Source organism: Calonectris borealis, chromosome 5, assembly GCF_964195595.1.
Source record: "Calonectris borealis chromosome 5, bCalBor7.hap1.2, whole genome shotgun sequence".
Classification (NCBI taxonomy): domain Eukaryota; kingdom Metazoa; phylum Chordata; class Aves; order Procellariiformes; family Procellariidae; genus Calonectris; species Calonectris borealis.
This window is the reverse complement of record NC_134316.1, coordinates 9,877,946-10,022,124: the sequence shown is the minus strand read 5'-3', so window position 1 is coordinate 10,022,124 and position 144,179 is coordinate 9,877,946. Positions and strand designations below refer to the sequence as shown.

Sequence of the window (144,179 nt, the reverse complement as noted above, 5' to 3'; positions counted from 1 at the left end):
CATCACCCACCTGGCCTGATTACGAACATGAACTCAGCAGCCTCACGCTCACCCTTGCATAGCAACTGCTGGGTAGTGACAGATTTTAAGGGAATTGGTGGTTATCTGATACATAGTTGAGCAGCCATGTTCAAGGCTATAATTGATCCTTGCTCTCTTTTCTTTGCCACAAGCCCACCTGCTAACTGCAGCTCTTTCCATCAGGTTGTCCTCTAAAAAAAAAAGAAGGGATTAATCTTGTAGGGTAGTTCAAATTACACAGGAGTTATTTGACAGAGTAATATCCGTGCACTGAGCTAAAGAAGCAACCTGGGAGTAAAAAATCAAACAGGGCTGTTCTCTTAATGTTTAAAGCCTCGAGACTAAGCTCAATTGGTGACACGGTGTAACAGGCGACACAGAGGGCAGATTTGCATTTTTTATTTTCATTTTCAAGGGATTCTGTCATGCTGTGACATGTAGTCTGGGCTAATGCTGCTTTACCTTAAACTGCTCCCCTTGGGTGAATTTAACAGCTAACAACTTGCGTGTTATTCCAGCTGTAGGCAAAGTGTGTGGCAGTGCGCTTTCTATTTGAAAAATAAAGTCACATTGGTGCAAACGAATGAGACTGGAATCACTGATGTTGCAGATTATTTGCAGCTTGGGAAGTATATAAGGTTGAAAAAATACCTCATTTATGACCAGGTCGATATGGAGGTTAAGACCTGAAATAGAGTCACTGGCCATGTCCTATTACCTATGTTTGGTAATGTTTCTTAAATTATTCTTTCTACAGAGATAAAATCACTGCTTTCTTTTCTCCCTTTTCTGGTTTTATGATCACAGAATACATTAACATATATTCATTTTTTTGCACTTTTATAGTTGCCTTTGTGTGTTTATGAACACCAATGAATTCAGCACAAAGGCACTTGGAGACAGAAAGACATTGATTTACCAGCTTAGAGGTGAGGAAAAAGACCTGGGGGTAGATAGCAGGGAGGGAGAAAGTGGCTGGAGGCAGCTGAGAATACCAAGCAAGTCATGGAGGATCCAACATGCTTCCCCAAACTGCTGCCTGGATCTGCTGGACACCAGCATGCGATCCTGAACTCCGGCGTCCAGCGCCAAGGGAAATTCTTTGCAGGAGAAAGGATCATGAAAGCATGGCCTCGGAATCATAATTAGTGTTTGACTGCCAATTTTGGCAAACCCTGATGTCAGGGCAGCACAACCAGGGGAAAAATCCCCGTTGGCTTTGGCTTGGGCCACTCCATGCCTCTGTTTCCCCATCTGCAGAATTCCTCTTTTCACAGGCTCTGTCTGAGCATCAAGTTATGGCCTCAAGTTGCACCAAGGGAGGTTTAGATTGAACATTAGGAGAAATTTCTTTACTGAAAGAGTGGTCAGGCCTTGGAACAGGCTGCCCAGGGAAGTGGTGGAGTCACCATCCCTGGAGGTATTTAAAAGACGTGTAGATGAGGCCCTTAGGGACATGGTGTAGTGGGCATGGTGTGTTGGGTTGACGGTTGGACACGATGATCTTAGAGGTCTTTTCCAACCTGTATGATTCTATGATTCTATGATTCTATGATTCTATCTCAGTTAATGCTCACAAGGGGCAATGAGCCTGGAATAATGGTGACCCAGGTACCTCACAAGGATAGTGCTTTTAGAAGAAAAAAGTGCTTCCTTTTGACAGCCTTACCAACAAATTCACTGACAAAAGACCTGTTTGTTGGACAAGAGCTTGCAAACATTAAAGCCTGACCTCAGCCATGATTATACGAGACACTGGTGCAGTTATTATCACTGCAGTTCACAGCAATAGGGAAGTAAATTAAACCTCTGTTTGCAGAAGGGGCTGCGCATTCATATACCCCTATAAGCCAGGGGGACATACCGATTTTCCAGCCAGGGTAATTTCCAATTGAATAAATTACTACTAAAATGAGAAGAAAGAAGGTTGCTCCCGTTCAGTGCACTTGCACGCTAATGCCTGGGCTCAGCTGGCGAGCCAGGATCTGCAAGGTGGTGTTTTACAGAGCACCACTCCGGGGGACACTTCTCCAAATTTTGAGGATTGCTGCAGGTCAGATCTGCTCAGGACAAAGCAGAAAGGTGGCCTGAAACCCGTGCTTGAAGACCCTTATCAAACCACCTACAGTCCACATCTCAAGGCCACGGCAGCACCCCGCAGCAGGATGCACCGAGCACAACTGGGCTTTCACCTCCCTGCGGTGGCACAGGCAAACATCTGTGCAAAGAGGTGATGGAGCCAGGTCCTTGGAAGGGGCAAAGTGACTGGACAGATTTTAGGTAGCAGAGCATCCCCATGGCATCAAAATGCACATGACATTAGTAGCATTTATTCATTAGCCATCATTTGTGAATTATTTGGGTTTTTTTCTAACGTCCCCTTGTTCTTTTTTTTTTTCCCCCAACTTTATTAAGTAATTTATGCATGTGTGGAGAGATAGACGTTTAATAGGATATTGGAAAAGGGGAATTAAAAAATTCAGGAAGGAAAATCAGCTGGAAAATTACATTTGGTCTTTTAATTGAGACAAATAAGGAGAAATGAAGAGATGTCAAGTGATGGTGTGGGGCTGACAGGGAAGTGAAGATAGAGGCACTTAAATATCACATGAAGTTATACTTTGAAAAAAGAAAATACTGGAATTTTCTTCAAATTTTAGATAATGTTCTGATAAATTTAATACCTGGTTTGGCTTTATTGTTTTTTATAGCCAATGCACCAGGCTTCCAGATAAAATGTGTTTCTGACACGTGTCGGGTTCCCCCGTGGTCACTGCAGCAGCGCAGCCTGTGACGGTGCATCTGCCACATTACAGAACATGTCCGCTCCGTGGTCTGCAACAAATTTGCTCGTAACTGCTTAGAGGTTGTTCTTGCTTAAAACATTCTCTTACCTTCATAAAGTATCCAACTACATCCTGGATGTAGAGAATTTTAGAGAAATATTGTCTATAATTTTACTAAATCTGATTTGTGTTTTTTTTGCTTAAAATGCCCTTTCTGCCCTAAATTTGGAATTTGTGTGAAAAGATTTGGATTTTCCTAAATATAATATTTCTCAAAAAAAAAAAAATCTCCTTTTCTGACAAGTGGAGAATTTTGGTTTTATTTTTTTTTCTTTCAAATTATAGCTTGTCTCTGTTTTATTCTTCCTTTTGTCCTTTTAAGTCCAGTACTATGCAGTTATTGGAAAGTCACAGATGACAGGACTTGTCACCCTCTTTCTTCACTGTCTTAGAGTTCGATGTCTAGTGAAAGCTAAGCTAAGCCTTTTGCTCCTTCCTAGAGAGCATGGGATAAACTGCCAGCTGGGTCTCTCTCTGCCCACTGTAAAATGAGCCTAGAAGACCAGCTCGAGTAAGTAGCTAGCTCTCAAATGGCTAAAATTGCGTCAGATGATTTGCACCCAGAGTGACTAGAAGAGAAATGAGACACAGGGAAACAGATGATTGTAAGAAAGCTGAAAAGAAAATGCAGCCTCAGATATCATAAAATCTATGTGACATTGAGTGACAAGTGAGGAACAAAGGGATTTGGAATGAAGAGTAAAAGGGGAAAAATAAGGAAGTAAATTGTAATTTCAAACACTTTAATAGGTCAATATCAATATTTTAAATGATTGATTTTTTTTTCAATACAAAACTCAATATTTCTCATAGGTCTATCTTCATCATTTGGGGGCTCATTTCTTGTTTTTTCCAATCTCTGACATTTATTGCTAAATAAATGAAACCCCTGTATCCAGCAGAATAGATTCTGGCAGCACAAACAGCTTCCTCTGTCTTTCTCTGCTTCTCTTTTCCAGCTTCAGCTGTTATCATCTGCCTTCACACATGCGATGTGCTGCTTTTCCTAGTTCCAGATGGCCAGAGAGAAGACAGTCAGCCAGCACAGTGCAGGCACTACAGGACATCCCCATCAGTCTGCAGAAGAGACAATCCATTTTCCCCTTTCTGGGATCATCCTGTTACATGTTTCCTGGCCGTGCAGGACACAGTGGCATGGTGTAGCTGGTACCGGCCCTTATGCAAGGGATTATATGGATAAACCTGTCAATCGCTTATTCCTGCCATCCCCTATCCTTGCAGCATGGAGCATGGCCCCATATGCTTCCATCTTCCCACAGCTTCTTGCCAGGGCATGCAACGCATAACCTCCACTTCAACCATTCTGACTGGTGAGAGCGTGACCCCAGTGCTGCTGCAGAAAGTTTGAGCTGAAAAAATAGGTAAAAAATATTAGTGTTGGACAGTCATCACATGCGGCCCAAAGGACATCCAGTACCAAATTCTACGGAGCATGGACACAGTCAATTTTTGTCCCTTGGTGTCCCAGAAATGTCCCCTGTCTTGTTTTAGGTATCGGTGCATTTGGGCAAGCCCCAGGCTTCCCCTTGGGAAGGAGCACCTTGGGGCAGTCTCTGCCCATGCATCTATAGCCCAATATACTATTTTTTAAGCCTCCTTTGTGATGGGAGACTCAAGGGAGAACCGCTAATCCTTGCATGACCTTGCATAACGGGCAGGTCTGGACAATGGTTGTAGCTGGAGGGAGGGCAGCAAAGGCTTTACGTGAAAACTCCCTCTGATCCAAGAAGTGAGGGATCACGATAGATGGGAATGGAGCAGCCCTAGTAAGGGGCTAGGTACCCTTATAGTACCTAGGCAATAGGACCGCAGAGAAGTGCCTGTACCACTGGTACTCCACAGTCCATCTGGGCCTCAATTGCTTACCTACATCTCCTTTTTTTAAGGAGTCTCTTAGGAGTCCAGGAGTTCTCTGTCATGTGAGTAAGCACATCTAATAGAGCCCACCAAGTGAACAAATAGCCTTTCAAGACCAACCTCCATTTTCCAAGGTTACCTTTACTGGTTTTCCACTGTTTCATTGGTTCCCATTGCTTTGTTTTCCTGAGGTTACGGTAGACTTTCAGGAAGTTGCACCATTTGAAAGGGTGACTGGACCAAAGGTTCAACTTGTAGATCTATGTTCAAGTCTGGAAGACTGAGCAGAAAGCAGACTACTAGACCCACATGGAAAATGTGAGCAAGACGGACATGATTTCATGTTGTGCCAACAAAAAGGAAAATCCTCCATCAGCGGTATGACTTGCCATCCTTCATAATACAATGAATTTGGAAGCTGAAAGAAAAATAGGGAACTTTGGAAGTCACTAACAGCTTTTACTGGAATGGTATAGCTGTAGTCAAACAAATGTGTCCCACTTCCAACATTCTAATATATTTTGTCATTTTTCTGGAAGAAGCAAGAGAAAGTAATGGAAATTAGGTTTCATTTTCCATTGTTCATTTCTAGCAGTTCTAGTAATATCTGCAGAAAACCTGCTAATCCCAGCTACATACCCACACAGAGGGCCATATTGGAAGTATATTTAAAAATATTTCAAGCCAACCCACAGGTTATCTTAGCATTATGATACCTCCTACAGACACTAAGATTGGGCACATTGGGGTAGCCCTTGAATAAGGGTACGTTGAGAAGCAGTGCTTGTGCCACCCAACTGGCAGCCCCAGTGCCCAAGAGAGTCTAAAGTTGGGCGAGGATTAAGAAGCAGTATCCAAACTGGAGACAGACAGTATAAAGAGATGAAAATAAAATCCAGGTCTAAAGGCACATTTCCTCTGGCATACTGGACTAAGTTTCCTACTCTCTTACATTCATAACTGCTATAGACCAGTCTGCCATAAAATGCTTTATCCGCATCTTCTTCCCTTTGAAATGGATATAAACCCAAATACCAATGGACACCTGCAAAGGATCTTGAGCCATTTCTGCTGGCTTGGTAACTTCTGATGTACCAATGAGAGCAGCGCGTGACTGATTTGATTTGGTGCTAGCACGCAGTGTTGCCATGACTCTTCGTTTTGCAAACTCTTTTCTTCTTTTCCCAAAGTCAAATATGGAAAAGCTGTGACAGCAGCATGAGCAAAAGGATATTGGAAATAATCCTCTTCATTCAGCCTGCATGCAAGATTTAGTGGTGCAGTAGCATTGCAAGGATGATTTCCACGCATCTGATAACACTGTGACACCCTATAATAAAACATATACCTTCTGTTTCATTTTATCCATTTAAGCCCTTTGAGCAACCAGCAGTTGTTGAGTTCCCCACTCCTACTATTAATAGTTGGGGCAGACCGTGTCTGCCTACTTAGATTTATTACATTTTAACTAATCTTGATTGAAGTCTTCGTATGTATAGACTCCAGAGCAGTCAGTCACCAGGGTTACACACAACATACACACACACATACACAGAGTTTTTCCTGAAATTAGCTCAGTAGATCTCACATAAAAACCATTTAATGTGAAAGAACAGGTTTTTTTATTCCCCCTTTTACTTATGAAACCTGGACAACACAAGAATCACCTCTTTCACCATCATGGAAGAATTCTGGACTTTTACCCATGTGAAAATCCCACTGAAGTCTACAGGGAGATTTCCCTGAGTAGGGAAACTTGTGCAACTCCACAAATTTTGCCTTTACCGAGTAGCCATGATTCAAAAGAGATCACACACACGAAGACAGAGAAATTCCTCCCTGATACTCTATATTTTTGCTTAATATTTTCAATAATACACTTTATGTTGAGGGATTTGTCAGTGACATGTGAAAATCCGCTCAGGGGAAAATTTGTGATGCAGTATCTCAGCTGCAAGATGAGCTCTAACAAGGCCCATGAACGTGTTGCACAGCGATGATGCAAAGGGCAATACTCTCCCCATGGCTGAAAGAAGGGGTTTAGAGGCTGCTGTGTCCCTGTGTCCCTCCTTCCTCCCCCAGGACTGCACAAGTAAGCTGGGTGCCTGGCTGAGAAAGGACTGAAGACACTCTGAACACTTTGCTTTAAACGCAACATTGCAGTCCCTGTAAGTCAAAATATTTTGTTTAATTTTCATGTTTCATTTTCTATTACTCCAATAAAAGGTCAGTCGTGCTCACTTCCTACATGATATGTCAACTTCAAATGTTTCTCTGAGAAATGTCCAAAACCTAAAAATAAAATAAAATAAGAATACTTCCCATTCTGGGAAGGAGCAATGCCATTCTTAAATTCAACCCACCATGAGTGCTTCCAGGAACTGAATTTGCCAGTGAACGAGCTACACACCAGCAATACACCCTAACTGCAGGCAGCCCCTCTGGGTGAGCTATGCAGCCTTGGGAGCTCCTGCTCCAGGAGAAAAGGCTATCACCCTTTAATAATCCTCAAGATACAGTATCTTTTGCTTGAAGCTGATTTTCCCTGGGTGCCTCCTGCAACCGGTGCTGGGGGTAGGCATAGGTGCCGCAGTTGCTGTGGCATGGTGCTGGGTGGGAGCAGGGAGGCAGTGCCCAGGCCCATGGAGGCACCCCAGAGCCATCTCCTATACCTCAGACAAGGGAAAACTCAACTGAGCAGGACTTCTTGCTGCAGAGCTCCAACGTTTCCTGAGGCAAAATTCCCATCTAGGAGCTTCATGAAGTGTACAGGCTCAGAAGGGTCTCAGCCACCAGCCTGGGCTCCATGGGAAGCCAGGCGAAGACCCCGGTCTCCAGAGTCCCTGGTGGGCAGTTAGCAGCTGCATTGGCCTTTCACTCTTTGCTGTCCTCAAAGGACAAGGCTGACAAGGTTAACGGGCATGAGCATTGCTGTGCTTTCCACACATTGAAGGCATTAGCTCCTCAGCATCCCTCCCAGGTTAGCAAATGCTCCTGTTGCAAGAATAGGATAAATCTCTTGGGTTTTTAAAGATTTGCTTCAAAGGTCCTGCAGCTGGGTCTGCTGGTGGTCTGCAGCTCAGGCAGGGCAGTGGGTTTGCCCTAGCTGAGAACATGCAGGAGTCTGGGCAAGACACGGTGGATGTGGGCAGAGAAACTGCACAATGCAGGGAGAGTACGCAGCGGTGCCGGCTGCATCAGGCTCCTGGAGCAAGCACCATGCAGGAAACCTGATGTCTTCAGCACACGTGGACCTTTCTGACCATGTACAAATCTCCTCCACCATTTGTGCACAGCAGGTCCAAGGTGTCCAGGGTGCACTCAAAGTATTCACCGCGTGCTGCACGTACAGCTTGAAGGTGACCAAGGCCAGACTGTGGGATGTGGGGATGCTGTCAGTGCGCTGTGGGCCCCTGTGTGAGAGTGCACATGAACTGCAAAGCCCTTCTCACCTATTTCTGGAAACCCTGGGAAGAAACCTGGCTATCGCCAAAACTCTGCATTTGGGGAGGGGCAGCAAGAGACTGATAAGAAACTGTTTTCTTGCCAGTTCAGCAAAAATCCCAGGGGGAATGATAACTGGGGAGGGGCTTGGGCAGTCTGAGGTTTGGCAATGGGATATGTCTCAGTGGGAACATCTCCACCTATTAAAGCCCTCCTATAGTCTGGGCCCAGGACAGAGGTGACAACTTGTTTCTTCTTGCTTCCTTCCTCTGGCACGTTGGGGTTTCTGGCCTTCCATTGGAAACCTGTTTTGGGTGTTGAAGACAGCCCTGATCCTGTGCCGCATGGCTGGGGCATAGAGAGGCAGCGCTGGAGAGCTGAGTGGTGCTCACACGGTTGTGGGGGCTGGACTGGATGGCCCCGAATGCCTTCCCATCCTGCGTTGGGTGGTATCTTCTACTTTGAACCACTGCTTTGACCTGCAAGCTGAGGGATGGACATTCATGCTGCTCTGATGTGGCAGACAGGTAGAAAATTCACCCTTTTACTGATCTTGCTGTCCCTGATTGCGCAATGCGCCTCTGCCTGCCCGCCAGAGAAGGAACATTTCATGGAGAGCTGGTGGCTGGTAGCATTTGTCCTCAAGAACAAAGTAAAAGGGAGATGTAGGAGTCAGTGTTAAGTGTGGAAAGGTGATGTGGACACTGCTCCAACACTTGTATGGATGCTTTAAAGAACTGGGTGGCTCAGCAATTTCTGCCAGGAGTAGCACAGTGTGTTTGGCTTGTGACAATGGCATACACCATACGTAGCTAAAGGGACCTCCGCAAACCCACTTGAATGGGAAAAACATCAGCTGCAGGGGATTTGCATCTAATGTCTGTTTTGGCACAAATAGGACCTCCCTACCCCCAGCAACCAAAATCTGCTTTTGCTATAGTATGTAATGCTGATGAACAAATCATCACCATCGGGGAAACCTAAACACTTCCATAAGCAATTTCATAAAAAGATGCTTCTCTGAGCCCACATACAGTAGAAGCTGAAACAAAAGATACAACACCGTGACGAATCCATCCATCACCAGCAACGTGTTTGGGAAATTTCATGTCTTTTTTTGTCTCACACACCTATTGCAAAACTCTGTATCTTATCAGTTGTTCTAAACAGTGTCCAGATTTCCTCTGTAAATCATTTTTAATTCACAGCCATCACTTTGTAACTGTTAATGACATTATTTACAAGACATTTTTACAGTTACCAGCAGCTTGATGTATGTATATATTCCAGTGAAAAAAATAAGTGAGCAGCAGACCAAAGCGTGGAGATTAAGATGTTGTTTTAAGACTATTGAGGCACAACAGGGAAGGAAGAAAGTCTTGGTGGGAGAAAGAGAGAAACATCAGCAGCCGCTTTGGAGCAAAGGCTCGGGGCCATGGCTGTGGTCCCTGCTGGGAATGCCGGGCTGGGGAATGGACTTTGCTGTTTTCCAGCCAGCTGGAAAACCCTCTCTTTTTCCCTAGGCGTGGATTATCCTGAAACAAGCCTTCATGACTGCAATCTGTTCTCCCAGGTGTTTACATCGAAGGCGCGAGCCCATGGAGCGATGCTGGTGAGGCAGGCACCACTGCTGCAGCCCTTCCCCAGCTAATGGGCTGCCCCGGTCTGGGACCGAGCGCTCACCCCTCGCCCCAGCCTGCAGGGACTCGCCAGCCGTGCCGAGCCCGTGGGCAAGCCAGACCTTGCTCAGGGCTGAGCACAGTACCCCGAGGTACATTCCTGGGCTGACCTCACCAGCAGTCCTTTCACTCATGCATGGGAGAGCAGAAAGGGAAGGGAAGCGTAGCTGTGAGGCAGGGGAGAGGCTGAGAAGGAAAATGCGGGAGCAACAAGAGCCCGAAGGAAAAGCCCCAGTGGGAAGTGGTGGGAACTGAGGTGCGGAGGCAAGTCTGGATCCTGCCACTGGGGAAAAGCTGTCGCAATCGGGAGACAGCGCATCAAGACCTGGCAGAAGTATTTGTTCGAGCCACGCTTCTTTGATGCTGTTGTGGCCAAAGTACATTGAAAAAAAAATTCTGTTTAAAAGAAAATAAAGGGTTTACCAGAGCGTATCAATTCAGTAATAGCAACACTTATAAAACTCTCCGCTCTCTGCTGGCCTCCAATGCCTCACTTAGTTACGAGCAATTACTTAGTGCGTTTTGCTTTCTAAATAGCAAGAAGTCCCCTGCAGAAAGCAAACTCAGGACTGCTTCTTGGGAGAAGCCAATATGAAGTGAAGCAACACCTCGATTGCTGAAACTCCTGCTGCAAGCCAGCATGTTGGGGAAAGGGAGCATTTCGCTCGGCTTCTCCTGCAGGGAACCATTTCAGAGGAAGCCTTCATCACGAAGCCAGAGCGTGCCCCCAGCCCAGGCCCACTCCTTTTAAACGTCACCCTTTTCCCCAGGCTTTGCAGCGGGCTTGGGTGGGCTCAGCTGAGCCTGGCGTGACAGGAATTTCTTAAAAAAATGATCTGCATGCCTCCCTTGAGCCTCCTCGTGCTCGCGCTCCCCCCGCCCCAGGGAGGCAGGAGGACTTTGCGAGGCTGCCGTGGTCCAGACAGACTTGAAGCAGCCCCACAGGCATGATTGATGGGCACTGTGGTGGTGGGAGAGCCGAAAATAATCCCAACACATGTTTCCCAGTAGCACCTGGCAGCCAACCAGAAGACAGCACCAGCATTTCCTAAATACTGGAAAAATTACTGTCACTGCAGTTGCCTCACTAAATATAACCCGGTGAGGTGGCAGCCTGTGAAAGGCTGGAGAGGGGCAGCTACTCGGGATGTACGTACAACTCGGGTCCCATCTGAGCCCTTGGCTGTCATCCCTGGGCTGCAAGATCTCCAGCGCTGGTTGCTGCACAGGCTTCGAAGTCCCAGACCTGATGGGGAAGTGTTTCTCAAGGAGTAGGTGCCAATAAAATATTGGAAATTGAAGATACGGAGCTATCTGAGCAAAGCAGGCTCTCCATGGGCAGGAGATATGATTTTGGGTGTCTCTCCAGATCTGGGGCCCACTGGGAGGGGGTTTGCCCCCTTTGAGGCCAGGCACTTGGGACCATGGGGTGCGTGGTCTTCCATGGTGCCTGCTCTGTGCCTCTGCAGAGGGACCAAGGCAAGCCCCTTCGGGTGGCACCTAGCTAAGAGCTGGGCAGTTTGCACACCTAAAATTTCCTGGCTTTTGTGAATGTTTCACAGAGCAAAGTGTTACCCGGTGCTGGAGCAGTGGAACACAGCTTTTAATTTTTAAAGGAGATGAGGATTATCCTTCTCAGTGTGCCCTCTCCCCTTTGCCCCTCGGCTTCACCTCAAGGATTAGTTTACCAGCAGAGCCCGGTGGTTCCTCGGGTGACGGCACTGCAAAGCATCAGTCCTAAGAGCTGCTCTGTATTGTGTTACAGGGCGAGTCAAGGGGTAGTGCTGCCAGTGTTTGCTTTAGCAGCTTGCTGGGCCACCATATGCATCCAGATATGTGGTTCTGACGCTGATACCTGAGTCTCATTTTCCCAAGTTGGCTTTTGTAGGGGGGAGTAGAGTTGAAGGGACCTCTCAGGTCATTCTGGAAATCTGGCCTCTGGGACAAGCCCCTGTCAAGGTGTCTCCTGCTTCTGAGACAGCTGTATCACTTTAAGAGCCAAAATGTTAAATAACGTGCCTAGATTTGAGCTACTAAGACAGAAGAGTTTGTTTGTAGAGGTTTCATTTGCTCTTCAGCCTGCTATCACCCACCAGCATGAAGTGCATAAGGTCAGCCCTGGGCATGGCTGCTCAGCTGCAGACACAAACCTAAGGAGCTGTGTCATGAATCCTGCCAGGGTAGATCCAAAGGGCAGAAATCAGAATTTTAAACAAGTGGTATTTTTCTTTGCCACTTACTCCCACCAGAGGACTCGTGAGCCATGGGGAGTGACAAGCAAGGTGGTGGGGGAGAGCCTTCAAATCGGGGAGTACAGAAAGCCCCCAATAAGGAGAAGTTATTAGCCAAGAGATGAAAGCCTGGGTGAGGCTGCAGAGCAAGGCGATCACTGTAATATGTCCAGTCTGTCTTCATCTAACTAGTAGGAGGAATGGGGCAATGAAAGCACCACGGCCCTGCTTTTACCTGACTGTTAGGACAAACCAGCAGGTTTGTTCTCCTGTTACTTGTGTTTGATAAAGCTCATATCACAGCATCCTTGCTAGAGATGTGCTAGCAGTGTGCTAAGGTGTGCAGCAGTCATGCTTCATCCTGCTGTACGGAAAGACCCACAGATAAGGCAAGATAACTTAACCCATTTAAAAAGTCTTTTTCTGGTTTTGTACTCTAGGAAATTATAGGAGTGACTCTTGGGGAAGTGACAGGAACAACCTTGCTATACATTAAGCCCAATCTTCTATCAAGCATTGCCCAGATAGAGTCCTCTGCCAGATAGAGAAGGGCTAAACAGCGTGTTTCCAGTCTAGATGCTGTCGTCCAGGTTGGCATCCAGGTTGCCCAGTCAATGGGCATTTGTCTGTTGGACAAAGAAGGTTACACCAAGGTTAGATGCCACTACTGGAGTGTTTGCTGGTGCAGCAATCTTTGATGTCTGCTGTTGGATGTTTGGAATCTACCACTGCCAGAATTTGAACTTCATGTTGGACCTCTGTTTAATTTCAGCAATGCAGAAGGAGGATCCAAGTGGGAGATTTGGTTTTCTGGATTTGGCCTTGCCCTTTGATTCTGAACTGTGTGAAGCCGCAAGTAACCTCTTCCCAGCTCTTATACATGAGCTGAATAAAAAAAGTATAATGAGCAGAATAGAATAAAAAGCCCATCCTGTGATGTTACTGTAAATTCTGGGCTATGTCCTTTCTATATGTTTGCATAGTGCCTGCCACAGCAAGCCCAGGGGTCCTGGAGAGTTATCATCAGACAGGTAGTTAACAAAGGAAGACAACTGCCGACTCTCATTTCAAATACATCACGTAACATGCTGGCAGAGGGGAATTTTGGAAATCATTATCTGAAGCTGCCATCTTCTAGATGCAACTCCCCCTATGCAGTTCTAACCGCTCTTTGGAAACTCTCACTTGTCCCCATTTTTAAATGATTCAGGCTTCAGCCCATAGAGATGAACAATTAATTTCTGAACCAAGGAGCACGGGGTTTCAGACTTGCAGGTGTTCTCTCTAATAGGAGCTGTCATAGGAACGGTTCCTACAGCACAGTAGGTAAACAAACGGATATAGAACATAGTCCTCCATGGGACAGCTGGCGAGAAAAGCTGTAAGGGCAGAAGTGTCATTTAAACAAAAATATCTAATTTGGGATCTCCTGTACAGGACACAAGCCCTTATGAGTTGCCAGTGTTTGCCCATACTACAGCATATAGTTATGGCTGATCCATTTTTGTCTCCAGCATTATCTGCACAACCCAGAATGGAGCACGTGAATTTTTTGATGCAATGCTTTACAAGAAAGGGGCAAAACCAATCTCAATAAAAGGGACGTGCAGCTCCATCAGCATTGCGTGCATTTCTCCGTTTCCTTTTTTGCCGTGTGCTTCCCTCCAGCCTGGCTGTCTGTGTCCACCTGTTGCCCCTGCTCTTATGTTTCGATTGTAAGCCCTTTGGGATAGGAAGCGTTACCTTCATGTGGGGCACTTGTGAAGAGCCCAAGCTGCCGCCCTTAATGCTCTGACATGTGTAATGGTCTCCTATAGCACTATGGAAAGACTTAGGAGCTTTCTGTGTTCATTAACCTATAAAGCTCTGCCTGTAGGTACATATGAAAGTGTATACACACACACGTCTGGACTGCGTGGTGTGGCATTTTGTGACCCCTGGAATACGGCGTGTGAGCACATGGGAAGTGTTGGGGTGGGACCAACCCACATCCCAGCTGCAGGGACACATCCTGCCCACAGTAACATCTCCTGGCTATCTTGGGGCTCAGCTGTGTGTCATCCCTGGAGCATGGTATGGTGTCCCTGGGCAGGCTCTTGGGAGGCTTGCAGTATGGGGAAGCATGGGGATGTGATGTATCTGTGGTGTCAGCAACTCCTGATCCAGAGTGAAGAGTAGGGCCTTTGGGAGTGAAGCACTCAGCTGAGGCATGAGTGATGAAATTCAGACCCCCTCCCAGCATGTCATAAGTAAATCACTCTGTCAGGGCCTTGCACCCACCCTCTTGTTTGTGTCTTTCCATCCTTCATCTCATGTCCTTCCAGTGTCCACCCTGCAGAGCTGGTTGTGTTTCATATCCATGTTTGTGGCACGTGGTGGAGCAATAGAGAAAGGGGTCCTTCACAGCACCTTTCTGGTTCCTCCCTGCCTCCTGCACAGCTGTCCTTCAGGCAATGGGAGCAAAAGCAAGTGGGTCTGTCTCCTGTCAAATCATCTCAGCTTGACTATTTGAGACTTCATTGCACCAAATCTCATAACTTCATAACCCGCTCATAACTTCAGCATGCTTGAGGATGCTCTCAGGTGGTTTTGGAAGAGCAATCCTCCATGGCTGAGACTAAGAGCTCTGGGTCTCCCACTTCAGCTGCCCTCCAGTGGGATGCTGGCTCCCGAGAGGCATTAGAAGGCATGAAGTAAAATCAGCTTATCAAAGGCTCCCTTACTCCTCGCACTCATCTTCTTTAAGAAGGCCCATTGTGTGTCTTCCACTCCATTCAGGTATTAGCAGAGTTAACAGGCACCTCAGGAGCCATTAGGATTTTAATATTCATACACTTTCCTAATTGTTCACTTCCCAGTGCCTTTTCTTCCTGCCAGAAGATGATAATGTTCCTTGCCTAGAGCCAGATTCCTCCAGCTCCCTGACTAATTTTCCTACAAATTTTACAGCAAAAGCAGTTGGCTGGTAGACCTGTTCAACAGTTAAATGGTACCTAGGGTGAAATTCATCTCCTTAGCTCCAGTTACCTCCATCTAGCTGGTTACCACCTAGCCTGCTGTTGTGTCTTTAGAGTCAATGGCTTCAAGCAGGATTTATTTCATGAGATGCCCCAAATCAATTACATCCATCCTTCTCTAGAGCGTGCTACATGACTGTGGAGGGACCTTTGATAAGACAGCAGTGTTGTAAATGTCTAAAACACTGTGAGATGAATCCTACTCTTGTGCCACAAACATTGTTCTCCAGTAATTAAAGTTGGTTAAAAAGAAGAACGTAAGGAACTATGAAAAATCCACAGCTGCACTGAAAAGGTCATCAAAAGCCCTGACTTACTTCTAATTGCTCCAGATGAATAGTTCCTATTACCTCCTAATCCCAAACATCCTCTTGAACCTCCCAATCCCAATGACAGGCCCCAAGAAATTTATATGAAGCTTCTGTATCAGCTTTCCGGGTCTATGCGCCCAATTTGTTATCTTATCTGTAAAGAAGTGTCCCTGTCTGTAGCTGAACTGCAGGTTTAGATGCTGGAAACAGCAGCTTTCCAGTTCTGTAGCTGTGAATTCAGGGCAGGCTGATGAGCTGTACATGTGCTTTGCACACCCATGCCCACACCAAGACAAACAGGGGCAAAAAGAGCCCTAAGTTCTGCTGAAAGCCTCCGGGTGGGGAGGAGAGAAAGTTTCACTTTGGTTGTGAATCCTGAGTTTTCACTGTTCTCAGTGCCTATAAAAGCTTGTAGAGTCTTTAATTTAGCGGGACTTTGGCACATGCCAAAAGGCAGCCACCTAGTGAACTTCCCTCTGAATAAGGAGACACTAAACACCAGGGCCCTTTGAACAGAGCGTTAGTGTTTATTTTAGGTCTTCGGGCAGAAGTTATGCTCTTGCCGAATGGTTGTTCAATGAACTGGAGACTGTGAGTCTGCAGATACACACATGCACAGACACACAACTGGTTTGCAAACTATCAATTACAGCACTAAAAAAGAAAGTTCGATATCTGCTGAGACACCCAGCTGAAGAGGGAAAAAAAAAAAAATAAAAGCACAGAACTGGCAAGAGAACTGTCCAGAAGTAGTAAGTGAAGTTTTTAAGCTAAGCTTGAAGACTAGCTGCAACTTGCCACACAGGAAAAAACAGAAGACAAAAGCACTATTATGCTTTCTTAAAAATGTAAGAGTACAGCACACACATTCCCTGACAAGGTCATTAAACATCAGTTCAGAGACCCACAGCGGCATATGCCCGGGTACAATGGGTGTTTACTCTTTGATTCAGCGAGGTGCTGGTATGCATAGGGGTTGCTGTCGCCTGAAGAACATCGGTTTTGGCCCCGTGTGGATCATAACAGCTTGGTTTGGTTAGTGCACAGAAATGCAGCTAAACCCACCCCTTCAGATATCTAATTTGTTTGGAATGACAGGCATGTCCTGACTAAAAATTAATTCTGCCAGGTGATATAACTTGTTTGAATTTGCAGGAATTTGCCATTTGGAAAAAGGAAAAAAGAAAAACGTTTAATTAGGGATGGAGCTAAAGCAGCTAATTTGATCTTTCAATGGAAAAAAAAATAAATTACAGGTTAAAAATGAAGATTATGTGCTCTGGGTGAAGCATGCTCCCTCCTTTCAGGTATGCTTTGATGAGGCTTCTTCCTCTGTTAAGAAATGCAGTGCACGTTTCTTTCGAAGTAATGGCAGCACTAACTTGATCTCGTTGTTTGTTATCCGCCTCTGTCCCCGGCCATACCAGGGATTCATCTGGGGAGTTTCGCTCTGCCGTTCAGCTCTTCGCACCATGCGGCACGTCACCCACGAGGAGGGGAAAGGCAAAACTGTCTGCCACGGCCATGGAGAGCAACCTTGCCTCTCCAGGGCTTTCCACCCCATGCACCATCCCGGCTCAGCCTGTCCCCTCTCTGTCCCAGGAAGGGGAGCCCATACACCTCTTCCTCTTCCCTGGAGCCAGGCAATCCCTTTTATCCACACTGTTTTATCCCACCAAGACTCTGTAGCACAGCCCCAGCAGCAGAAGAGGTGCGGTGGGGAGCCTGAGTCGGGTGGGTACAGTGCCTCTGAGGTCTGAGCTAGCCCGAGCATGGCCATGAGATCGCTGCCCACAGCTTTGCTGTGCTCCGAGGAGCCCCAGGACAGCCCCGAACGAGCAGCCAGGTTTGCCACATCGCCAGAGCCACCCTGGCCCCTGCAAAACGAGCCTTCCATATGGGCTTGACCTCAAGTCCGCAGAAACCCGGGCAAGTTTTCCATTGACTCCAGCACTACAGATCTTTAATAGCACCAAGGACAAGTCCCAGCAGCGATGGCTTTTGCGCTTCCTTCTCTCATGGGAGGTTTGGGACTCCATCGCTCCTGCTGCCTCCCCTGGGATACCCAGCCCAGGAGCATGACTCAAGAGAGCTTCAGCTTCAGCGTCGGAGCGGTTCAACTGCAGACGGGTTCAGACCCACCCTTCCCGTGGCCATGAGCAGATGGTCTAGACCACTAAACCCACATTTTCTGGAAGTAGGTTCTCAGATGGAGTCACTTCCTGACAGAGCTCTTTGTCTTTTATCAGGAGGAGCGTAATCTGAAAAAGACTAATTATTTACGGGAGGGATTTTTTTTTTTTAATCTTTTCTCTTTTCTTATTAGTGTCCTTCCAGTTTATTACTCATCTGTGGCTTTTTTACAAGTCTTCTTTCAGGTGAGGCGCAGTGAAGTGGTGTTACATTCCATACATGTAGGGGCTTAGCTGCAGTTTCATTGTGTATTCAACCCTATAATTAAGACTCAGATGGAAGGCTTTATGCCTTTAAAGCAAAGAAATTCTAGGTTTCTTGGCAAAACATTTGGCTGAGTACATAGAGAGCACCTTAAGTACTTAAATGGTCTCTACGTGAGGAAACCTGATGCCAGAAATGATGTACCTTAAAGGCAGGCTGTTGGGAAAAAGCAAACAAACCAATGCTAAAGCGCTTGATGTCTTGAGGTGCATTCTTCCTGCGTATTATTTTTTTCTTGGAAGATGCTCTGCGAGAGGGATTGTGTTCTCAAAAAAGACTCGTTGCTGGCACCCGATTGCTATTAATGTGAGCCGCATAAGGCGTGGGAGTCAGCAAAAACCACCCGGATGGTTTTCAATAAATTATGAGGGACTCGACCATTGCCTTTAAGCAAATCAATACAGAGCTGCTGCGGTGTGCCAACAGCCAGGAAAACTCAATGGGAGGAAGCTGGCGTCTTTCTTAGGGCATTACCATGCACAGCCACCATGCCTGGCCCCCTCGAGGGGGAGGACGGCTGGAGCGAGACACGGCGGCCGTGGGACCGTGGGATGAGGCACGCGGCAGGTCGGGTTTTCGGGCAAGCGTGGGGTGTTGGCAGAGGAGGGCTTTACCCATGAGAAAACCCCTGCAGGGAAGAGGAGCAGAGTGTCTCCTCCAGCCCACAGCCCTGCAGGGGACACCCGAGGGCTGTGCCCCTGCCCAGGGAGATGGCCGCGGGCAGGAGGAGATGATCTGCTCTTGCTGGTGGTGTTTTCCCATCTGGGTGTGTGCCCATCATCTTCCTCCGCCTCTCCTCTCCCCTCTGCGTGCCGCCCTGCAGCCTTCGCTGCATCCCTCAGGGCCTGCTGATGTGTGAACTGTACCCGCTACTGGAAGAAAGGCTTCAGAGATGGGGGTTGGCAGAGCAGCCCTGCGACCCACCACTCCACGGGGAGCACAGACCACTGGGTCTTTTATTTTTTTGTCTCCTGCTGGAGGGCAGTGCAGATCAGTGCAGACTTTGAAGCTGGAAATGGTAAGTAGAAAGAAGAACACAGGCATTAGGCTCAGGATAAGCAGCGCAGGTCACATCTCCCCATGCAAATAGTATCACCCTGCTTTTGCAAAAGGGTGTGCTTGTGCTCAAACACCAGGGTGGTGCAACATGGGCTAGCAGTGTTAATAGCCAGCACAGAGGCAATAAAAGGCAATAAGAATATTAATGCTAACAATAATGGTGTACAGTTCAGGCAGCTCTTTTTCCACCAGTCGATCTCAAAATACTCTAAAAAGGGATCAAAAACATTTTTTTACAGATGGAGAAACAGTGGCAGAGAACAGTGACCTTGTCACTGTCATCCAGCTGGCTGGCGACAGAGCCAGCAGCAGAATTAAATTCACAAACTGTGCGTTTCTCAGCCTAAAACAAACTCGGCTTTGCCATTTTGACTTTTCACAGCGCCATTCTAAAATTTGGCAGAGAAAGGCACATGTAAACTCCACTCACCTCCCCTGTGTTTGGGGCCTATCAAATGTTAAATGAAACGGCAGAACCAGAGCAATAAAGATTTCTATCAATGGGGGACCTCCCACTGCACAAGGAATGTATTTAGTTTGACCTTCAAAAGTAAGTAATTTGCCAAAAGTCAGCCCAAGCTTTTTAGGGGTATCTGTGCTTCTTTCAAGGAGATGGTCTGCGTATCAGATGAGCCAGAATCCTTTGGGATGTGAAAATTACAACAGCCTCTTTTTCTTTCTTTCTTTTCTTTTTTTTTTTTTTTTTTTTTGTTATTAGGCATCAGAGTAAATAAGTATAAGCCCTACATGGAGCATCTTGTTGGGGCATACATTGTATATGCTCCAGGGCGCAAATATTTTACACACCCTCCCCTTTGATTTTTTTTAATGGAATATGCAAATCGTGCATGTTTCAGCTGGGATTGTCTCTCTTTGATCTGACTGTTCTCCATCCTGGAATTTCTCGCAGTGGGGAGAAACCGAACCAAGGCGTGCAGTGAAAGGAAATTTCACCCTGCACTTTCTCCAAACCCGTCAGGGGCCAGCAAACTCACTACAAAGACCTTGGATGATGGCAACAGATTTGGAATAAAGTCCCTACAAAGGAAGAGCCAGAGAGCACCCTCCCAGGCCATTGCAAAGGATGAGCAGAAAGGCTTGGGTGCCTCGCTCCGTGCAACTACAAAGAGGATGGTTACGTGAAAGAAAGTCATGATTTCCTTTGAATTGCAATGCTTGTCCTCAGAGATGGTGGAGGCTCTCATAGCTGGGACCCATGAGCACGATGGGTGCATGCTCATGTGCAGCAGGATGGAGAGCGGCGCGTGGCACTCCTGCCCAAGCAAAAAGCCGCAATGGCCAAATCCCTGGTGGCACCTGCTCTTAGTACTGCTGTCGGGACTGCTGCCTTTGCCCAGCACCTCTTGGCCGCATGGGGTCTTAAAAATAACACAAGGTGCAAACTGTCCGGTGGGAGGACCTTCAGGTGTCCTGCTAACCAGGACATGAGCTGCTTCATCCACAAAACAAGTCACAAGAAAATGGTTTTAAAAAATGCACCGGGGGGAAGGCTGGTGTGAGAGCCACCTGCATCCAGCCAAGAGGTCGGGGCAGGCGCCGCCGAAGAGGTCAGCTGAAACAACAAGCGGTGCCTAGGCTACGCTGCCAAAACAGCTCGCGCCGGGGCTTGAATTACCGCCTTTGTGCAAACACCCCGTGTGGCTGCCGTGATCAGCTCCCTTTCTTTGATGAAGCAGATAGGGCCAAAAGGAAAACAGAGCAGGGAGAGAAAGCAACATATGGCGATATGCGTGGATTTGCTGGATGAAACGTGCTCCTGCTCCCGCTGCAGCCAGGGGAAGTTTTGCCTCTGACTCCAGTGACAGCAAAAGCGGAGCTCAGAGGACCGGAGGAGTGTTTTTGGCACACAGGGAAATGAATTGTCGATCGGGGATGTATCCATGGCCAGGAAGACCGGTCGCCTGTATGCCAGGCTATGCTGCAGCAAAGCAAGCATGATCAGGAGTTTACACATATTCAGAGAGAAAGATTTGAGCTGTCTGGAGAAAATTATACTAATACTGGGGAAAAGAGGGAGGGAGGGAGGGAAGGAGGGAGGGTGTCCTTCTGAATTTGGAAAGTATTCCTGTTTATTTCTGTTTGCCTGTGGGGGAGAGGGCAGCATAATGAATCATCCCAGCCACATAAAGAGCACAACCAAGATTTTACCTGAGCAAGAAGAAAGCTTTTTCAAGGCTCATAAATGCTTATTGATTTGTCCTTTTCTATTTGTGTGCCTCTGCATTTCCAGGAGCACAAGTGCAAAGACAATATCCCTGAAAAAAAACCCCTACTAGCAGAGGTCTGACCCTCGCCCCTTGACAGCGATGAAGCCGCTTGCCTCCAGCAATGGATTTGGTCCATCCTCTGCTGACAAAAGGAAACCAGCCGTGGCGCGCGGAGCCCCTGGCCCGCAGCAGTGCCCTCCTGTGCTCCCAGCTGCCTCTCACCTGCGCACATTCGCCTTTCGGGCAAGCCCAGGACACTGCCAGGGGTCAGCTGGGGGGTAGCCAAGAGTTTGGCCCGCAGTGTCTTGGGGCTTATCAATGGACTGTTGTTCAGCTTGGGATTCCTGAGCTCCTTAGTCACGTCTTTGCAGGTAACTATAAATCACCTTCTGCAGAGCCTGGGGTTTTGCAATACTTGGCCCTTTGCAATTTTGCCTCTTCTGCAAATAACGGGAGTGGCCATTTTTGCTCTGCTTGAGACAGGCTTTCAAGTTATGGGCTCTGGGTTCACAAAGAATTAGTTGGGTTGATTCTGCTTCCTTGCCAAAGTTATTAAATTTCATTAAAAGCAGCTAGAAACACATTAAATTCCTTTATGCTCTTGTTTTTCCATATAAGGAATAGTTGCCACTGGGCTGGAAAATTGGCAAAAGCATCCGTAAAGGCATCTCTAAACAGGCTTGGGAAAAGACTGGGAAGGGATTGCCTACCTGGTCAAGTTTACATCTCTGGTCCAGGATCTCCACTGGTGAGTGGTTTTTCCCCGCAGGTGAGATCAATGTTGTGTGCTGGTTGAAACCCTCCTGCTGTTGCTGTGATGGTGATCAGTTGGGCAGAGGCAGGTGACTTCTGGGGTCCCCTTTCCCCCCCCACATCAAATCCCATCCACCTCTATGGGTGATGGAGTCCCAGAGGACAAACCCTGCACCCACGCTCTTCCCTGTATTTCATGTCATGCAGTTTCATGGTGCAGCAGTTTGGCTGGGAGCATGGCTGCAGGGATGCACCTGCACAGCTAAATGTGGGTCCCAGGGTAATCTCAGCTGATGGCTTAGGAGTGCTGCACCCACCACCCCCAAATGTGCTTCGGGACCAAGGGGATGTGCTGCCTGGGTAGCCAAAGCTGAGCTGATTTGCACCAGCTGTGGTGTCCCCCAGCCTCAGGTGCCACCCCAGGAGCCCTGGGCCAGGCTCACAGCCCGTACTTCGCTGTATGGGATTGCACCAGTTCTGTGGGGTTTGGCTCTGGGGCAGCTCATGCAATGGCAAAGTATTCCCACTCCCTCAGCCCTGAGCTAATTAGGACAGAAACAAGTGCATTGCAAGCTTTAACATTTTTCACACAGGCTCCTTCCCTTTCTAGGAAGTTGCTAAAATCATGGAAAAACCCCACGCTATTGCAGCAAACCATCAGCATGGCTGTCATGTCTCTGTCTCACGTCCGGTCAGCTCTGCCCATGAAAGCAGCTGCCGCATCGGCTACTGAGGCTGCTCAGGGTTGGATTTATTTTTAAATTTTTTTTTATTACGGGGATAGATTTGACTTTTCCACTTTTCAGGTTCACTCACCCTCTCATTGGTGTCTTTCCCTCTCTCTGAGCTCACTTAATAATGCATGACAAGGAGCACAGGCTGCTTGCTCTGCCACAGCAGCAATAATGCAGCGCGTACCCACTCCGTGCGGGGTCAGGTTTCTGCCGCTTGGGAATTCGACAGATGGAAATGCTGGGATTCTTTCCATGGCCCTCCTGCCTCCCAGGCCCCCAGGATAGCAGAAGATTATCGGGGGCATATCCCAGCACAGTCGCCGGCATGGGAGAGGGAAGACCTATGGTGAGGGCTGGAGGGAGGGAGAGGTGGTAGAAGCCATTGTTTTAATGAAACTGTTGAAGATGAGACCCTTTCCTCTGCCTGGGAAAGCAATAATATTCCTCTGCAATAATATTGCTAATAAAATCAGCTTGGCTTCTTTAAACTGATTTTGTTTTCACTGTCATGACCCATCTAATTAAAAAATTCAGAAACAAGGGCCCCTCGCCTCCATCCTCAAACTGATACTGGTGTTTCCTCTCCTTTGTTTTCTCTGTACCATCAGGAGAAGTCCTTTGTTCCAAGGGAGTCAGAAGAAGATGCCCAGACACCGGGGTCTGCCTGGACTCCCTCACCCAGCAGGGACGAGGCCATGGTTACAAGCCCAAGTGCTTCTGCATGAACATTGTGCTGCTGCCCTCGAGCCACGGCTGCTTCTAGGTAGAGGTGCGGGGACTGGCCCATACGATCAGGCCCTTCCCCTCTTTGTGCAAAGGACTTTGCTTTCAGATCAGTCCCATTTGTGCCAGATCCCCCCTAGGTGCCAGCCTGCTACAGCAGAGGAGGAAAGGGAATTTTGGAAGCTAGTCTGGTAGGTAGAGGGATGTATATCTTATTTCCCTTATCTCTGTTGTCTGTGAGCGCTAGGTCAGGTGATAGAAGATCAGACAGAAAAAACTGGATTAGGAAGAGCAAAAATGTACCTGACGTCACTGAAAAGAGGAGCAACCGAGAAGGTGTCGCAGCCAAAGCTCAGAAAGAACAAAAAAAGACAGCTCATTTGAACAGGTTTGTGTTCAGAAAATAAAGCACCAGTGGTGGTTTTCTGTGTCATATGTCTCTGTATCTTCTTTAGACTGAGAAGCATGGATGGGAGCAGCAGGGTGCACAGGCCAGGGATTTTGGGATTTCAGGATCAAGTGTCAGCCCGTGCTGGTGTGTACACAGGTGAGGCCATCCTGAAAGATGGGCTGAAATCCACACTCAGCCTTCAGCCCTGAGGCTGCCTCCCATCACCTCTCGCATTCATTGGCATTGTGGAATGATGGTTTCCGACTTTGGCACCAATCCTTTCTATATGGGAAAGACCTGAACTTCTTTGTCCCCAGGAGTCATCTTTCCTTCCAAAAAAAAAAACCAAAAACCACCTACCTTCTGGATTTCATCCCAGATTGAATGGCTGTTTGTTTCAGCAAGAGCCGTCTGTACTGTAACAAAAATATTCATCTTAATTTTAGAGTATGAAACATTGCAAAAGTCAAAGCTGGTTATATTTTGCAGTTATGGCAGAGCTGGCTGGAACAGTCTCACAAAAATGGCGCTGCTGTCAGAAATGATTGCTGGAATATGAAAACATCAGTGTGGCAGATATTGTGGAGTTTTGGGGACCATTCAACTGCCTCTACAGTTGCTTCCAACAGAGAAAGTGTTAAACATTACCTAATGCCATACAATATCAGTGTGTACCCGGGATGCTCAGTTACGGCAGAGTAAGCACAGTGAGAGCCGGTTGCTGTGCCCAGGCGCGCTGGGTGCACGCCCTCGGCCGGTGCCGAGCCAGGGGCTGCCTCCCCAGGGCTCCTCGGAGGGCACAGGTTGGGCTCCTCCTTCTGCATTTGCAACCCTCATTTCATCTCCTAACACTGCCCCACACAGCGACAAAATGGCTAAATATGGGACTTGGGCATATCCACAGTGTGAAGTTGTTGATTTTTGTTCTCGGCCAGGACACGCGCGGTGCTCTGGCGGCTGCGGGAGCAGAGCGTGCGGGCGCGGGAGTCGCGATGCTCCCGGGCACTCGGGAGGGCTGCTGCAGCCCCGTGGCAGCAGAGCAGGGAGGGGAAGGAGGATACGTGCCGGGCTTTCGCATCCTCAGCTCCCGCTCGGGGCGGCAGGGGGGTGGTGGTGCACAGTGGGGTGGTGGTGCGGCGCAGCGGGGCTGCCCGGGGCCTCTCGCCGGCGGTCGGTGACGGACAGCTGGCGGGCAGGGAAATCACCGTGGGGCATGGCGAGCCTCCCCTTGGCTCCAGGAGGAGAGGCAGGGTATAACACGAAACATCAGGCAGGCGTATCGTTTGTCTTTATCCCTTCATGAGGCCACTTTGTGGTCTGTGTCAATCCCGGATGACAAGATATGTAGATGGAAGCCAGCATTTGCTCTGTGTCTCAGTTTGCCCGTTCCAGCCGTGTACGGAGGCTTAAAGTGCCTGTGAGAACAGGGACAGAGACAGCTCCCGCACCAAAATATGTCACTGCTGGCTGACGCAATCCAGGCAAGAGACAAGGGGACTTAAGACAGCTCATGCAAAAAATGCCATTAGACTCGCCTTTAAACCTTGCCTTCAGGCTTTTGGACTTAAAAATAACACACACCGTTGGCCATTTATGTTTAGCTCACTGGGGGCTTTCTTTCCTGCAGGAATGCGAGGATTAGATGGTCTTCTCCGCTTGTGCGGTGACTCCACCAGCGCCCTGCGAAGCGATCATGTTCTCCTCTCCTAAAGCCTGGGCTGGATTGGCAGCAGCGGTGCAACAGCAGATGCATGAATGAGATTCCAGCGCGCCACGTCCCGTCCAGGCGGGAAGGAGGGGACTGCTGTGCAGGACAGGCTCCGTGGTGGGCTGGAGCAGGACCTTCAAGCCAAGCGAAGACTCCAAGGAAAATGTGGGTGGCGTTCAGCTCCGTTTTATAGGCAACGAAACCTACTGATTGCAATGCCCTGATTTCTGAGAGTCAGATCCAGCTGCCTGGCTGAAATCAGTGACAAGCTGCCGGCATGTTTCAGTGGAGTAAAGTGACTGCGAATGACAGTAGGAAGTGGCTGCAGAGGTTTGTTAATCAAGAAAGTGTTAGAAAGGCAGGTACTTAGCAGGATGCAGCAAAATGATCAGAGTAGAGAGGTGTAACACTGCGCTGCAGTTGGAGCTAGGACTGGAGCCATGGCTGGGGTTGTTGGGGGCTCGGAAACCTCAGTCTGCTCTCAGAGCTGAGTCTGAGCTCTCTGCAATACATCAAAATAGGGTGTGGGGTAAAAGAAGCTATGGGTCCAGTGCTGGCTCCCCTCCAGTTCTTCCGCAGGACAGACACCTGAGTCTGAAAGACGCAGCCCCCGGCCTCAGTCTAGGCAACAACTTGCTCTTTGATTGAGCGGTGAATATACGCGTGCAGTCCCGAGGCACAATCCCTCAGCCTGACAAGACAGAGCAACTGAATGCAATCTCCTCCTGCCCCATGGAGAAGAGGCTGCCCAAAATGGGCAGCTCATTTCTGGGCATCCTGGGCAGGAGCCAGCACAAGGTGCAGAACAAGGTCTCAGACCCCGCTGCCGAGTACCTCGGCTGCTGCTAGCCCCTCCTGGTCTCGCTGGTGTGCACCTGGGGACTGGAGAGCTGTCATTAGCCAGGGCATTTCAAAGAAAGAAATGAATTTCCTGAGCTCACTGGCACATTTCTTTTTTTTTTTTTTTTAATTTTAATTAAGCAGCTTTCTGGCCAAGTAACAATTTGGGGATGGTGGGGAAGATAGAAATAAAAGAGGAGGTTTAGCAGAAGAGGCTTAGAATTAGCATCCACACAACCTGAGAGCAGGTTTACTTCTGAGAGTAAACCTGAGATGCAGGCTCTGCATCACAGCAGAAGACAACTTTGGCACAGGGAGAGAGACCCGTGTTTTCATGCCTCAGGGGATGGATGAGTGATGGAACAGTGCCCCAAAGCGAGCCTGCTATGCCTGGAGACTGTCTTGCAGATACAGGGAGACAAATCTTGTTCAGAAGGAATTCCGTTAGCAGGGACAGTGAGGTTGGACTAGGTGCTGGCTGCCGTGCTGGGTGTCGATGGGCTTTCCCTCGGCGGTACCAGCCCTCTGTCCTCCTGCAGGAGCCGTCCAGCCGGGCAGCCAGAGGGATGCGGCAGCAGACACCGCTGAGCTCTGGTCTGTGCACTTCAGGATATGATTCACAGAGGCGCTGGGCTTCCCCAGAGCTGGGGAAGTGGTTTCAGCCCAGATAATGCAATACCTCCCCATCCTTCACAGTAGCTCCAGAACATCAGTGTTGTCTGTCAGAGGCTCCTGAGATTGCCATGACTTTCTCCTTCAGACAGTTTCAGGCTTTCCTAGTGCCTCTTTCTTGGGTGATTTCACCTGTTTTGGGGTCTAGCAGAAATACTTCTGTGGCTCCCTTCACACTAATGCCTCTTAACACATTTCACCTCCAGCTGCGAGAAGAGCTGATGCTGTTACCCTTGCTTCACAGAGCCTCCTAACATGCGCTGCTTTTGGAGGCTCTGTTACGGTATCGCTACTGCACATGGGTAGTAGTCACCTCCAGCCACCACTGGACTGCACTGAGGTAGGCAATCTTCCTCCAAAGCTGCTTCAGCCTTCTATGATCTTTACAGGGCAATTTGTTATGTTAAGTGTAGGACATAGCATAGGACATCAGGGCAGTGGTCCTTAAAATATGCTTGTTTGAGCAGGAACATTTGCAAAGGTGAACTTGAGGTGAGAGGAACACATAGCTCAGATGTCAAATGCCATACTGAAAAAGTGTTTGGTGGTGAAATAAAGATTTGCAAACCCTCTTGTGATGGCTGGTTTAAAAGATCAAATATTGCCTTCGGGCCAACTGTAAAAATGTGGAGCATCTAAAGACACGTGGGGGCTAGTGAAAGAGAAAAGTAGTGGGTGATCATTCATACCAACCTAATAATGTTGGAAATAATTTGAAACAAATTAGCAGTGGAAAACAGAGAGTCGAAAAAAAAAGAGGTAGGAAAGAACAACCTGTAGGTATTGCTAATATTTCTCATCCTGTATGATCGAAAAATTTTCCTTGTGAAAAATTGGACTCTCCAGCCGAGTAAGAATGTGTAATTGTAATTCATGTGGAGATGAAACTGTTGGTTGTCATCATTAGTGATAATATATTAGTACTGGATGTTCTGATGAGGGCCCTCTGTGGTCAAGTAAAAATGCCTGCAAGGCTTAGCTATAGTCTCTTCCTTTTAGAGAGCACATAATTACATCTAGAGAGACCTATTGCACCTTTAATCATGATAAATTATCATTGCTATTCTTCTGATACTAGAGTTGCCCATCTGCTGAGCAGTGGTAGATATCAGGAGACTTGGTAGGTGGTTCCTTAGTAAAGTAGAAATCACTACCACCGTCTGAGTATATCATTAAAGTGTTTTACTTCCACACACCTTCTCATCTCCTGGGTCTGAGCTGGCCAAATGGCACACATGATTTTCTTTTCTTCTGATCTCCCAGCCCTTTGCCAAGATGCAGTTCCCAAGAGGCGAAACATCAGGAGATGGTCTACCACAACCATTGACCCAACTCTCAGGATGAAAGCAGGTAGCTCACCCAGCAGGTCTTCACAGGACTGAGCGCCCCATGGACATTCATGAAAAAGCCTATGTTCAATCATTGCACCTCAGGACAACTGCAGAGGTATTTACCAGGGCACTCTCTCTGCTTGTGAGGGGGAGAGATCGCCTCTGCCTCATGGGTCCTTTGCAGAAACTAGCTTGAAGAACAGCAAAACCTCCCAGTGATCCCTCTGTATTTATGCAAATTAACTGTTAATGGGGAAAAAAAGAACTTCAGAGTAATTTTTCTGGTCACCTTTCTGATTTGCAGCTACAAAGTTTTATCCAGTGGTACCTATTAAACTGCTTCTTGAGAGCCGTTAGGGTGGCACTGTTCAGGCAGGCCAGGAAGCGTTCAGAGAAGCAAACTGGCTCTCTCAATGCAAATGAGCCCTCTGAGATAGCTGGAAAGCTCTTTCTTGTGGGCTTTGCTAAATACCATGGTCTAACGGGCCGTTATTTGCTCCTTTGTACTGACTGTACATGCTGAATGCACACCCTGGCATGACGTTATGCTGTTTGTCCAGACTGCAGGTTGGGCACTAAAATTAAATGAGTGCAGATGCACTGAGCTTGCAAAAACAAGAGGTTCAGAAACCACTTTCAGCTGTACACCAAGTCACACAGGTACGGGCCTTGCTTGGGCTGCATTTGCCCTTGTTTTCCACTGGCGTAGCCCCGATGACTTCATTGCCGTATAAACAGGGTAAGAATCACATGGTAAGTGTCTATATGCTTACAGTAGGACTTGAATATACAATAGTGGTGCAATATGTCTGCTTCTAAAATCAGGTGTGTTTCCTTCAACAACTGTATAGAAGAGACTGGAGAGGCACAGTCCTGAGTGGGTCTGGAGCTCTCTGCTTTGGTCTGCTGCTGGGAGAGCAGCTAAGCAAACTACAAAGCACCAGGAAGCCCTTAGTGCAATTAAAAGGAAACTGATAATCCCTCAATGGCTAGGGAAATCAGGCAGGCAAAACCCTGTGGGTGAGCTCCCAATTCAGCAAAGTGTCTCCCCATGGGTCAGCACATGGTCTACCCTAAGACACCAATACCAGCCTGGCAATGATGTGCCCTAACGTTGAGTACGAGCATTTTCCCAGCTCAGTGCCCATGCGAATCAACAGTCCCACAAGAAAACATTGCTGAGAGTTCCTCGGCAGGGACTGCACCAACAAGGCTTGAGCCAGACTGCCAGCCAGGCTCTTCTCTTGCAGCCAAGCCAACAAGGCCCAGACCGCACATGCAAAGCTGCAGAGAGCTTCTCCATGCACATTTCTGCTGGACAAGGTGGTCAGGCCATGGTGGTTTGGGGCGAGGTTGGGGCGTGCTGGACCACCACACTGGAGCAGTCCATGGTGGAGCTGGGAAGAGCTGATGGAGTGAAGACCATTTCTATTGCTGTGAGCCTCAGCTCCCCTGTAACATCCAATTGCAGATTGCAGCTAGGCAAAGACAGACTGTTTCTCTGCACTCTTAGTTGCTTTTTGTCATATTTTCAGCATTGGTTCACATCTGTTCTCTTTTCACTGCACCTTTGAACTCCCCTCTCCCTGTCCCTTCTAAGCCTGATGCAGTGAGGATGCTCTGCCCTGCCAGGACATTTCCTTGGAAAATCTCCCTGCCCCGAGTCCCTGAGCCAGCTCCCTGCACAGGACGAGGGTACATAGTGACATTTATTTGCCACAGGGCAGCAGGGCTTGCGGCTCTGGTTTGCTCCTGCTTGCCTGCACATTCCCGCCAGGGATAACAGTATTGTCTCAAGGAGCGGCAGGCATAGGTATGGGATCAGGAAACTTGTTTGGTCATGCCCTAATCACAGCAGGAACTCTTATCTGCTCTTATCACGCAGTGCTACAGTGCGGCTTCCCTAACGCAGCGGTCCCTCCGAGACCCGGCCAGCGTCACGGCTGCCGGCGTGGGAGCAGAGACTCCGGCGCAGCAGCGCTACCCAGAAATCGCTCAGGTTATCCTCCCTGCGCTGACGGCCACGTTCAGCTTCCTCGGGCATCCCATAAAAGCATGGAGGGAAGGGAATGAGTGCAGGGGGAAACCTGTGCACTCGTTGCAGCTTTCCCCCCGGCTGGCCGCTGCTCCGAGGTTGGGGCCAGCCTCTCCCTTGCAAGCAGCGCTGTGTACAGATGCTGCACCTGGTCGTGTTGTAAACCCCAGCGAAGGGAGTTTCGACTACCCATGAGCCTGTACGGGAAACACCAGGGCCTCCAGGAGGAGTGCCTTGGCATCGGGCACTTTAGTCTAGAGAGCACCCATCGGCCAGGAGGTACCTGTGCTGCCTTATACCTGCTACAGCCAGCTTGCTTCTGCTGGTGTTATCTGCTTATGAGTGAGCTTTGAGAAGGCTAAGCCAAGGTTTTGGGCAGCTTGAGGGGTCCAAAACAGGATATAAACTTCAGCATGGTGTTTGCCACCCCTCCAAAGCCTGCCTGGTGCTGCCTGCCTGGTTTCTGATCAGGAGCCAAGGCAAGTGCCAGGTCTGGTCTGCACTGCAGCCTTTCGCACGGAGGGTGGCCTGTTTCAGGCAGCAGCAACCAGGAGCAGCTAATTAACCCTGGCCTTATTTGAAATAATTGCTATGCAAAACAGATGCACGCCAGGCTGGTTAATGCATGCCCCGCTCTGCGGTCGGTCGTCTCCTGGTGCTCCTGGATGGCCGGGGTTCGATGGTGGTTCCTCTGGACATCTACTCTGGAGGGGTTTCTTCCATGCAGAGGAGCTGGGAGGGTGAAAATCCACACCCTGAGAGATGTCCTGTGTCTCCCTGCCACCCACCCCACACACGTGTGACATGATGAGGCAAGAAAATGAAACAGGAGTGGGGATTTCTGATGGCATTTGAGCAGAAGGAGGGACTGGTCTTTAAAGACTCTGGGTTCAGGCTCATTTCTGCACTGCCTGTTCAGAGGAAGTGTCTCCAGATTTTTCCAAGTTATTAAAAAAAAGCTGGTGACCTTAGCAGCTGTATTTCAGCATTTTGTCTCAGACCTTGCTCACCATGAAAATACTGTGATATTCAAAAATACAGGGGTAAGCCAGTGGTCACAAGCCTTGGGAAGTTTTGGATTGGGTCCAAGTGTGGGCAAATTGACCCTGGGCTGGTTTTGTTGCCACACCAATTCTCTCTTCTTCACTTTGGTGCCCTTGGGACGGCTGTGGCTGACAGCATCTTTACCGACCTCCCCCAAATCCAAGAACAAACAGAGCTTTTCCATCATGTGAAGACTGCTGTGATTTATTGCAGAATAATCTACCGAAAGGGGGTGGAGGAACTGGGCAGGACGGGGGGGGTCACCGTGGCCTGGGCAGGGGCTGAAAACAAATGAGACAAGAGGCTTCAATGCAGAGCTGGGACATTGAAACAGTAGACATGCAAGTGTAAGCCTTAGGTTCAGCAAAAAAAGCTGCTGACTTCAGTTTTGGGCTGCAGGATTGAACCCAGTGCAATTAAAATATTGCAGAGGAATGGGCAAAGACTGTCGTGGAAAGTAAAGCACCGTTGCTTGTTTGCTTTTCTGCCAATATACTGCAAGGAGCATTAACAGCATCTCATGGGTTTGTCCCACATACGAGGCATTGCCAGCATCGACAGGCCCTTCTTGTATATTATTTTACAATAAATCACAGCAGATCTTCCCCTGATGGAAACTCTCTGTTTGTTCTTAGATTTAGGGGGAGAGGCACACTGGGGGCTGGCTGGGCCAGGATTGAATGTGTTTGCACATTCCCTCCCCTTACAGGATTGAATCCCTGTCAGCCCGGTGATGGATGCACTGCTGAGCCAGTATATCTGATAACCGGAATCATTAACTAAATTGTTGGAGGGTCAGGGGTCGGAGGGCCAAACACCGTTCTTGCTCCCAGTTTTACAAGGTTCCTTTGTCACATTGTGTGCGAGCGCAAGTCGTGTAGGCAGGGAAAGCCACCGCACAGCCCTGCAACCGTGGCCGAGCCACGGGGGGACGTGGCGAGCAAGGGACGAGCTGTTTGCACAGGGATGGGGAGAAAATTGCGGGGCTTGGGTCGCTCAGCCGCCAGATCTGCCATGACGTTGGAAATGAATTCCCCCACGCTCGCAGCTTCATTTGAGAATGGTGTTTGCCTTTCCTTTCTGCAGAAGGAGAAAAAGCACTGTGGTTGCACTGGCTTCCCCCACCCGTCTTCCTCGCTGCCCTCCCCCTCCTCCTCCTCCTCCGGGAAAGGCCATTTATGGGACGCAGCCTCTCTCCCTGCTCCAGCAGGGCCTCCCTGCAATTTCTAGCTGTCACACACACGCCCAGCAACTTTTCTGGAAAATTGCCATCCATTTACTTACGTCTGACGTACAAACGCGTGCGGATCCTGGGGAGGTGGCTACTTTCCCAGGCAGATGTCTCCAAGTGTTAAAAAAATAATCAGCTGCAAGCTGGGATGCTCCTATTCATCCTGGAGGGCAAACTGCAGCGGAAAGAAAGGGATGTGCCCATCCCCTGGCTCTTTATGGAGGGTCTGTGGCTTACGAGACTGTTGAACCAGATTCAATGCACCACTGAGGCATCTAAGAGGGGATTTAGGGACTTAAAAGTTGCCTGCGGGCACCGATACGCACTTTGTGAACAAATGGCTGTGATCCCTGAAGAGGTTATCAGGCTGCCAAAAAAGAGGGAAGAAGCAATCGGTTCACATTGGGTCGGACAAGAGGGAACGGGATGAAATGGCAGCAGGAGGTTCAGATGGGCCCAAGATGGGGAGCAAAACCCCCAGGATGAAATTCCCGAGCAGAGACGTGCGCTGCCCAGCAGCTTTGGGAAATACGCTGGGAAAAGTGTAGAGGGAAAATGTGTGATATTAAGTACATCCACTTCAGTGACCAAAAATACTTTTGCTCATTCTTCAGTGTCACAAGAAGACGTTTTTGACATAGCTTATTTAGACAGCTGCCTGTGAATATTCAGGTTGAGTCCTTTTCTGTCAGGGAAAAAAAAAAAAAAGAAAAAGAAAGGAAAAGAAAGTGCCGTTTCTTAAAAAAAATTGAAACTTTCTGTGGGAATATAGAGCTTTCAACCAAAAGTGACTCTGCAAGAAATTACACTGGCACTTTTCTGCCAAGGTCAAGAGATTCTCTCGGCCTTTTCTAAGAGCCTCTTTCCTTTTTTCTTTTTTTTTTTTCCTGAAACAACTTTTCATTAATTTTTAATGCATATTCTATTACAAACAGCAGTGCAGTTCAGGAAAGACTGAGTCTTGATTGAGGAGCATTGATTGTATTGATGGAGAATGTTCTTCTGACATCTGAAGTGCCATTTGTATGTCTGGAAGGATATTTCAAACATTTTTTTTTATCACATTTTGGTTTGGAACCAATATTTCAAGTAAGTTTCAAAATCACATAAATTCCCCCCCCAAGGAACTTCTCGTCCTGTGTAGCTTTACTCATTTCGCCCACAGACCTGCAAAATGGGTCATCGCCAGTGCCGCTGCCAGGCGGAGGGGCGAGGAGCTGCAGAGCTGGCAGAAAGCCACTTATGGGCTGTGGGGAATGGGAAAGCCTGCAAGAAAAATACCCTATTAACCACCTCCAAACATGGACGTTCTCAAATCAAAAAGCCGATATCCAAACACAGAGCACAGGGAATTTTGCCCCTGGTGCAAATGTATCGATATCCACTTGACTTAGCATCAAAATGATTGCAGGGAAAATTTTTTGGGGAGCGTCCCTGAGGAGTGGGAAAGGCAGCGGGGTGTGGTGACCCTGTCAGCATCCTCCGGTGAAGGGGGTGCCTGCAGGCAGCACAGCAAGGACCTTTTCCGAGTTTGATGCAAATAATGCCCAATGCTGTTTGTGGCCTGGGTTCTGGCTCAGGAGGGCTGTGCTGCAGGTTTGTGACTGTATTAACCCTATTTCTTGCTGACCTTTGAAAGGAGACAACCTGGCTGCAGTCCCTGGGGAGGTGCAGGCAGAAATGGAAGCAGGAGATGGTTGGAGATGGACCTCAGGGGATATCGAGCTTCATGACACGCTGCGGTGGGGAGAAAAAAATGCTGAAAAGCAGAATATTCAGAGATGCTTTTCTTCAGCTGCTCTTGGCATGAATTCTCTCCCAGAAATGTCAAAGGGGCATCGGGAAGCCCCGCTGCAGACTGCCCGGCACAGTGACACGGTTGCAAGGAAGGAGAGTCTCTGCAGAGGGGATAACAGCCACAGGACCAGTGCAGGCACGAAGTGGAGATCAGATTAGAGGGGACCCAAATTCCTGGGCCGTGGAACACCTGCCAAACAGGTTCTCTCACCTGCACCACCAAAATTTGAGGGCTTCTGTGGACACGGTGGCTGCACACCACAACGCTTGTGGAAAGTGATGCTGCATGGCTGTGGCCCGTGCCAGAGGCTGGTCCCACACCAGCAGTGCTGAGCTGGGCATGCTCTGTGGTCAAAGGCAGGCTGGGCATCCCTCCCCCATGGCTGTCTCCAGACCCAAACACGAGCCCAGACCGACGGAGCAATCCTGGGAGCGTCTCTGTGTATGGGCAAAAACCAAGCAGGTGCTTTCAGAAGGTCTCGTTGACTCTCCATCAAGTAACTCAGCTTCTGCATACATGGGGGAAAGGCAGAAGAAAGAAGTTGCACTAAAGACTGGCCTCATGCAGTAAGTTTTTTGGACATTTTCCTCTCCTATGACATTCTCCCTTTCAGGCAAGATCCTGCACAAAGAACCCTTTGGCTGGCTTACTCAACAGGAGATTCACAGCTGGACGGTGTCCCAGTCCCATTGCAGGTGTGTGGGCTCCAAACCCTTCACATTTGACTCCCCTTTGGGAAACCACCTTGAGGTCACTTGGGAAATTTGGCACCTCAAGGTTTCAAAGTTGTAGCTGACTCAGAGGTGTGCAGAAGATGCTGCCATGAACTTGGTTTCTGAGACAACCACACACATCACCTCCGACACGAGAGCTGATTAATGCCATCTAGGCCATTGCTGGAGCGTTTGCTGAATCACTGCACCCCTGTGCCTGAGATGGGTCTTTTTTATTAGTTATAGTCATAAGGAAGATGGGTTTCTTGTGTTTGCAAGCCATTGACTGCTCTATGGCATTCAATTACCTTTGCAGGAGAAGGCTGCTTGGTCTCCTGTCCAGATTAAAAGCAACAAATATTAAATGTTCCTTCTTTTGAGGACTGGATGATTTACAGCAGGGTAGTAGAAAGGTGTGAGTATTCCTGGAGTGTGCAAAGTCTACTTTTTAAAGGGGAAATTATTTGATAACCAACCCCCTTTTAGTGACATTATTGTATGGATCGGTAGATGAAGTGGTAAATGGCCCATCTCTGGAGTCAGCCAGCTGTGGGCAAATGATTCTTAAATTGTCACGCAACACTGCACAGAAGGCAAGAAAACACTTACTTCCAACCAAGCTAATAATTCCCAGCAAGGAATTTGTTTGGTGAATGTGAGCGAGGTCCCTATGAATTCCTTGGAACTATTGACAATGGGCTTGGGTTTTTCTTGGCGGGTTGTGGGTGGGGAGCTTTGTTGGGGTTTTTTTTTGCTCGTTGTTGGAATTTCAGGTGCATTCTGATGGGAAATGCAGGCTGTGGCATATTTTTCTGTCCCCTGATGAACCGAATAAAACTCCATGAAGGATCTGCATTAAGAGAGGACTTTCTGTAGCAGGAAAGACAATTCAGTGGGGATCAATAATTGTGCCCAGGGGATAGAAATGGGGGATGAACTGAGCTGCTTGGGGACCACGTGGAAGAATAAAAAGACAGAAAGAATAAAATAATAATAAAATATAATAATAAAAATAATAATGCCTGTTTCTCAGGCGGTCCTGCATTTTTATATGAAGTCACTCTGTGCCAAAAGTGACAAGCCATGAGTTTGATCTGCCTCATGGTCCTCTGGTAAAATCAATATTACCATGGCTCAAGCGAGGATTTGGTTCTTACCTCTGGCTGCAGGATGTTGACAGGTCATTGCTCCAGGACACTAGCATGTCATTGCTTCAGGTTGTTAGCATGTCATTGCTCTGGGACGTTGAGATGTCATTGCTCTGGGACGTTGAGATGTCACTGCTACAGCTCACAACCACTCTGGAGTTTGGGAAGAGGGAGCTGTGCCATTATCTTCCTTGGAGGTAAAGGAAAATCAGACCTAAAAAGCATAGCAGGCTCTTGTCTGAACACCATGAAGTGAGCAAAGCCCAACAGCCTTTCAAGGGAGTATTAATGGGGTATGCAGGCTCTGGGGTACGTTTCTGTCCTGTGATGAACTAAACCCAGCTCAGGAAAGGAGCTGCAACTGGACAGTGATCCTTGTGGACAGAAGGACAATTCCAGAGTTGTGGCCAGTACAGATCCAACGTGCCCTTACCTCTAAAACTGGAGGTGAGACCATGTTTGGCCAAAACCTGGGCCCAGACTGGGGTCCCAGGAGCCCTTTGACCTATAATTTTTCTGTCCTAACAGGTACCAGGCCAGGCATTAGCTAGCTGGGGGGCGAGTGGGCTTTTCTCCCTGTCCCTGGTGCAAACCACAGGTGCTCCTGGCTCTTCTCCTCCTGGGGCAAAGCCAAGGGTACGGCAGGGTGAGCGCAGCTCTTGGGCTTTGCCCTGGGATGGAGGGAGGGAGGAAGGTGGCTGTCCGCTCTGCACCCCACAGGTTGAACGGAGAGGGAAGGGTGCATGGGAGGCTTTCTTTGGGTGCTGAGCTAAAAAATACATTGTGGAAAGGAAACCTCGTTCTCCAGCGAGCAGCTCTGGCAGTCAAGGCCCTACATCCTGAACCTCCTCGCCCCAGCCTTCTCTCAGAGCTTTGGGGCCTAAAAGCATTGCCATAACCAGGCATGAACAGTCCAGATTTTAGACGGTGACTCATTTTTCCTCCAATGTTTGGGTGCTGTTGGTGTTTTTCTCCTTTTCCTTTTTAAGAGCATTTGAAAATCCCCTACGCTAATGACTCGAGCCTGCTTCTCCTTCAGCATTTGAGTCAATACCCCTCTTTGAGCACGTGATGGCTTCAAAACACCACTGATCGCTCGTCACTATCATCAGACCTGTCCCGGCTGGCCAGGGATCCCATCCGGGATGCCAACCCCCATGTCCAGTGCAGCACCGGCCCCTGAGCTGTTTCTCTGCCCCCATGTTGTGTTTTCATCACCTTTATCAAGTTGTGCCATCTCTGAACAGCACTTGGGTATTTTGTCAGGCTTCACATCCATAAGAGGCTGTTTTTCCATCTTTTAAAATCCATTGTTTGTTCTTTATTCAATTCCTTCTGCTGATTCAATCTGCTGCAGAAATGAGCTGTTGCATGGCGGCTTCTCTGAGCTTCTGGAGGAGCTATGCTCTGGGCAAGGTGCAGCCGTGTCCCCCAGCCTCCCAAAGGAACCATCAGCTCCTTGTTCAGTGGTGGCCACCTCCCATGGAAGTGCTTTACCAGGACCTGCTGCCAGGAGGATCTCAGCCACAGAGGAGTCTTCAGTTAAACTCATCCCAAAGCGTCTGGTTTGGTCACGGGCCCTTTCCAGAGCCTGAGAAAAAATGAAAGATCTTCAGTTTTGGATACTGTTTGTGGGAGACCAGGTTTCCGATGCTGAATGCTGGGGATATATATTATCCATCATGGACATAAGAGGCACAGCAGCAATACAAGGACAGGGGAGGAGGGCAGACCTTAGAGGCAGTCTCTTAAAAAGCTAAGACTCTCCTTAATTTTAGCAAAGAGGATTGGGAGACAGCCTGATGTACATGCTTTGAAGGGGTGAAAATATTCAGTGCTACTGGGATCTTTAACATTACCAAAGGCGTAGGTGGTTTGAGGGTTAAGGACAAGCATATTTGAACAAGAAGGAAAGCACACAACTAAACAATGATGGTGACCAGTTATTGGGACAAAGAGAAAGAGGCACTCCATCTTCAGAGCAATGTGGGCTTTAGTGAAACAAGCTACTGAGCTCGAGCGATTGAGCTCAGTGATCTGGGTAAATCCAGATTTAGCAATTCCTTCTGGCCATAAAAGCGACGACTCTGCTGGTTCTCACAGTTTACTGGTGGGAAAGGGCTGAATTTGGTAAACTCAGACATAAATGTCGTGTGCTATATTTATACAAACCAGTGCAGCGTTCTCCTTGTAGGGGAGCAGCCCTGTCCCCGCGTGGCAGCAGTCACTCATTGAAGGTGGCAGCAGGTCTGGGATGGGGGGCCACCCCCCGGGAGGGTGGCTGGAAGCTGTCCACGGCTGTCCTGGGGCAGTGGCAGTGCTGGCATTCCAGACCGGCTTCTCTGCTCCCAGGGAAGCTGAGAGGCAGAGAGGGAGGGTTTTGCACACCCAGAAAAGCACCTCTAAGAGGTCCAACGTCGGCAGCTTCCTGCAGCGCCCAGACAGGAGCCTAAACAACGCCCCTGTTGTTTCTGAAGATGTCAGATAAACAGCATCCGCATTGGTGTGACCAGATCTGATGACGGTCTGCTTCATCCCACATTCATGTAAATGCCATTCCCTGAACACGCAGAGGCCCCCTAAGCTTTACCAGCCAACCACACTAGCCCTAGCCCACTGATCCCAGCAATAACAAAAAAACAAATGGGTTAAAACACTACAAGAAATATAAGCTCTGTAACTCCCCAAACCCAGTTTCGTTCCAGGGTGTTGCTCTTGCAAGACCGAGGACAATTTCCAGCTTTTGCCTGGAAGACAGCTTCACCTCCCGTGCAGAACCCCCTGGCACCAGCCCCCCGTTCCCCCGCGGGGCACGCACACGGGTAACCAGAAACGTTACCCCAAGCCCAAAGCTGAGCTTGGGCACTAGTATTTTGTAAGACTCGTGGTATTAACCAGGCCCCCTATGAAAGGATCTCGAGCATGGAGGGTAACTCGGGCAGCAGTGTGAAACCCATGGGGGAGAGTAACCAGAGCAGCAGCATCGCTATGGCAATGGAGATAAGGGGCAGCCCTCACACCGCAGCTGATGAGTGACATGTTTTCTAGCCCTTTCAATGCCTTGAAGTGTTTTCCTTCTTGACTCAAAGTAGAAGTAGCACAACTTAAAAACAATTAATGTCCCCTTGGGAAAAAAAAAAAAAGGCAGCAATTTTTCCTTCTATTTTTAAGTCTCACTTCACCACAATAGCTCCAATATTTCACTCCTGACTCAAAGGCAAAGTCCGAGGGAGCAGGATATGCTGCAGGGTATCTCTCTTGCCACACTATTCGTGTTATTTTCAAGTTCCTCTCTCCCGGGTTGATCTTGGCAGCAGATCACAGCGCCGGCGCAGCACAATGTAAACCGGAGCCATTGTTACTCCATCTCCCGCTCCTCATCGCTGCAACAACATTTCCCCACACGCCTCCCAGCAAATTGTTGCCGTGTCCCGTACCACTTCCCCCCCCCCTCCAAAATCCATTAGGCTGCTGCAGTTCAGCTATTCATCTACCCCCCTTGGAGGCACCAAAATAAAATGGTTTCCCTTCGTTGGCTGACATTACGCAGGGCTTTGACGAATGGTCTCGCTGACAGCGGTAAGCGACCGTGCTGCAGGGCTGCCCGATGTTTCATGTCATGTGTGCCGAGCCAGGAGAAAAGGGTGGTAGGGAAGCGGGCAGCTATTGAAACGGCCTTAAATCGCTTCGTCCCCTTCCATCACCTGGCGAAGGCACAGCGGTGGGTCTGGTGGAGGGCCGGGGAGGTGAGCCCTTCACATGGGATCGGCCCGTTGTGCCATCCGAGGAGCATACCGGGGTTTGGACTGACACCGTCAGGGTGGCTTTTGTGATGGAGCCAGAACTGAGGATGAGTTGTGATACCAACGGAGAGCTGAGGGCCTCAGTCTTCATCAATGGGGACGGCAGCAGATGCTGTCCGCTGGGGCTTTTGCTTACAAATCGGTGGCTAATGAGGCCCTGATATACATAAATACGATGTCTATATGTGTATGCATGTGGGCTCGCTCCTTCAACAACGCAAAGCCAAAGGACACTGCACAGCATCAGCACGGTGCTGAACCGCAGCTAACCCACCTTGCTTCTTGTGGGTGCACGTTACCCTGGCCCCAGCAGCTGGAGCAGAAGGATGCTCAACCAGCAAAGCCAGCCCCATCCCACAGAAATCCTCACAGCCACACTCTGCCCACGCTTTGCCCAGGCTGGTGGTAGACGGTACCCAAGATGGGCCGGGAGCGATAAAAGTGACGTCCGTGGGAGTTCACCGCCAACTTCTGTGAAACAGGATCAAGTCTTCTGTCACTTGGCAACCCACTTTATCAACGTGAACTTGTATCTCTCTCTGCTGCTGTTTTTCCAAGGGCTATTCATGGTTCAAAGCTGTAGACAATACCGCTCCTTTCTTCACTCACCGCCACCTAGTTATCTCTGGCAGAGTGTGGCTCTGGAGAGAAGCAATTTGAGAGAGGAAATACATTGGAGATGGAAATAGCATGGAAGATACAGCAAGGACTCGACTTTCTTGTTTCTATCTTACTCAAGATTATGTTTCCTGACTGCATCCCCAAAGTCATTTGAGTTGTTCTAAAAATTATGAAAGGAAGAAAAAATTTTTTTCATGCACGTTGCAGAAAATCCAGAATGATTCTGCTGACTTCCACGGCGTGGAAGTGGGAAATGGGGGTCAGCACTTGGCCCTTGGCTAAAGCATGAAATATAGGGAAGGTCCAGGGGCACGGAAGAGAGAAATGCTGTGTCCCTATCAGACACCTACGTGGGAACATTTCTGTCAGCATCCCAGTTCATAGCCCATTGGAAAATCCATCTTGGTCTCTGCAAACATTCAATGTCATAAAAATTCCGGAGATGGACAGAAAAATATTAAAATGGAAAATTCTACAAATAGGACTGTGGCAGGACAGGTTTAGTTGGGAGAAATGACTGATGAAACCCAAAGCCAGAGGTGTCAAACCTTGGGTGTGCTCCTCTTCCCTGGAAGTCTGCTGGATCGGTTCACCTGTATGGCAAGGAAGTTTGTCTTCTCATCCCGGGCTTACCCCGAGTTTCCTAAGCGTACATTGGGAATTGAATCAGCTCTCACAAGTTTCATTCATGGGAAGGTGAATGAAATAAGTGCACACAAACACAGGACAGTTTTTATAGTAAGGGCTTTGCAATCCCAACAAAACTTTTTTTGAAAGGCTAAAGTTATCCTCCCATGGATAAATCTGATCCGATTGATTTGATTTCTGAAAAATGTATACATAGACATCAGGTGATAAGTTTGTAATGAATTAACAAAAAGGCATAACGGAGAATGAACAGAATAGAAAGAAAATGACAGGAAAGTTGTAAAAACAATAACCTTGAGAAACAACAAAAAAATCCAACCAGATTTTTCCCCACTTAGCTGACCCGCAACAATTAAGGCTAAAAGGTCACCTAAGCCCCGGCGGGAGGGCGCAGTGGCCCTGCTTGGAGCAGTCCCCTGCGGCTGGAGGGGGCTCAGGGAAGCACCCACGGGGCAGAGCTCCTGCCGCTGCCCCACCGCCGGGACCCTTGGCACCAGCCAGGACACCGGTCTACAAAGTGGCGCCGGGACATGAGCTTATCCCCTCCATACTTCTGGGGCCGTGTGTCGGACAGCCTCACCGAGAGAATGGCTCTGAAGAGATCCCGGGCTGCCAAAATGCCCAAACTAAAACTTTCTGTCTCTTTTGATCAAATCCAGCTTGATCACAAAGCTTTTTCCTGCCTCATCCCAAATGGTTTTGCAGACAGGGATATTTATGAGAAATAAACAGTACAGTTAAACAAACACTTGCAGGCCTCTGGCTATCCTGGCAGGGAAAAAAAAAAAAAAAAAAAAAGAAAAAGAAACCTGACAGCGAATATTAGCAACAGATTTTTAACAGGTGGAGAAATTATCATATGTATCTCGGAAAGAAAACAAAACAGGCACTCCTAAATCACCAGCGCTGATTTAAACATGAGCTTTTAAATATAGTGTGTGAGCAGCAAATGAGTTCTAATTGAGGAAAGCTTGTAAACAAACAACAGCTTTCATCTGCAGCATCACGCGCAATACAGGCTTTGTGCTGGGGGCTGGACCGCGCTGCCGAAGCCCAGGCCTGGGAGTGGAGACGGGTACGGGCTCTAATCTCCTTAATGAATTTCAAGGCAGAAGCACCCTGGAGCAATGAGGAACAGCAAACCTGGACTCACACTTCTCGGGGTCTGGATGAGCAGAGGGAGCAGCGTCAGGTCAGTGAACCAGGCACACGCGAGGATCCCGGGGCTGCTCCATCTCGTCCAGGTGCTGCAGAGAACCAGAGCAATGTCTGGGTGCAGCCCTGGAGCACTCAGCCTGCGATGAGAGCCACTTTTTAAAACCACCTTTGAGAGATGTCGTTTGTCTTGAACTAAGAGAATTGAGGGCCCTTTCCAGCGCCTGTGTGGGCATCTGATCCTTGCCACGTTCACTCTTCATCTCCTGCTGTGGGCAAAGACTTGCCTTAATATCCAACGTCTATCGAGCACTGTGAAGAAGTATCTATCTGAGGAGCAATCTGGGAAAGTGGGAGTAGCAGAAAGGAGGGAACGTGGCTGGAAGCAAGCCTCTGAAAGATAGTCGGGGCCATGGTCAGGAAAGAAAGGTCTGTTGCAGCAAAGCATGCAAAGTTAATGTTCAGCCTGCAAGAGCAGGGGAGATACAGCACGTCAGGAAATGTCTAAGCAGTGCAGATACAATCAGGCTGAAAACACACAGAGCATGCCAAGGAAGTAACCTTGAATGTCTGCTGGTATTTTTCTCTGGAAAGCAACAACAGGATATTACAAAGGGACAGAGACATGGACATGGTTGCCAGTGCTTACCTAGATATATAAATTACCTGTCCTGGAAAGGAGCACGAAAGGGAAAAGTGTTTATGTCCAGTTCCAGACCAGGGCTCCTTAAAAGGCAAGTGCCGGCTCCGCTGGCAGCGGTGCCCCGCTGAGCTGTCGCAGCCAGCTGGAGGTTTTGACAGCGGGATGGCTGCATTCAGCGTTAGAGCTCAGCGTTTCCACCGGGTCTGCAGGGGACACGCCATGAAAAACACTCCTGTTGCAAGAGAGACGGACTGCAGCGGCCACGCTGTGCGTGCATCAGGCATCTGCTGCTAGGAAAACATAGTCTGCCTTAATTCAGTTTTTATTTCCAGAAGTTTTAACGGCTCTCTGCTCCAATAAACGTTTAATCGCTCAGATGAGCTGAACCAGAAACTGGCAAATCAAAGCCGCCCTTGTTTTGAAAACACTTGGCCCACAAACCCCAGTTTAGCACCATACCCCATAGCAGGAGAAACACAAACCCAAGCAGAATATAGCACCCGTAGCTCCCAACCCAAGTACCCAAATTTAGGCATGTAGATAGAGCAGCTTAACCCTGAGGATTGCTGGGACCCATATAGACCACCAGAGTCAATGAAGCAGCAGGTGCTTGGAAACCCTGCAAATCAAAGCACTCATTTAGGGCACTAAATATAGAGCAAAATTTAAACACCCAGGCTGGAAAATGTTGGCCATGTAGTCCCTCCGCTGCATTTCGCTGTGGGTCCCGCGCACCCAGGCTGCTGCCGCACGATGCCCGTAGAAGGTGCTGGGTCTCCGCTCCCACCACCGCTGCTCATTAACAGGTTTTTATCCATGGTGACACAGTGCAAAGTAGGTTCTCCTCCTCGCTTTTTTAGAGGATATTGCTGCACTTGAGATAACCTCGCTGGTTTATCTGTACTGAAAGCGATGTCAGCGGGCTGTCAGAACACCTCCCTGCCGACCCGCCGCATCCATGGCACCTCGGGGCCGTGCGCGAGGGTTGTCCCCGTGCCACCGTGCTGGAGACCCTCTCCAGGCTGAGGTTTGCATCCAGGCGCACCCCAGCAGCCCACTGGGGTTCAGGGAGCCAAGGTGCCAAGGCAGCACCCTTGCGCTTCCCAGCGCACACTCAAAGACGTCACGAGAGAGCAGAGCTCTTTGCTACAATTTTTTTCACCTTTTTTTTTTTTTTGGCTGTCATTTTATTTAAAAAGAAGAACAGGAAGGGGGGAGAGAAATAGAGAGGAGAGCCTGCTGATCCACACTCACCTTTTAACCTGCCCAAATGTTCAACCCCAGCAATGCCTTATTTTGCCTCCTGTTGAGAAGCTGCTGCACTCACCATTTCCATTTGCTTTTGGGAAGTGGAGATTAGAAAATGCTGCAGCGGTTGAACCTTAAGTGCCCTGTGGAGGGGCCAGCCCTGCCTGCGGTAGTTTCAGCCCCACGGAAGGCAGCCAGGTCAGGGATGTCACCTTGGCCGGAGCAAGGGCTGGTTTGCACAACTTCTGCACAGGCTGACTCGGGGTTTCAGCCGATCGGCCCTTTCTCACGTGCCTTTACACCTCTTTGTAAGTAACGCACAGAGGATTTTGGAGTGTAGCCCAGTCATGTAGACATACATCAGTGAAGGGACCACCAAAGAGGGAAGAACTAGATAAGCCACGATGCAAAAAGAGAAAGAGATACAAACTGTCCCTGAATTTTTAATCCATAGAGAGGTTAGATCCTGGCACTGCATCTAACAAGGGTACAAACGGAGGGACAACCCCCCTCTCCCCAACAGCTATCATATACCATATTTTAAAATGATAACACTTACAACTTTATATAAAACTACAGCTCCTAAATATACAAAACTGTAATTTTGAGCCATTTCTGAATGGAGTTGTTTATGTTGCTGCTTTTTCCAGCACTGGCAGGTAGCAGGATCTAGAAAAGCCCTGCCAGGGTATTTCCCCTGCTCCTAAAAAAACGAGCTGTCTGCAGTTCTGAGACGTGGGCAAGCTTTTAGTAACGGGCAGCCCAGTGGCGAACAGGAGCTGCCACTCTCTGCCGGATAATGGCGTGGAGAAGCTGTCCAGGCTGCTCTTCTCCTGGCTCGAGCAACCACGTATCTGCCCAGGGCTGGGTGCAGGACAACAGCCACCAGCCACCCAACCCTTCTTCTTTCTCCCCTTTGCCTCTCCAACAGCAAACCGTGAGTGCTGGTGGTACAGCATGAACATGGCCATTTTGGCCTCACCCTGGAGAGCGCGGGGCTGTGGCCACACCACTTTTGAGAAAGACTGTGCTGGCTGTGACTTGTTGCACAGCTCTTCAGCAGCAGAAAAATCGAAGAAGGATGAACAAATGCGATGTGGTCCCTACCTGACTTCATCTCTGGATCTTACTGGTGTAGCATTCCCCAAAATGTAGTTCTCTTCCACACTCACTGATGCCCATGTCCTTTTCAGCCTCCTCCCCGCTGGGGAGGCTGCAGGGTTAGTTCTACTAGCCTTGTTGCACCAGTCCTGGTGCATATCCCCCCCCACTAAACAAACGTGATCAAAATGCTCAGGCCTAGCATCGACCCCCTCACCCCACTTCCCAGTGCTGCTCCTTGCACAGTCATGGGTAGAGCGAGCTTCTCCAGGGACCCCGGCACTCAGAGCAGCGGGATTCAAACAGCTTTGCACCCTCGCTCTAACAAGAACCAGGCACGTGCAGAGCCAAGGCATGAAACAACCGTCTCCGTTTCCTCATCAGTCTTGAAGCCAGCAGGGGCCAAAAAGTAACCAGCCCACCAGGGACTGCCAAGAAAGGATCTGAACGAAGTGGAGAACAGCGCTGGTCTTTGTGGGGTGCCAGCGCATCAGATGCTGTTCAGTTTGGTCATCCCCACTCAAAAGTGGCAGAGAATAATTTGGAAGGGCATGGAGGTCATACAGGAAAAACAGCTGGAGACATGGAACAGCATCTCTGCAAGTGGAGACAGAAGAGACTGGGACTCTGAACCCCAAGACTTAGGGAGAGAAGGGTGTCTGCACTGTAAATCCCAAATGTTGTGGAGATGGCGGAGAGGACGCAACTGCCTGCTGTATTCACGTCACCTTATCAAGGAATGGGTTCACAACAAACAGAAGGAAGCACTTTTCCACCCAAGTCATGGTGCAGTTGTGGAACTCATTGCCACAGGATGTTGTGGAGGCCTAAAGCATAAAAGGGATGGTAAGATGCCATGGAGAAGAGGTGCCTATCAAACATGTCTGGCTCAGGAAGCCCCTAAACCACTGATGGACAGAAGCTGGATGGGTATGAGAAGTCCTCATGCTGCAATTTGCTGCTTTCTTGCACTTTCTGTAAGCATCTTCCACTGGCCACTGCAGGACACAGGATACTAGAATAGACGGACCTTTGATCTGCACCAGTAGGTCTGTCGGCTGAATCAACTTCCACCCACAGGTAGGGCTTTGTTAATTAATAGGTGGGGTTATGCCCGGAGTTATGCCTCCAGGCAGATGGCCAAGCCTTCAAAGGGCCTTATGTATGCCGCTGCCACAGCAGTTTCCAAACCTGCTCCACAGCTCCCTGCTCAACCTTCTTTCATATGTAGCCTATCGGCATGGCAAATCTGCTGCAGGGAGAAGTCCCCTCCAACCCAAGCCTCCTTCAGATGGGTGGGAGAAAAGATGGGATAGCAGCTGAGAAAGATCTACAAGTTAACAAGTCTTTCCCTACCAAACAGGGCTGAAGGATTTGCATTTGGTTGGTTTTGTGGGTTTTTTTGACAGAACATTTGAAAGCAATAGTCTCTCTTGGGAACCCATAGGCCAGAAAACAGTGTGACTCCCTAGTCACAGTCTTGCATCCTTACAGGATGTGGTTATAAAGAGTAATATGAATGGAGCATCATTAATATGGACAAAAGCATAACACCTCCTAAACACTGCCTGTTTAAGGTTTCCATGTGGGTTTTTTGCCCATCTAGAAAAATTTGAAGCAGCTTTAGTTGATTTCTTTCCCTGGCAACAAAGTTCCTCCTCTGAGTTTCTAAAGACCTGGTCATTTTTCACTCAAACTAGTTGATTTACATACTTTTTTCATAAAGGTATTGCAAAGTACCCTTTGAGAAGGGTGTGCTCCATCTGCAGAGTTGTAGGAACAGGTTATAGGTATGAACTATGGGACTTGTTATTGGCTCCAAGAATCATCAAGATAGCACCGTTCAATCATTGGGAAATTACATGCCTTGTGCAAATCATGCCGATTCTCTGCAAATAACCTGGATTGTTAACTTTGAGGCAGGAGAGTTGAGTCCCTGTCCAGCTCATTTGTAAGACTGACTTGGTGTTATGAATACAGACACCACCCTGTACAGAATCTCTTCCTTCTTGCTCCAGAAGTAATATATACAGTGTAAGAGAAGATTCATATAAACCACCCAGATTTTACTAGCTTTTGAAAGGGAAAAGGTGGCCCAATGAACCATGAAACTTAGTGATGCTTGCAGAAAAAAAAAAAAAAGACATCCTATTTAATAATATTACCTATGACATTCATTTATAACAAACATTTGATTGCAAGCAGATGTTTACAATCTTTTTACAATGTTTGAAGAAGAGAGATTTTTGCACTTAGTCTAAGTCCCTGTCATGCTGGAAGAAATCACTTGCATGCAGAGCAAAAGCAAGAAGTTCCACATACCCATATAGAAACATAGTGCGCATAAGAATGGGTGCTGTGAAAAGGATGAACATGGGAAGGATTTAGTCATATCTCATCCCCAAGGGGACCTTTTGTTCCCTTACTGTTTTATAAGCCCATTCTTTATTCCACCATCTGTGATGAAATAAGGACAAGAGGCTAGTTAGGGACTGCTTTGCAGCACTGAACAGAGCAAGTCTGAGATTCACATAAATTTTTCCAAAGCAAGATTCCTATTAAGAGTGACTCAAACACCTACTTTACTGTTGAGAAAGCAGAAAAAGCAAAGCCAACCTCTACCTGAGTACCAAGTAACACAATGCCTAGCACATGTGCACCAGCAATAAGTTGAGATGTACGAGTTCAACATTTCATGTAAAAATAAGTCAAAAGGAAACAAAACTACTGAATAAGGTGATGAGGAGCAAGTGGAGAAGACATGCAATTAATTTAAGAGCAGCATAGAAATAAAATCTCTATAAACCAGATCAAGGTTAAACCATGCAAGTAAAAAAGTTTACTTTTTGTTCATCCTCCTCTTTTATTCTTGTTTCACATATCTCGCTCTACATAACTCACCCTTGGTCATCACGTGAAGGTGGCACAAAATAATTCTTGTTTTGGCAAACAAACAGCACTACCAAGCTGAACACTTGTCCATGCTGGTTTTGTGAATCCACAGGGGAACAAGTCCTGGACACGGTATCAGCCATCGGGGAATGCTCTGACCCTTTGTTTAGAACAGCGGTGATGACCACTGTTGTGACCCCATTACTTTCTGTACTATTTCAGTAATATGAAGAAGCAGAACTAGCACCTTCAGGAGCAGTAAGCCAGCTCACTGCTGCATGACAGAACAGCAACAGCCTTATTCTATATGTATATAAAAATCTATTATTTCTCCTTTTGCCTATAGCAGCAACACCCACTACATTTATTTGTATTCATGTAAAACCTCCAACAAGGAGCATTCTCTCAGCTATTTTAAGTACATTGTGAGTTATCAGAAATTGTTCTCTGCAGCAGGTACTCACAAATACTGTAGTCTCTGAGCATAGTGCATCCTACAAAATTGCAAAAAGACATTTTTCTAACCTGGCACTGTCCTGAATGGTCATAGCATTGCTCCCACTACTTCTGAGGAGCTAGTGGCAGCCATTAAGTTTTCCCAAGGCACCACAGAGTTGATTTTAGAAAGTCATCACTGAAAAAGTATTGGTTCCTTATCTTAGCTTTGGATTTCCCCTCCCCCATCAGCCCTTCTTCAAGGGCAGGAGACATATATTGAAAAATGGAAATCAAAGATAACAATAGAATTTGATTTTGAGAACTGACTTAGGAACAGCTCTCACTTATCAACATAAAGACAAGCCATTACTCCAAGGAAAATAACAAAGTAACTGTATGATGATTGGAATAAAAACCCCTGCTAGGATCTAGAATTCTGCTTTGGAGGTTGAAAGCTACAAGGAAAATTTAACTTTTATATTCTGTATTATCTTATGTAAGAGTTCACCTTTCACTACAGAAAATACTCTATACAAAAGCCATTCAGGTCACCGTAAGAAACAGGCACAGACCTACTAAACTGAAATTGGAGTATGACGAGTAAAAGGTCTGAATGGCTACAGAATAGAGGAGAAAGGTATTACTTAAAAATCCAACTCAATTTGGCAAGAATACCTCAAGCCCCTGCATGCTCAACAGCCCTCTTATCACCCAAGGACGCAAAACAATACAGACAAGCCTCTGCCCAGCAGCCGGGAGGAGAGCCATTTCAAAAAAGGTGCATCGTACGCACTGTCAGTAACTATCAGCTAAAAACAGCCTCTGTACTTCGCAAAGAGGCAGCGCAGGGAGAGTCCCCGTTTAGGTACCGAAGGTGTCTATGTCCCTAGAGCGCATGTGGGACACACCACCTCCTACGCAAACTGTTAGTGGAGCAGCGGTGGGCAGAGGAAAACGGTGCCAAGTTGGCTCAGGAAGTATCGGCGCTTGGATGCAGGCTGTAGGCTCAGGTTACAGGAAGTGCCGCATATTAAATCAGGACTTTCACTCCTCCTTCGTTCAGCCTCATCGCGTCAGAACTCCAAGCACTTAGAAAGCAAACACAATCTGAAGTATCTTACACACAATGAGGGAATCATTTTATTAGATTATGGAAGACAGCAGCATTACAGTACAAAAAGTTACAAGAGTAGCAGAAAAAAAGTGTTTTTGGTTTAAATACTCAGGATTATACTGGGGAACATGAGAAGGATAGTACCCTTTTCTAAACTAACTCCTAACGAGGTTATCAAAATAAGTTTTGAATATTTAGCACAAGTAAAAAAGTTACAACAAACATCATTATAAAATGCTTTAATAAATAGTTTCTTTTCTGAAAGTTTTTTTTTTTAAGAACATGTCAAACAAAAATGTACTAAAACAGAAGATCCTGCAAAGCAAATCCTGCGTTCCTGTATAAAATAACTGGTTTCAAAACATTCATGTTTACATTGTTCATGGGCCAGAGTTTATACTCTCAAACATCCGCTCCTCTCACTGGTAGGGTAACTAGGTGTATGTAGTGTTATGCTTCTTCAGTAATTAAAATAAACTTACAGTTTGCCCAGTTAATAGCAATAATAAAGCCTTTAAAAAAAACCAAAACTCATAAGCCTTCCATTACAAATAACCATTTCTAATGAGGTACTCCCATCTTCTGAGCTTGCCAGCCTTTTTTCTTTAGAGCAAAGATGAATAAAGCACAACAGAAACAAGATTGAGGAAAATATTGTTCCCTTCATTAGGCCTGTATTTAAACGCAAAAAAGTAATACCACATGTAATTAACATATTCACAAAAGAAAAAAAAACAATGCCTCGCTATGTTGGTACTGTACAGTAGATGCACCTGTTAGTGTTTTTGAGATGGGCTGAATGTGGGGATAAACAAACATTTCTGGATCTATTTACACGTAAGTGGTTATGTTCCTATGTAAATACAAATGACCAACAGATTCCTAACATTGATTGTATTAACATCATTTTCTAATCTGGACATAATACCAAAAAAAGTCTTATAAACTGCCATAAAACCTCCTTTTCTGCAACATAAATTAAAAGGAATGACATGTAAAAAAAAGACCAAAATATTTAAGTTATTAAATCAAATATACAGAGTGATTCATTTAATATGTACATATTTACAAAAAAGCACTTTCACTATTAGAAAATAAACTGTGTCAGTTGGGGAACCTAGAGTTCTCACAATTTTACTATATTGATATGGCAGTCTTTGACAGTTGCTATAGAAAAAGTTTAATCTCAAGGCACTTGTCACATGCTTCAATACTGCAATTCTAAAGTAATTAAACAGAAATAAAAAGGCCACTTTTAAACCACAGTTGAAAGATCTCTATGATTTGTTTGTTCCTATTACAAAGTGTGTAAGGCAAATTTGGAAAAATCTTACAGAAGCTACTAACGTAACAAGTGCAGTGAGCTGCCATTAATAGAGATTCAAAGTCAAGAAAGCAGTTTAAAGTTCACACAATTTCCTCAACCAGGAGGTTTTAAAGCCACCATTAAATTAGAGCAAGTAATAAAAAGAAATACATTCTGTAAACAGTGTACAGTCTTTTGTAATAAACTTTACACATATTGAAAATACAACCTCTCCTCTGCCACACAGCGAGTGTATTATAAGTAAACTTTACAAAAATAGCAACTATCAAAGATTACTCATTTTTTTCATCTGACAGTCATTGAATAATTTATACAAGGCTAAAGAAACAAAATAAATTTTATTTATTATTTTTATTTATTTATTTTTTTTACGCAAAATAAAGAAACTATGAACATTTGACTCCAGATATTTTTAGTCCTTGATGCAAAGTGGAGATGTCAATTTTTCCCCTCCCCAGTAAGCGTAGGCGCAGTCTGCCTACATTCCAAATACAGGTTAGTCTCTACTGCCTTCAAAGTTTGATGCATTCACATTTTTTACAGATCTGTTGTCCATTTTGCCTATTTGATGGGATTTCTTTACTGGACTGCTCTCTGATGTGTCAGATGCTTTTGTCGGCAAAGGCTTTGCAAGTTTGTGAGAGAGGAATTTGTCCATTTCCTCATCTCTTTCCTCCTCTTCATCCTCCTCTTCCTCATACTCTACATACTCCTCTACTGCATCACAAGTTCTTTTTTGAGGAGATATGAAGTTTTTGCATTCATAACGAATGTCTTTGTTACTGTAAGATCTGTCTATAGGATTTCTTATGGGATTTAAAGGCGCCCACTGGTTATTGGCACCTTCTTCTCTGGGAGGACGACTTCTCTCTCTCTCTTTTCTTCTCTTCCGAGTCCACCACACGCAGATGATTATACAAGTCAGCCATACAATGCTAAATACCGCACAAAGAATTGGAACCAAATAATCTAGAGGGCAAATGAAAAAAAAAACCGAAGTCTTGAGTTAACAGAACTAGATACATAGCACTGGACATCTGCAAGGTAAGTACCCATACATAACTACAGGTTAGCCCTAGAAAGATTTTCAGGAGAAAGGAAATAAGATGTCATTACAGCACAATGATAACTCTCTGAATGCACTAGTCCGTCTAGAAATGCTCTTTACTGGTTTAAACGAAGTTAGAGTTTTCCCTGCTTAATGATGAGGGGGGAAATGCTACATTTGAGATGTTTTTGCCCTCCAACAGACAAACTGGTTATATTAGCAGCATCTCTTTCTCAAGCACGTAAGCTAAGTTGGCCCAGAAAACCTCAGTAATGACTCTTAAGAAAAAAGTCTACTTGTACAAGGCAGGCTATAAAGAATACTATGCCTCTAAGTTGCTCTAGAAGTACTGGCACTTGCATCAGAAATATGTCCTGCAATTACTATCTCAAAGAAGAGTCCTTTTCCATCAAGTCCACAGACATTTATGCATTAACATTCAGGTTAGAGCTATGTAACCAAATCAATCATGCACTCCTTAGGATGTTCCAGTTGTACTTCAGAGTAAAACACCAGAATATTGTCACCAGAGAGAAGAGTCTTCACTGCTCAATGAATAACAAAAAGGAGTTGAGGCAATTGCTTTTCTCCACATTCCCAATCACAAATCCCACTAGTGCTCTCCCAGTCACACAGACCCAGATTATTTCTCCAGCAAACCACTCCTGAAAATGTAGGTATGTTTGGACTTTTTTTTCCTCTCCTCCTCAAGCGCTTTACTGCTATGATAGAATAACAACATTTTTCTGCTCTTCTTGATAAGCAAGAATTTACACATGGTAAGAGGCAATAAGACATGTAGTGCTTTGCTTTTTGTAGAGACAGCAGGATTGCTAAAAAGCTCTGCAGACAAATGCTGTCAACATACCACTCTAACCTCTGGTCCAAACGTAAATTCCCTTTACAGTTTTAAGACAACTGCTTACAGAATAACCTGCAAATGGCTGTACAAAAACAACCAACTGCTTCAACACCATGGTCATTCATTCTGACAATAAAGTGTCTTCTGAACATATTCTTATGTTGAATATGACACATTCTCAAACATTTCCTTCTGGTAAAGGCAGATGAATAAACTGTAAACATGGTTGACCTCAAGGGATCTAAAAATTCTATTTTAGCAGTTTGGGGAAGGATTGTACTGCTATTCTCTCCTCATTTTTCATAAGCAATCTAATATTAAACCATGAATGGGAGGGAATACTTCAAGGAAAAAGAAGCTCTTCGTACCAGCTTCTCCAAGATTAGAATACAAAGCTTGCATCCTCACTGCTATCACATCTATTATTTCATCATATGACTGTGGATCCAAGTTTACTTAATAAAAGGGTTCTTATACAGAGAACTGTCTGTATATAGATTCCAAATTCAGAGTATTTTTTTTGAAGTTAGAGGAAATTAATGAAGTGTCTAAATGATCACCTCCATCTAGACACTTGAGCATCCCACAGAAATGAGATTCTCAACACAGACATAGGGCTTTACACCACATTTTGTGCTAGGTTTCCACCTATCTCACCCAATTAAGGGGTAACAATAAAACAAACCAAATCAAAGAATATGCGAGTCCAGGTTACAGCTTACTTCACAACAACTCTCCACTTAAAGAACTAGGGGCCAGTGGTCAATACTGAGCATCCATATTAAAATGAGGAGTCTGGAAATCATTCTCTAGCACTAGCTGCAAGAGAAGTCAAAATCTATCCACTTTCTTAAGAGAATTTTTGAATCTTATTGGGGTGGGAGGCAAAGTAACCCCAATCTTTTTGCCCTAGCATTTAACACACAATCAGAAGAGAGGCTGAGGTATGTCAGAATCTCAGCTTGATTCTTTATCATCAACACAATTTCTGTTCAAGACAAGAACAAAGCTGGTACACTCCTTCAGGGGAGCTGAGGAAATAGTACATTTGCCAAGGCTTTAACAGATGAATGGCATTCCCTAGAAGGGAAATGCAAGGGAAGTAGAACCGGGCAATTTACTAATTGTTTGGACTATGGGTAGAAGATCTTCCAGAAGATTATGTTGGGGAGGTCTAGGAAAAAGTTGGGAGAGTCTCCTACCATTGTAAGATTTCCACTCTGGGACTCAGTTGAACTGGAGCCTACCAGGGGTCTTCCACAAGACCGTCTCCTGCCTCCCCCAGGCAGGAACACAGGCATGCAAAATCTTCAACTGCTTATTTTGGCATAGCTCTTGGAGAGCCAATATTCAGAGATAAAGGTCTCTCCAATCACACCATATCCTCATTAAGAGGAATGAGCACTACATTTTAAGCCAGCTGTGCACTCATGAGAAACCCACGTTGAAAAAGAGAGAAAAGTTATACATTATCATGGCCAAGTATTGGAAGATACTGGACATCTTTAACTCTTGTTAAGGTAAATAATACATGAGCACTTCAGAAGAGACTATATGTCTTCCACCTCCCTATATTTTCATTACCTCACAGCCTCAGTTTCTATAGTGCAGCAGCATCAAGGGCTAAGGTTGGGTTAAGGTTAATGTAGGAGAATTGGAAAGGATTTGAACAGGACATGAGAACTCCTCCTGATTTTGTGAAAGGTATGCTGAGACTGGAGAACAGGGTTGAAGTCAGAGCCAAAACAGCAGCAAGGGTAGGTGGGGATATTACGCTAGGGATGAGGTTAAGTTTAAACTAGCACGCAAGCACAGAATCTTGATTTTAAAGCCACTTTCTCTTCAGTTAGTAATAGCAATTAAAGAAACAACCCGACCTATCATTTTCCCCAACATGTAAAGAAAGATAAGAAAAGACTGACAGCAGGGGAACAGAAAATACACACACAGGATGTGTGCATTGGGAACCTTACCTGATGATGAATTCCCAACAACGATGGTCTCTACTTTGACTTCAGTTACTGCCAACATAACAGTGCTGTTCTGCCGCTTAGTGATTGCATTTACTATTGTATTAGCAGCATTCTGTATGAGACTATTATCTTGTTCATCTCGATGCGGGACAAAAGACTAAAGGGAGTGAAGGAGAAAAACAGGAAGTTACTGCAATCACCTAACCATGGAAATCTTCTTTTTAAATGCAGCTACATCTTAATTGAGTTCACTAGGTTGAATTTACCTGACAGTAGTTACCACCAGTTCCCTAAAAGCCTACTGTAGCAATAGAATGGCTGGCTCTATCCAAACTGCAGATGCAGTGTCAGACTTGGTGGGTAACATGCCTACTTGCTAATCTAGCATACATCAAATAAAAGGCAGCTGACTTCCATGTTACTTACACTGCTGAGCTAAACTTGGTCATAGTTTGGAGCACTTCAAGACATGTGGATCATCTAGATGGAAGCTTGGACTAATAACAGTCTGCTCTATTTATACCATACACTTTGCTTCCTGCATCATGGCTCAGCATGTTCCTTACGGTACTGGTAGAGACAGACAGTCCAGCTTCTGCCTGGATAAACACTTCACTATGAAAATCAGCTCGTTCTTAGAAACTAAGCAATACGCAAGCATTGAGTGATTGGGCTGCAAATGCCTCTAAAGCAAGTCTTTGGCTCAGTAGGGCAACAGTTACTTTCATCTACTCAACTTGCACCTTCTTCCACTTAGCACTTATGTATTTAATGAACATCCTGAAGCAGCCACACTCTAAATGCACAGCGGAAACTTCTTTACAAGATCCAATCCAGCCACCTGCAACCGTATCTCCTTACTGAGAAGGTCAATAGCGCATTTCTGACAGAACAGGTAGGCACCTGCTCACTAATTTGGGCTGAATTAGTCTTTAGAGTAATTTATCAGGAGGTTGTAGTAGCCTTCTGTCATTAATGAAACCTGCAGTTTCAGCTATCTAGCATTATAGGAAATTGCGACATCACAAAATTGCTTTGCAATCAGACTAAGCCACAGATTGCAGTACCTGCACTGAAGTGAAACAAGCTATAACAACCTCTTCCCCAGCTCAACTAGTAAGAAAACATTTTCCTATATATATTAATACAAGTCTCATACTTACAATAGCAACTTCCACTGCATTCTCTGTGGAGTAAGACAGGTCACACAATATTATCAGAGTTCTGTCCCTAGAAACAGTCCTAGTAGCTGGTAAATACCGGATTTCAGAACAGATATTTTCAGTTGTAGTGCCCTGTTAGAATCAAGGGAGATTGTATGACTTTAGTTCAAATAAAAAATAGTACATAAAAATAAACATCTTCAGAGTTTTTACAGTTACTGAGACCTGATGAAGGCAGCAAAGAGGGCAGCAAGAAAGGGCAGAAAAGTGAAGAACAGGGGGCTGGAATGAAGGGTGAGAAACTGAGCTTGCATAACTATCCTAGTACAGTCTGAGCCCAGCTTGAAATGTAAGAAAGCAGTTCTTTGAGATTTAAAAAACAAAATATTCAGTACAAACCCTAATTTTGCCTCGCCCTTTAGACAGAGCACAATTAATAGCAACAGAGGAGTCTAATAATAAATTTTGCAAGTTTATGACAGCATGAAGTCATATTAGAAACATTAATCTTCCATGCTTTGACATGGAACATATCCCTACATATATTGCCATACTTCATTACTAATTCTGTTCTCACCTGGGGAACTTTGTCTCCGTTAAAAATTAAAGTAATTCTAGCACAGTCATTGTCTAAGTATCCAGAATTAGGCAGACACTTGATATTGGCAGGCAGAGGTTCAGAGGCACTGCATTCTCCCCAGTCAGTGCATGGTGGCTGAAAACATTTCATATACTTCTCCTGGCATTCTTGACCCATGGGACACTGGTTATTTGAATTATCCCAATGTTTGTGTAACAGACAAGGTTTTTTCCCACACCACACCTAGAAATTAAAGAGAAAAAAGTATTGTTACAGTTAATTGCTCTTATGCATCAAATCAAAATAAGAAATTCACATAAGATGGTCATGATCTACTACTGATTGCAGAAAAAAAAAAATATCTGTATTTTGATACTGCTGTCGTCCTAGTAGCAGATGGAGTTGCTCTTCCACAAAACGAGGACATTTTGTATGGACAAAAGAGTGAAAACTGTGCAAAGATTACCCGAGACACCAGTGACTGGGCACATCTCCTTAGAGGTTTACGGATTTGTCCCACATAACTGAGTTATACAGAAGTTCAAACATTTAATTTGAACTAGTCATCTAGACTTCTATAGTCTAGAAAGAGAAACACCCCCACAATGATTAATTTCTTTTCAATATTTATACTGAGATCCTTGCCACAGAATGCTGAAGATGTTAAGAGCTGATGCACATTAGTGATAAGCACACTCACTTCAACGACTCTCCCAAAAGAAAACAGTATGTCAGTACCCCCAAGTTACTGAGGTGCAGCAAGCTTCCAAACACAGTTCCATTTCATGATTTAACCGTTAAGATTTTATATAATACTATACAGCTATTAGTTTAGGAACTTATGGATTCCTTAAAGCACAACCGTCAGCAAGAAAGTGTATTTGTTCCACTACACATGAAAGAACCAAACACCATATATGGATAAGTTGCATTTGCCGCACCACCATTTCTGAGATTCTAGTTACCTTCACGTACTGTTATCTTCTGAAGACATCTCAAACTTGAAATCACACCACCATAAATGGTCTAAAATAGTATTTCTAAATGACTTAGTGCAAGATTTAGCTATTTCTATGCCTACAGTGCATACCTAGCTAAACAAAGTAAGATTAAGGCTGAATAGATTAATAAAACCCAGAGGTTTTTTAAACTGGTGCTTCCAGTGAAATATGGGAGACTGCTGTGTGAGGCAGTGTTGTAAGTGCTCTTAGTGCTCATCTGGAGCCACCCACCTAGTCCTACAACTTGTAAGCAGCACTGATCTTGTTTCTCTCCAGCTGTGATGTAAAGCTGCACAGGTACCACAAATCCACTGAGAAATGCTATCTCAGGAGGGCTGAAAGGCTTGGAGCACATATACTAACATGTTCAATCTGCATTTAAACTAGTCTTATTTTTTCTAAGTCACAACCACCAGGATATAGTCCATAATAAATATACAAAGGTTGCAATTTGTCAATTCATAAACCTACTGAAGGACAATACAAAAAGACGATCATGAACCGCTGACAAAACTTTCCTTCCTACGTGTCCTTTGCCTTGAAACTAATGTTCACAAAATTAAGAGCTCTAAAACTGTTTGCAAAGCTTTGGCAGAGTGATTTATTTATCCTTTCAAGGATCATTATTCCATTCCAGTTCATATTTCCTTTTCTGCAAAAAGTGCCTGCTCCTAGAGAGCTTGTTCTGGCAGGTAGAAAGCAGGACAGTAGCTTATGATTATAAAGACAATCCCGTAAGTAAAGTATTTTTACAGGAAATCATTAGATACTTTTTTTTTTAAACAAAGGCAGTTTGGGGGAGACCTATGCAAGAGTCTAGATGAAAAAAAAAACAAAGATTAACTTGTGTATGAAAAACAGTAGGTTTGTTTCAGCCAGAAGGATTTAAGAAAATAGGTCAAAATGCCTACCTTGGTGCAGTCAATACGGCCATCCAAACAGTGGCAGTTGTTGCATTCTTGATCCCACCTGCTGCCATGGGGAAAGGTCATTCCTTTAAGCCAGCAAGGCTTTCCAATTCCAATCACTAAGGAAAAAAAAGCACACTCAAGACACTTCACCTCTTTGACTTACTGAAGCTATACAAATTTAAATCAAAAAAATACTGGCTACTGTTCCTTACATATCAGACTACTGTAATGTAAACTCTATACTGGCTATGTTGGAGCCTATTGTTTTTTGGGTAAAGGTTGATAGCAGATATAGGAATACCTTCTTGGCACCTAGGACCAATTCTTCCAGGGGGACAAGTGCATCGGTATCCATTTATTTCATCTATACAAGTGGCACCATATCCACAAGGGGAAGACTGGCATTCATCGATATCTAGATAGAAAATAGGTAAAACTCAATGGCAAGGACATAGAACATTGTAATTAAACATTTACTGAGATGTAATCTTGCTTGACAATACTTGCTTTCTTAACAAGCAAAGGACAGTTTGGCTTCAGAATTAATCTCCTAATTAGATAGTTCCACCATTTCAGCAGTAACCTCTAACAGATTTCTCATAATTGCACCCTAATTGAAGTTCTGGTGATCAAAGAAGCAGTCATATGCTGACTCATCTCACAGAGCAGAGATGTCCGACAGCTGAAGGTGCTAATGTCTTCTCCACATTCATCTATAGAACTGAAGTCCCACATCCTATTCGGGCACTAATCTCAGACATTTAGGCTTCCTAGAAAAGCACATGCTTTCAGGAAGTTATCACAGTGCAAGAGCTAAACAATGAATTGGCTCAACAGTGCTCGAAAAAAGTGACTTACTGCAATACAATTCACCATAAGAAAGAACAATAATGGTTTAGTTTGTAATAGACATTGGATGTTACTTTTCTTCATAACCTTGAAATAGTGAGTAGATTAGTTTAGTACATACACACTTAGCACACAAAAGCCTCTTAAAAAAAAAGACAACCTTCAAAGATTCAGAGGCTTAGCCATAGAAATCTATTGAAAAGGCAGGGAAGCATAGTCCATTCAAATGGACAGCAATGTGTTATTTGTTATCCTGGGGAAGTGACCAATACTAATTTATGCAACAGTCTGCCAAAGGCAACAGAAACCAACCTGTCAAGTTATGAGCCACAGGCACCAACTGCTTCATTTTCAACCATAACCATTCTCTTACAAAGCATCTTTCAAAAGGTTTCCTTCCATGGAAAATGAATGCCCACTCCAACCCCTCTGAAAAACTGTTTAAACACCAATTCTTGACTGATGCACAGTATTGGCTCATCTTCTGTGTTAAAAGGACTGGACTTAGAAAGTGAACGTGACAAATGGTAGTAGTGAGACTGTTACTCATGTAGGCAATGGAAAATACCAAATGGATGTGGAAGGGCTTTTGGTTCTATTCTAGCTTCTTTCAGAAGTGCTCTAAGTTTTATGCAAATACAGAAGTATCTAAACTACTACAGCATTTAACTACTCTTTCCTCCTCTCTTCAAGCTATGTTGGTTTAAGACTCTCCAGCCTCTGTACGCTGAAAAAAGTGACTGTTAACTCTGTTTCTGTTATCAGCCATAAAAGGCATTTTTGTCAGAGCTACTCCTTTTGTCTATACCAGTCTAAACAAGAAAAAAAAAGTCTGCAGTCCCATTACAAATGCACAGTATTTGTCTTTGACTACAAATAGTTCTCTCTGCATTTCTTGTCTGGAAAAGGAGAATTCAGTATCTCTCACTGCGTATCTGGATCTAGATCCATGATTATCTGCCATCTATATCTAGAGATCACTAAGCTGTTGCTACCACAAGTGCACCTTCTGTCACCCTCTGACTAGAGTGTTGGCTCATTTACTATCTTCCAGAACGAGGATTAAATCTCAACTTGAAAGCACACCACCATATTGATGGAGTGGAAGGACCAAGCCCAATAGCCTTCAGGCTATGGAAGACTCAAAGTCTGATCTTCTGAAGAAGGAGAAATAAAATAAAGCAAAAATAAGGTATCTATCACATGCAAGTCAAAATGATAATATTCCATTTAAAAAAAGACTCTTCCATGACACTTCAATGCAGTTTTAGGGTCTTTTGTTACCCCTTTCTTTTCAGTTTCTATCTTTCAGGATAATTGCAGTGTAACAGGTTTGTTTCATAGCTTTGAAAGACCTTTATCATACTTCTCTATGTTATTCATGTGCCAGAACTACACTCCTGATGTTGTTTTCATTTGCGATGTCTCAGTGAATTTCAGTTTCTAATGTTAAATGGAACACCTAATGATATATGTCATCTTTAATGACAAGTTGCTTATCAAGAAAAATACTTAAAACTTAATAAGCTTCTGTGAAGCCAGCACCCCAGAACCTTCAGAAATGTCTGACAAAATCCAGCAACCAAGTCTTTGAGTATAATTTAAGCCAACTCATTTCAGTTCCATTTAATGAAATGAAGAAAGGAACATAAATTGCCATTGTTTACAAAGTATCAGTACCTGGCTGACTGACAGGTGGCTTCTGCTTCATTATTTGGAATTCAGCTAACCTAATGCAAAAAGGGTCACAGATTCTTCTTTCCGATTTGTGCGTTGGAATGGTACAACCTTTCAGGTCTTTACCCATACAGGTACTTACTAATTCTGCAGTCAGGACCAGCAAACCCAGGGGCGCATTCACATCGAAACCAATTCACACCATCAACACAGATGCCTCCATTGTAACTGTAAAAATAATAAACCTATCATTACATCAAGCATTCTCAGGGTAGATGAGCAAAAACCATAGGTCTCATGCGGTGTGTTCAAATGCAAATTTCTATTGTCCCTATTCATAGTACTTTCTCACTATTCAACAATGCAGAATTAAAAAGTCCCTGCTAATTCATAATACAAGTCTACTTAATAAGCCACCTATATTGTTTCATTGGTCTCTGATTAAAGCTTTGTTAATTAAGCCTTCTGCTGCTCTTTAGGGGGATGATCTATTCCCATCAACAGAGAAAGCATAATGTTAGACAAACAATATTGCTTAGTAAGTGACCTGTTAAAACAGCAACACCCTACAAAAGCTTGTGCATGCGTGGGGAAGTGTATCAACAAAATTCAAGGAGATAAAACAGCACTGTACAGTGAATATAGAGAAAGCCTGAGCTTTTACAAGGGTGGTGTGTTTTTTTTTTTTAAATACATGAAGTACAGAATATTACATCAGAACAAACAACAGAGAAAGATAAGGTAGATGATTTGCTTCATCCACATATCAGTATTTTTCCCCTTCAACCATAAATATCAACCTCTATATTTAAAATACTCCCATTGTATTTTCCAAAACATTAATTTTGTTTTTAAAACACATTTATACATAGTATTTGATATAACAGGACATTTTTATATTATATAAAATTATTTATTCTAAACTAACAGGTTTTGATTTCTCATTTTTTCTAAAACTCAATTGTAGATGCTTGAAAAGTCATTAAGTCTGATTCATTTCATATCACAGTAATTTACTAGTCAGTTCTGGCATGAAGACTACACTAAAATACTTCTATCTGTTCATATATGAATCAACTCAGGATTGTTTTGTGATCTTTGTTGCTGTCAAGGAACAGGTAAGGCGTGGCAAAAAAATGTTTTAAGATTTTTACAGAGGCTGGCTTCAATTATTTTAGGGTAGGTTTATTTCTAATCTGCAATGGAAATCAGTATTACTCTGCTCACTTTTATTTTTACAATAGGTACAGAACTGGAGTTCGCATACTTACCATGGATGAGGGTTGCAGTCATTGGTGTCTATAAAAAAGAATACAGACTAGTGTAACTAGTGGCATATTTGTTTTCTAATGTATAATATTATAGTTCAAGAGACACTATATTTGATAAGGAAAGCAAAGAAAAATAATACAGAATTGAACTTTTGCTTCCACACTTGCAAAGGAAGTTCAATTAGACCTAACAGACCAATGAAATACCTTAAATTTTATGAACAGACTGACAAATGCAAAATTTTACAATTTCGGTGTATTTTGATATATCAACAGCACAGACTGATAGGCAGCATGATGGCAACATAGGAATAAAACAGGGTATCAGTTCCATTGGTAGTGGATAATTCAACCAGGCTCTAAAATCTTTCTAAAGGATTACTACTACTTTGTCACTTTACATGTATACACGCAACTAGCCAGATTTCTTAAACAAATCTTTCCCATTATAAACGGCTGCGAATTATTTGTTAGTATTTATACTAGCACTGTCAGCTTTAAAACAGCTAATCAGGGCATACATCAATACAACAGTAATATCACCATAGATTTAGAGTAAAAACAGAGCTCAAATTGAGATATTCTCCCCCCTTTTTCCTCTATGTTACACCTTGGGGGAGGAGAGGGGGGGAGTAAATAATCAAAGTTGCAGGCTTTATTCCACATAACCAATTCATTGTATTGGTACGTTAAAGTAGTTAACTGCTATCCTCAGAGAAAATGATGGAATATACACTACTGCATGCCTTTCCACATACTTGTCATTATTAAAATTAGTATTTCTGCAAGGATTTTTTTTTTCTCTGCACATGCTCCCAAAAATTGTATTTCTACAGAAGGTTGAAAGTCTTATTTTGGCAGAGACTAGGTGCAAAAAGAAGCATGACAAGTTCTTCATTCATTACTCGAGCATCATCATCTTTACCTACCTCCCACCCGGAATGATTCAGATATTTTGGCACATGAACTCTATAAACTTGCTTTGTTTCACTTAACAGCTCTGTGCCAGACACTCCTAATATCCCAAGGGAATGCAGGGGAAGAAAGGAGAAAAGCCTTACTCTGTGTGCATGTACGTCCTTCCCATCCTTCTTTGCAGATGCAAGAAAAGGAATCTCCACTGCCAACACATGTTCCACCATTCATGCAAGGGTTTGGAATACAGCTGCTGTTTTTAGCTTTGAAAACAGAAAAAGTCTCTATTTAGCACAGAAAACAAAAAGTATCTATCATCTGGATATGTCAGTATCACAATCCTGAACAGCATTTAAGTCAACAGTGCAAGACTTACAAGAAGGTCAAAAGACTCCAAAAATAACCACATCGCATGACAATCTCTCGCCTACCTTCACCATCATCCCAATTCAATTGTTTGATTGAACCATGAAGTTTTATAAAAAAAGATTATCTATTTTTTCCCCATCTGTGTAAGCACCCTTTAAATACTGCTAAATTCCTACTTCGGCAGTGAGTTACCCAGGTCACGAGGTGTACTTCATAATAAAACACTAGTATTTAAAGTTCAAATTTTGATTAAATGCCGTAATTGTATCTAAAAAGCAGAACTGTACTAAATTACCTTCATCCGAACTTCTTGGTCCTAGTGGAAGTTTCATATTGAAAAAAAATGTACCATGGAGACTACATTCAATCCCCAAAAAGATCAAGAGTAGTTCCCCTACAGCAGGCAGTAACTCTGCAAATCCCCTAGGAAGAACCACTTCATGTCATTTTTCCTGAGTATGTCTGCTTATATGCCTCTCGATCACAAACTTATTCACGTTATGAACCTTCAAGCAAAGTGGGGGACTAAGTTCCCAAGACCCCTTTACACAGGGTCTCTAAAGACTAATAGAGAAGTCAAGACACAAGTCCAAGCGTTCCAAATCTGCTTAGGAGAAGCTATGTAAAAGACCATGTAAGCAGCCTGTGGAGAACAGCTTCCTAGAAGTCAGTATCGTGTCAGGTGAGTGGATGAAATTACTCTAAACTTCAGTCACCGGCTAACTGGAACAGCTTTGAACTAGCCAGTTAAAAGAGCAGTGTGCCTATTTACTAAACAGCTAAATATTTATTTTAAACACTTCTCTACTTCTTTTGGCTTTATCTGTAGATGATTTAAAAAGCTTACCAGTGTTGCAAGTACTTCCTATCCATTCTGGAGGACACGAACAGCGGAATGTATCTCCATCATCATAGCATGTTCCACCATTGCTACAAGTATTTGCATCACATTGGTATTCACCTATACATCACAATAACACAGTTTTAATTTCCATTGGTCTTGCCGAATTTTAAGACCAGGTACTTTTTAATCACAAATTACTTTTAAAGATAATTCATATTTAAATCCAATAGTACTAGAAACACATAGTTCCAACTTGCTGTATTGCAGTAAACAACCAAAAGAGTGGAATCTAAGGGCATCTCTTACAACTCTATTTCACTACATGAAGGAATACATTTTTTAAACGTTCCATTTGTTGCTGGGAAACTGAAAGAGGTAATGAAAATATGCCTATTATTTTACTGCAATTGTTTTATTTTAAATTTCAGGAACTCTAGTCTCATGAGAAGAAAGAAAACAAATCTTTGGGTAAATGAAAGATCAAAGTAAAGAACACTTACGTGAATGGCAAGTTTTGCCTTTCCAGTCATTCTTACACTCACAATAGAAGTCATTTACCAAATCAATGCATCGGCCACCGTTGTGACATGGGTTAGGAGAACAGTCATTGAAATCTAGAAAAAGAGTTATTCAAATTAGATGATCTAGCCTAGCCAAGGCCATGAGAAAGTATAAAATACTTCTTTATAAAGGAAATAAATAGTGTACTATTTAGGAAGACAGCGTTCCTACTTGTTATGGGGAAATTCTTAAGGAAAAAACTCTGATTTAATACAGGGCAACATGAATTATGAAAGATTTTCTGACAGCTTAAGAGAAAAAGTATCGTTCAGCACGGCTTCTAAGTAGAGCACCAAAGTAGTTTCACTCTTCCAGCAAACAGCTGTATTCTGAACTTCAGAGAAAAAAAAAAACTTTATAGTAGGGACCACAATGCCCTGAAAAGGACCCCCAACCCATGACATCCGCATGAGACAGTTAAGGCTCCCTCTCCTGCTTTATGTCTCAAAATAAAGAGAGTTAAAGCCATTAGATGGCTTAACCATTTTATACGTACATATATATATGTGTGTGTATACACACACATTAAACATATACACATACACACACAAATTTTAGAGAAAATTCTTTCACTTGAGAAACATTTTAATAGGTAGAACATAATTATTCCGGACCAAACTTCATCTAGACCACACAAAAAGCCCTTTTGACAGTGATAGCTGCCAAAAGCTTCTCAGTCTTTATTTCACATCTCAATTGGTGCATGTCCTGTAATAAGTCTCAACAAGTCCTTGCCATCACATTTTAGAAGGTGCTTCATTCAGAGTAGAAAAAGAACCAACTGCAGTTTCCTCTGAGGTAACTTAACTATGAACTGGCCTAGTACACTTCTTTGTCAGCTAAGGCCCAATACGTCTCAAGCCAGGGCAGCAAGAGTAAAGGCCTGCTCCCACTGAACCCAGAATACAAAACACTGACTCATGATATTCACTGAGTAAAAAAATCAGGCTTCAGCAGTTCTTTTCTTACTAAAGGAATAGATACTAAATTTACAAATTCCTTCAGTAAGGTGGAAGCACATTATAGCTTGCACTGGCTTAAAGCTAAAAAGCTTTTCAAGTTTGGAAACTACTGTGTATGAGTAGATTGGGTAAGGGACAAACTTTTATGTACAGTAGGTACTAAGAAGTACATATGCTTATAGCAATAAAAGCAATATAACAAGTAGACCCCCTAACAGGGTATATTCACTTTTGCCTCAGGAGAAAAAGAAGATCTCTCCTCCTGAGATATATCCTGTACTATATCAAAGAATCAGATTACGGTCCTATTAAAGGAACTGAGCCTTTTAGAGCTGCTACCCAAAAATCTTCTTGAAAATACTTTTGCAAACAAAACTGGGTAGACTGTAATTATAGAACAGAGAAACTACCCCATTATTATTAACCACGTACCAACCATCATTAACTGTTACAGCAAAGCTGTAACATTTGACCCTGCAACACTTCGCAGTACTCACTCGTGTCACACAATTCTCCTTCCCAGCCACTTGAGCAGAAACATCTAAATGAATCAACTTCATCGATGCATGTTCCACCATTCTTGCAAGGTTTCCCAAGACAATCATTGATATCTATGACAAAAAGTTAACAATTATTGCTCAAGGCTGTCTTCACCTACTTAGAGGAGTGATCTACACTTGTGTCTCTAGGAAAAGCAGCACAAAGTTATACTCCATATGTACATACATAAGAACAGCTCAAACATCTGTTTTCAAGCCAGGTAAGGTTTCTAGATGTATTCCCTAAATGTAGCAAGTCAAACCAGAGCATTAAGTTTACCTGGCAAAAATATCCAGGTGTTCAAAAAATACCTGGAACAGCAACACACATGCTCCTAAGCTGTGCTGTCAATGTGTCTGTCCCTTCTTTACCATCCCCACGTTGGAGAAATCCATGGCTTCTTGTAAGACTGTACATTAAGGTAGTGGGTACAGACACGTTCATACTGAAGTTGGACTAAAACCAGTTTTCTTTCACAGAGGAAGTGTGAACCACTACAAAGACAACTGTTACCAGAAGAAACTGGATTTCAAGCAGTACACCTGAAACAATGCTCTATGCAACTTTATTAAAATCTTAGTGTTTTATTGTTTATTGTTTAGTGTTTAATTGTATATTATGTTGTAAAGCTTCATAACAAAAACTTTAAGGAAGTTTTAGAGCAACAAAAACTCCTACTTACTTTCATGACAGTATATTCCAGTAAAACCTCTTTCGCAGGCACAAGTAAAATTCCCTCCTGGCTGACTAATACACCGTCCATGAGGCCCACAAACATTAGATGAAATGAAACGGATTCCTTCTTGGGTAGCATTAGTGAAGACTTCTATTGTACAGCTGTCTATTACTAAGAATGAGAAGTATAATATCAGACTAATAATCCGCATCGCCAATCAGTTTTTAGTTTTAAAAAAGTTATCCAAAAATTAAGACTAATCACAATTTACAAGTTACATTACCCTCCACCTCTTTATAAATGAGGACTGTTACAAGCATTTCTTCTCACTGCCTCACTATTTCACAAAGTCCAAGTGAGTACAAATGTTTCTGCATTATGCTCTTTTTTAACGTACCACCAATACATTAAGACAAGTTTCTGGACAGCAGCAGGTACCTTTACAAGAATTATTCTTGCAGTGGTCCTTGAGATGAGAACAATTCTTTCCATCATAGTCATCAGGGCAGGCACAGTAATAATCTCCTCCCAGATCATAGCATTTAGCCCCATTCTGGCAAGGGTTAGGTTCACAGAAATCAATATCCATCTGTAAGAGACCATAGTTAGCAGCAGCTGCTTCATTTCCCAGGAGTAAGCAGCATTATCTGTGTTGCCAAAGGCACAGATGAAGCTAATTTACAAGGAACCCCAAGTTTTAAGAAGGTTTATGTATCATATATATCGCATTCCATCCTGCAACACAGACAGAAACTTCAGGTTACTTTATTCAATCCTAACACAAAGCATTCCTGATACTGCTAAAAAGATATTCCTTTGCAGGAGGCTGAATAAGCACATTTGCAATAACTTAGTTAGCAAAGAAAAAGCCATCAAGAGACATCTTACTGTGACTATTCTGGATCCTTTTAAGTCATTTCTCTGTCCTTCACACCCACATACTAACTGCTATAATACAAGTTAAATACCAGTGCACTTGTCAACTTTGTGTCTCCAACACACTTAAAATACACAGAACCTTAAAAAAAAAATCCTATTCTCTAGAGCAACTTCTCTTCCCATCTCAATTAACACATAATTTATTATAGAATTTATTATAGAACCCCATAGCTTGGAAGGGACCTTCAGAGGTCAGCTACTTCCACCTCCTGCTCAAAGTAGGTTTAGTTAGACCAAGCTGCTCAGGGCCTTATTCTTACAAATACTATCAGCATGCCAATTTACACACAGAAATCCTAGGTATATTTTGAACACTTCTTACCATCTGACTCAAAAAGCAAAATTTAAACCTAGCTTTCATAATATAACCCTTAACACAAATTGCTATAGCAAAGCAATTCTGCTTCTTCTACATCTTAGATTGACACACGAAATCACTGGTTGGTGATGCCCTAAACTGGCCTCAAAATCCACAAAGCGGTCCCAAAAGGGATATTGTTACATAACAATACCTTTCCTCCAAATTGTTATTCTTAAAGATTGCTTTCCTCCCCTCAAGTGAATTTTTCCCTTTTCACATTTCTCTTGTGAGAAAGATAGCTCTCTTAACCTTACAGACATAAAGTTTAAGTTCGATAGTGGATTTGGTCACTATTTTTAGTAGTCCTGTAGCTACATAGGAGAAAAATTCAAAGCTAACCAAAACAGAAGGAATGCAAATGGTGTTAAATATTTAATTCAGAGGAGCACGTACAATTCCAGCTGCAATAGAGAGATTTTCAGCAAGCTATTTCGTGTTCTCATATGGAACATTCAAAGCAAACTATGAAAAATAGCTAAGGTCTGAGAAAGATTCTCAGATCTCCTCTATCAGATGTCTCCATTTGTTTCCTTCCATTAGTGTATATTTCCCCTTCCCAATGCAAGTTCAGTAGCTGGTACTTTAGCATCTGCAATCAATGGTAATATTTCCTGCAACACACAAGGCAAGCAGCCAACTCCCCCCTATTATTCAAACAGATTTGCTAAAACTTTAATTACACACTATGGTATGAATCAGCCAAGAGCAGAGCACTCAAGCTATGATCCTTATGTAGAAATGGTACATGAGCTATTAGGTACTGCACCAGTTTTATTACATGGGTCAGTGTCTGCAACCCTTTTTAATTTTGAATAAAAGGAGGGCATTGTTTCTTTAACAATGCAAATAATATAGAATAAAATTATTTCAGCATTTAAGAGAGACCACTCCAATATCCTCCATGAAAAATTCTGCAGCAAATCCAACCAAATTCTAATCCAATGCCTCCAGTTGACGCTGCCTTGCTAACCATAACACTTACATGAATTTGGCTACCAATGAAAGCCAGAATGTACATACTTAGGGCAATGTAATTTTACATCAAAAAGTTTAATGTCCTAGAAAGAGGCAGATCTTCATTATCATGAAGTACTTTATTATCACTAGCACTTCAGTATTTCAGATCTGAATCCTTATTTAAGCACTAGAACTACATGTTCCTAAATTGATCTCAAACAAAAAGTTCTGAGAGCCAATACTTCCGTATCTGCCTGCCTTTAATTATGTGGATGCTCCTACCAAGCAACAGGATTACTTGAAAGATATTTCAATTATGTAGAGTTCAGAGTTATTAGGATGAAGACCTAAAACATTCTAGTGTAATAAGAGGACACAGGTCCTGAAAATTGCAAAGGAAAGCGTTTCAAGCTTAAGGAATACCTGCAGCCTTAAAACATTTAGGAGAGCCAACACCTATGTGCAACAACTTGCAGTTTACCAGGCTGCAAATTCAAGTGTTACAGTTACTATGTCAGCAGTGCACAACAAATTTGCTTATTCAGAGTGTCAAGTAACAGCTACGTTAGTCAGTAATGCTTTAGCCTTGGGTTACTCCTGCTTAAACCCAGAGATATGTTTCTTTCAAGAATTCAGTCCATGAAAAGTATTGCAGTAATGTCACCACTGCCCTCACCTCACAGAAGACTCCTGAGAAGCCCTGTAAACATAGGCAACTGAATCCATTCACCAGGTCTTTGCAACGGCCTCCATTTTGGCATGGATTGCTTTCACACTCATTTGTTTCTGTCTCACAGTTTTTTCCTGTGAAACCACGAGGGCATAAGCAATGGTAACCATTCACTTCATCCTTCACAGAGGGGGAAAAAAAGCAAAAGTAGAAAGATTTGTTTATTGATAAGACTTGCACACAAGAATTCAAGTTATTTCTATATTCTGGATTCGTGAACAGCAGTAGCACCACATAAAATTATTCTGTGAAATGGTGCAAGAGCCTGAAAGTGCAACACTACACTTTTAACATTTAACCTCATTTAATCAACCTGTAATTGCAAACTATAGAATTCATAACTAGTCAGAACAAGATTTATTTTCAACATGGCACGTAATAAACAAGAGTTACCTTACAAGTCCCTCCATGTTGACATTGTCCATGACAGTCATTAATATCTATGGATAAAACATGCAGGGCATTAGAACTTATACTGGAAGACTAAGCTGTAAAGTACAGGTCTAGCATAAAAATGCAGAACAAATGATTTTCAGAAAGGATTTATCTAGATTTTTCAATGAAAAGCAAGGATGCTTGATGTCTTAAGAGATTCTTATTTTAAAGAACATGTAATGGAAAATTACATATTACATATTTCTGTTACAGTGTAATAGAAATTAAATCAAATGCTATCAGCTAATTTCATATCTAACATTTTAGCTAAAAAGTATTTTAAATTGAATCAGTACATGATACCATTCAGACTCAGGGATGAGTGAGTAGGGAGAGATTTATTAGAGTTATGTAAGTGTATATCTAAGCTCATTTTAATACCAATTACACCTCTAATTAAATTTTCAAACAGTATTTTCAATTTACATTGCTGGAAGTTAGGAAAATCCTGACAACAGCTGTTTTTTCTTGTACAAGTATGTATACTATCATTCATCATAAGATCTTTTTTTATAAAGCATCCTATGGTCAACATATATACTACAGAAATACTAACTGGTATGACAATTTACTCCTGTCCATCCTGGAATGCAGTCACAGTAATATCCACCAATGAGATTTTTGCAAGAGTAAGCATTAACACAGGGTTTCCCCTCACACTCATTAGCATCTGTGAAAGAAGATAAAGAAGAGAATAAAGAACAAACCCAGAAACAGATTACCACAGCACCAAGCAAAGTTTCCATGCAATCCAAGCATCAGAAGCTCATATTATACATTGGTAAGGCACTAAAACTATTTACATACCACAGGTTTTTAACACACACTTGTCTATAGTAGCACATGCATGTTATCTTACTTTTCCTTTTGCCAAAACTCAAAAGGGTAATATGTTAGTCAGGGCAAATCCCTTCCTTGCCTCCATAAGCTTATAGTCACTGTTCTGCCACCATGAAAAAGGAGCTACCATCACCAGTGCTGTATTTTGAAACAGAGAAGTTATCGGGCATTCTAGAAGAACTATTATAAGCAAGCTTAAGCTGGGGCTTAAGTAGTTATAGGTTCACTTGAAACTTCTGGCTTTAAGATCTACTAAAGAAGAGCTGAGATACCAATAGCAACACACATATTCAAGTGTTTTCATCAATGAAAATCATACCAGAAACACACTTACACAGAGTTATTAATTATTTAGGAATAATCTCCAATGGTCTTCAAAACTGTAGAAGGTAATTACTTACCAAGCTGACACGTTGCTCCAATCCACTGCTGTGGACATATACACTCAAATGCATTAACACCATCAATACAGGTCCCTCCTTGAGCACAAGGGTTAGATGCACATTCGTCAATATCTGGAAAGTCAAAGAGTGCCTTCCATTACATGGTTTAAAATCTGGCCTAACCTATGTTTGGTTTTTTTGTTTTTTTTTTTTTTTTTTTTTTTTTTAAAAAAGTTATTTTGAGATGAAGTGGGGGCATGTACAAACAAATAAGCTTAAGAACAGATTAACATTTCTAACCTAACTTTTACTTAGGCTTTTCTCACATCTTTGTAGATAAGGGAGAGAGGAACTCTGAAATTTTCTATCTGCAAACAGCAAGATGATTCAGTTAATCTGCCAATGATTAACACATTCACTGAAAGTCATGTTCCTAGATCATGACACAAGTTTAGCCAGTATTTTCTTTTGAGGATAGCTGCTGTTGAAAAATGGATAAAAAAAACCTGTGTTCCAAATCACAGGCAACATGCAAACTGATTACATAGGTCCATAATACATTTCAACCACCTCCCTGTCTTCCAAACCAGACACTTAAGCATTTAAGTGAGTAATCTAGTCTTCTACTACTTTAAGAAGGGGAGAACCTTTCATGTTCGTATTTATATCTCTTAAAACAAATCCATTCTGTATTTTGCTTTAGATGGGCTAAAGAGTCAGAAATTGTCCTACAAGCTTTTGCAACAGAGCATTTCGTTGTATATGGTCCAGCTGTGCTTTTGATAACCTGTAGATCTAAACTGCATCAAACAGATACTGCTGGCTGCACAGTACCATTAATCTTTTCAGAGGCTCCCAATGCATAGCTGTTAAAAGACAGGTAAGGTAAAAGACTACCACCAAATTCCATACCCACAGAGCATGATTGTCAAGTAAGCTGTATCAACCCTTCCAACCCAACGGGTCAATCATCAGTAAATGCATACCCACCAATAGCACATGTTGGTCCACTCCACCCTGATGGGCAGTGACACTTGAAGCCTGATGAAATTTCGTGACAAATTCCACCATTAGCACAGGGATTAGACACACAAGCATGCTCCGCTGGGAAGAAAGAGGGAAAGAAATTCTTGCTAAATACTCTTCCAATATCAATTAAAGAGAATTTACATGGTTAGAAATTGCGTTCCGATTGAAGTGACCAAGAGCATGAGCAGTAGAGAGGTGCCTGTACAGAAGTTTGGAGGCTCCCTCTCTCTGCTGCAGAGAGTAAGATTCCCAGTAGAAGACTGAAGCAGGATTTTACTGAAGGTGCATCATCATTCATGTCTACTGACTAGAAAGCCTGAAGGCAGACAAGTCACTCGTATCTCAATATCCCAAGAGCAAGAAGTTCCCCATTAACCTACTGCCTCCAGCCACGCACTTCCACCTCCAGAGTGCTCCAGAACTCTTTTTTTCTTCTTCAGTGAGACAAAACAGATATTGCTGTATGCAGCGGCATACAGTAGTAGTAGTTTAAGCATCTGTTTAGCTTCATTCTAATACTGTTCCTTGGAAACAGCAAAGTATAGAACTACTTGCAATTATAGGCATTACTGCTTGTTGTCATGCCACATTCGGCCATAACACTTGCAGAAGCTACACTAAGCAAGAATCAAGTTGAGGAGGGACAAGTTGTATGCTATCACTTTTGATATTTTCCCTCTCAGAAGCCAAGGAAGCTTTCAGAAAGATGAAAACAACCCCCTTGCTAGGTAAGAGTTTCTAATTGTTGCTAGCATTTATTTTTTTGAGTCCTTCTTTCAGGAATGTTATCTAGTTTGCAAACTGAATTTACATTGTCTAGGATGTTAAGTACTAGTACCTAAAGCAGCTCACATATCAATCTACTGCTAATAATCAGTATAGAACTCAAACGTATGGCTCCCTTTATCACTGCCTCCTCATCTAGAGAGCCAAGGTGCTCCCCCACAACTTTCAGGGCAAGCTAAGACAAGATTTCTCCCATTTTAGCCAAAACTTTGCATCACATTCTACCAGCTGAAGCAAAATTGAAGTTTTGATAGTATCGTTAATACCACACAGCACTTTATAGAAGTTCAGGATCTACATCCTGATAAATATGAAAACCTTCTGCTGATAATAGTTTAGTGAACTTAAGGCCAAACAGTTAAGTTAAAGAAAAAAAATGGGTTCTTTCCGTCTACACTTATAACTGTATCAAGGAATAGCAAAATTCAAATTGAGAAGACTGGGAATATCACATTTAAAAAAAGGATTTAACAATCCATTGTGGCAAACAAGGTCACTGCAGAACACCCAACTGGATGCTACAGATAAAAAAGTTCAACTGAAAGTTTTCATTTTTCTCCAAACTTTCATCCAATCTTTAAACCAAAATAGGAAAGAAATAGAAATTGAGCACTTGCCCCGTTATCTCCAGAGACAGAATAGTCAGGAAAAGTCTCTAAATACCAAAATAGTCTCCAACACATGAAAATTTTTGTCTTTGTGTAACGCACACACAGATATACATGAAAAAAGCAATATCCTATCTTTGTAGTGTCGTTGAGATAGGAAGCAGTTTTTCATGTTAGATAGACACAGATCTGTTAAACTCTAGTCAAGAAGGCATACTTCATCAGAAATATGGTTTAAAAGCTTTCCTCCATTTTGCCAATGGGAGCAGGAAATACACTTAACTTTTCATTTAGACTACTCAAGGTGACTCTGTAGGAGGGCTTGAACACATTTCCACAATCGTTAACATCTGCATCATTAATCCAAATTTATTAAGAGTCTCATATTAAAAGATTATTTTAAAAATCAAGTTTCAGTTGATCCAAAAGGATAGTCAACACATTCAGGCAGCTAAAAATTGGGCCAAAACCCCACACCACAGTTAAAACTGAAGTGTCTACCACGACTACCTTCCTTAGTCGCCAGCTTGTGTAAGATGCACGTTTGCAAGCAAGCCAGAAGACAAGAAAATGAGTGGCAGGGAGAAAGGTAACAGGGAAAGGTGCACCTGTAACCCATTTCCATGAGACTATAGCCCAATTGCATGCTTGGATTAAGGAAGTGAAGAAGCCAAAGGGAAGAAATATTCTCAGTCTTATCTAAAACCAAGGGAAACTGTTGTAGCATTTCTGTTGTCTTCAGTGTTTTTTTGAATAGCCAGCCTAAGGCACTAGACAGGAGAGATGGAGCTGGCATATCGCCACTGTCACACAAAGTAACAATCAGGTTGAAAGGACAAGTTGCACACCATCACTTTTCACACTTCCCCTCTCAGAAACCAAGCTAGCTTTTGGAAAGGGGAAAAGAGCCCCTCCACTCTACAGAAAAAAAAAAAAAGGCAACAATGAGCATATAAAAATGCCACCTGGCTAACTAGAATGCAGCCACGCCTAAAACAGTTTCAGATTTCTGAAGATACATGCAATATCCAGAAGTACCGATTTCGCAGTTCTTTCCAGAGTAACCATCTGGGCAAGCACAGCGATATTCATCTGGTTCAGTATTCATACAGGTTCCACCGTTCAGGCAGGGATGGTGATTTCCACAGTAATTCAGATCTGGACAAAGAAAAGTGTCAATCAACAGGGAACACAAATCTCACCATTTTAATCCTTAGGCAGACATACAGATGCCATTCTGGCTTGAACATCATTCACCCACATCATCCCCATATTCCATTAGCTAGCCTGTCATCTCATTACTATCCACAGAGCAAGGAAGGATGAGCAAGAGACAACTGCATGAGTTAGAAGAGTCGGGACCATTCCAAGCCTTTTGTCTTAAACTTCCTATACTTATGATGTTTAGGCACCATCTGCCATAACAGAATTAGGCACAGAAATATTCAGGTAGTTGCGTACTAGCAGGAAAAAAATGGTTAATGAGTTATCAGTTAATCATGCAACTTTACTTATTTTTCCTATACATTAATGTTAAGTACCTTTGTTACAGAGCAGGCCACCCCAGTTGGTTTCACAATTACACTGCCATGGTTCATTACAGCTCCCATGAGCACAGCCTGGGTAGCGGACACACTCATCACAGAACTGTCCTTGCCAACCATAATGACACCTAAGATGTAAGTTCACATGTTAAAAAAGTTAGCAACATGATGCTTAATTATCAGCATTACAGGTATTTAAACACTACACTTACCATTCTCAAGAACAAGATCAACTGTTCAATGTGCAGATAACAAAACTTTATTTCTCCTGTTTAGAAGGGACATACTAGTCCTGTTGAATGTCCTTACTGGAACTCATCTTGCTCAAGCGTATTACACACCATGGCAACAAACACCACCACCAAGCATTATGTGTTATGAGACCTGTACATAAATTAGCTGTTCTTTCACAAGAAGTCCCATCTTCACATAATCATCTCACACTAGGATAAAAATTGTGATTGGTATAAAAGAAGTTGAAATTACTTTTCAAAAGGAGCCTGCTGGCTTACTGCATCAAGCATCATAGCTTTTTTCTCTCTATGAAGATAGCTTTCAAGATACTAGCTAGTTTGTTCTGGAGTGCTACAGTCTTGAAAGACCACGGCAGCCAGAGATGCTGCTGTCTTGTCAGTTTTCTCAGGACTTAGTTTCTCAAGAGAACCCTTTTTACAGATTTATTCTATTATACCCTCAGTTTTCTCTAGTGACATTATGAAAAGGGTGCTCTTTGGAGAAAGGAGGAGAGAGAACAGAAACAAAAGCCATTAATAATTCATTTGTTTTAAACAGAGTTGAAATTTTGTCACAAGATTTCTTCAGAGACCAGCATCTTTATGTTATCTGTAACAGAATTCTGCTAAGAAAAGCAACTGTTTATGCTACAGGAAAAGTGATAAAGCCTGAACTTTAATAAAAGAAAATAAAAAGGACATAGGCTAATGCCTTTTTTTTTTAACGTATATTTCACACACATTTTAATCAAACAGAAATAGTAAGCTTGCTCTTTTGGGCCAACAAAAAAACATTCTACCTGTTACTTTATGAGTATTTCTTACAAACAATTTAAGGGGCACACTAGCAAAGAGATGCATAAAAACACACTGAATGGGAGTTGGGCACATGCATGCCAGTGGAGCCCTAATGCATAGGGGAAAAAAGGATTAGAAAGAAAACTGTACTTTTTTAGATTTACCACCACCATTCTATGATCAACATGCTTTGAATACCATAAAAGAACAGAAAATAAATTCTTAAGTCCTTGGTGTGTGGTGAAGGAAGACAAGGAGTCTTGGTTCCTTGTGAATCAATCCAATTCCACCATTTCAGTAAACTTTATCAATCCCCAGAGGAATATAACAGGTTATGCTGGCAACATATTATTTAAATTTCTACTATTTACATAGGCAGAAGGAATCTAGATGCAGATCTTTGAACTTTTTATATAAAGTTCTAGAACTACTTTGAGTTCTTAGTCCCAGTATCTGCTCCTCATTCAAAACCTCACAGATGCAGGATCCCTAAGGAGAGCCTCAGCTGTATACCTAGTCCAGAGGCCTTCAATCACTTGTCTAAGAAGCAGTCTGGAAAACACACATATTTCAGAAGCAGCTTTCTTTTGCTGTATTAGCAGTAAGAGGAAATAAATACTGCTCCTGCTAAATTTGATCTTTTCCTTCCTCCTCAAGGACAGAAAAATCTTTTCAGGGGCTGGTAATACACAATAAAAAAGCACTGCAACTCACTTTACTGGCCCCAACCCAAATCTCCATCCATGCCAAACCTGGCACTACTGCCAGTGATTCACCATGACTATCCCAGCCAGAGCCAACTCCCCACCCACATATAACAAGCATTTTCAAGGGCTGAAAGTCTGCATCATAAAGCAAATAATCACAATAACTCAATTTGTTTTCCATACCCAATGGATAACAAGCTTCTTTGTTTAACACTGCACTGGTGATTAAGAGTGCAAAGAAAAATACAGCCACCTTCTTAGAACTTGAAGGCATCTTAAGCACCTACTTAAGTTTGTAGGTATGCTTGACTGCATTAAAATTAGTTCAGCAGAAAAGGGTTGCTGCTTTTTCATGATATTCAACACAAAGTTTACTGTTGAAGTTACCATCAAGCCCAAGGGAAATAATTTCTAGAGGCTAAAAGCAGTCCAAAGGAACACAGTGTTTACAAGTCAAAAGGTTACTATGTGGTAAGCTGATCAGCCTTCAGTTTACAAGGAAGAGTAAATTAGGATTTCCTCTTGAACAGGAAGTCTGGTCGCATCCTACATTAGCAGGTGCTAGAGCAGCTTTAATTCCACTTCCTTCTAAAAAGATAATGTTTAGACGGATCTCAGCTCACCCCTAGAGCAAGATGTGATCAATAAAGTGAAATCAATGCAGAAATGGTCACGTTGTCATTTATGAGAAAAATATCAAGCCACAACACAAGGATAAAAAAAGGTGAATGATCCACTATGAGAAGCCCAGATACAAAAGCAACATCATCTATAAAAACCACCCCAACAAAACAGAATTCCTTGTCAAGTAACAACCACTTGTGTAAAAGCCAAAAGGAAACTGCTAGTGCAGTAAATGGTGGGCTAAAGTTACTTCTTCCCTGCCCCCCCAAGTTGAGAGTAATTTGTTGGAAGTTTCTGCAATCCTAAATTTTTCACATCTGAATAAATAAAAAAGACAAATTTAGAGAATTCATAAGGATTCCCATTGTTCAACGGACAAAGAAAATTCTTATTGGAATCAAGATTCTACTTCCTTTGTCCTTCCCCTCTGCTGACTTCATCGGCTCTAACTCATCTTTACCAGCAAATGCATGCAAAACAAAATCAGAGATGGCTTAATCGTAGCCCTTGCTGGGTTATTAGCAGTACAAAAGAAGCTACCATAAATAGATTGTTACAGTTTAGTAACTTCCTGATGGAAGGTTGAAGTACAGGCATCTGCTCCCAGACCAAAGCGTCCCTTCAGGTCAGGATTAACACAGAGAGAGTGCAATAGGAATAGAAGAACAATTGCTGGTTATCTTGAAACCAAGAACTTGCAGAAAAGATCCTGATAATTCTACAGACATGCTTCACAGATTCCAATTTCCTTAGATGTGAGTCTGGTGGCAATAGAAAATGAGAATTTAAATACTCAAGGCTGGAGGAAGGGGAGGTGGCAGGAGTTAATATTAGCAAAGCTTCTAGATAACATTTCAGTCTTGAGATTAGAGAAACTGCAACTGTGCAGGAAAAATACCGTTGTCACTGACAAGTAGATAAAGCCACAATAATTCAACTTATAAGTGTATACTTGGTTACAATAAGCAAGGGGGGCTTCAAACAGCTAAATTCCAGGACAAGGAAGAAAGACCTTCTACAGTAAATCTCAATGTGTCTAAAGTAGTACATTTAGTATCAAGAAATCCTACAGAAGCACCCGTCATTACATACAGTTTCAAAGATACCCATGTATTCAGAGGCAGGAGTGGGGGGAAGTGGAGAAAGGAGAAAGAAACAGAAGATTTGGGTTTTTTGGTTTTCCTGAGGGTATTAAAAAAGCTAAACTGGTCAAGTTCAATAAAATAGAGATTTTTCTACAGAACTATGCTTTCCCTATGTTCTTCTGAAACAGTTATAATTAAGGAAAAAGCTAATACTGGTCTTTGCTTTCCTCTGAGGATGTTTGTGTTATAATTATTTAGTGAAAGCTAGGTTTAAATTAGGCATTTCCGAATCAGATGGCACAAGGCATTGAGAAGATCCCATGTTGCTCTATGTAAACAGATACATTATTTGTGAGGATAAGGCTGTGAGCAAGCTACACCTCTTTGGGGCAGGAGGTGGGACTTTCTAAACTCCATGATTTTATTATAAGTCCCACAATGGCAGTTAAGGAAGTGATGCAGAAAGGCAAAGAGATGTACCCAGATCCTGATGGTCTGTAAACCATGGTCACTCAGCATCTTGCATGATTAACTCTTTCTTATCCAAAAGGAAGATGCCTGTTACATACCAAAAAGTTAGGGTGCTCTCAACGGTCAATATTAACTCAGCTGGTTTGTACTATCTTCACGCATGGTTTATTGTCCTGGTTCAATCACTTCTGGTTATTTGAGAGTCCTAAACTTTCTGTGCAGAATGTTCGTCTGAGAAACTTGGTATCGCAGGTCTCACCCAATCACTAATCTAATTCTGGTTAACATTAAGAAAAGCCTCATAATACACGAGAATGAGAGGATACCTAAATAAATTCTGTTCTACACATAGCTACAGAGCTTTGTCGGCACTTAATGCACAAGTACACCTAAGCCATCAATGTGAAGGAAATCAAAACCAAACTACTTCTCAAGTCTAAGTCAAAAAATGGGGCCTAAAAATAAATTGAAAAAATCCTAGGGAGGATATTGGCAATGCGGTATAAGCCTTTAATTACCACAGGTTACACCTTACTGGTATCTTGCACATCCTACAAAAGCTGAAGTGAAGATCATTGTGCTGTATTTACACGTCATTTTTTTAAGCAGGCTTTTTGGAGGGAGCTTCTCCCACTCATATTTCAATTGGAAGCTGTGGCCAAAACACTCAACACAGGAAAACGAAGCAAAACAGTGACATTAAGAGCAGAAGCAAAATGCATCATTCAGGGGTGGGGGAGAAATAACCCTCTTAAATGGAAAACCACTAAATTTTCTAATGACGTGAACAGGATGGTGTTGCATAGGCCAGAACAATAGCTTTATATTAGTTATTTACTTAAAATAACTATAAGAAAGTCTGTTTAATCTTTTAAGAGATTAATTGTTGCATAGCAGGCAGCAATATGGTCTAGCTGTTAGGAGATCCTGCAATTCTGAGCATCCAGATTTAATGTTATAGCTAGTACGGTACTCACTCACTAAGATTTGTTTCTCCACTTTCCTACCTTTGAAATAGGCATGATGGTTTTGTGATTAGGGAATGAAAAGATGCTCATTAATAAACTCAAATAATTTAGTTACCTGAAAGCTTGTCGTCTTTTCCTCTCACCCCCAGCATTCTTATTAGACTAAAAGATACAAGCCTTTCCCTACAAACTTTTTTCTCCTTTAATAAAGGAATTCATTGAAAGCTAACGTTCTCACTCCAGTACTTTATTTAAGGAGCTGACAGAGGGGATGGTTCAAAATTGTTTACCCAGAACATATCGGGAAAGGTTGCTCAGTTAACTTGCAGTAAGTGGCTCTAAGGGTGTGTCTATATTTGCATTAGTTCACACCAGGAGCATGCTTTTTAAGTGAACTGCCTGATCATTCCCTGTTGATGGTGTGTTGGTTCACATTACAGAGCTATTATGGAATAAAGGAATTGTATTCCTTTTAGGTTAAACTAAGGTAATGTAAGACAATGTATGCCAGGAGCACACCTAATGTGTTCCAGCTGCAAACAGGCAGTCAGTCCACAAGAACAGACTAGAGCTAGTCTAAAATTAAAAAAAAGAAGTGTTTTTAGTATGGATATCAGGGTCTCAACGCTGCTTTGATCTACTGTTATGATTTGTCTGCACTGCCTACTATTGTAGACACAGGTTAAAGTACTACATGTTTTTACGTCCTGTACACCCGCTCACATTCTCCTGAAAGCATCATCCACCTTTAGGATATATTGTGTACCTTTCTACCCACTAACCATTAAGAAGTGAGTGCAGAGTGTGCCCCAGTTCCTTGACCAATAAAGAAACAAAACATGGGATTTTTTTTTGTCTAACTTAATATGTCTATTTGTGAAATACTGGCCAACAATCCCAGGAGGCTTACCACGAGGACATAAAAAAACATAATAAAAGCATACTAGTTATGATAACAGGCAAGAGAACTTATAAGACACACAGCAATTGTAATAATTTTTCAAGTTCTTGGAAACTCAAAGCTGTAATACAATAACCTTGCATCAAAGAGGAGACAGGAAAAGATGTCCAGGTACTGGTACCAAGTGCATTCCTGCAGGGCCAAAAAATAGCCCTACATTCTTTAGGGACCATAGGTAGTCCAAGTTGCAGGAATTGAAATAGTCAGATGCCACACAAGCTAGCACACTGCTCGAACAAGACTTTCTAGTTTACTGTTCAGAGCAGCTTAAGAGAGTTCTCCTAATTTGATTTCTCATAATTCCATTCTGGAACAATTGTGGAAGGAAGCCATCTCGTTTAGATCTGCTCTTGACAAGTCATGGTTAGCCAGTAACTCATCTGTGAGCATTTTCTAGATGTTTAGAAATAGTATACCTGTTTCAGTGTTTTTCTAAGATTTCTATCTGATCTAGCTAGTATGGAAGTTCCCCATTTCTTACTTTCTTCCCATTTTTAGAAGAAGGCATTGTATTTCCTTCTTTTTTCAGTCCTGTTAGATCTTTTGTTAGTCCTCTACAGTCTTTCAATAACAACCTGCTTCGATACGCCTCACCAGATCTCCTTGTACCCAAGAATGAGTTTACAAGAATCCAGCTGCCTTTTTTTTTTTTTTTTAAAGTTTAGGCAGAGTTCCCAAATGTTCATGTTAACCATGTTATCCACCCAACTGTCAAGAAAACACAAGTGAGAGATTAGTGATATTAGTAGGCCTCCTACTGAAAAGGATAGGAAGACTATGCAAGCCTGTAACACTTAACAAAGGATCTCTAGAACACTATTACACCCCCAACACTCCTGGCAGTTGTAGCTCATTGCAACTCAGGCTTTTGTTCTTGCATCTTTGTAAAGAAAATATTGAACAACAGTTGAGCAGGTTCTGGCCCTTACAGTGACATATTAAGGGAGCAAAACCACTTGAGAGAGGTATACAACACCTGCAGGCACTGCTGAACACGAAGAAATCAACCTCACAAGCAGGGCTGAAATGGAATACAAGGACTACAAAAAGCATGGCACTTGACAGGAAGTTTGAGAAATCTGTTTCAACAGGGCAAACATAAGATACATGATTAAATAAAAACAAAAGTCACCAACATTGTAAAACCAAAATTTTGTCACATGTAGTTCAAAAGTAATTCTAGAGTAAGACAGTTCAAAGCACACAGATTAAACAATTAATTTACTTAGTAAGTTTTAAAAACTGTATGCTTGCTTTGTTCACCTTGCATGAATTCACACTAAAGTACTATTAACGATCCCATTTCTAATTCATTTCAGTTGGTCTACACATTCTAAAGAAATTTTTGTATCACAGATGGGTGAAGTAAGACTTGCATTTCCCAGGACATAACCTAGGTCCTACCATAGCTTCAGAAGCTGAACACAAGGCTGAGCAGTGTTAGGGATTTGACACCTTTTGTTTTGCTTTGGAAGAGAAATTCAAACATTCAAAGGCAACAGGAAAAGTAGAAAGACTTCTGAAAACACCATCATCCTGGCAGGAATATGACAATGTAGCCCAGATACGAGGCATATCTGGACTTCTGCCAAACCCATACCACTCTGGATCACAAGGAAGGGAAAGATTAAGCCGTTAAGCCTACTGACAGTTTGAGTGGTACGGAACATACTCAGGTCAGCAGTTTTAATCAAGGAAGAGACTGTCACTTGTGGTTTCTCTATATTCACTTTGATAACTTCATAAGGTGATTGAGCCTAAGCCAGTTACAAACCATTAGATCAAACTTCAGTCTTCTGTAGACAGTTTAATGGAATTTAACAAAGAACTTCAAATGATGCAAAAAACCATACAAAAAGCATCAATCATCATGGCTTGGCAATGTTGCTTCTTTGACAATCCTTCCTACTACTTTGGGCAGGTGAAGTCAATCAGTAAGACCATTTGGTCTGCCACTGCAGGCTAAAAAATTTAAAAAAAAAAAAAAGATTACAGTGGCCGAACACTTTGAGCCTAGATATGGATAAAGGTTGGGGTTTAGTGGGGTTTTTTGTTTGTTTGTTTTCGGTTTTTTGTTGTTGTTGTTTTGGTTTTTTGTTGGTTTTTGTTTGTTTGTTTTGGTTTTTTTTTTGTTGTTGTTTTTTTTTGTTTTGTTTTGTTTTTTAATTTTTATTTTAAGACAACTGCGATTTCCCATCTTTGCAAGATCCAGCTAAGTCACCTTTGCTTTCCTCAAGGATGTAATTTTGCTCATTATTCGGTAAATTAGTACTTTTTCTGAACTGCCTCCACAATGACAAAAACCTATCACCTAGACCCAGCCATACTACAAAATTGTTTCCCACATCAGGTCATTTTGAGACATCAGGTCGTCTCCTACTTATTTTCCATTTCTTTGATGAAAGCTCAACAAAAGAAATAGCAAACTTCACAACACCGTAACTTCCTCAAAACAAGGGGTACGTGAACTTGCCCAACAGATAATGTACAAGTACCACTAATGGCATATCCTTTATTAACAGTCTACAGTCACTTAGGTACTTTTAAGATCTGTTTTTAGTATAACATTTAATCCAAGAACAGCTCTAAATTACTTTGGAACATTAAAGCATGGAGGGTAGATCTTTGCTATGAAAGTTAGGCTGAAGCCTCAGAGCCATTGCTTAAGTTACCTGCATGTTCATACAAGTTGAAGATGGAAACCGTTTTCCAACTTTTCTATTTATAAATGCCACTGCAGATTTTGGCAACCAAGTAACTATTGGCACCAGTAGATTTCCATACATCTCACACCCATGTTTTTCTCACATTTTCATTTTCTTTCTGAATTTAAAAAAGGACATTGTTTTCACCTGTTAAATGACAGTGGCAACTGTCCAAAAACCAGGATGAAGGAATCTAGATTATAATTCAATAGCACCAAACATAGCAGTTTCTTTTAAATAACAGCTTCCTTTGTATGGCTGAAGATAAAGGTCATGTCTTTAAGCCTTGCTTATTTTTAGTTCAGCATCATTTTTCTACAGAAAGTATTATCCATTTGGGTTAAAAGCAACATTTCTAATGTAGCCTAATAACTATTACTGAATACAAGCTAAAAGATACCTGTGTGAACAAGCTCAAGCTACCAAATCACGTTTAAAGAGGAGCCGAGAACCATCTGCAATACTGAAAATAGTGGCCATACATAGAAAGCCCACTGTTTTCCTTCAACCTGCTGATCGCAGATCTATCACTTCAGCAGACAGGCATTAAGAAACACGGCAAATGGCATACAATCCACCTGAAACATTAAGTCCCTTATTCCTTCCCCCAGTACCTTCTTTCAGATGAGAGAATCCATCCAACAAAATAGTGAGATTTATGTTCTGAGTCCTTCAATAGACTCAATGTTATTTTTGTGAGCTTTATTTAGCTGGGCGGGTTAGAAGGGGGCACCTAGACTTACAACATTAGATGCTTCTTCACATCAGTGACATGATGTAAAGAAAGGCTTTACTCATATGAGACAACCTATTGACAGATACCTTAAAAAAAGGTACCATAGCCACTCAGCCCTCCATCTTCAAAGGTTTTGTATTCCCTTCTTTGAACCTTCCTCCTCCTCTCCAACTTCTGTCTTCCCAGATACAGCTGGTATCACAGAGAAATGAAAGCTAAAAAGGAAACCGCACCACCCCTCTTACCCCCTCCAAAAGGGTACTGTTTTTGCATTTGCTTAGGCCTGTTGCTTTGTCACCTTTATTCAAAGGCTCCTTGCATTCGAAAAGCAAACATTCACAGGCTCCTAGGGCACTCCTTTGATACCTACAGGACTCCAGAAACCCTTACAGGAATCAAAACTCATTAGAGTAGGTTCTCAAGGGGAAAAATGTGTTCTTGGAAGGCTCAAGGGAAGAAGTACTTCTTACTCAGGCAGAAGTGATACTGGCCCAGCTCTCAACCACAATCTCTACTTGTAACCTAAAAAATCGCCAACAGCAACAGGGGCACACAATACTTGAAGTTACAAGCAAAATATTTAATGATATGAAAAGATCCCAAACAACATTAAATAGAAATGTTCTTTCTTACAAAAAGGAAGCCATGGTTTAAACACCTTTTAAGGGAGGTTTTATAGCTCTTCAGAAGTGAAACTGCACATGCACTGAAACATTGCACCTCATATACTGGAATTTACAGTCTTCAGTCAGATTTGAGATCTACAACACACCAAATCTTGTACAAATCAGCAGCATCTGATGGAAGTTTCACAGCCGTAAGAAACCACCCTGTGGCGCAATGACTTAGGACTTACTTTGTTATCGGCCATACCCTACGGTCAGAAACTTCAGGCTCTCCAGCAGGATGGGACTCATTTGCATGTCAGCTGCCACAGCTCACTGTGGCACTTCATCCCCAGCTTAGCTCTAAGCTCAGCAAAGCTAAGCAACCCGCGTCCTATTTCTGCCACCTCCACGACGGTTGTAGTAGTTACTAGCAGGAGGATGAAGCATCATTGCCTTAAACTATCACAGCTTGCCACAAACAGTATTTGTCAGCTCTCAGGGGTTCTGGCAGCCAGTTCAGTTTCACATCATTCCAAGCAAGCATATTCAATACAGCCTACAAAGGAACCACTGCACAAATCTACTCTTACAATGATGCATACAACTCTGACCACAAATAAACTCAAGAACTTACACAGGATCCCAAACTTGCAAGTAGACTTGTCCCATTTCTTCAACAGCCAGTGTAAAAATAACACCCATTTCCCCTTGACCTACTGTGTTGGATGCCTGAATTTTTACAAGGAAACAATTAACTCTTCTTGCTACCACAGAGGCTACTTAGGTTTCATTACAAAGTTAAGGGAACATTTCAGAGTCTGTTCTCTTGGATTTAGGGACCAAAAAAAACATTCACTTCGGGTTGAAAGTTTAGGTTGGGGTTGCTACTGTTATCTCCGTTACTACCAAAAAAACCTTTTTTCTTGGAAAAGCTAAGTTTACTGTATTTTGGTGATCAAATATATATATTGAGTGTTCTAGCACTGTGAGCATTTCCTAGTGGTAACAGTCCAACGAGCAACTTCCCCTTTTTATTTGAGGGGAACAGACAGTACATAGAGATCAAAGCTCCTAAGGATTTTGAAAAGAAAATAAAAGAAAAAAGATTATTCTCATTTGATAAAGGCACAGTTTTGGATTACATGAAGTTCAGTCCTGTACGTGCAAAAAATAGATTAGGATTGCAAAACAGTATGAAGTATATGCAGTTCTTACACATGTGAAATCTACTTCAGATCTATTCCCATCCATGTTTTTGTATAGAATTTTTTCCATTTTAAAGTAGACTTTTTAAAAGTAGCAACATACACAGAAATTACTAGAAAGATCAGTATTCATAAAAAAAGATACTCATGCATGCAGACTTACTTGCATTCCCCAGGTGTACTGCAACCCCCATGGAGCAAATTACATCCTTGTTTACACACAGCTGTAAATAGAAAAAGATTTAGGCATCAGTCTGGGCAGCTAGGTATCCATTAGTACCAGCAATCTGGAACTGCTCAGCTAGGACTTCTGTCATTTAGCCTATTTGTTGCTTGTGCAAAGCAGACTGTCTTTTACCATGTTCCAATAGTTGTTGCTTCTACCTAGCTATGTCACAAAACACAACCCCATTACAACTGTTTATGAAAATAACTTAAGGTAACTCCTTGAAAAAGTTGCTACCAAATAGGTTTGCAGCAAGAGTGTCAGCACCAAAACATTTACCAAATGCAGTTATTTTTTAAACCTAGTATTAGACTGGTATTATGTTGAAAATCCCAAGCTTCAAAAGATACACATGACCTTGAATAAGCCCTAAAAATGGTCTCCCCTCTCGTTAATAGGCTTTTTACTGAAAAGGAACAGAAAACAAAAACAAGAAGCCCTCAACAGAAAGAAGAGTGTGTCAAGTAATTTTAACGCTAATTACTCACTGAGACTGAAGGCAAAACACAAAGAGATTTGATTGAGTGGTACATTAAAAAGGATGACTACACTTGAATTTCTGTTCACATTAAGAGCTATCAAAAAGCTTTCAGCTTTGCATACATTACACTTAAAACATTTTCATTTGCAAAAATAGTGTTATGAGGGCATTTTTACAGGATTAAAGTCTATACTATTACTGATATCATCACTATTCAATAAAATCTTACATTAACAGATGTAATACATCATTTTGCTTTGAAGAAACACCACCATTAAATAAAGGCCATTAGTAAAAAGATGTTTCACTATTTCAAATCCTAAATTTGTTGCGTAGCCCCCACAGCACACACCTCAAGCACCACTGTATCCTGCCCTGGGCTCCACTTTTCACAGAGGATGTTTTTTCGAAGATTTGTATTCAAAGGACAAAGTCTGTATGTGTTAAAATTAATATGCTACAGCACCGACACTACATAAATACCTACTGCAGTTTATACCTATTATATATACATTACAGCTAATCTAAAATAAAGCAAACAATACTACCTTGTTTACATTCTTCTCCCATCCAACCTTCCATGCAGGCTTTGTTTCCATTTTGATCACATGTGTAGTGACCAACAAAATCATCTCGAGGGCCACAAAATTTATTGCACAGAGCACTGTAGTAGTTTTCATCACACTTCACTCTTATTTGTACTTCAAAATGGGCAACAGGACCATTAAATTGTAGTGTCTTCCATCGATCTTCTGGGTTGATCATGCCAGCATGTGCCACTCGTTCTATTAACAAGTCTTCACCTTTTTAAAAAAGGTAAATTCAACAGGTGATAAGTTTGATAGCACACAAGAGCATATAAATTCTAACCAAAAGTATTCAACTGGTTAAGAGAAAATCTAGTAAAGAAAACGTTAAGATGATAAAGATCTACTGTATAACTGAATTTTCCTTTGCCTTGCAAAGTTCATTACAGGAAGGCCAATTTAAAAAAGTCTCCCAAAGGAAATATTAAAAAACCCTGGAACATAATCCATAGGAAATGGCTTATTTTTCAAGGCAGCCAAACATACCACACCCACATGCTGACAACCAGCAGCTTTATCTTGATCTGAGGCTCTTTTTGCCTCCTTTTTGTTCTTATAAAATTGCAAAATCTGCATAACCTAGTAGCCGAGTTAAAGTTCTCTGGTGCAAGTTTAATTTTAAAAATAAAGCAAAACACACTCAATTTGCTGCAAAATTACTAAGCAATAGTAAATGCTCTGGTAAGCTTGCATTATGTACATAAACTAGCTTTTTTTCCATTTTATCATTCTCTCTACAGTAAAGGCAAAACATCTTTAACAAGCATTTCACAGAACATGTCGTGCAGCTAGTATTGACATTTTAAGAAATATACAACCGAACCCAGGATTGTCAAGGGGCCATTCTCAACTCTGTATCCTGCTTATCCTTATCCCCAGCGGAAGTACTGATAATTACGATCACTGTTGCAATACACTCTATAAGCATCCTGCCTTGCCTGCGCAGAAAGCTGCAGCACTGCTACTGCCAGGCTCCATTAACTGAGACCAAATGTGCACAAAGTATTAGCTGTCACATGGGACAAGAGGATTCTAGGATATAAGATTATGGAACTGCCAACACAAAGTATTTTCATTTTTATGAATATCCATTTTGTATTTATCCATTTTATTCTTCGTATAGAAGCTTCAGTACTAGGAGATGAGACGCAATTATAGTCAGTACAATGAAATTATACAATTGCCTCAGTAAATGTTAAGAATAAGCAAAGCACGGTAAGGGTAGACAGTGAGTAACCCCAGTGATAAGAGTTTTCAAATGTTTTCACTATTCAAAACTGGTAACATCCTACTGCAAGAGTTTTTCTAGGTGACTCTGCAAACTGCAGCTGGAACTCCAAGCACTATTTAAGGACAAGAAAAAAGTACAGAAGCTCCACTTGTATACATGAATTTCATACCCATTTATGAAACAGCTACAATATTGCCAGCTCAGAGCTTCAGCATCCATTTTCTTTAAATAATAAAGATTCTTTAAAATGCATGTTAAAAGAAATGAAGAACCAAAAACTTTCTCACAGCAAGAGGCTGTAATGGTAGTGAAATAAAGTCTAAACTTCAGATTATTAATAATATAAAACACGCCAAGCTGGTAGCAAGCAATACTAAACTATCATTTTCAGCAAATGTGTTTCACCTACTTACTTTCTAGAACTTATCAACCTAATCGGTTTAAAAAATAAAACCAAAGGAGTGACTGTTTCTCACCTAGGAAGTTATTGACAATAGAGGGGTATCCTGTGTATCTGTTACCAAAGTCGCACTTCCCCCCCTGAGCACGTAAAAGGACTCAAGCGACAATTTTCAGTCACTCCAACATTAAAGGAAAAGGAAAGCTACAGAAGTAGTGGGGTCTGCAATGCATTTTGTTATCTTAACATCTTTTTTCAAGCTTGCTTCTACCATAAAAATCTTTCCTCTTAAAATTAAGGAATATTGAACTAAAAAAAAGCAAGCTGTTTTAATTAAGCATTGAAAGGTTCTCCAATTATTAAGAACTCAAAGCATCTCTCTGCTTTAATATTAAAAGTGGTATTGCCATGTATAGGCTACAATTCATGCTTGCCTGGACTAGTCTGCATAAAACATTTTATGGCTAGACAAGACATACTGAAGTCTATCCCTGTTCTTTAACTCTCAAATTCCTATACGTGAACTCCTCTGTCATCCAGCAGCACATGGTCAGCATAAGAGTGGACAAGAAACCTGCAAGCTAAAAAAGGCTGCCTGCATTTTATTTTTGACTGAACAGGATATCTATCATACTACCAGTCACCATTAAAATCTTAATGATTAGATTCAACATCCTTTCATAATCTTATTCTTCTCTAATGACTATTGATCTGAAAACCTTGATGAAAAACTATAAAAGAAAAATGCTGAATCATTGGACGGTCAAGGAATTTGAACAAACACCAAATACACATTATAAAGCTATTTTCCAGCTATAAGCACACAGGCTCATTAAAAACGGCTGCAGGAGCCACTGCTATAAAAGCTATAAAAGTGTTTCCTCAAAGTGCATCAGATGGACTGAAGAACAGGTCCTGAGATTAAAGGAGTGGCTTATATAATTAAAATCTTATCAAGAATCTTCAGGCTAATGCAGACACAGTTAAACAACTGGAACAAGCATTACAGCTATTGCAAATATACCTATGAAGAACAGTGAACAGTCCTCTTAATACCTGGGGTCAAGAACAGAGGAAATAACCCAATAGTGCTTTTTTTTTAAAAAAAAAAAAACTTTATCTTCACAAACTCCTCTGAAAAAGAATGTATTCTGAGTCTTAAGAGCTTTTTCTTCAGCTTGTATCAGTAGTAGTAGGGCTTAACAGCCTAAATAAACAAGCCAAATAATTCACCCTGAACCACAAAAGACATCAGGAAATCAGCTCCAAATCATTTAGTTTTTAATACTAAATTCTTAAGTAGCAAAGTATGAGAATTCTGCTTTACTTCAAATTTAAAAATGATCCCAAATAGAAGGTGCATCTTCCAAAGAGATCTGTAATCGCAGGGAGGAACGTGTTTGTCAAGGTTCCTCCTTCCTCCCCCACAATGCCAAAGTGTTTCTGAAGATATTCAGTCTCTCACATAACTGTTTTGATGAGACAAGTTTGCTCCCTGCATCTGGTTTACCATTAAAATTCACATTAGGAACTCGCACACGTTAATTTAGGCCTCAGTAAAGGCAATGAGCTGCAAAACTGAATTTGTCTCATTATCGGTCAAGAAAGAAGCATACACTACTCTAACCTCCCCAAACACACCTCAGAAGCAATAGGGCTTTTTGATTACTAAGAAGTTTTCTACAAGTCTTTCTAGAAAAGCAGATAGTGGCACAATGTTTGCATAAAAGGAGAGTATGGCTAAAAGGTGGTTCTTTAATTGAGCATCTGATTTTTGGAAGAGGAATCCTTATCTGAAGAGTATTTAACTGTAACTGTGCAATCAGGAGCCATGACTACACTTAAATAAGAACACTGCTCATCAACACACTAACTTTTAGCAGAGGTCAGACATTCCCAACAAGCCACTCACAGGGCAATACAAAAGGTGATGGTGGTAGCCGTTTGCAAGGAAACACACATGGTAGCATAAAAACTTCATGCCCAAAGGAACAGGAGGTGCCCTTCTCAGAAAGTATATTGTCTTCAGCCTTTTTCAAGCAACCATTTAAAAAAGCCGTAAGGACAGATTAGTCTCCTACAGACTAACATGAAAGAGGAAGGCAACCATTGCATCCCTGCAGTAGACATGTAGTCAATGGAAAGTTACTTCACACGTGAAGATGCCAGCTCGCTTCATAACAGCAGTGCTGGGTTAGGTGTTGCCAAGACCTCTGCTATACAACTAGAAGTTTGCCAAGTCAAATGACTTACCTGGAAAGTAGCATGAACTGCTGTGACAGATGACAAAGAACAGGCCCTTTACAGACTTTGTATCTAAGGCAGTTTCCTCTCCCCCTCCTCCACCCTCACAAAGCAAACAAGTGGTAACGCTGTACTGCCACAAGCTTCCCTGGAGCCAACCCTGCTGCACTGAGGAGGAAAGTAGTGCAGGAGTAGTTCAGGAATCAGGGTTTGAAAGCCCTTCTTAAGAGTCTGTAGTTTGAGGTAACTACTGGGGAAACATTTGCCCTGGCAGACTTATTCTTGAGACGGTACTTCACAGATCTGCTCTGAGCACCCTTGCCTTGCTTTTGATAGGCGCAAGGAAGAATACGGGATGCTAGGACAATAAAGAGAGAGAAGAATGACAACTGTTGTAAAACCTTCAAGTTGTTCACTGGAAACCCCTCTTTCCAGGTTTTGGGTTTTTTGTTTGTTAAGTTTTTTTTGTTTGATTCGGTTTTTTTGTTGTTGTTGTTGTTTGGTTTTTTTTGGGCTTTTGTTTTGGTTTTTTTGTTTGTTTTTTTTTTTTGTTTGTTTTGTTTTTGTTGGTTTTTTGCCTTTTTTTTTTTTTTTTTTTAAATGAATACCCACTTGAAAGTCCAAGCAGGAACACAGGACTTGCATTTAACTTTCAGCCTTACTCATCCCCATTAAAGGAAAGTAAAACCTGACTTTGGAATTAATTAATCAGCTTATAAACAGACTCTGGCCCTTACTTTGATTAATCTTTCTTACAGTAGCAATAGAATACACATGTAACCTGATCCAGAGATCAGCTCGATGTTCAGTATATGACAGGGAGTCCAGCTTTCCACAGATATTCTCTCCACCCCTCCAGGATGAAGATATTGTTTGTCTTTTCTCTGTAGAAGTTGCCATATTCCCTTTCTTATTATCTTACATACGATTTTTTACTGATCTGTCCCTGGTTTGGCAGTTCAGCAGTCCTTGCAGAAATACAAGGGAAGCATCTTTGCATCTTGACAGATTCACAAGGCAAAACCTACTGGAGGACTCCCTGCCAAGACCACTCAAAACAAAAACAAACAAAAAAATCTTCAGCATTAAGGAATTCCTCCTAGAAATCTAATATGCAAGTCTAAACTGCAGCATGGCAAAGCAAGAGGTCTCTATCATGGAATCAGTAAATGGACTACAGAAACATTTAAACAAGACAAACATTTAGCTAGTCTTTTGCCAAATTATAGGCCAAGAAAGCCTTCCTAAATTCACATGACAAGCCTTCTAAGTTTCAAATGCAATACAGCTTAACAGCACCTCTCTGGCAGCATATATTAAAGGGAAGTTCACCTTCCATTAGCAGTATCTCATGAGAGCTAAACTGTAATCTGACACGTATATAGACTCCTGTAGTTCATGGACACTGTTAAATTAAGGAGACGGCCCACTGGGCCTCCAAAAGACACTATATATCCTGTTGTCCTGAAGTTCAGAAAAAAAAATTACATCAACCCAAGTAAAAAGATTTGTTAGAGCATGTTAAAAAAAAGGCATAAGAAAGACTTAAAAACCTAAAGTGATTGTCCCCTTATCAAATGTATTTTAAGAAACCCGGATTTTAAAGCTACAGATTTGCAAGAGGATTCTGCAGATTCTAAGACATAAACATAGCAACTTAGAAGAGCGTTATTTATTAAGTAGCTTATTAAAAAACCAAAACTCAGCACTTAAATGCATACAGATCTGTTTTGCATATTCACCCCCATCTACACCATCTCATGAGTTGATCTGCCATCTAGAACTAGGGCATGAATATTCCAATATTCACTGTACTAGCTGTCTCTAGGTAAATTATTCCCAAGCTGGAAACTATTTAAATTAACTTCATCTAGTACTTTTTGAACAAAGCATTCAAGAGGACACCTCCAATCTGTTGTAAGATGTCTAAACTTATTCAAGATCCAGGCTTATTCTGCGCAGCATACAAGATCTGATTTTGAATGCTAGCTTTGGGAAGTGCCATTCAAGAAGGCTGTGGACCAGCTGAAGGGTTGCAGCAACATGAATTACTTAGAATCATAGAATCGTTTAGGTTAGAAGAGACCTTTAAGATCATCAAGTCCAACTGTTAACCTAGCACTGCCAAATCCACCACTAAATCATGTCCTTAAGTGCCACATCTACACATCTTTTAAATACCTCCAGGATGGTGACTCAACCACTTCCCTGGGCAGCCTGTTCCAACACCTGACAACCCTTTCGGTGAAGAAATTTTTCCTAATATCCAACCTAAACCTCCCCTGGCTCAATTTCAGGCCATTTCCTCTTGTCCTATCACTTGTTACTTGGAGAAGAAAACGTCACCCTCCTCACTACAACCTCCTTTCAGATAGTTCTAGAGAGCAATAAAGTCTCCCTTGAGCCTCCTCTTCTCCAGACTAAACAGTCCCAGTTCCCTCAGCCGCTCCTCACAAGACTTGTGCTCCAGGCCCTTCACCAGCTTCGTTGCCCTTCTCTGGACATGCTCCAACACCTCAATGTCCTTCTTGTAGTGAGGGGCCCAAAACTGAACACAGTATTCGAGGTGCGGCCTCACCAGTGCCGAGTACAGGGGCACAATCACCTCCCTGCTCCTGCTGGCCACACTATTTCTGATACAGGCCATGATGCTGTTGGCCTTCTTGGCCACCTGGACACACTGCTGGCTCATATTTGGCAGGCTGTCAACCAGCACCCCCAGGTCCTTTTCTACCAGGCAGCTTTCCAGCCACTGTTCCCCAAGCCTGTAGCATTGCATGGGGTTGTTGTGATCATTGTGACCCAAGTGCAGGAGCCAGCACTCAGCCTTGTTGAATCTCATACAATTGGCCTCAGCCCATCGATCCAGCCTGTCCAGGTCCCTCTGCAGAGCCTTCCCACCCTCCAGCAGATCAACACTCCTGCCCAACTTGGTGTCATCTGCAAACTTACTGAGGGTGCACTCAATCCCCTCGTCCAGATCATTGACAAAGATATTAAACAGAACTGGCCCCAATACTGAGCCCTGGGGAACACCCCTTGTGACCGGCTCCCAACTGGATTTAACTCCATTCACCACAACTTTCCAGGCTCGGCCATCCATTACTAGAGATCTACAGAAAACATACCTATTAGAAAAGGTTGAAGGAGCTGTTAAACAAGACAAAAAAATTAATTCTAACAGAGAGCAGACTCAGGAACAAACTACAAACTCATCATTACTTTGTCTATCATCGGAGACAGAGTATGTTAGGAAAATCTCTAAGTTAGGAAAGTCTGTCAGGAAAATGCAAGGGGGACTGATCCCAATCTTCAAGGAAAAGGACCTTGAAAGTCTAACATAGCCTTAGTATCAGTTGAGCTTTGCCAATTTTTTTATGCTTGAGGCATCTTGATAAGGATGGTCAGTGAAGCAGCAGAGAATGGAACCTATAATTAGAAACTGATGGGACATAAACCTTTGCTATCTTAATGTCCAAACACTTATCTTCCTCTATATTGATCCCAGCCAAGATTAAATAGTCCATCATTAACCACAATGAAAGTCTGAAGTTCACTTAATGCTTGTAGCCAAAAGCACTGATTATTTTAAGACAGGTTTGTAAACAATTACCAAAGAGTAGGTTCAAGATGGAGTCCTACTTTAGCAACAATATGGCAACCAGCACCTTCATACGATTTTGAAGTATTTATACAATAATCTTGTTTTCCTTCAGATCAATAGCCCTGCTCTGATACTGAGCATTAGCATTTACAGACCAGAAATGCAAGGTAACTTTCAGTACTTAAGGAGAAACAAACGGAGAAGGAATCATACCATGATTTAGAACACTTTCATCAAAAACATCAAGCATGGTTTCTGTATGGGGAGCAAGAATGCTTATTTGTTTACCTGATCATGAAAAGTATTGCACAACATGGTTATGGGTAAACTGAGGAGAATTTAAAGTGCAACTCTACAGCACAATTTTCCTTTTAAAAAAAAGGGCCTACTATGATTTTTAAACATTTTTTAAAGCTAATTTATTAAGAGTCATGTATTACAACCTTCACTTACTATTGTCCATTCTTTTTCCTACGAGTAATAATTTTTCACAGTTCCTAACCCAATATTCACTGATTGGATTTGTACATGCCCTTTACTTAGATAGAAGGCTTGCATTCAGACTGATTTGGAGGGATGGCTAATTGCAGCAGCATACCATTTCCCCCCTCCAATCTATGTACATACTGCACAGAGCAAGTAAAAACTCCAAGTTTTACATAAATACTCACCAGCTTTTGTATCATTATCCCAATCCCATGCTTCTATTATTAACGTGAACGATCTCTGAAAAGAAACAAGACACCAGTTAGATAGCAATAAAAAACTACTGTTGCACACCAGACACAAATAGTGATTTGGAATAAGCAGATATTGCTGCTACAAGAAAGCCAACTGAAAGCAGTTAAAAATTTCACTTCTCTGCTATCATGTGAAAGCCCTTGAAGGCATCTTCTCAAAAGCATGAAATATAACAGCATTAAAAATTGTGGGGCAAAGCATGCTAACAGCAAAACAAAAACATTCCCCCACACACCAAGGAGTAAATTATTATTACTCTTCTCCTCCCACTGCATCTAATTCTCAGCTTTGCTTAGCCACAGAAATGCTTTTCAGAAGTAGTCCTAAAAGGTTTGAATGAAGTGAAGTGTTCTGAACATTGGGAAACAGCTAAGATATTTAAGACTTAAGCAATTGAAGACCAAAAAAAGGAATAAAATCAGAGCCATCCTTTAGGAAGCGCACGAAAGATCAGTCTATATAACAGATTTGTTTGCTGTTGTCTAGAAAAATGTATCTAAAGAACAAACACACAAAAATACACCCTGCATCTATCAACAATTTAGACTACTTTCTCATGAAAGGGGTAGTGTGAAAAATGGACCTGCAAAAGACATGGCAGAAACAAATTGTTAAAGGAAGCACACTTGGTAGTATACTTTCCCCTGAGGAAAGAGGAAAAGGATGATTTCAGACAGTTTTAAAATTATTTGGAAAAAACATGAAGGCTTTACTTCACTAAAGCAAGGCTTCAGGCATTTTTCTTGGTTTTATGACCAATTATGTAGGATAGGTGTTGATATTCAAATACTAAACTTATTTAGGAAAAAGTTACCTTATGCATACATGTAATGTTTATCTGTTTCGAGTTTAACAAGACTAGCTGTCAAACCCTTCAGCTTTGATAGCTTCCAACTTATCCAAGTTAACATTGAGATTCTTACATACATTTAAAACCAAGGAAAAAAACTCCAAGAACAGAAAAAGTTATTGCACCGCTATCCTAAAACCCTCATGTATACATCTTTGTGCTTAGAGGCAAGCCACACCAAAAAATGAAGCTCGTGAAATACAGCAGAGCCAAGCCTTAATGTGCAGAGAATTCACAGGCTAACAATCTATGAATTCACATGGACCTGGGGATGTTCAGCCAAGAAATTAAGCGCACCGTCTTAAGAAGGGGATTATGTAAAAATTCAGCTATCTTTTATAGGGTGCTTAGGACTATTTCACTGTTACATCAAGAGATGTAAATTTTTACTTTGAGACAGCTCGTAAGTGTTTTGTATGGCCCTCGCCTCCCCACCAAGAAGGGTTGATCACAACACTGAAATCTCCCTATTTTAGAACAGCAGCAGCAGCAACAAGGAAGATCAGTGCAGCACCTTAAGCAGAAGGGCTCTGCCTGAGGTCCTTCATGACTACAGCAAGGGATCAGTCTATTCAGAAATGCATTTAACTGAGCACGTATTTTTCTATTGCTTAGTTAAATTAACATATAAACCATAAGTTATGGCTTTGAAAAATGTTTCTTCTGTACTTTCAGCCTTCAGACACATACTAGACAGGATTTTCCATCATTGAAACAGATAGAGGTTTAGTGGTAAATAGTTAGATTACACTGAAGGAAGAAGGGAAAAACGAAGCTCAGCAGTGACTACAATGGACAGAGGCATACTGGGGCTTGAACTGCCTTTTGGAAAAGAGCAACTGATGGAGATCAGCTGAGAAATTAAAGGCCTCTATTTCTGAGCTATGACACTAAAGCACAACTCAACTCCAGAAATTTTTTGAAAACAAATGTTAGTGGAGCATTTCAGTAGCTTCACCCTTCAACTCCCTGCTCTCCCCTGCCCCCCAATCTCAGCATTTAGGGACGCAGGATAGGATCCTACTTTATTCTGCAAACACTACCTGCTATCCCTCTCCTAAACCGCTACCTGAGAAATAAATGTTAAGTGAATAGTATCAGAAAATAAGTACTATATAGTATTGCCCTAACATTATCTTCTGGCAATTGCAAGTCTCCTTATTTTGGGTCAAAATTAAAAAGTGTTAACCTAGGCATAATTCTGCAAATCAGTGCATGATCCAAAGCTCTGTTATCTGCCTCCCCCACTTTTAACAACTGATCTTCTAACATATCCCTGAGTTCTCCTGTGTTCCATTGATTCATATTAGAAGTTCAAAATAGTACTCAAGTGCTTCCAGATGTCCACTTACTCATCTTATGTAAGTGCCGGTCCTTCCTACTGCAAATTGGCTGTTGCATCTGACTGTCCACACAGGTTAAGGCAGAAAAAAATTTAAGCTGGACTTGCTTAGTAAACAGATCGGTCAACTATGCCTTCCTGTCATTCCACTTGAAAGCAGATTTGTATCTTTGCCTAGGATGCGAGGGAATTTTTGTGGGTAAAGAGAGCTCCATGCAATGCGTTGTTCCAGCATGCACATACTGGAAGGTGTGAATGGGCATAAAGAGGCATTCCATCAATTTTAAAAGGCTTAAAATAAGGAGTCCCATAGCTCCAGTGGCATCGCTATGGGCTCCATCTAAGCTGGCATAGACTCTGGAGTTGAAAATACTCCTGTACTACCTTACAGAAACTTAATAGTACATTACAAGCAACTATGACTGGTGCACAGCTCTTCCAAGATGTAGAACAATGGAATTTCTGGCCAAATAACTGACCTCAGCGGCCCGCACAGCTCGTGCTGCCTCCTGGTGGCAGGCAGGGCAAGGACGTGGCTCTGCAAGCCCCATGTTGCATAGGCCCGGTTTCAAGCGTTTGCTTTTACCCTCCTCCCACTGGTGGCCATCAAGAACTATAAGCCTATCTATAAAAAGCTTAAAGAACATACACAACAAAGACAAGACCCACACTATTAAATCCTTTCACTTACTGGCATCCCATAGCCTCAGTTTCCCCATGTCTACTTCTGGGCTAACAGGCAAGCACATGACCGTTTACACGTGAGCAAGCATACAGAGTGTAACATTTTAGGAAAGCTTGTAGTCACACTTGGAGACTAGAGACGTTATTCAATGGCAGTAAATGGTATTGATAGACAAATGCACATTTACTGGAAAATCAGTTTCAGCTGGGACAGTTCTCAGTTGTGCAACTTCCTGCTTTCTACTGACAGTTATACAGTCACCCTTCAAAAACCCCTAACAGACATAGTAAGAATGTAATCAGAAAAGAAACTGATTTTTGTGGCTGTTCTACCTCTAGAGAAGACAGTTAAGGTTACCAACCCAACTTGTTATCCCTTCCTCACCTACAGCTAGTCAATAACTTTAAATAGGAATTCCTCTCCGCGGTAGCGTGATGGATCGTCATGTTACAATTACTGCACCTCAAAACAGGAAACGGATCCTTAACCTAATGGTTCAAAAAACCCCTCTCCCTCTCCCCCCCACCACAAGTATTAAGTCTTGCACTAGATCTGCTTAAATTCTTTTGAAGTTTGCATTTCATTTTAAAACAACAGCTGAAAACTTACAAAGAAGCATCCGTGTTACCGCATATGTTCATGGTTATGCTGCACCGAGAGCTTTCCAGTTATGGCTCAACTATCAGAAACATTTGTTTGACTATCAAAAACATTTATTAGTGGAAATTTTAATACCCATACACTCACCCATATTGTAAACCTGCCCAATAACCAGAGTAAGAGCTATAGGCTGAGTAACACTAATGGATATAAATTTTGAAGGCTACTTTTAGCTTACATAACGAACATACTCATTTTATAAAAGCTCTCCCATCTGTACTCTCAAACATGGACTACCCTGCACATCTTCTGCTAGCACCAGCTGCAAGTAACTCTTCCGTAGCACAGATACTTATACCAGACAACACCTTTCTTAAATTGTGCTTCCAGAAAATAATTACAGAACTTGCATTAATTTAGCTCTTGTCCAGAATCTAAGGTCTACCCAATACTGCGAATCTTTAAACCCCTCACATCATCCAGCAGTATATTGGCTCTTTGATAAATCTTTAATAAGAACAGGTTAGCTTAAAAGCTATTTAAGGTGAGTAGTTCTCTACAGAGCTATTGATATAGATATGTGTGTTCAAGTTCCCGCATAAATTTAAGAGAAAACTCTATAGTCTTCTAACAAGTATCCTTAGAATGCCCCAAATTCATGAGTCTTTTATGCATAATACACCATCACACACGCTTCTTTTCTAACCTGCACAGAACTCATGTAGGCTGATATGACTAGCCCCTGACAACAGCAGGACACGCTCATTCCAGTCTGTTCTTGTACATAAGAAGAAAAGCTTTGTAAAGTAGTATCTGTTGTTCATTTCAACTAGTACTAACAAAATATTTAGAAAATATTTTAAAAGTGACCATGGCACAGATTGGAGGGGGAGGGCATGGGGGTGAACATACAGCATTGAAAATACACTTGTTTCTACTGACTTGGGCATCTAGGTTTATCTAGAATTAAACACAAGACAGCATTTGTGCTCATCAAATCAAAAAACAGATGATGTTAAAGGCTACGAGTCAGAAGAGGCGCATCAGCACACTTCTGCAGAAGAGCACAGCTTTATGAAAGAACCATTTTGTAGGAGTTAACTAAATAGATATGCCAAGCAGTTTGGAAAGATACAAATTAAGCCTGTTTATCCTGGTGATGCTGCTTCAGTTGTGTTTTTCTCAGGATTGGTGTTGACAAAAGCAACTTCAAAGCATTATTCCACTGTTTACACTAAACAAAACACTCCCCATACTATCCCAGCGACCTCCTTTCTGGGGAGGGGGGAAACCAGACCTGTAATATTGGTTTGGCATTGTCTTTTCATGAACTATTACGACGACTTGATATTTGCAAATCAACATTCAAAAGGTTGGTTTTTTTTTTTGGCAAACCAGACATGTCAGACTTTTCATCCCAAGAAAGATGATCAATCAGCTGACAGCACATTTCTTTCAATCAGGTATAGAAGTTATATTCTCCAACTCAAAGTCTGAGAAACGCAAAAAGCTAAGACTGAGCTGAAATCAATACTTGATGTTTTCTGCATCAATAACAAGCTATTGTGTATTAAAACACTTTTATTCTAACATACGAAGAATTATCAATTTCATTTGAATAAAAGGACTGACTGGTGTTTCTACAGGGAAAAACCTCAGAAGAAATAGGGAATCAGCCTGAAGTAGAAAAAGAGTGGCTCCTAAACAAACCTAGATCCCACGTTATCTTTCTGTTCCACGGTCACACAGTAAATGCAGGGTCTCATCACAAGTAAGTACCATTTCCTTTCAAACCTCAATCAAGGACAGGCAACGTTTGAATGTTTCAACTGTAAAAACAGGTCAAACAGCAGCAGCATATCACTATTCTTATTACTAGTCTAATTTTTGTAACTTCTGGAATAAGTCATCACGAATATTTCTTTCGACCAAGTCTATTAAGTCTTGATCAGCACAGTCAACTCTCAGATTTGCTTTCCTAAGAAACTTCTATACAAGTGAAGCAAGCACAGGTCTGAGAGCTCCCCCCCCTTTTTTTTAGCACCTCTCCCCCTCCCCCAAAGAGCCTGTTTGCCGTGGAAAAAGCTGACTTAAAGGCAAGAATATTCCATTTCCTTCCCCGGGAGCTCTGCAGCTAGGCAAGTTGTTACAACTTCCTCATGAATAAGCCAGAAGTGCAACGGGAGTAAGGAAAAAATGAAGAAAGATTCTGAGAAGGTCCAGGACTCATCTTCAACACAGGTTTAAGGGCAGACAGACAGAACAAGCCTGCAGATTGATCTTTTAGAAGCAGACATTATAAAGACATAATGGAGACCTTTACTGAAGGAGTAAGTGTTCCCCATTTTGGGGGGTGGGAGGAGGGAAAGGGGGCTGTTTTTTGAAACTTGAAGGATATTTCAGCCACACTCGCATGCAAGAACTTGTCTGCTGAATGCAGAGGCCATTCCACCACACAAAATCATAAAGATGCCCCATCCTGTAAACCCTCATTTTTCATTTGAGAAGTAAGCACCAGTGGCATAGCAAGTCCTAAACAAAAGCCTTCCCTTCGGAAACCAAGGCCAAACAATCCCATTTTGTTAGGAGTGCTGTGAAAGGCCAGGATAGAGTACTGCAAACATCGGCAGCAGATAGTAGAAAGCAGTTGAGCAAGCTGAAGCCTTCTATTTGAGAGCAATTACTGCAGTTATACTCCTCTTGGCCCAGTCACAAAAGCAGGATGATGTTTACAAACTTTGGAGCCCTACTGTTGTGTGAGGGGAACTCTTTATGAATTAGCCCCACCTGACAATCTTTAGGAAGTCTGCAAAACCAGGGGGGAGAGGGGGGTATTTTTTTGCCATGGTTAACAGCCAACAGGCTGATATCTCCACCTACATGAGTTTGAACACTTCATTCCACTCCTCCCCCAAACTAAGCAAAGTCAAAACCGGAGGGGTGTGTATGTGTGTACGCATATGGGGGTGGCAGGGGGAAATCTAGATGTCTAGACTATTAAGACTCATTTCATTGCAAAAGGAGCACAAATAAAAACAACAGGTGAATAAGTTAGAGTCAGTCTTGGAGTTAATATATCAAATTTAACACCCAGGTAGAGACTCAACTCCAGTTAAAGAAAATTACCCAGCAACTAGGTGGAAGAATCCTACCAGCAACCAGCTGCATGCATCTAAAAGATAAAACAACTTCAAGGAGGAACTCAAAGGGGTATTACAACATCTATTTGGCAGTGCCCAGTGCTTTGTGAAACAGGAGCATAGTGTGCTTCTCTCCAAGGTCATCAAACTACTAGATCATGATATACCTTACCAGATGATATACCTGTAGGAAGATCTTCAAGTGAAGGTTTGAAGATACTCTGATTCTGCTGCAATGGCAGAATGCCACAGGAGTTTCTCGATATGAGGGGGCCTTGATATATCATGGGACAGCAAACATTTTAGCTATGGAGTTCTAAAAATCATCTGAAGTCACGTATTAGCTTTAGCTAATGCCTGTAGAAACAATGACCCATTTCCAGGTAGCTCACAAGAGGCCAAAATGCCATGTCTCTGACTAGAGCTCCTCGAGGGAGAACTTTAATGCAGTCACCTCAGACCACATACAGAGCAAAGACAAAGCTCTCTGGAGATCCATCTACATATGAGAAGCTAAACCTACGAGAAGAAAGGCTCCACAAGCTTCTCATAACTTCGCACCCTAGACAGAAACTCAAAGCAAATCTCAGCCGATTAAAACTTGTGACAAATGACATCTTAGAGACAGAGTATTTGTTCCCAATACCTCAGTATTGGCCCTGACCCTTGACAGCACCGTCTGTCAGACAGTTGCTGCAGACAGAGCAGCAGCATCCTTGAGTAAATGGGAAGCATGCACCTCACTAACTGTTTTCACAGTGCCAGAAGCAAGTCATCAGCTTCTTATTTAGAAAGACTGCAGGAGATCTGACCCAGCACTAGTCATGTCAGGACTTATCTGAAGAAAAGCTGATCTGCTAGCTACTCTCAGCTCACAGGACACTAAAGGTTCTAGAAGAGCCCATCCCTGTTTTAAAGCAGCGCCTTTCACCATTACATGCATAGCAGCAATGCTAGTCCTCTGGAATAGAAGTAATTCCTGCCCTCTGCTTTTTATAGCTATCTGCTATTCATCCCCACCCTACTCCATCCCCCCTCCCCTGATTCCAGTATATACACATCCCTGCTGTACTCAGGGAGATTAAGTTCCAACTCTGAAGCCCAAGCTGTCAACTGTGGTCACTTAAATTTGAACAAACACCATAGGATTGGCTTCCAAATCATTTATTTTTCCTTATGCTTCCAGAACTAAACAAACAAAAAACCCAACAAACACATCAGTGAAAACTTAGCTACTCAGGTACAAGGGCTCCTGTGATAACTTGCCTTTGCTGAGATTTTCCAGCAAGAAACAAGAATAATAGATGTTTAATACCAATCCAAGCTATCAGCTACCACGTTTACCAATTTTATTGAAACACTTCCACTTTACTGCAAATGCCTTCTGCCTATGCCACCTCTAGGCACCTCCTGCGTACCACAAGTCTCAACAAAAGTATTGGGTCATAAAACTAATCAATACATCACGAGTGACATAGATTTTTTTTTTTTTTTTTGCCAACCAGCTGAGCAAGCATAATGCTCATGAAAAAAATAATCAATTTAATCTTAGGTGAATGATCAGTAACTACAATTTTATTTTAGTGACTAGAATAGTGGCGGTTTAGGATGTCTTGAAACCAGTTCTTAGGCTAACATATACACAGTTTAATCGTACCGATGATTTCCTCTTTCCACGGTATCTTTAAGAATTCTTTGTACCCACTGTCATAATGGGAGTACAGTATTTCAAATTTTGTCATGTAAACTTCCAACCTTGCTAATTTTAGAAGAGCCTTCCAACCTTGCATTTTTGAAGAGCCTCATATAATCCTGCATTAATGACACTTGGGACTTTGTTCTTCTGTGCAAATTTGTATTGATAAACAAAGTTTCACAAAATATGTCTTGTGACTTGTCAATTCCATAAACAGCTACTCCTTCAATCCACCAAAGCCAGCTTGTTTCTAGCTAAGCAAGTTCCCTTCACTAGCTCAACACAAGTTCTTTGATCAAGAGATCTGCTTCCCACTCTCATCCATGTCTTGACTATTTAATATTCAGAAGTCAGTTGGAAAGTGCACCCTGGTTAGAACGGGAGACTAGAGAGCAGGGGGAAAAACAAGGAAAAAGACATTCAGTGTTATGCCACTGTGTAACTCTAACTGAAGGTGGAGGGAAGCAGTGTGCTTCTCCTGTTCTCCCTCTCCCAAGAGATGGGATGAATAGCATCCCCCAAGAGGGGGATGTTAGAAAGCAAAGGTCCAGAGAAAGGCAACAAGAAGGAACAAAGAACCAAATAATTTCCATGAGAGGAATCAAAGAGCTGGTCAAAACTCCTCAGCCTGGAAGAGAGACAACTGGAGCATGTGATAGAAGCCTACAAAGCTACAAAAGGCCCTGGGAATGGTTAGGAATAGATCATCTGTTTTCTTGTTCTTGACAAGAATTAAAGGGCATCAAATTAAGCTAACAGGAGCCATGGTCAAAGGAAAAGAAATAAGAGAAGATGGCACTTCATGCAAAGCTTGGCAAAATGTTACACTGGTTGCAAAAATCACCAAACCATGTACTGCAATACATGCATAGCAAGCCACATACCTGCTGCAGTAGGTGCAACAAATGCTATTCAGAAAAAAGACAAGCTGAGCTAGAGCTATTAACTGGGAGATCTTACTATTTGGAATAAAGGTTTAGAGGACTATAGGCTTCTGAAACTTCCCCTGAGGAAAATGTATGATTAAGTCAGGTGACACAAAGCAGAACTTACTGTCATCCAAGGCAAGATAAGAGAAATGCACAAATACAGCAAGCATTTATCATTTCTTAAGTTGCTGAAGATTGACAAGTGTCAAGTGAAATACTAAGCTTACTGATTTTATAGCAATTTTTTCACACAAGAATTTGTCACCACATTTGTGATAAAAATCCTGGTTTAACTATAAGAAAACCAGTATTTATCTTGGGGAAGACTAAACTGAGGTTTACACAGAAAGGTAACTGAAATAATTAAGCAGTTCATCTCCAAACTTTAGCTATTCTATTTACAGTAGTAAAAACCAATCCCTACTGGCATCTATGTAACATAGATGAAGGCTGGTGCTACTCCTAGTTACTCTTACTCCACTAAGAAAGTGATTCTGCACTGTCTATATATGTCGCTGAGCCAAGTATCACAGTTCCAGACAGACATGTTCTTCCACACTAGCTGAAGCACAAGCAAGAAATACCTCCCCCATTAAAAGCCACTCAGGAACCAGCCTCCCTAAGAAGGAACAAAACAGCTTTCAAAACATCACCTATATTCTCCAGGGGGATTAGGGAAAGAATAGAATAGGAAGGGTGAAGATTAGGTTAGCATGACTGGCATAAGAGCTGTGAAGGCAAGAGCATCTGTGGCAGTCTGGAAATACCAGCCAACAAGAAAGAAGTGTTAGAACTTTAAAGCTGGAAGGGAAAAAATAAAAGAGTCACAGACTCACTGCAGGAGTTTCCCTAACTTGACTGAACCACCTCAAATGCAACATTGCTATCTGTAATGTATCTTCAAATATTGTCAGGAATCCTTGTCATTACTCAAGATCCCAGACACAAACTACAGGAAGAAGATTCAGACTCTTCAGAGCAAGCCAGACCAAGTGCCTAGATTTCTAACATGTGCTCCTAGATACTCTGCATGGATACCTAGAGTACTCCTGATAAAGGGAAACAGGAGATACATCTGCTCAGCCCTTTGGATCTGCCTCAGTAGCTATGTACCTGACAGTTCCTATAGGCTCAGCCCAGGGCTCAGACAACACAGATTCAGAATTTGAGCTGAGATCAGAATCCCTAGTGACCTCAGGAAACACATTTTAGACCAAAAGGAACAGGGGTGGGAAAGCAGGAATTTAGACATCACAGGCCTTTCAGAGCCATACCTATTGAGGTAAACCTATTTCAGGTAAACTTTCTGATTTGAACTTTTGCATACTGTCCAGTAGGGGAAAAAATGCCTTAAACATTTTGGTCAGTACCCACAGAAGACTTTTTCCTTCAGATCTCTAACAAGCCCTGGGAAAACACTTCCAGAAACTCACTAACATTCAACAACCCAGTAAAACCACTTTTCTTCTACATAAGCCCACTCCACCACACCCATTCCAATCTGCAACAAAAAGCATGGCAGATTTTGCTTGCATCTTGGACATGATCCTTAGATCTGCTGGACAGAGGCCTAGCATGCCACAAAAAGCTTTAGGCATGCGGAAAACAGGCCTCAAAAAGGACAGCTTCTCCCAACTGCCAGCTCGTCCACAGATGCCCAAGCACTGCAATGCTCTGTTCATACATGACTGCTGTGGAAGAACAACAGACACTATAAAGAAGAATGATACATACACAAAGTAAAATCCACCTGAAAACAGAGTCTTAACAAATCACCCTGCTCGTCACTTAGCTTTGTTTCAATAGCTGGTCAGAGCTAATGATGAGTGCAGAACACGAAAGAGCTAATGCAACCAGAAGCAGCATTAGTCATCCTTCCTACTGCCACAGCTCCCTTCTGCTAGTTAATTTACCTAACACATCTATATACACTAAACCTTTACGTAATCTGATTAAAAGTTAACCAATCTCTAAATATCCTTCGATAGAGGTGTTAATGTGCCTGTTCCAATGATGTTTTCTGGAAAGCAAATTGGGATATAAAATAGCATTAGCAAGCTTTCCTTCTATACCTTAGAAGAAATCAGATAGTAGAAAAGCCAGCCAATTACCAAAACAAAACTATTTTAAACATAACAGCTACCAAAACAATAGAATTTGATATGCTATACTACAACCATACAAGAAGAAGAAAACATCCTACTAGTTTACCTGAGGGTAGTCAAACAAGTGCCACAGTTTGTATTGTACCTGTCTCTCAGATGGGAGAAGCTAGTGTAACCTTCCCAGATTTCCTTTCTCTTTTTGACAGTTCTAGAGCAGAAGCAGCAGGAAGGAAAATGAAATTAACCTCACGTGCATCAACCTGCAAACTTGCTAGAACCTCAAGTAATAGCCTTCCCTTCTGTGCTATTTAGGGAGAACACAGGGTGTTGATTTTTAATTGAGACTAGAAATTGAGATTAAATCAGAAGTTATATAGAAGAACAAAGAGTAGCAATTCCAGCAGATGTTTCTCTGCTAGTATCTGATTTTAGTGGACAAAAAGAAAAGTTGGAAACCTACCAGAAAATACCATTTTAGACAGAGGGTGACAGGATTAAGTTTCAGTAGACATTTTGCCTATTATTAGATAAAAGGAAATAAGCTATTTACATCTTAGATACTTTCATGACTTCACAGCTATTAAGATACAGTCCTCTCCACCACAGCTGAAGCTAGCACTAGCAGTTCGCAGAAATCTACTGAGTTAATCCAACAGCAAAGAACAGAAGAAAGTATTGATGAAATTAGAGAACAGAGAAAAAAGCCTTTTAGAAAGAGACGTGTACAAGTACAGTACCATGCAGACAGTTGGGTACTATCTTAACATCATTTTATTAGATTTAAGCTAAAGCTTTCAGCCTTGCTACCATCTTTGAACTGTTTCAGACATACTTGATATTAACCAAGTATCCACGTCCTACTCCTTTCCTAAAGTTTTGGAAGAAGTCCAAGATAAATCAAGCCCATTATATGTACACTTTCTTGTTGCATTAATGAAAATGTATCTAGATTGTCTCTTTTGAAGTGTGTATAACAACCATGAAGACCCATTAACAGCTAGAGCAAGACTTGTTTTATGCTAATATTTAGAATTCAAAGATGAACTAGTAATTAATACTGCTCTTCCCCTCCCCTCCGTGCTCCATGTGGCATGGATATTAGTGTCCTCTGGGCACTTCAAGCCATGCATCATTATAATTTCAACTTGAAGTCAACAGGGAATTAAACTAACTATGTAATAACATACTTTAATTATTGTTCTAAACACAGAACACCTGCATGCACTCTCTTTTGTATTGGAAATATGCACACTAAGAAGGCAGGCAAATATAGGAAAAAAAAAGATATGCCCCGAAGTTCTATGTATGCAAATTTCCCAGGAAGAAGGAGTAGCATTTTAATCTTAATCCTTTTAAATAAAGTTAGCTGTTGATAGCACTGCAGTCTTTCCCTTTATTTCTGAAAGAGTAAATGCCCACAAAACCAATTCAAACTAATGAGCCTAGATGTCTTGCCCTAGGAAGAAGAGAGGCCCATGCTCAACTTCTGTTCCTAAGGAAGCACAAAGACTAGGGCACTGTTTTTCTAAGTCCTCTTCAACTCTCTCATCAGTCCTACCCAACTGAGTCAACTCTAGAGGTAGCTGGGCAGCATCAGTCACATTTGAAAGAGGACACGCGAGGCAAAAGCTTCACTGGCACACAGCAATGGCAACATCTGACTGATCAAACATTTCTATAGCTCCAAACAAGATGCATAATTTTTCTCCAACGGTGTTGGCTCTAAGCACAGGTATCGTCATAGGCCATAAGGAACACAAATGTCTAGGTTTTATTGCTGCATGAGTTTCAGTCAATTTGAACTTCACCTTTGCACAAGAGACTTACCAAATAGATTACAGATTTCCTCATGGCGAGTAACAGAAATGTTATTAATCCAGAAAAAGGGAATAATGCACTTAAGCTGTCCTTCATTTCAGCCCCAAACTGAACACCTCAGTTTTGAATTTCTGCACATGCTAAAGAGGCTGGCAGAGAAACAAACAGAAAGAAAACACCTTATTTCAACTTCATAGATAGCTGCTCACCTTCCCTTACAACCTCTTCAGCACCCTGAACCAGTACACTGCGGACACAACTAAAGCTGTATCTGTATCTTGCTGTTCTCCGTGAATTTACAGGAATAAGTTGAGCAGAAAAGTAAGAGTCACTACAGTAAGAGATGGTGCAAGTTCTTTCATGTAGATCAACACACGCAAGGAACTTGAATAAAAGATTAAACAGGGATTCTGCACACAGACATGCACACTTAGTTAAATATACATGGGAGTTTAGTTGTGAAAAAAAACAAGTTTACAAACACGGTCCTGAAACAAATGCTTGTATCATATTCCAGCAGCAGGATTGAATCTTCTGAACAGTACTTTGCGGCTACAGTAAAACTTTATCACCTTTGCAACACCAATCATTACACCATATTTAATTACTGTTAAAAATGAACTGCTTACAGCAGTAAATAAACACAGCATGCAACAGTATATGTAGCCTACAATTCAAAGGTACCTATTTGAATATGACAGCCAAGACCTGATCAATCCCACCATAACAAAGCAGCATCAGAACTTTAATATCAAATCGTATCTTTGAGATTAATGTAAACTGGAGGGGATGTTTATACTATTTATACTATTATACTTTATAAATACTTTATACTATTTATACTTTTTACTATTACAAATCAGACAAAACCCACAAATTGGCATGCCTTTGGAAGGAAAGCTTTCTAACAAGTGTAGCAAAGTACACGGAACAACCTTTGAAACCAGGCATTTGCCCTGTAAATTTACGCTAAGCAAGTGAATTAAGAGTGCTTCTCTATTTTTTCCCTTCTCCTCCCATTGACATGGATCTGGAAGCTACAAAAGGGAGATTACTGCAGCAAGTCTTCAAGTTCATACCATTGTTGACCCCTAGTTACTTCTCTGGTGGGTACCAATGTTACAGCTTTCCTTAAAAGGATGAGTATCAATGGAGAACAGAATGAAACCACATAAAGTAAGCTAACATTAAAAGAGAGAATTTTGCTAGTCCAAAGCTGCACTCATAACTCAAGAATGTGTACTAGTGAATACTTTTCAGTTTCTTTAGTACTTCATTTGCCACTGCGTCTTCAGCTGTTCTGTCTTCTCCAGATTCCCTGGCAAACTGAAGTTTCACAGACTACCAAATCTTGAAAATCAATCCTAACGGCTTAAGGACAAACAAATTATCACTGATAGCAAGCTGCCACAAGTCAAGACTACCTTTTCCTGCCAGCTAAAGCTTATTTTATTTATTTTATTTATTTTATTTACCTTACATTTGCGGTGATCTGGGAGTAGATATGAACAGCTTGAGAAGATCTGTTGATACGCAACACTTTCTTATTCTGTCTAAGCCCGGAGACAATTACGCTCTGACAGTCCACAGTTTAAGTCCAGGACATGCAGTGTTAGAAAAAAAGGGATTTGAATTCTGGAAACTAACCTCTAAAGAATGGCCACCAGCTAGGTTTGAGCAACCACTTTACCCTTCACCCCGTACAGAGCAAGAGGAGATGTGACATGACTACAAGCTCTAAACCATACAACCCTGAAGTTATCACAGCTTAACAGCAAACATCAGAAGGCACTGCAGGAGCACTAAATATTTGACAAGCAACATCTTAAGCATGTATGCAAGTCTAAACATTTCAGTTTCTCTACTTCCTTCCCTTCCTCATTTTTTGATAGAAGAAAACACTGGATGAATCATGGAAACAATACTCTGTTCTACAAAGGTCTCCAACAGCCAAATACAACACTAAAACATTTTGGGCCTATATGTAAACGTATGGTTTAAACAACAGTTTATAACCAACACAGGAGGTGCTATCAGCTCATTGTTGTGTACAAAAACAGTCATTAGTTAGGGGCAGCAGATGGTTATACTTGCTCTTAATAGTCCAAGTAAACATGGTCTGACTTCTAGACTTTGCTGATTACATGCAGCCAGTTATAGTAAAAATCCCATGTTGTCATGTAAGGAAAATCATGTTATTGGAACATAAAAGAGGATTAGACCTATAAAAAGCACCCCCAAAAAATTTTTTCCTACATGGTGTAAAAGAAAGGAACTGCCACTAAACTCTATTAAGCAGCAGCACAGGTCACCAGACCGTGCTATTAAAGTTGTCCTCAATCAACAGGAAGAACAGTAAATGGTACCAAAATTGCACACCCTAAAAAATTTCTACTTCAGTCTTGATTGGAGTAGATCAATAATTAAGCTATTTACGTATTTCTTAACTTACTGCTTAAAGCACATGTCAGTCAAGCCTTCCAAGTATGAAAAAAGCTCCCTAATTAGAACTTAAGTTCTCTAGCTGGAATCCCAAACCTTTAACATTAAAAGCGTAGATTGTGTTTTAAGGTAGACGTTTCAACTTTACAATGCTATAAACAGAACTATACATATTCAGAGAAAAAAAAAGACTGAAAGAATCCTATTTGATGTTTTAGGTTAACTGCCAGCTCACATGAAATTTCACTACCATTTGCATGTACAGAACTGCTTTGGAAGGAGTAAGGAAAGCTAGCTCTACCTGAAACTAGCATTTTTCTACCAATTGTAGGATACTGCATCAATATTAATATTGCATACTCACTGAAAGTCTGGAAATACAAAATTTATCCAATTCAAACATTAGATGCTTAAAGTTACTTAAACTGGTATGTTCAGAGTACTAGAAAGCATAGGAGAGACTAGGTGACCTAGCAGACTATCTGGAAGCACAAGAGGCATTGCAAGAACAATTTAAGTGTAATAATAATCAAATAGTAATGTACTGAACAAAAAACACCAGAACACATCCTGCCAGGAACAAAATATATATATAATCAGGACTTTCAAGCCCAAAGCAGGATGTAAACAGATTGCAGTTTATGTACTAATACTCCAGTCTTATCTCAGATTTAAAAAAAAAAAACTTCAGAGAATGAGCACCTGTGCATCTGTCCAAGGGACATATAATTGGTTACTCAAGGACTATTAGGCTGTTTCTTAGCAACCTCTGCAAGCTCTAATCAAGTAAGACTAAGATTGTCATTTAGCCTTGAAATGCCTTGCCCCTTCCATCTAATATAGCATTCTAACTGCTACTGAGGAGCAGTCATTTCAACCACAAATAAAAATCCATGCTTACTATGTATTTCAGCTGAGAGTTCCCCTTAGTACTTGCTATCAGAATATTTTCATATCAAATATGCTTTTTACACTTTATTTAGTATCTGAAACAGCAATTAATAAAATAAACCTTTAAATTTCCTCCTTTTTATACAAAATAAAGGCTAACTACAACTCTAAAAAAGTGACCTTGGGAAAAAAGTTTAATACATGTGCACAACCTATAGCCCAACTCTTAAACAATAATATTTTGTAACAGTAAAACATTCTCTAAATGTAATTGCAAGAAAAATGCTTAATATCAAAAGCAGCAGTAGAGACATTTCAGGGAAATTGCAAGCATTTATCTCACAAAGCTGGATGGTATTTAAATCTTTGGTGATGCTGAAATGTATCTACTATGTTGCACACATTGGATTTCTAAAACCAAGTATCTTTCAGCAAAACTCTGGCCTTCAGACCAGAAAAAAAAGCCAAAGGAACCTGAGTAATTGAAAAATAAACTCATCTATTCAGTCCTAGTCTAGCTTCATTGCTCATCTATAATATCAATGGACATATGATAGTCTCCACTTAAGACAGCAGTCTTAAAGATTAAGTTTTATACAGAGTATTTTTCCGTATACAATTAGCAAAGGCACCAAAAGCCTGCAGTTAAATTAGCCACTCCTCCTTGACTCAAGATGATCTATGCAGGAGCCATCACACTACTCTCTTCAGCTTTCTCCCTCCCAAACGGTCTCCCTGGGTGTACAGCAGGGGAAGACAGCAGCTCTAAGAGGGTCCCACCGCCCCATGGAAGGCAGAAGTTCAGCAGGTGCCTAACATGACCTAGCACAGATGGTCTTAGCCATCCACACTGGTTCGCTCCCCAACCCTGGGGGCAGTGGCAGGGGAAAGCGGTCAGGCTACATGTCCACCTCCTGCTCACATGACAGCTGAACACACAGCTCAGAAGCCACCAACTGGATACAGCAGATAGTGCTGCCAGTGGTCATCTCTGGCCAAAGACCAATCAATTTTAGATACCCACTAACCAGAAGTCAGAGTGCTGAAGAGGAAGAGAATGGTGGAGTTACCACCAAGGAACAGTAGCAACTAGCCTTTGGGCAAGCATCCGGCTAAGCATTAAGGAGCCAGAAGCAATACCAGTATACCCTTATTCCTCACTCCTTGAAGTAGCCTCTCTCCTTCCAAATTGCTGCTCCCAAGCTTCTTCCAGATCAGAGAATTACTAGCAGCTAGAATCGGAGAGGACCAAGGGAATGTAAATTGATGTGCTAGCAGGAAAGTGACCGTCCCTTTCTAGTCTCCTCAGTAGGTTGAGAAGCTCTGAACTACAGCAAGCAATGCAAATAGGACCCACACAGAGTTGACAAAACATTGGCCTTGTTTTCAGAGGAGGAGGGAGGGAAGCTTTCAGGCACACAGTAATTTAAAGCTTCTGCAGATGACTAAGTATACGATGCAATCATAGCTGCTTTATGAACTTAATAAAGTAGTTTCTAAAGCATGTCCATACCATGTATTTCAGAGCCAACACTCACACAAAGCAACACCTACAGGAAACACAAGTGAAGGAGTCAGACTACACAGAAAGGATGAATTCTACTCACCTCACCTACACACAGCAAAATGGCATTGCTCAAAAGAGGGCCCAGCCAGCCACCGGCCCACAGGGATAGCACAAACTATCATTTTAAAGTCATTTTAAAAGTTAAAAAAAAAATAATAATCATCATTTACCTTGGACATCTGTATCAAATACAATCCTTCTCATACAAGAAAAACTTTGTGGCAACTGATTAACGACAAACAGATTAAAAATGCACTAAACCATTTTTGGCATTTTTTACATCCAGAAAATGTAGTTGTTTCACATCATTTATTGTTTGACAGAAGCTTAATTTTTTGCAGCTTTTGTGCTGACAGTGAACTCTAATAGTAACTCAAAGTGAGTTGGACTTGCGCAAGGAATACATGCAGTAGCATGAAATACAGAAGGTAGCTTTTACAACACAAAGCTTCTCAATGTCTACACCAACAGATTTCCTTGAACTTCACAGGATCGCTCAGAAAGTCTACAATATAGTGGGAACAGGGCCCAGTTAGACCAAACATCACAAGTCTGAGATAAACACAACCAATTATGGTTTTACCCCAACCAACTATGTTAAAGATAAACCTAATTGTTTAAGATTAAAGCTACAAGTAGTCATGTCTTTAGCAGACCTTTCATATGCAACTTTTTTTTTTTGAGAAAACAGTGTTTGAAACATCTTCAAACAGGTCAGAGACAGTGCTACGAAGCCTCCATCGCATTATAGTAAATCAAACATGCTCTCTTTCTACCTCGTCCTCTTCTCCAGCTCACATCCTCTAGTGTAAGAGTAATCCTGACTACTTTAATACCTATTCCATTTTCAGTCAAAGATTTAATGTGTGCGCCAGCTGTGTGGCTAAGAGTGTAGCATTTCACTGATAGGCTGGCTGGAGTACCTTCTGGAATAAAGATTAGAAAGTTGACAAGAGGTGTCTAAGCGTACCACTCTCAGTGTCTGGGAGGTAAGGTTATTTGTCTGCAAGTTTTGAGTTCAGCCTCAGTGTTTCTAATAAATAAGCAAGTGTTTATTTAAGGAAGCTTTCAAGGAGTATAAATAGAAGTGTTCTTTACTATCTGACCATCTCTGTGACATTCAAAAACGCCCCAGAACTTTAAGGTATAAAAGCTTAAATAGTTAGCAGAATACTGTCCTCTGAGGCATATTTATTTCAAAGGCATAAGAAATTCTAGATGTAGTGACATCAATGTATGAAAGATTAAGAGTGCAAAGAACATTTCTGCTTAAAATTAGAAGACACATTTTCTATAGTTACATGAAACTTAAGTCTTTAGGCTTTCTATTCTGGGCAAGCTGCAAATAGTTGTTGGCACACACAGCATGCCAATAATAAATCCCTTTTTCAAAGAGTGGTTCTGAAGTGCTCACCATTAAGGCCTTGATTCTTTTTTAGAGGTGACACCTGCAGCTGCTATTGAAATCAACCGGAGTTGTCACTACCCAGCATTGCTCAAGTCAGTCTCTAAAGCATCACCCAATTATCTTCTTTTAGGAAAGAGTATAATAAAACCTGCAACCTACTTTTTGCATTTGTGTAACTTGAAACTAAAGGGATATCATTTATATAATAAACCATTCCCCCAACTTTAACTTTTCATTTCTGATCAAAAAAGTTTGAAGTCAAATACTGTACTGAGCTGGTGAAAGCAGACAATTCCCTGATTACTTCCCCAAGACTGAGGAAACATGGATCCATGTTTTCTGATCCACAATACATCTGTCCATGAATTGCAACAGGAAGGGGAAGACTTTATGAGCACAAGAACTGCAGGCGTTTTGTTAAAATAAGAAACAGTTTGGCATACCAGTTACCACGGCAGTCTAGAGTCTACTGACAAGCCAATCAGGCAGAGTCAGTAAGCAAGCAGCAAGCTCGGGAAGCGGGGGGGAAGCAGTCAACTATTAAAAAGGAAGCTTTGTGCGATCAGCAGAGCCTTCCACCTGGGGGGAAAAAGTTAGGCTGCTGGCAAATAAGACATTAAACATTTGTGTAGTTCATCAATATATGGTTATCAACTACATTATTTTTTCCTTGCTGACCTCCTCTGCTAACGAGGTGTGATGCATGTACATTATAACCTATCACTATACCAGGTGAACTTTACATTTTGGCATAAAGTCTTGCTCTCACTTCTTATTCCCTGCCCTCAGGTCTTGCTTGGGACTGTGTGTTTGCATACACTTACATTTTTTTAAAGGGAGTTTCAGTGGAGCAAAGAACAACTATTTAGAGGTAAAGCTTGCTGTGTATCACTTGAGGATGCTTCATTTGTGAAATGCTCATCTTTTTCATGAGAAAAGCGTACATACTGTTCCTTGGATACAGCTGTGCACAAGCACCTTTTTCAGTGCTAAATGGCCTAACTTTAACCTGCTTAATTTAAGCATATCTGTCACAATGGGTTGTCATTCAAGCTGACAGGATGCATGTTTACTCTATCAAGGAGCACAGAGTAATCTAATCCAGGATGTTTTCATTACAAAGCTTCAAGATGCTGATCAGACAGTAGTGATGGCTGTGTTAAGACAAAAGGTAGACCAACTGTAGATCTACCAACCAAACAAAAATAGACAAGAACATTTTCTACAGTCAGGCTATCTAGTTCCCTACAGGCACCAAGGATCCCAGATAACGCGCTTCAAGGCTAGATGCTTCCAGGGCATAACCACCTTCGTTTTTCAAATTATAAGGATTGAGAGAGCTTGATGCAGAATCCTGTACTTAAGTAGACAACATCTAGAAGTGCCAAACAGAACACTGTACCCATTAAATAATAAAAGCTATAAGCTCAAGTATTCCTGCTCAGGTTTTGGCAGAGGAGGGGTTGCTTTCTAAGAAATTGAACATTTACTGCTGCAGCCAAGTTATCCTCTCAACAGCATTACATATTTGATGGTCCATGCTCCTGTGTATGGTTTAGATCAAGACTGAACCCTTCCAGGCATTTGGATGAAACTCACATGTGGACTGCAGGTGGATGAAACTCACACAGAGCCTGGATATTAAATTTATATAGTTTCACACATTTTTATCTACCTGAAAGTTAACAATACTTCAGTTTAGAGAGAGGTGCTACAATCACAAGCTACATAGGAAAAACTTAAGATCAGTGCTTACAAAAATAATAAATTAGTTGCCCACTTTCTAGTGGCGAAGGTACTCTTTACCCAAGCAACTTGCGAGGGTTGCCTGAACCTCTACTACCCCTTCTTCAGACAGGTACACAGAATTCTAGCTAAGCACCAAGGAAAAAGGGAAGTGAAATTGCTTGTTTCTGCTACTTATCTCCAAGGCCCTTAACTCTGAAGTTCACCTGTGGAGTTCAGAGTATACTGTACTCGTATGTATACTGCACTGACTGTCAGTCACACTAGAATCTCAAAAACAGAGGGGTTGAGGGGAGATAATGATGCATATTGTAATACATGATTTCAACATCCACAACTAGTCAGAACAATTCCTCTATATGACTAATTAACTGAAGTAATGGATGCCATACCAATATTTATGATGCAGGAAAAGCTGTGAATTTCCTGAGGGAAGGAACAGGGTGGAGGGGAAAACCACACACACAACTCCATTTCATGCCATCATGCAAAGGAGTATGAAAAATGGTTCCACATAACCCATCCAGCAGAAGGTCTGTAACTTTAAAACATCATCTTCAGAAGCAGCCTTCGATTAAACCCAAATATAAAATTCTGCCAATAACGTATTATTGATAAATATTGCTGTGCAAGGTATTTCTGAAGCTTCAGTGTCTGAACAAACAGCTTTGTGCTAGAAAAAAAATGCTCAAGACTAACGAACCTAAACTGTGTAAGTGATCAGAATCAATTCTTCAAAGCTACTTGAATTCTTGTGTCTTTTTTGTTTTAAAGTTTCACATAAATTTTAATTGCATCATTTGTTTGTTAACAATCTCAAACGAGCATTAAGCTTCAAGTTTTACAGCAGGAGGCAAAGAAAAAAATGGGAGGTAGGTGGGTGAAGAAGACAGCTGTATTGTTCTGGCTGTTCCTCAGCCTCTCCCACTGCCAGATTTCTGTAGATGATGTATCCCAAGGTAGCAATTTTAAGAACTTTTTGGCAATATCCCAAGCTCCTCTTGCAAATCAGAGATCAGACTAATGATATTTAAAAAAAGACAGGAAATAGGAATAAACTGGATAACTGACACTATATCAAACAGTGGAAGTCACTGGACTCTGGTACTGCAGCTTTACAGACGAGACACTTGTCCAAACTTTAGAGTAAAATTTTACCATGTCCAATCAAAAAAAAAAAAATCAGTATAACAAAACCAAGACAAAAAAAAACACCTTTCAAGATACTACTTGCCTTTCAGCTACTGCTAGCTCAGGACACTGCAATATCAAACAGACATTAAGAAAACCTCCCTCGAGCTATTTATACATTAATACGTTAGTCTCCGTAAGTGAAGGAGTTATCATTCAGATGAGGTTCAGTAAGAAGTCCACATATACCAGTGCTGGCTTTCATTAGGGCTGGATTTCTCAGTCTTAAAAATTCAATCTAGAACTACTGAAATAAGTCCTTCGCTCACTACCAGCACCAAAGCAAATTTATTTCATAAGTGAAGGACAAAATTTCTGATTCTCTTTAGTCTTGTCCCTTCCCTTCCCAGCATATCCAATAAAGGAACATTAATTTCATTACTGTTGCATAGCAAAAAAAAAAAAAAAAAAGTCACATGAAAAGACTATGTCCATATTGTTGTTTCTTGTTTGCAAACTTGAGTAGAGAGAGAATATTATTTGAGAATAATTTTGAAATTACCCCAGGGAGTTGAAACCTAACCCAGGAACTCAACCTACTTCAAAAAGCCCTAGCATTAAACTAGCATCACAATTAAGCCTCTCCTTGCAGAGTCTATACAGCTTATGTACAGTTGTGACAAAGATGCTGCGTTCCCCATCAATAGACGGAATGTCCAGAGTTCAAGATGTAACTACAATATACAGGAGGGACTTCTTTCCACAAGTGCATCCATGCACTGCAATACAGGGACTGTTTTTAAAAGTACAACTACTCTACGACTTATTTTTAGAATCGAGGGTGGGCAGGGAGACTATTCAGTAAACCTTCCAAAAATCAGCCAGCCACCCACTAAACTGCAGTGGCACCGTTTAAATAAATGACGGGCTGCTTTGCAACAGCTGCAGAAAAACGGTGCAAAGAAAATCCAAATATTTCAAGTCCTTTAAAATGCTGGAGGCAATGAGAAAAAAACCAGCAGCAGACACGGTACTGTATGCTAGAGACACTGTGGTAATTTAGCTGCAAGAGGTAGGTCAAACAGGCCTTTCTTAGGACTTGATGAGCATAGAACAACAATATCCGGCAGCTGTAAGGTAGGAATGTGCCTATTCCAACAGATGAAAACCAAAGAAGGCTGGGCTTAGGGACCTGCATTGTAAGGATTATCAAACCCTCCTCTTGTTTCAAGTCACAATACTATAAACTGGCAAAATAAAAGTGTGAGTTCAGTTACCTTCACTTCCTTATGCAGATAACTATTATAAAGTTTGAGGTGCTAATGTTACGGAAATCTCCTACTGAAGTTTATGATTTCATCAAGCCTGTATTAAATGGTCAATAAAGAGGAGAAAGGATCTTAATCTTCCCTTTGATCTTACAACTTAAGAGCAGAGTTCCAAATACCCTGTTTTTATGGTATTGGCTATACCTGTTAACAGGAATCTTTCTAACTTCAACAGGCCACAGCAACAACAAATGCAATCAAAACACCCCAACTTGGCAATCACAATGTAAGTACCTCTGTGCAGAGAAATTTATTGGTTGTACCATTTTTTTAACCATCTAACTCGAGCAAAACCCCTACCTTCAAATAGCAGTCAGTTCTTAATTTGAGGTGTATGAGGATCAGGTTGGAGAGTCCCTGGTAGCGCAGAAAGTTAAGTGATTTTTGGGGACTGGTTTCCTTTAGTACAAAATACAAATGAGCAGTTTTGTCCCTGACCATTTCCAGCAGCAGTTTTCCAAGTAACAAAGATCCTGCAAGCTACGTATCTCGAGAGGTCGGCAAGGGCCATTTCATCTGTTAGTCACCAGGTGCCAAACGCAATCCACAGGTACCGGGGCTTCCGATACTCATCTCCCTCCTGAGCTACGGCATTGCACCATCCCCATTCCTCAGTACCTCGCAATTTGCCAGCTTCCACCCCGTGGCCCACTTGGAAGAGCCAGGAGCAACAGCTGTGAAACTCCCTGCAGGATCCTACCTGCCTGCAGCCGGGCAGGAAGCCCAGCCTTTCCTCCCGCCCGCCACTCCCCAGCCCGCCCCAGCACGGGCCCCTCTCCGCACCCAGCACCCCTGAAAAGCAGAAGTACCCCCGTCCTCCAAGGACGGGGACGAGCATTGGCGTGCGGCCCCTGCGGATGTGCCCCCTCGGCCAGGCGGCGCACGGGGAGGTGGGGGCTGGGGTAACGGATTGGAAGGCGAGTCACAGAAACCCCCGAGATCCTGAGGGAAGGGCAGAGAGAGACGCGGACAGAACCAGGGTCTCGCACGCGCACGCCCACAGCTTCCCGCCGCCGCACAGCCGAGGCACGGATCCGGTTTCTGACAGGATCAGAGCAGGGCTCGGCGTCGGACGCCTGGAGGCGGGCAGCTCCAGCCTCCCTCCGCCACCCGGGAGGCGGAGAGCGCCGCGCTCAGCCCTGCGCAGGTGTGGGGGCTCGCTGCGCTTGGGACGCGGGAGGCCCCCGCCGAGCCCTCACGCCCACCGGCGGCGGCAGCTCCCGCCCCTCCTACCCCGCGCCAACAGTCGCCGCGCGCACCGCCGCCGCCGCGCGGCCCCGCCCGCGCCCCAGGAGGGGCGGCAGCTCGCGCCCTTCGCGAGCCGCGGCACGCGCCCCGCGCCCCCACCTGCGCCGCACGCCGCCCGGCGGCGCCCCCTGCCGGGGGCAGCCCCGCGCTGCGCGGAGCGGCGGGGGCTCCGCGGCCCCGGGGTGCGCTGCTGCCGTCGGGCGTCGGTTTCGGGGGCGGTTTTTCACTGTCATGATCTCTTTTTTTAATTCTTCGCGCACCAGCCGCTGCGAGCCGCACCTGCAGCCCGTGCGGGAGCCCGTCACGCGGTCAGTCCGCAGCCGCCGGCCATTCCGCAGCCGCTCCCCGGCACCGGCACCCCCGGGCTGTCCCCGCCAGCACCCCGCCGCCGGCAGCCCCTTGCGCGGCTGTCGCGGCCCCCGCGCCTCTCCGCGGGGCGAGGGCAGCGCACACCCCCCGCACCCCCCTCCGCCGGCCGTGCCCCGCAGCCCCGGGAGGCGGCCGGCCCCGCCCGGGCAACGCACCGGCAGCTCGCCCGGCTTTCTAACGGGGGAGCGGGCGGGCGCTGCAGAACCGACGGCGGGAGCTGAGGGGGGTGGAAACAAAAAAAGGGCGATAACAACAGCCCGATCATCAACCTACCGGCCACGCAAACTGAAAGGGAATAACAATCCTGCCCGTCTCGGGGGTTCTGCCTTGATGGGAGTATTTGTTGCTGTTCAAATAGAAAATATTTCCACCGAGAACGGGGGTAGATCCGAATCCGTAGTTGCAGGGTCCGACCGGCGTGATCTTGGCCTGATATTCCTTGAGGCAGACTTTCACGTAAGTGTCGCACTCGTCCCGGGTACAGTCCAGGTTCTGGGGGCTTTTCATGCCATCGCAGCATTCCCCATTGAACAACTCGCCGTTTACATTCCGCACCGAGTTAAGCTGCAGCTCGAAATAGCCCGTGGACCGGGACACCTAAAAATAAAAATCAAAGGGGAGACAGCCTCGTTACTACCGCGGCCGGGGGCAGCGCAGGGAGCGCGGGGCGGCGGCGAGGCGCTCCGCGGTTCCCCCCTCCAACTTTCGCCGGCTGCGGGTTTAACCCCACCGCAGCAGCATGCATATATATATATATATTTATAAAAATATTATTTTTATATATATATGAGATATGCTCAAGGTGGAAGGGGAGCAGGGAGGAGGGAGACGCGCCGCCGGCGGCTCCCCGCGGCCGGGAGCGGAGCCCCCCGCGCCCCCCTACCTGCACGCAGGAGGCGAGGAGCAGCGCCAGGCCGAGCGCGGCCGCGCGGGGGGCCCGGCTCCGCCGGCCGGCGCCCCGCATGCCTGCTGCTCCGCGCGGCCGCCTCAGAGGAGCCCGCCGAGCCCACCGGCCACGGACCGGCGGCCGCTCGCGGCATGGGCGGCGGGGGAGCCGCCCGCAGCGCGCCGGGGGGCGCAGGGCATGGGCTGCCGGCGGGGCCGCCCGGAGCGCTCCGCCGCCGCTCCCCTCCCGCGGGCTCCGCTCGCCCTCTGTGCGCCTCGGCTCCGCGGACACCCAACAAGTAGGTGCCGGAGTGACAGCTTCATTACCCATTCGCCGCCGCTGCCGCCGCCTTCATATTAATGAGGGGGACGGCCCGGCCCCGCGGCCGGCGGGTGGGGCCAGCGCCGCTCCCGCCGCGGCTCTTAAAGGGAGGCGGGCGGCAGCCCCCACCCTGTCTTGCCTTGCCTTGCCTTGCCGTGCTCTGCCTTGCCCTGCCCTGCCCCGCCGGCAGCGGGGGGGTCCACCAGCCCCAGGTGGTGGGGGACGGGGGAGCGCCCGCGGGCGTGGAGCAGCACGAGTGGGGTACGTGCGCTCACGCGGGGTGGGAGCGCCCGCAGCCGCGGAGGAGCACTTGGGGTACATGCGCCCACACTCGCATGTAAGCGGGTGGGGTGCGTGCACGCACTGCTACGGAGGAGCGCACAGGGTGCGTGCACCCACAGTGTTGGAGAAACAACCACGGGATATATGCACCCACGGCTGTAGAAGAGTGTGTGGGGTGGGTGCACCCTTGGCCATGGAGGAGCACAGGGGGTATGTGCATCCACGCTTGTGTAGAACCACACAGCGTGTATGCACGTACAGGCATGGAGGAGCACGTGTGATGCAAGCGCACAGTAAAGAAGTGCTTGGGGTGGGAGCACCCCAGCAATGTAGGAGCATGCATAGTTCATGCACCCACAGCTGCGGAGGAGTGCACAGGGTGGGAGCACCCACAGCTGTGGAGGAGTGCACAGGGTGGGATCACCCGCAGCTGTGGAGGAGTACATACACTGTATGCACTCACAGTCATGGAGGAATGCGCTGCTTGGGAATGCTCACAGCCATTAGGAACATGGTGCATGCAAATGTGGCTGTGGAGGACAACACAGAGTGGGATCATCCACAGCTGTGGAAGAGCATGCATGGTGCATGCACCCACAGCTGTGGAGGAGTGTATGGGTTGGGTGCATCTGTGGCTGTAGAGGAACGAAGAGGGTGGGAGCACCCACAGCCCCAGAGGAGCACGTGGGGTGCATGAATCCACAGCTGCAGAGGGGCACACATGATGCACGCACCCATGGCTGTGGAGGAGTGCATGGGGTGTGTGCATCCACACTCATGTAGAAGCACAAAGGCTTCGTGCACCCGCAGCCATGTAGGAGCGCACACAGGATTGCCCATAGAGTGCTGTCAGTGACATGTGCGGTACACAGAGCAGATGGCCAAGTGGTGGGATCATGTCCTCCTCCAGTGGTGGCTCAAGCAAGTATGAGAGTAACCGAGCAGAGATTTCTCATTTAGTTTACATGCCCTGTGATTTTGATCCCTGCTGACAACTATGAAAGCTATACATGCAGACAACTGCATGCTATGGATACGCTATCAAAGCCCAGATCCGCATTTAGGACCTAAGTTTTCCTTCTGTTTCTTTCCCTCCCCCCTCTCCCCATTTTAACTGTTTCGTACTGATCATCCACCAGAGTGGACAATTGGAGAACAAACAGCTCAGAAATCAAAGGGCTGTCATGTTCCCCTGCGCAGAAAACCTTTCACAGAGCCTCCCCCTGCCTTTTCAACGCCCCGGCTGCCTCCCGTCCCTCCAGCAGCCAGCCGGCACGCTGCTCCTCTGCTATTCATGGCCAGCGTGCAGCTGCAGCTACTCTCCTAGGCTGACACAGCAGCAGCTGCTATATGTGTGCCAGCTGGCTAGCCGCTCTCCAAAATCCTCTTGTCTGCCCCGCTCCCCTTGCTTTCCTGCTTCCCCACCTACAGACCTGCTTCTCCTTCCCCACCCACGTCTCCCACTCGCCGCAATCTGCTCCAGTTTCCTATCTCCCCACTGTCCTGAGCCTACCCCTCTGCTGTCCTGGTTCACCTTGCTTGCTCTCTGGGAAGCATCCCTTACTTTCCCTCTCATCCCTCCTGAGCTCAAACAGGAGCTCTCTGAAGTGGAGTGGTGAATGTTGCTTTTAATTATTTTATGTGTCCTCTCTTTGAAACTGTGCCTCCCAACATAACTGCATTCAAGCATTTTTTTGGTTAAGATAACCTCTGGTATAACCACCTTCAGAAGGCAGCAAAGGAAAAGCAGGGGGAACTGAGGGAGGGCCAGGACCTTGGTTTAGAGGTGTTATTTTAAAGTCACTACGTTTTGCTAATCAGAAACATTGCTGGGACGCTACCCTTACCCAGCTGCGCTGCTTGCTGACTTCCAAATGGACAGGCAAATGCTCTTTATTTTTTAATTTCTTTTTCTGGTGGCTGAAGGGAAGGAGTTTCTTTGACTAGCTTTCTGCCTAACAATTATTTTGCAGTGGATGGCAGCCAAAATATTTTGCAAGACAGGTATTTTGTTTGCATGTATCATCATAAACAAACATAAAACCTCATAATCTACGTTCAGCATTATGCGGTCAATATGCCTGTGGAGGAAGGCATATATTTTTATCGCTAAGCTGAGCAAATGTAATACAGAAGAAAGATGATCCAGTAGTTACAGCATACGCTCAGTCTCTACAGAGCCAAGCTCAGTTACCTGCTGTATCACAGAATTTCTTTGTTACCTTGAACACACTGCATGCTCTTTTTGTGCTTTGGTTTTGCCTTTGTAAATACTCTACAGTACTCAAAAACTCTGGTGCCATTTAAAAATGCCTTTTCTTGCTGTAACCTGACTTCACAGGAGCAGAGAGGGGAGGTGCAGCTATTTCCAGGCATTCTCTCTGCTCAGGGAAATTTTTATTTTATTCTTCTTGGTGCTGCAGCCCCCTTTTCAGCCTGAACTCCTTAGATCTCTCACTGTGGTTATTATTATTTCTCAAGTGCCATGGAAATTCACTTTTTTCTTCTGCAGGTATGCAAAGTTGTTTCATTATACTTATGCACAGATAGTGACGGTTTTCAGGAAATGCAGCAAAAATATTTCTTAACGTATGAACTTTGAGTTTTTAAAAAAGCCCGGTGACCAGATCTGGAGGTGAATGCTGATTAAGGCTAAGAGCAGCCATCCCTTGCAGCTTGGACAGACCACGTCAGACCGTCCCTGCGGGACCAGCCTCCTGTGTAGTCCCTGCCTTCCCACGGGGGCTGCCTCCCACTAGCATTTTGGAGGAGATAAAGTTAGATAAGGTGAAAAGCAAAAGGTCCTGTGCAGCCCTTGGGGTGCCTTGGACACTTCCAACGCGCCAGCGAACTCTTCTGCATCCAGGGGCGTGGTGGCAGGATTTGCCCCCCTCTTGCTCCAGCATTTCCCGGGCTCCGGACCCCTGCCGCAGGACAGCTCATGGGACTGGGCTTCCCCCACTCTGAGCAAGCACGCTGGAGGCGGCCGGCTCCATAACTCATTCCCAATCAGCTGCTCTCTCCGAGGCCCGCTCGAGGCCCTGGCTGCCAAGTGTAACGTGTCTCCTCTTACACCCACACCTGCAGCCCAGCCTGCTGTCACCCAACCCGCCGTCTTTCCCAGCCGTCCTGCATCTGGCTGCGTCCTGCGCCGGCAGCCGTCCTTTCCCCAGCGAGTGAGGCCGGGACCTTTCCTTCCCCACTGCGGGGTCGTCCTCCCCTCGCCTTCCGCAGAGAAGGGTCCCTGTGCCTTTGCGTTGAGTCGCGGGGCCGTCCGTGCGGTCCCGTGCGGGCAGGCACCTGCCTGCTGCTCAGGGGAAGTCGACATAGATTTCCCCATGCCGAGCACAAGCTTTGAGGTGCTCTTCTTTCAATCCCTCCCCGCCAAAACAAGGGCCGTCAAGATCCAGATTAAAAAACACGTAAATATCCTCCCATTGCTGTTCCCTCGCTTCCTCCTGCTGCTGCTCCTTCTCCTTCCTCTGGCAACCCCTGCTGAGGGTAGCAAGTGGGAATGGGGGGCTGTGCAGGAGAGGGGGGTGGAAATAGGGCTGAGGAAACTCATGCTTGACTTTAACCGGGGTTTGAGCTTGCAGTCAGCAGTTACTCATCCTGCACAAGGGACGTGACGGGAGAACATCGGTCCCTCTGGCAGGGGAGGGACGGGCTCACCGCCGGTCTCAGGCAGGGTGGAGTGCCGGCATCCCGCACCTCCTCATTCCCAGCCCTCTGGGCCAGGATTTTTGCTTTTGTGCTCTGGCTGCGTGCTTGTGCTAAGTTTATGCCTGTATGCAAATCCGTTGCAAGTATGCTTATTAAATCATTTGCATAAAATATCCCTGGAGGATCGTAGCAGCTAGGAAGGGATAGGGTTTATCCATTTGCCTTAGAGATGGCAGAGGTATAGGGATGTCATTTGTCAGCATGCGTGTGGATATGGATATGGACATATATCTCATTCACCCAGGCCAGAATGCGTCCGCTTGGGAACGTTAAAGGCAAGAAGATCATTTTGGATGTTGTCCATCTGAAATTTGGCAGGGTAGGAGTTAACCCTCCCTTTCTGGCCAGGAAGGCTACAGCTGCCTGTCCTGAGAGCAAGGCATTGCAGGACAGAACCAGCTGTGAAGAATTAATTCCTCCTCCATGAGAAGCCTTGTGGGCAGGGGGTAACAGTATGAAAGGAGAAGACTGGTCAGGAAGAGAGCTAGAGGGTAACCAGAGGAGAAGGATTTTTCTTTCTCTCTTCTTTGTAGAACTTGGCTGGAGTAAGGTATTTTGAGCTTTGCTGTGGACTTGGCAGGGTAAAGACACGTCTTCTCCCTTGACTTTGACTGAAGAGTCCTGTTGGATTTGTATGGCTCATGTAATATCTTGAACGAGTGTATACATGCATACGTATGCTCTTCATGGAAGCAAAGCAGACTTGAACTGCAAGGATGTTGTTTTTAAATATCTTCCAGTGTAAGACCTGGGAGTGGTTTCTCTGCTAGTACAGCCCAAGAGAAGACCAAGTGGAGAAGGCATAAGGTAGTGCTTATATCTGTCTTCCTTCCTGACTACTACTGCGAAAGTAAAGTTACGCTTGATGGAAGTTGTGCCAGAAAAGGAGCTGAGATCTTGGCACCACCCTTTCCTATTTCAGTGGTTGCCCAGCTCTCAGCTGGTACTGGTCTCTGCGGGCTCCAGAGCAGAAAGAAGGTGGTTTCCTATTGTTTCAACTTTGCTGCCTGGCATGCTTTCTGCTTTTGGGACCTTGTCTTCTGCCAGCAGAAGAGTCTGGCCTGAGAAGTCAGTTGGTCTCAGTTTGTACAGCTTGGTACTAAAGGCCAGCAATATTAATAAAATACAGGAGATCTACTGACCATAGTCTTTGGGAGTTCCTTACAACTGGTCACCTCCCATGTTTCAAAGCCCTGCCTAAAATGTTAACACCTGTGGTTAGGGTGGAGATGTTAACTGGTCACTTGGGAAAAAAACTAGAAAACCAGCTCAGCTGATCTGACTTCTGAGACTCAATCCACTCCCTTAAAAGAGAAGTTCTTGCTCTCCTAGTGGCTTATCTTCTATGTGGGTTTTCAAAAGACAACCCATCTGCAAAGCCTCCTCAGAACTGACTGAACCATGCTGTATCCACTATCCACAGCTGGCCGTTGCCCTTAAGGTTCATTGCAGTCATCCTCAAAAAACCTCTACCCATGACTCCCCTGGTGCATGAATCACAGAAAACGAAGTCAGAAGGGATATCCAGAGATTATCTAGTTTATCCCATTCCACAAGGAAGGACAAATGTGCCTGCTTCTTGCATAACAGGTGGGTATCCGACCTCTTCTTAAAAACATCCCCAGCTAGAAATTTCATAGCTGTGATAACGTGTTCTAGTGGTTAACCATCAGAAAATGTATGCTACTGTATTGCTGTGTTTTGCTACCACTTCTTGACCTATTTGCAAGGGACGTGGAGTACAGCATATTCCCTTCCTCTCTGCTGCTACCCTTCATGTATTTGAAGACTATGGTTGTGCCTCCCTCTGATGTCTCTTCTTTACAATGGAAAAAAGAAAAAAGTATTTTTCTGGTCTTATATGATTGTAGACCATATTTTCTAGGCCCTTGATCATTCTTGTGGTCCTACTGTAGTCTCTCTGTCATTGTTCCTTAATTTTCTTAAAATCCAGTGCCCCAAATTGGACGCAGGGTTCCTGTGAGATCTTAGCAGCACTGGATGAAGTGGGAGGAATACATCACAGACCAGGCAGAAGTCACCCCTGGCTATGTGCGCAAGCATGATGCTTGCTGTAATGTTCCTTTCTTTCTTTCTTGTAACAGCATGATGTTGTTAACTTCAGTTCGGTTTGCCCTCCACTGAGCAGCTTTTTACCCTTGGAGCTTTAGGTTGTCTTTTCTAGGTATGAGAATGTGATGCGAGTGTCAAAATCCCTAATAAAGGATAGATTTGTTGCATCTACTAGTTCTTGTGTACCCTGCTGCCCCAGTGATAGGAAAAATATCTGGGTGATTTAACAAATTTGTGTTAGCTGTTACTCACTTCTTTGTTATATTCCAGATTTTATAGAACATTTCTTTATTTGTTCCAGTCTTCTGACACCTTGCTGGTTCTCTGTGGGGTCTCGGAGAGCTGCTAACAGCCATGAGATTGCTTTAACAAGCAGCCTAAGCACACAATACTTAATCCAGGTAAGTATTCTTCACTTATTCTTTCTTCCTTCTAGACTGAGTTCTTCTTCTGTCATCTGTGGCACTAATTGTGTGCGAGTGGTCTTTTTACTGAAAGCTGAAGTAAAAAACGCAAGTACGTCCACTGTCTTCACATCACGCATTGCTAGTTTTCCTTCCCTGTTGGGTAGTTCTTCCATGGCCTTCATGTCCCTGCTAATGTATTTTATGTTTTCTTAATGTCCTGTTGATCCTGTTGGTCGTATTTCTTTTTGCTTCTTGACTTTTCTTGTTTGGTCCCTATATCTTCAGCCTATGCATTTAAATTCACATGCAAGTGAATCTCTCTTCCATTTTTTGAACGCACTCTTTCTTGCGTTAGAGGTCAATGAAGTGGTCATGGTTTGAGCAAATCACTTGTCTCTTACAACAGTTGCTTTCCCTTCTCTGCTGGGATTGTTTGAATTGATGTCCTTGCCATTGTTTCTTTAAGGTGCTGCCAACTTTCCTGAATTCTCTTTTCTCTGAGACTTGTTTCTCATGATTATTAGTTCTATGAGGTTTTTGAAATATGGTTTCTGGAAGTCCATTGTATTTATTTTGCTGTTCTCCTTCCTTCCTTTCCTACGACTTGTGAACTCTGTTGTTTCATGGTCATTCTCACCCAAGCTGCATTCCTCTTGCATGTTATAAGCGGTTCCTTCTCTTTCGTTAGAATCAAATTCAATTCTCATTTTGATTAGGTATCAAGGTTTTAATCTCTTCTTATTTTTTCCTTATGCTGTCTGCATTATTTCATCAGGTAAATCCATTATCCTCTTCAGCATCCCTCCAATGATTTTCTCGTGAGTAATGGTATTTCCCCTGGTTTATAACGCCTCTGCCCAAGTACTTGATACTTGTATTTACCTGTTCACTTTTGAAACCAGTCCTTGAGGATCCTAGTTGCATTAATTCAGCAGGTCAGGGCAGAGATGCTCTTTGTGCCTTGTGAGTTGAATGCTAGCTCTGATCACCAGTTCTTTTTCTTGGAACATCCATCCAATTTCAAGCAAGTCAAAACCTTCCTGGTGATACCACCTGCACAGCCGTGTATTCATTTCCAGGAAAAGAATTATAAGTAGCTGATTTCACTCGTGACCAAAATAGCTCGTGCTTTATTCATGGAAGGAATTTTCCCCTCCTCCTTTCATACATGAACTGATCCGACCAATGCTAAGAAAACCCACTCTGGATATATTGATTCTAGCAACTGCCAACACGTCAGGTCTCTAATTCCCATGGAAAATTCATAGGGAAATTATCCAAGATGCAGTTAGAAGTTTATCTAATTGAAACTAATCTAGATTCAGACTAAGCCACTGATATCTTGGATAATCTGCTGTGAGAGGAGGGAGGCCTGACATCCCTCTCCTGTGTCTGGACCACTTGGCAGAGCAGGAGCTGTTGTTGACCAGGAGGTGCTGTGTCCCGCCAAGAGGAGGTGGCAGAATTCAGGAAAATGCAATAAAATATCCACGTCTGTGGAAGGGACATATTCAATGAGTAGGGAGGAAAGCAGACATGTATCTATGTGATGAATTGTTACGGTGCAATGGATTTGAGGTATCAGACACATGTACATAGATATAACGGTACATTTCTCTTCGTACAAAGACATTCCTTTTACCATATTAGCCATGTGGTTGGCCTTGACCAGCTCACAGCTTCTTAAACTTAAATGTGAATAAGGTGGAGAGTATGGTAGATGACAGAAGAAAAAATATGAGGTGTTTAAAGCTATTATTCCATCTTCTTTGTTTGAAAGCATCAGTGGAGTAGGGTTCATGCATTCCTCGCTGATGTTAGGCTCTCACACAGCAGCGTCTTCATCTGATACTGTCCACTATTTCTGGTCACCTGGAAAACCTACCCAATGCTGGAGGAGGAAGGATTGCTTTTTATTAGGGTCTTCTGCCATGTAGGGACCATTGTAACACAATGTGCTTGAAAATGAAGCAGTCAAACCTAAGGAAATGCAGATTTGTACGTGACACTACTGAACACCACACTGGCGATGTCCTAGTGTGAGCATTGTGCCAGTGCAGCCTCAGCAGCAGAGATGCACTTGAGAAGCTCTTCCCGCACAAAAGCCCAGTAATGTACTTACACAGTGACACTCATTTAAAAAAAAAAAAAGACCAAAAGCTACGACATTCCTGTAGATTTTTTTTTCCAGTTACTAATGCATTTATTTGAATCGCTGCTTGATGCATAATTTGATCTGATGTGCATGTTCATGCAATCTTTCTTCTCCCACACTGACACCTCCAGCCCCTTATATGTTGATAAATAAAATCACATCTCTTTCTAAAACATTCTCTCTTTGGGCTTATGTATAGCTGCGGTTGTCAGAGAAGTGATCATCCACATCAGAGCTCTTGATCCACATCAGAGCTCTTGAACTAAACTACTTGTGCCCCCTGTCTCCATTAACACTCGGATCTCGGTCAGTCTTTGACCCTTCTTTCAGCCAGTGCCTTCCAGCGCTTTCTGTAAGCAGGTGATGTGCAGGAGCAGACCTCTAGCTTGCAGAAGACAGCTCAATTCATTTGAGATAAGTGACTCAAAGCCAGGACCATGCCATGCATTGTGTTGGATCAGAGTCGCATTCCCAATTCATCTGTTTATGCCCTGATTAACCATTCAAATAAAATTTTTATCACTCCTAGTTAAAAGCAGACATAAATGAGAGCTTCCTCTCCTGAACAAGAGACCTTGCTCTGAAACAGAATTCCTTCTTCCTGGAGCCAGGCAAAATAACCAAGAGGGGCAACAGATGATTCATCTACCAGCGCTTTCCCATCAAAAACTGTAGCTAAAACAAGATTACTAAGAAGAAGAGTGCTATTAAAGGAGGAAACTGCTGCTGTAATTTTGTTAAGGAACATGAGATTATTTAAAAGCCTTTTTAAAAGTGTGTTTGTTCCGGGAGAGGAGGGGTGAGGGAGGATTTTAGAGGAAGGGAGAAGGGAGAGAGATTATTAGTCTTTCTTGCCTATAAAGATTCATGCTGCTTTCTTTGCCCTAGCCAGCAAGGGTAGCGATTTCAGGAGCCATTGTAAGTCATTACTCCAGCCCTAATTAATAGGACACAACCTGCACCTTAGCTTTGCAGGGGCTGAAAGCATGGGAAAAAAAAAAAGGTTGTGGGGCATAGAGGATTTGGTGCCCTATACTGCACATAATTGCAGGTTAAGATTTTTTCCAGCCTGCGTTTTTGCTCTTGGCCGTGATGGTCCTTAGCATACTCACACGGCAGCAGTCTCACATTGTTCAGTATTGCTTTATAAAGTCTCAAAGCCATGAAGAAGCCAGCCTCAAAGTGTGTACCTCACTTAGCTCACCGATAGCCAGTTTTGCACCTGCTTGGCACACGAAGCAGCGATGGAGCAGGTAGTGAAACAGGCTGCCACCGCTTTCAGCAGGCTCCGCCGTATCTTATTCACGGAGAATTACACAGCACATACATGTTAGCGCAGTGACCCCGTAGGAAGCGGTGCCGGGACCTACAGGGCAGAATCCCAGAGCTGGGGAGCGGGGATTTGTGTGAGTCTGCCGGGACAGATCTGGCGCTGGCTGCAGACCGCAGCAGGGGGCTGCTGCCGGATTTGGGCTGCCCCCGGTGCACCAGGTCCCCCGCGGAGCCGGGCCAGCGCAGCTGTCCCTGGGATCAAGGGCAGAGCCTTCACCTGGAAAGTTGGAGATCCCATTCGGCTTCTGAAAGTGGCTTCTTCACGTACCAGCTGGATGAATTGTGGGTGTTCTTGAGAGAGAGAGAAAGAGGATTTGTGCCCTGCAGACACAGATCACTGGGCAGGAGTTAGACGTAGCTGCTCCAAATGTGATTATGCATAGAAAAAGCTAAGGGACCAAAGGGATCCATTAAACCAGATGCTTCAGTCATACAAAAAGCATTTTGTGTACAGTGTCAACTTGCAGTTAGAGCTGTGCATTTTGATCAGATTTCTCAAGGTCAGATGGAAACTTGATGGTGATCCGGTCTGACCTCAACTGGTTTTCAAGCTTTCACTCGGTTTGCTGTCATTAAGAGAGGCTGTGTAGCAGGGCTCCCTGGGTTCGGTTCAGGAAGGGCCACTCACCAGGCAGGATTTGGCCCGGGGGCTGCATAGCAAACTGAGAAAACACTGCTGAGCGGCAGAGAAAAAGCTCCGGGACCCGGCACAGGTTGTGTCTGCATTTCTCCCGGACAAAGGAAGAGTGCTCTGGAGTGGAGCGGATACCTGTTCGTTAACCACAAGTTGAAGTTGCATTGCTATCATAAATTAATGGTATGTTTTAAACGCAGAGCTCCACTGAGCAGAATGTTATAAAACTTTGGCTTTGTAATGTGGCAGGATGGGGGGTTCGGGGGAACTGCAGCAGTTCTGGACTTCAAAAAAAGAAATGTTACACGAAGGACCTTGGAAGTTGAGAGAGGTTCCAGTAATGAACAATTCTGAATAAAAAGATTGAATTCCAGCTGCAAAAAAATGTTCAGGATGTGGCTTGTTTTCTGTAGTTAATCCCTTCTAAATATTTAAGGAAAGAAAAAAAGAGAGAGGGAATGGAAATGGTGTTTTGTTTAAAAATAGGATCAGAGGTTCTACTAAACACATGAAGCAATCCCACAGTTTATTGTACCCTGAAATCCCTCCCCTCAAACAGGTTCACCCTACTTGATGCAGTCCTGTAAGAGCCAAAAATGAGTTTGCATTTTAACATTTAACATCTAGGATTTGGTAGCCTCCGAATTGATTTTAGCCCTCAAAGTGTGTGTCCAAAGCGTATGTCGCACAGAAGCCACGATGTATGTATGCAAGGAAACAGGGAATCGGACCTGCTGTTACTTTAATGTGCAAACTGACCCCCCATCTGGAGATAGACCCCCCCAGCTCCTGTGTCAGACCCACCGTACGGCTGGTGCAGCCTCCCCTCACTGCCATGCCGTATGAAATCTCTCTCCGCAGACCAGCAACGTGCCCGGGGCCTCCGAAACCCTGGATCCATCCAGCATGGACCAAAACACACGGAGCTGGCTGCACGCCCAAACGCAGGGTTTTGTGGGTGTATTGTGTCCTTGCATACATTTCCAGGCAAAACATATTACACCTAGCTTCGGATGCCAAACTTTTCCAATTATGAGAGAACAGTAATTCACCAAGGAGTAAGTATTCCTTCAATTTCCTTTGCTTGGAAATGATACCGAGAATCTGTTCTGAATGGAGGCAGATGAAAAATGCTACATGTTAATGCATATTCTGGGTTAGCTGTCTTTGTTAAATTAGAATGAATGCTGCTCATTTCCCATCTGGTCCTCTTTGACATTACTTCCAGAATATATTCACAGCTCTTATTTGTACAGTACAAATGGCTGGCTGTAGTACCAACTTTACCTTTTATAGGCTGCTAAAATGTTGGTGCCAGATCGCAAAATAACATTCTACTTCTAGGAAGCATCTGTGGACATTACTTGCTCCAACAGCTTTCTTTTTTTCCTCCTCTTATTTTCTTTAAATGTAACCATATATGTGAAGCGAGTTTGTTGTCAAACCAAGTGAAAGTTGACGGTTTGACAACCCTGGAGCCTGCAATCTTCCTCGCGAGGCGAGGATGCAGCAGGCAGATCAAGCAACGTGCTATCAGCCTTCTCATCTCTTCTGCACAGCCTTCCCCGAGGGCTGAAAGAGCAGATATTTCTCCATCTGCAGCTGCTCGGTGGTGCTTTTGCTGGCTGCTGTGCCAAGGGATTTTGTGCTCTGGATCCCTGCGCGCTCTGGGTTGCCCTGAAAAATACCAATGCAACAGAAACCAAACAGCTCTCAGCCAGCGCTGAATCCGGTGCTGCTGACCTGAGCTGGTTTTCTGATTATTCCTAAATCTTCCCATCCGCGAGTGTTTGTTTCTGGCGGTTTCCTTAGCAGGCTCCCCGTTCCAGCAACCTCCCCTGCCCTCCGATGCGTTTCAGACCTACCTTGGTAAACAGAGCGTTGTGATCCGAAACGCCCACGTTTGTCTGCCTGGAGTGACCAAGGACTGCAGCACCGCGCCGGGAATTCTCACCATAGCAACTACCGGCATTGACAGAATTTGGTACTTATTAAATAGGCTGTTTGTTTACCTCTCGGGCTGCGGGAGTAGACTACAACCTACGGTGAAACACCACGAGCTGAACAATGCCGGGCTGCCGCTAGTATCTTCACGTGTAAAACAGATAATTACTGTGTTCTGTAAATGAAACAGATATGGAAAGCCTGCGTGGGGTAGGAGTGTTGAAGATGTAGGGTGACACGCTATGATTATTGGAAGATCAGCAAACATGCTCATCAGACACTGCTAGGCGGTCTTGATGGATCCAGCAGAAAGTGAGTCCTGCCGGTCACATCTCCTTGACAGGCCATCTAAGTGACCGTGTTCACGGAGGTCAGTTCATGGGCTTAGCAAGCAGCAAATGAATGAGGAAAAAAAAAAGAAATTATTGGTACCCCAGCAGAAAATAAGCAGACTTGCATGTAGATGCTCAGACTCAGCCTCCCAGGGATCAAATGTATGGAAGCGGTTTTTAAGATGTTTGTCAATGCCCAAAATGCAGAATCCCATAACAGTGCAAAAGTGATTTTCACAAAACGCCTCCCGTCATCTGGACAACTGTTTCAGTTCCAGCAATGCGGCATCTGTCAGCCTCTGTGCAACCCCATGCTTCCAGTGGGCCATAACCTGGTGCGGGGCTGCTGTAAGCTATGTTCAGCAAAGGATATAGGTGATAAAAATAGGAGCAAGCACCCAAGGTCGAACCCTTTCTGCCAACCCCAGAGCTGCCCGACCTTCTTAGTAGTGCCTCTGTCAGGGCGAGGGCTTTCAGGACCTACGCAGGGGTGCTGCTGGGCACTGGGTGCAAACTGCCCGTGCATGCACCCTGGCAGCAAAGCCTCGGGGCAGCCCTGTAAAATCAGCTAATGAGTCCCCAGCACAGCCAAATCCCCGGAGACGGGGCATGTGCAGGCATGGCCAGAGCACAAACTGGGAGCATCGAGCATGGAGCATCAAGCATCCCGTGGCACGCAACTGCAGTTTCTGTCCAGCACCCGAATGCGTGGCCCATTCTCCCACACGTCCCCTACAAGCCTGCGATCTGGGTGGGAATTCCTGCTTGCCCCTGCCTAACCTGCTGCCCGAGCCCCACTGCGGTTTAGGATGTTGTCGGCAGTGAGGGGCCCGATCCAGGCAGCCGCCGCGGCGCATGGCTGTAAGGCACTGAAAAAGGAAAGAGAAGCCATACCGCGTAACCCCCGTCTGGCGTCCCCATTAAAAGGGGCCAGGGCTGCTGCTCAGCTCCCTTGGCAGGGAGGGGAAAGGAGGTGGCCTGGGGTCACTTTCCATACCATCACCTAATTAGAACACTTCTGTAAGAGGGGACAGGTTCAAGCCCCACTCCCTTCACCTTCTAGGGGAGCACTATAGCTGTCTGGTCACCGATGGGATGCTTAGGGCTTTCTGCAGGCAGGTGCTTGTAGGAAAGGAGGGCAAAGGAGAAAAATACCTCTGTGACAAAGGTGAGCCTGGAAATCAGACTCCATAGCTCTGCTGACTGCAAAAAAACAAGGACTCCTCAGGCTTTTATTAACACTTTACCTCAGGTCTTACCTTGAACTAAGCTCTCTCCCTTCCTTAGGCAGTAATTTTTGCTCTTTTTTTTTCTAACCTTATCACTTTGCTAATAGTCCTCTCTTCTGTGCAGGTGCTAACCTTTCTTTTCACTTACCTTAAGTAATTAACAAAATCGAACTCAAGAAATTGTGTGCAGATATCCCCAGACTGGAATTGCTGCTTTGCTTTCAAAGCCAAAAGAAAGGCTTTTAGACCTGGAAACCTGCCTGTTTTCTCTAACCATGTGAGCTTGTCTGATGAGGGGCATTATTTCTCCATACAACCCTGGCCTTGCCTAATGGCAGAGAGAGGAAAACCCTGTGCTCTTGTCCCTGTTCCCCCAACTCTTTCAGCATCTGATTCATTTTAAATGCGGAGTCCTTTCCTTAGGGGTGCCCTGAGCACAAGGCTGAGGAGCCGTTTCTGCTCTTCATCTGGCTAATGAAAGCCTCAGTTATTTTTGATTCAGCATCAGCAGGAGGAGGGATGGAGAATGCCTCTGTATCCCAGCCAGGCGTGGGTGCCCTCCTGGGGAACTTCCAGTGGGTTTGCCTCCTCATCTGAATGTGCCCATGGTGAGAACCAGGGAGGGGTCTGGTGCCCACAGCTGGGATCCTCCCTGCTCACAGCAGCAAGGAGATATGCCAGAAGGCAGCGGGGAATAAATTGCTACTGCAGCAATGGTTTCAGCTGGTGGGATCTTGGGAGGGCTTGTGCAGGCTGGGCCACCACAGCTTTGCTGCCACCACCCAGGGCGCAGCTCTGAGGACAGCTGATCTCACCCAGACCCACACCTTGATGTATGGGGTAGCACTGCCGTCCACTTGGACATCACAGCCCCTCACGACTTCAGTATCCTCCGGTTCTGGGTGCTTGATTTTAGATGGCAAAGATTTCATTTTCCGAGGTGCTGGACTCTTCTTGCTCTTGCTGCAGTCAGGGCAGAGCACAGCAGAAGCTCAAATTAGAGCCTCCAGTTTGGTTAGAGAATGGGGCTGGCGGCAGCAGCATACCCGGAGGGGAGAGGCTATTGCTCTCCCTTTGAAAGGACAAGGATGGTGTTCAGTGAAGGTATGAGGATTAAGCAAATGCTAATGGTGAGCATGTAAATGGGTGATCAGATTAGAGGGAGAGCTGCAGGCAGGTACATGTGGGGACAAGCAGAGCTATGGGGCAGCTACTGGCCAGGGGCTCTTGTTTTGGCTGCTCCTGCCTCTCAGAGAGGTGCTGCTGTGCCTTGTTTCCAGGTTGGTTGTGGCAGGTTGGTATGTTCCTCTTGTTCCAGCCTTCCCACTTACTATGACCAGGCACATTTCATATTTCTGTCATATGAGCAGGAGTATGACCCAAAACGTGGCCTTGACTATTTCAGGGTGACCATATGAAAGACCTTCAACAGCTAAAATTCCTTCAGTGTCAGACATTTGGTGGTGCTTGAAGATACAGTGATGTTGAAAGATGGTTTCCTGCCATTCAGTTCTGCAAGGAGAGGGGCAATGGCATGTGTCAGGCTCTGATGGGTGCTGATTCCCTGCTCACCCGGAGGACCTTTCAGTCAGCCTTGTGTGGGACTTCCTCAGTACAGGATAAAATCATGGTTCCTTGGAAATGAACCGTGAGTTCTCATGGACAAAAAGTCACTTAGAAAGTGTATCTTTGCTCAAGAAGTAAGCAATGTGCAGAATTAATTACATTAAACAGAAAAAAAAATGTATGTTAATTTTGTACATGAATTAGCTAGGTAAGAGGGAATGTGTTTTTTTCATCAGATTATTTCTTTCTGCTTTCCTACTTCCATGATCTCTGATGAACTGCAGTTCCCCAACTGCGCTTCAAAATATTAAGGAGAAGAGTTGCGGGAAGTGTGGAGTTGAACACCAGCAGAAAACTGGCCCATTTTGCTCAGTTCATAAGGGGGTCCCAACCTGAGTCTTTTGCTGAACTCGCACCATCCCTGCACACCAGCAGTCGTTTCTGGTTACTGCTTTAGAATAACACCGGTGGCTTTCCTGGGGACCTGTTCAAAGTGGGGACTGCTCTGCATCTGTACGTGCAGGATTTCCTTGTGGGGAGGGAAGGACCCGACTTCGTGCCTATTAACCCCGCTGTACCCTTCCTCCCTCGGCTGCGGTGCTGGGCTGCGAGGGGGGCGGAGGTCAGGAGCTGAGCCTCTCCCTTCCCAAGCCCGGAGCTATGGGACTGCTTGCACATCCCCCTGCCCACTTTAAATATGCTCCTTCCCACTGTGAAGCTGCACATCCATGATTTGGGGCGGAATTGAAACTGGGCTTCAGGGGGCAGCTGAGACCAAACCAGACCTGAACCCCAAACTTATCTTGGTTCAGATACCTGGGAGATGACTGCTACGAATCAGACAATAAGTCTCTTTGTTTCCCATTTCTGACTCGTCCTCTTTTACTGCCTCACGTTTCCAGCAACGAATGAGTCCAACTGCCAGTTCGGAGAATTATTTTTGTGGCAGAGCGTGCCTGATGGAAGAGACACCCATTGCTATCCATTTCCATTAGCAGCCTGTCAATAGAAATTAAATTACATGAATAAGGCGCTATCAGTGCCAACATCACTGCAGGAAAACATTAATTAATCCTCATTTACATTAGTCAGTGCTACCATCAAATAGACTCTTATGTTGCTACAAAAGACATTTCCACAAATGATTGTTGCTGTCTGATAAACAGATTCACAGAACCTCACTGACTCACTTATTGGGCACTCGCCATCACATTCGGGGTCTGAAGGAAGCAAATGCTTTGTGGGATCCTATTCAAAGCCCAGGTTGAACGTTGGGCCTCTGAGTCCTATTCAAACCAACCCAGACACTGAAAAGGTGGGGCTTTGGGCTTTAAAGAAAATAAATCCCCAATTAACTTACAACAGTCAAAGCAAATTTATTTTTCTAAGGAGTTCGTGATGTGCCCGTCATTGTTATATCTAAACATCACGAAAGGTCTAATGATCTTTCAGAGGGTGCTATATAATAGGAGGAAAACAGAGAGGACTGATCCTTCCCTTCTGGCTCTAGAAGGAAGGATTAAGAGCTAAACTCTTTCCTGAATGAATGTTTAAGTAAGACATGCCCTATTTAAATCACAGGATGTCTTTACTTCGGGATTTTTGAGTCCTGCTGAAATCCAGATTTGCAAACAGGCTCTGTCTTCACTGCAGACTGAATGAAGCTCCTACATCCAAACACCGCTGCCCTTGGAGGGGCTCCAAGCCCCAGCTCTGCAGCGTGGCTCACCGCAGGGGGCCCGGTCCCTGGCTGCCTGCCCTCCCTCCGGCGGGGGGAAAGCAAGGAGCAGTGCTGCTGCCTCAGGAGAGCCATCTTTTGCATCCAGCTTTTAGGGGGTAAAAAACGCAAAGTGCATGGCCAGATCCACAGCTGGGGCTTGTCCGGTGCAGTGGAAGTGACAACAGTGTCACTGTAAAGAGTCCTCACATCCCCAGATGCTTCCCTGATGCTCCCACACTCTCACCATCCCATCCACCCGTTGAGCCGGCACAACTGACTTCATCATGGCCGTGGATCTGTAGCGTAGGCAACGCAACCCTGTTGCCAGCAGGCCTCAGTTTCCCTCCAGGGCACTGCCTGGGAAGGCAGAGTCTGCAAACTGGGACGGGTGAGAAAGCGGTTTTGGAGGGGGGCAGGTGCCTGATTTGGGATTGTAAGCCCTATTCCTGGAGCCGGAGACCTGGATGCTGGATGCAGCAACGTTTACACTATTTCCAAGTCCTCCCATGAGCACTGTGACCTGACCATCAGTCCCAGACGGTGCACGCTGTTCCTCCAGGAGCTGTGCAGGTATCGGCTCGGGCTGAGCGACACGCCAGGCAGAACTGGTCACTGCAGGTGGCTCTGCCTGTGCTGGAAGCCAGAAATGAAGACAGCAGTCCTGGTGGCAAAAAACAGAGGGATGTAGAAGGAAGAGTGAGGAAAAAGCAAAGAAAACACCAGAATGTCTCTAAATCACGGCAATGAATTTCTAAATAAGTTGCATTGCACGGCTGGCTTTGCTGGCCACTGAGGTGACCGTGTATACCAGCGCCGCAAATATTTTATTCCTCTACTTTGCTGCAGGAGACAAATTGCTCTAATGGGAGGTGGGAATGGGTGGAAATGGAAATTGCGATCACCAGCAGCTTTTGCCAAGAGATAAGAAATGCCATTAGCGGTTCTTCTCCGTGGCAGACTGCTGGTCACGGGCACTGTTCCTCCTTCCTGAGTGTTCAGGGAAGTGCTTCGTCCAGCCACCACCACTGCTGGGGAGCTCTTTGGAGGCACAAAGCTGCGAATTCTTATCTCCACTGGAGACCTGTGTGCTTGTGCTCGGGTCTTTCTTTTACCCATGTGGAAAAGTAGTACCGGTATGGGTCTGTACACTGAAAAGTGATATTTTGAGCCAGTAATGGGGGATAGAGAAATAACAGAAAAATCAGCCTAAAATCCCTGGATTTAGGTAGGTTTTGAAATCCTATTCAATGCTTTGGCTGTATAGTGTCTGGCACGAACTGCTGGTTACGGTAATAAGTCTCTCAATCTACTGGAAGCGCCCTTCCACTTCTTTCCTTCCTTTCACAAGGCATGTGTTCAGCCACCAAATGACTATATGGGGATGTATTAAGCAATAAACAGCACAGTCCAGATAAAAAAGCTTAGCTGGGATAAAGATAAGGCAGTATCCACACAATCAGTGCATGCACGGGCAAAACCGAGAGCAGGAAACGTGGGATGCACCTCACGTACACTGCGCGTGAAAGCAAAATATACCCCGTAACCCTCCTGACATTTAGAGTGAGGAAGCGGAGATGTAAACAGCATCTATTTATTGGTCCTGCCCCAGCACGAACTGTCCTGGGAGTGCCGGGATGGGCAGTGGTTTCCACCCCGGGTAGGAGATGCTGCAGTGGGGCTTTGAAGCTCTGCTGGTCCATGTAGGGGCTCCTTTCTGCAGTGTCCAGCCTGGTCCTGCTGGGTGTAGGTGCGCAGATCATCAGCCTCCTGCTCCATCTCCCTTTACATCTGTCCATCTATAGGGAGAGAGCATTTTGGTGCATGCTCCCCCGAAGCTGACGCCTGAAAAGATCTACGCAGGAGATAATGGTGAGCAGCCCTGAATGAAAGCGTGAGCTAAATCTGATTCACAGCGATCATTTGAAGTGTGTTACCCAGTCATCTGCTACCTTGTGCTGCGTGCCAACACTAATATAATGCACTGCTGATCGTTCACTTAATAGCTACACTGTGGCTGAAAAGCTGGGGACTCCTACATCATGTAAATTTGCCTAGATTTCATACGCCTACTGGTGACCTCCAATCCCTTTTAAAATGGTTTAGTTCCTCTGAATAGAATGGATTTATTCTGGTATTTCAGTGAGGTAAATGAAACGGGAGTCAGGTCCCTAATGTTATGTTAAACTGCGTTGAATTACCTGTGGCAGAAAATCTTGACTAAGGTAAAATGGCAAGTATTTAACATTTTAAAATGCTTATCTCTAGATTTCCTTGCATGAGCTGCTTTTATTTCTCTCAGTCAGTCTTTACCCACTTTTCCAGATCATGAACTTTTCTACGTTAAAACCACGTGTGAGGATGCGAGGGCTGTTACTCCAGGGAATTCTCACCAAGCGCGACAAGTAAAATTAGGAGTAATCAGATAAAAATCATATGGCACCGTGAAAGACTGGTAGTGCTGAAAGCGGAGAAGAAACTGTATATTGTCTTACCTTGGGGGTTTCAAAAAGCAATGATTTAAAGAAGCCAACTGCGGTACGTGCTAAGACATCAAAGCCAAAAATCATCTTCAAATTACTCATTGCCTTAGAAATTGCCCATTTAATTGAAAACAATCTCCTTGACTAAACTCAGAGACTGGTTTCAGTCAAGACCCTGTGCCATCTGGCCAAGGCTTTATTTGTCACGCAGGTGGGATATCTCCCACACGGCCAGTATCCCTATGCCATGGTGGACAACCTGATGTCCATGTCTCTTGTGCTCCCTGGTTTCTCCCACAGCCTGGGGCTGGGCAGCTGAGCAGGGCATGAGGGGCATGCAATTTTTTAGTGTATTCCTCATATTCTAGGTGCCCAGCATGAGACACTCATTTATTTTACTGTGTTACATTGCCATAATGCTTTATAGCACCTGAGTATAGCCTTCCACATGAAGTAGAGAGCCAAGGTCAAGTCCCTGGACATCAACAATCATTGCATTATTTGCTCTCTGCTCGTGGCAGTCCTGTCCCTTCATGGGTCTGCTGAGCGTGTGTGTATGTGTGCACTGGGGGCGGGAGGAGAGGGGACGGGTGGGAGATATCCATTGACTTGGCTGTGCTTCAGTCGGGATGTAGGGGCACAAGGACTGGATTAAAACTTGACTTCAGATTTCCAGATGTCTGCCTGCTCACAGCCGGTGCAAAGTCTTTATCTTCAAACCACAAAGTCTGCTTGATGCTATAAAGCATGGAGCATTCAGAAAAATCTCAAGCTGAGCACTCCTAGTAATTGAGAAGTTGGCAGTTTTGACCTTAATCTCCTAGTTTTTCCTTTTTCCGGCTTTCAAAAAGAGGTAATGCCACCAGGTCTCTCAGGGGGTCATGCTGGTGGACTCCTCAGTGCCAGCAAACAGCTCAGCTACTGCAAAGAGCAATTGTTAGCAATTGGTCAAGAAAATTGACATGATGAGGTAGTTAAAGACATCCTTAATCCTGCTATTTTACCTGTGCAGTACTTGGTTTTCCAGTCCTATTTATAGTTTCAAAGATATGAACAGTTCCTTATCTGTCCATGAGAAATACGAGGGGA

General features: G+C 43.7%; 1 protein-coding gene across 1 annotated transcript; it reads right to left on the bottom strand.

Annotated features, from left to right (window-relative positions):
- Positions 1-49,958: 49,958 nt before the first annotated feature.
- Positions 49,959-123,222, bottom strand: JAG2 (jagged canonical Notch ligand 2). Its single transcript, XM_075150926.1, has 26 exons — positions 122,890-123,222; positions 122,280-122,603; positions 96,642-96,696; positions 88,453-88,707; positions 87,361-87,421; positions 76,094-76,224; positions 75,591-75,710; positions 73,120-73,233; positions 72,148-72,261; positions 71,463-71,576; positions 70,865-70,911; positions 70,418-70,591; positions 67,923-68,073; positions 67,491-67,655; positions 66,766-66,879; positions 65,246-65,359; positions 64,749-64,862; positions 63,679-63,795; positions 62,618-62,645; positions 61,489-61,574; positions 59,122-59,235; positions 58,821-58,936; positions 56,906-57,151; positions 56,329-56,460; positions 55,166-55,322; positions 49,959-52,251 (listed from the first exon to the last, which is right to left on the bottom strand). Exons 1-26 carry the CDS (start codon positions 123,220-123,222, stop codon positions 51,779-51,781), a joined length of 3,969 nt encoding a protein of 1,322 aa, XP_075007027.1. The 3' UTR covers positions 49,959-51,778.
- Between the last annotated feature and the right edge of the window lie 20,957 nt (positions 123,223-144,179).

Excerpts from the sequence above, each read along its gene's own strand:
- JAG2 (XM_075150926.1), bottom strand. The coding sequence starts at position 123,222 with ATGGGTAATGAAGCTGTCACTCCGGCACCTACTTGTTGGGTGTCCGCG. Across the intron at positions 96,697-122,279 it reads CCTTTCAGTTTGCGTGGCCG|AGATCGTTCACGTTAATAAT; the intron begins GTAGGTTGATGA and ends GTTTCTTTTCAG. Across the intron at positions 55,323-56,328 it reads ATGCAGTGGAAGTTGCTATT|TCTTTTGTCCCGCATCGAGA; the intron begins GTAAGTATGAGA and ends CACTCCCTTTAG.